Source organism: Homo sapiens, chromosome 6, assembly GCF_000001405.40.
Source record: "Homo sapiens chromosome 6, GRCh38.p14 Primary Assembly".
Classification (NCBI taxonomy): Eukaryota; Metazoa; Chordata; class Mammalia; order Primates; family Hominidae; genus Homo; species Homo sapiens.
In genome coordinates, this window is record NC_000006.12 from 126625528 (window position 1) to 126756921 (window position 131394).

The 131394-nt window shown below is 36.2% G+C and overlaps 2 long non-coding RNA genes and 3 pseudogenes across 3 annotated transcripts, besides 5 other annotated features; 3 read left to right on the forward strand and 2 right to left on the reverse strand.

Annotated features, from left to right (window-relative positions):
- On the reverse strand, positions 1950-3128 carry YAP1P3 (YAP1 pseudogene 3; annotated as a pseudogene).
- On the forward strand, positions 17933-18871 carry PRELID1P1 (PRELID1 pseudogene 1; annotated as a pseudogene).
- On the forward strand, positions 34848-96301 carry LOC105377992 (uncharacterized). 2 transcript variants are annotated; one of them, XR_001743836.2, is made up of 5 exons: positions 34848-35759; positions 67470-67506; positions 80720-80839; positions 94634-94742; positions 95056-96301. It is a non-coding gene; the product is annotated as an uncharacterized LOC105377992 (long non-coding RNA). The 2 variants fall into 2 exon arrangements; XR_007059742.1 differs by lacking the exons at positions 34848-35759; positions 67470-67506; positions 80720-80839 and having other exon boundaries at positions 91833-94742.
- Positions 48014-48650: an enhancer, noted in NCBI's record as "H3K27ac-H3K4me1 hESC enhancer chr6:126994686-126995322 (GRCh37/hg19 assembly coordinates)". NCBI's record gives its function as "activates a minimal SCP1, AML or CMV promoter by ChIP-STARR-seq in primed H9 embryonic stem cells {active_cell/tissue: H9 hESC(primed)}" and the evidence as "EXISTENCE:reporter gene assay evidence [ECO:0000049][PMID:30033119]".
- Positions 48651-49287: an enhancer, noted in NCBI's record as "H3K27ac-H3K4me1 hESC enhancer chr6:126995323-126995959 (GRCh37/hg19 assembly coordinates)". NCBI's record gives its function as "activates a minimal SCP1, AML or CMV promoter by ChIP-STARR-seq in primed H9 embryonic stem cells {active_cell/tissue: H9 hESC(primed)}" and the evidence as "EXISTENCE:reporter gene assay evidence [ECO:0000049][PMID:30033119]".
- Positions 57486-58382, forward strand: RPS4XP9 (ribosomal protein S4X pseudogene 9; annotated as a pseudogene).
- On the reverse strand, positions 67084-91883 carry LOC105377993 (uncharacterized). The gene is made up of 3 exons (XR_001743837.2): positions 91806-91883; positions 76417-76579; positions 67084-67683 (listed from the first exon to the last, which is right to left on the reverse strand). It is a non-coding gene; the product is annotated as an uncharacterized LOC105377993 (long non-coding RNA).
- Positions 93329-93408: an enhancer, noted in NCBI's record as "active region_25037". NCBI's record gives its function as "activates an Ori minimal core promoter by ATAC-STARR-seq in GM12878 lymphoblastoid cells {active_cell/tissue: GM12878}" and the evidence as "EXISTENCE:reporter gene assay evidence [ECO:0000049][PMID:35858748]".
- Positions 93419-93558: an enhancer, noted in NCBI's record as "active region_25038". NCBI's record gives its function as "activates an Ori minimal core promoter by ATAC-STARR-seq in GM12878 lymphoblastoid cells {active_cell/tissue: GM12878}" and the evidence as "EXISTENCE:reporter gene assay evidence [ECO:0000049][PMID:35858748]".
- Positions 93639-93748: a silencer, noted in NCBI's record as "silent region_17525". NCBI's record gives its function as "represses an Ori minimal core promoter by ATAC-STARR-seq in GM12878 lymphoblastoid cells {active_cell/tissue: GM12878}" and the evidence as "EXISTENCE:reporter gene assay evidence [ECO:0000049][PMID:35858748]".
- Positions 96302-131394: the final 35093 nt, after the last annotated feature.

The following is a 131394-nucleotide window of genomic DNA, read 5'->3' on the forward strand; positions in this document are numbered from 1 at the left end:
AAATGTACTCAATCTTACTTAAAATTAAACAAATGTGAACTAAAGCTACATTCATTTTTTTGTTCATCTCTTTGGGAGACATGCAGATAATACTATCTGCTAACTGGGAAGGTTTGGGGAAACAAGTCCTTATATGCAGTCAAGGTCATGAATTTCAGTTAATAAAAGATAATTTGGATATTCACATGTATAAATATAGATTGAATCAGTAATTATAGGATTCTAAATTATAGAAATGATTAGAAAATATATAAAAAGAAATATAGATATAAACATTAATTACAGGTTTTTAAATTATTTTCAAAATCTTAAATTACCCTCTAAACAGAGTATTGCTTTAAAAAATCATGGCATATTCAAAAAATATTAAATATCTAAGCATTTAGATATATAACTATAAAATAGACATAGAAAGATACTAAGGTAAAATCATTCATAATTTGTTTGAAAACATAATATTTTGTGTGAAAACTACAAAACACACACATATACCTATTGTATATATTTGTAATTAGGAAGAAGACTTAAATGATGTTCAACAAAATTGAAACAGTGCATTTTTATGGTAAGCTCTGTATGATATTTACTTTCTTTATTGAGCATATGTGCAATTTTCAAATTTTCTGCAATAATCACATATTAATTTTGAAGTAAATACTTTAGAAATGAGTATTTTATTTATATCAGCAACTTATTGTCTTCTTTAAAACATGCTGATTATCTACTGTGTTCTAGGCACTGGATTGGGAATCAGCAGCAGTGATATGGTTCTTGAAGTTATAGAATTCACCATCTAAGAGAAGGCAGCAAAGAAGAGAAAACAAAAATAGCACAATAAAATATATAACAAAAAATTATAAACTCTATTGTGGACATGTAATAAGAGCAATGACCAATGGTGTGCTGCTAGAAGTTTAATAGGCTTTCAAAAATGGATGAATAAATGAATGAATAATAAGAGCCCAGATTTGTAAAATTTTCTAACGTATGTGATTTAAATACTTTCACATTGGCCAATTTCAAGCTACCAATGTGTGGCTACGGAATATGGCATTGAAAATAAATGCCCACAGTTGGCTTTGGTAAGCCAGCATCAGCTGTCTCCAGCACACTACTAAATGAGAAGCTACAGTAGGGGAAAAGTGCTATAGAGTCAAAGGGTGGGAGGAGAGGTCAGAAAACTTTGAAAGGAAGGGACGTTTTAGTCGAACCATGAAGGATGAGCAATAGATACAGGAAAGGGAATGACAGTGGAAAGCATCTGAGAGGAGAGAGAAACTCAGTTGAGGGGTGGCAAGAGAGAACAGTCCATGTGAGCATTAATGATGACTGTACTGGAATGGTGCCAATAGGTTTTGAGAGAATTTAGAGCATTATTCCAGTTAAATTATAAGAACAAATATGTTTCAAAATATATGTGACCTCTAAGTTTCCTTCCAAATTCAAAATGGTATGGATATCAAAAGTATTAATCAAGCTCAAGCAACCTGGATGCAAACATTCAGTTTATATTCTACCTTAATTACATTTAAAATGTTACAAATCTGATCATTTAGTTAAAGTGTTATATGGACACAAATGGGCAAAGTGAATGACAGCCACTATCCAAATGTGCTCTTTTCCCAAGGAACAGTGATTATAATATCAAAATAGAAAGGTTATTTTATTTTTTACAGCAACTGTGATAGAGGTAAACAATATATTAGCAGCAGCAGCAATAATAACAATGTCAAAAAGAGAGTAAAATATTGAATAAAAGCAACTTTGCCTCCCCTAACCATCAGGCAGATGTCAACAATCAAATTTTAAAAAGAATTCAGGCCCTGATACCTTAATTCCTGAGATTCCTCACAGATTTAGAATGCAGTCCCCTTGAAGATGGTAAATAAAGCTTTCTTTACCTAGCACAGGTGGCAGAAGACACCATTTTTACAGAATCAACATCAATTTTCCCCTTCTATGTTAATATTGTCTCCTCCCACTTTTCTAATATCCATATTTGCCCCAGGATTAGATTTAGGATAGTTTAGGAAGCTGATCTTCCATGAGGTAAGATATTTTGTTTGATATTCTTACTCATATCTATTTCAGCAACACCATTCAGAAAGTTACAGAAGATTCTAGAGACATGGTAACTGTTCATTCTTGGTCCCCTAAACTCTCATCCCCAGAAGAATGATTTCCACTGTTAAGAAGGGAGTAAGAGTTTGGTAATTATTCTTCTCAGCTCCTAAGCTCCTCCGGGATAGGATATGAAATTTTAGTGCCACCATCTTGTACTATTGTTGGTGGCTTGATCCCCCAAAAATCGAATTTTTTTACATTTGGAGAATTTGCTCTGCTTAGATGAATATTACAAAATGTCTACAGAGGCAATTTTTGGTGCTTCATTTACAGCTCTCTTCCCTTTATTTTCCATGTAGGAAAATACAGCCTTCATTTATAGCCTTTATTTTCTGATTACAGACATCATCTGCTGTTTGTTGCAGCTACATCTATTTTATATGTTGGGAGCAATTGGGGATGGTTGTTCCATGAGAATACTGATTCTCTGGTTAATTGCCAAGGATAAATTCATTGTATTTTGCTGTTTGGTGGACTGACAGGGACTGTAACATTCATCTGAAAAGGCATGGCCTATCTGAAGTCCTGTGGCATTGTTTTCCAAGAGATAAGATTACAATGATATCTGGGCAACAGGGCCTCTGCAAGCTCTCCATTTGTGGAGCTTGTTCTCTGTCGAGGGGCACGAGATTGAGGATGAAAATGGAGACTGAATACAGCCAACGCTCTGAAGATGGTCTTCTGCCTGGAAGCAGGCCCTCTAAAGCCAGTGGGTGGTATTACAGATCAGAAGACCATCTTCCAGCTTGTTGGCAGAGGTACTCAATTAGGAATATCAAATAAAGATTGATGAAGATACTGAGCAGTTGAAACAGCTGCCCTGTTGGAGACCATCCCAGTAGAGAGGAGCATGAGTATCCCAGGAGAAACAACTCCAAGCTTTGGAGAAGTGGTGAGGAATGAGTTAAGACATGCTATGGAGCCTGAAACAGCTTACAAGAAATAGAGTGAGGCCTTCCTGGCTTAGACAAGGGGTCTGGCAGCTTATGCAGTTTCATATAGAACCCATTTGGAGATTCACCATTGCCTTACATTTTCCTGCCCACTGGTCTCAAAAGTTCTCCAGCTTGTACATAATGGTGTCAGAAGTGAAGTGGAGTGAGAACCTTTGGCTGTGTCAGCTGCTGCTGCTGATCCAGATACATGATAATTTCTTTTTTCTTTCTCTAGATCACATCCCTTAACTAACTGAGAGGAGCATATTGCCCAGGCTTCCTCAGGCCCACGGGAGGAGATGGATAGCACCATCCACTACTTTTTAATAATGTTGTAATGAACAACATGAATCTTAGTTATAATAGCCAAACTATACAATTGTCCAGTCTTGGGTTTGACAGAGGCCTTGGTTGATTAACCTCAACTGAAAAACAACATGATACTGATTATTTATAATATGATGATACTGATTATTTGCAATATTTCAATACATCAAAGTATTGAAAGATATTTTTTTTTCCTGTAGAGTGGTGAATTTGTGAAAATTCAGCTAAATTTTTATTTAGTTATTTTAATTCCTGTAGTATAATTCAATTACCCCTTTATTTTCTTCCACTATTCTCTGGCTATTGAGCTATGATAGCAAGAGAATATAGAATTCACATGAAACACTGAAATATAAAATGAGGGAATCATAGGAAGATCCAAAATCAGAGTACCCTGAGACACTAACTAAATTGGAATTGAAAACAGGCCTTGGTTATATCATTCATTTTGTGCCAAACTTAAACAGGGTAAACTATGTTGTAAACATAAATTATACATGAATGGTTAGTACCCAGATGGTTAAAACTAAGGTTTGTATGATTCAAAATTATACTATAAATAAGAGGAATCTTCATGTTATATGCAAGAACATTTGATTGCTGGACCTTCATTTGTTAGAGGCAATAAAATCACAAGACGTATATCTTACCCGTAGTTTTCTAGCTGTCATATGATATATTTTAGTGTTGGGGATAGGAGAGAGTGTTTTTTAAAAAGGCATGAAAAGTTCAATGTAAGTACTTTTAACTTGTGCTTTCTGAAATGTGATGAAAAAATTCAACATGAACAAAAAATGTAAACCTCTGAAATTTAAGTTTGTTGATTGTTATTGCTTGAGGGTGCCCTTATTATAGCTGGCTAAGCTTAAAATAACTATGAGAGGAAAGGAAGTAGGAGTGTACTTTTTATCTTAATATAAGAAAGGAAAAGAAAAATAAAAACCTATGTTCCTAAACTGCCCATAATAGGCAAAATATCATTAGCCTTTTCTGGAAGATAATCTTACTAAGCTTATTTATCTGAATTTTTTTTTTTTTTTTTTTTTTGCTGGTTGATTTTTAGCTATTTCTTCTTTTATCTCATATGATACCTCTGTTTCAACTATAAATTTCCTGAGAGCAGATTCCTTAGAGACGTGTGTGACCATCATCAGTGTGGCTATGTTACATAACAATAGCTTATTTAATTACACCATAATATAGCATTTCCTATCTTATCTTTTGATAAAAATATATTTTTATGGACATTCATGATATGTGGTAATCACTATCCATTATAGTATGAAAATTTATATTTTGCGATGTGTGGATTTTAAAAGGAACTTGTCAATTCTGATGTGTGGAAAATTCTCCAGCCATATGAAAGGGATGAGATTTGATGTTGATTTTAGGGATTTTTTTTCATCCAGCAGAGCACAAGTGATTTATCACCCAGGGCTTGATTAAGTAACATTTTCATTCATGAACCGTTAAGTGTGTTATGAAAGATGTAGAAATAAAAAAGATAATTTCTCCACAGTCAAGAAGTTCATAATCTCATGAAGGTGATTATGCTATAGTAAACATGATGACAATGATGATGACCATAGAGAAAGAGGAGAAGGAAAGGTAGAAAGAAGAAAAGAGGTGAAAGGGAAGTAGAGAAGGAGAGAAGGAGAAGGAAATGACATAACATGCATTAACTATATACATGCCAATTCCTGAGCTAAATATGTCACACGGATTTTTTTTTCCTTTTTTTTTTTCAGTGCCCATGGAGGGAAACGCTCTTATTATTCCCCTTTTACAGATGAAACTAGTTTCCAAAAATTAAATAAGTTACTTAGAGTTACAAAGTTGGCAGTCTGACTTCACAGCTTAGATTTAAATTTATGCTATCTCTATCTTTCTTAGTATGACATAGTGATTAAGAGAGCAGAGACCATGGGGTTAGAATTCTAGGCAATTATGCCTAATTGCCAACAGATTTGGGAGTTTAGTTTCTATTTTTAAGTTCTATCATTGTTTTACCTTATATGTGCTTGTTGATTCATTACAAAATCTTTCTTTACCCTTTAAGTAATAATGATTTTTGTATCACATTTATTGTTCATAGAGTACTGAGGAAATTAAGTTAAAACAATAAAAGAAAAAAATATGTATTTTTGGCAGTTGTACTATTCTTGCTTTGGTTAAACAAGGTAGAACTTGTTACTTGGGCATTGGCCCTTAACTGGAAGCCTTTATTCAGTCACTATGCTTCCTAAGTATTCAAAGGGCTGCAGTTTGGGGTCCCCCCCAAATGTGCTAAAATTTATTAAGCACAAAACATGACTTTTGGTGTTGAAAGTTATGTTGGGACAGCCAAACAGGTCCTTGTATGTCCTTGTCATGCCAATAAATCCAGCCAGAAAACTATTTTTAATGGTTGCATGAGTAACTGGTATTTTAAGAAGATACCCACACAGAGGGAAGAGGTATAGACAAACATCAGATTTTCAAGGACTCAACAAGGGAGTTTGCTTTTTCTGGTAAACTTCACCTGCAGTCTAAGCAACGAGGCCAGTGCCGAGTCTGCAACAGTACCACATGCTTCCTTTATGAATTGTGTGGGATCTGATAAATTTTTCAGGATTCAGTCCAGCTGTGCTCTCATCACATTGATTTAATGGCCCTTAAGAGAAACCATAAAAGTGCTTTCTGGTTAGTGAGACCCAGCTGTTTCTCATGGTATTGCATAAGACAGCAAGCTGAGTTAGCTATAGATTAATCATATTAAAAATTCAACTTTTCCCATAATGTCTTATTTTCATACCAGAAAAGACTTGGAGCAAATATGTGATTTGTTCAGTTAGGTTGTTAGGCCCAAAAGGAAAGCAACTAAAGAAATTATCTGATTTGATCCAAAAAAGCTATTAATAATTAGAGCCCCCAAATGAACACTGAGTCATATTAACATATCTGGAGGGTGTGTGTGTGTGTGTGTGTGTGTGTGTGTGTGTGTGTTGTGTGTGTGTGTTTCCAGAGGGCGATGTGAAGGCCAATGGCTGGAACGGAGGAGGGCTGTGTTTTCATTACCAGGCAACAGTGCAAGAAGCCAACAAAATTATTTGAGGATTATCAGGCTCTCTGATGAGGTTGAGAACATTGAAAGTCGGTACAAAATGAATAGCTGTGTAGATTTACAGTGTCATTCATGTCATCTGAGCCCTTTGGTTTTCTGCAAGCAGAAGGATGATTGTACTACCAGGCAATCTGTTACGTATTAAGCTGGGGGTATGAAACAGTCTGTACTGAAAATGTTTCTGCTCAAAAGCAGACATGAAGCACTTAGAACTTTTGCACTTTAGGTACTTTCAGTCAATGAAGTACTCAGAAATAAAATGTTTTTTCACCCCTGTTAAAACAATGAGGAAGATGAGAATGGGAAGGATTAGAAAGAAAAGTGTTAATTTTACAACCATTATTTTAGTATTAACCAAGTTACAGCTCCTAAATTCAAGGAGTGAAGTATGTAGTCACTGAAACTGAAGTCATCGTGGAGACAAATAGCTGGAGAATTACAATTATTATTTGCCTAATTTTTGGTGATCAAGTCTGATTGCAACAGCCCTTTATTTAAATAAGACCACATGGAAGTGATTCATTGTTTGTGAGTGTAGGGTCACAGAATGTGAAAGACCCTACACTGCAAACTATTGCAAACTTGAAAATTAGATAGAAAATAATTGTAGCTTAGATAGAAAAGAATTATTTTTACACTATCAGTGGAAAAGATGTTGCTAAGTGAAGAACTATATTTTCATAGTTTATTTTCATTTAGAAACATCCATTTTAATATAGAGCTATTTATATATTCTTATGTAGTTACTAACGTTCTCAATTAAAAACTTGATTTAAAAATATCTAAACATTGTATATTTCAAATTTAAGGATTCTTTTTTTTCTACCAGTTTCAGCATTAAACATAGTTTTGTGTTTTTTAAAGGTTGTTTATGGTTTAAGTTAATTGTTATTTTAAAATAATACCTGTTGAATATTTACGGGAAGTTCAATGATAAAGAAATTTATGGAACTATTCTCCTGATGGCAATAAAGTAACATATTTGTATAAAACTAGGTAATGATTCAAGGTCATATATATCCTTCAGCGTTTTTCCCTTGGAGAAATTGAACATAGTTGTTAGTATCCTTAACAGATACCTACAGATAGAGCTGGAGCAAGAGAGATGCTATTACTTGGGGTATTTTAAGGTCAGTATTTCAGTAGCTGCTATTTTTTATTACTTGTCATGTAGACCAGTTCTTCTCTACTGAAAAACATTAGCTTGAAAAACCAAAGGTTTGGTGGCCTGAATAGACAACAATAACCAATATCTTAACTTTGCCAGACACTTCTGTGGGAAACACGGAGCTGTGTCAGTTTTGCCATTCTTACAATTCTAGCCAATGCACTAAAGGCAAAGAGTAGTGTTGCTTGGTAATGATATGGGAGTGGTGAGAATATGACATCCCTTGGTTCTATTGATTGCCAAAAGCGCCAAGTTTTTCTTTTGCCTCCACAAGAAATGCAGCTTAGGCTTTCTGTAGTTCTCTGTGGTTTGCATTCAGTCCCAAATGCAGAGTGCAGGGTAAAAGAGTTATTGTCAACCAACAGCAGGCAAGTCAGAAAATGCCAGGCTGATGTAATGCAGGCTTCTATTTCACTTCAGAATGAAAATTTAATGTTTTTTGAGAGTCTGTTACAGAGCAATTCATTATGGTTATCTTATGAATGATGGGTTCAGAGAACTAATGTTTGTGCTACATATTTTTGTGGCTATTTCAGAAAATGCATTACAAGAGGCAAACAGCCAACAGCAAGAATCATGCTTAAGACTAAGAAGTAGAACTGGTTCAGCACAAAATGGATTTTTGTTTATTTCTTTGGGTCAAAGGTAAAAGGCTGTGTCATATAGGGCATATGCTTTTGGGAAGGGTGCCTGGTTAGGCACTGTTTTGTAAAGGTATTTTCCTTGTCTTGTTTGCCCACTCTGGGCAATCAAATAATTTTGTACTTTTTCCAGTTAGTATTTCTCTATATGCTCATTTTAAAATAAAACAATAGAAAAATAGAGAAAATTTGGAGGAAGGAAAAAATATAAATGTAAACCCACAAACACAACTATTGTTTACATATTGATGTACCTCATTCCAATAAATTCTTTTGTAGATAAAAGCTTTAAACACATGATATGATTATGATAGTAACAGATCAATGTAGAAACATATATAACCATTATTAGTACCAGATTAATACAAATTAAGCTTTGCTTAACTGTTGTCAGATTCAATAGAATCTGCTGACCCCAAAGGCCTTCATATATATATACACATACATATATATGTGTATATATGTATATATATATGCACACACACACATATTGCACACACGTGCACACATATATATACTTTTAAGTTCAGGGATATACTTACAGGCTTGTTACATATGTAAACGTTTGTCATAGGGGTTCGTTATACACATTATTTCATTACCCAGCTATTAAGCCTCGTACCAATTAGTTATTTTTCCTGATCCTCTCCCTTCTCCCACCCTCCACCCTCCAATAAGCCCCAATGTGTGTTGTTCCTCTCTATGTATTGATATATTCTAGTCATTTAGTGCTCACTTATAAGTGAGAACATCAGATATTTGGTTTTCTCCTCCTGAGTTAGTATGCTAAAGATAATGGCCTCCAGCTCCATCCATGTTCCTGCATAGGACGTGATCTTTTTCTTTTTGTGGCTGCATAGTATTCCATGGTATATATGAACCACATTTTCTTTATCCAATCCACCATTGATGGGCATTTAGTTGATTCTATGTCTTTGCTATTATGAATAGTGCTGTGGTGAACATACCCATGCATGTGTCTTTATGATAGAATGATTTATATTCCTTTGGGCACATACCCACTAATAGGATTGCTGGATCAAATGGTATTTCTGTCTTTAGGTCTTTGAGGAATCACCACATTGTCTTCTACAATGGTTGAACTAATTTATACTCCCACCAAAGTGTATAAGTATTTTTTGCCACAACCTCACCAGCATGTTATTTTTTGACTTTTTAATAGTAGCCATTCTGACTGGTATGAGATGGTATCTCATTGTGGTTTTGATTTGCATTTCTCTAATGATCAGTGATGTTGAGCTTTTTTTCATGTTTGTTGGCCGCATGTATGTCTTCTTTTGAGAAGTGTCTGTTCATGCCTTTGCCCACTTTTTAATGGGGTTGCTTATTTTTATTCTGTAAATTTGGTTAAGTTCCTTATAGATGATGTATATTAGACCTTTGTCAGATGTATACTTTGCAAAAATTTTCTCCTATTCTGTAGGTTGTCTGTTTACTCTGTTGAGAGTTTATTTTGCTGTGCAGATGCTCTTTAGTTTAGCAAACATCTTTTCATATTTAGAAGAGATGTTTCCAGGTTCTCACTAACATTAATATTCAAATAATAATGTCCCAGAATCCCACATTATTCAATTAGTAGGAAGTCTTTTAGCAGGCTGCATTCCTGAAGTATTTCTGGGGTCCTAGAAGAATGCTCATATGTTCCCATATCCATCCTTGTTTTCACTTGTCACCATAATGCTCTGTCTACTCTAAGATGTTGCTCATATGTTGCTGTCTCTTATCACCTTTAATCAGACTCCAGCCTGCATTCTGTCTGTCCTGACTGCTGCACTTCAAGAATGAACATTCTAAATTTCCCAAATAAGAGCTAATGTCAAGCATTTAACAGATAATAAAACTTTGTCAGAATTTTGGGGTTACCAGAAATTGCAAAATAAAAAGGAAAAAAGGTTAGAAATATTTAAAATGCTACTTAATATTCTATTCTGGAAAACAATCTAAAATTTCTTACGTGCTTAATTTTGAGCTTTTAGGTTGTGTCAGTTTTTCACTTTTAAAAGCGGTTTATATATATTTTTGATGTAAAATTTTTATACTTCTATTTTGTATATCATCTCTGCCAGAACATATTCTTAGCTCTTAAAATTTATCAGAACATTTTGTGGGAAAGAAATCCTATATAAAGAATTTCCAGATTCACTTATTTTATGGTTAGTGATAGTTTGTGCTGTTTCCAATTGATATAATTTGATAAATTATATTTTCCTAGGAATTTGACCCTTTTATCCAAGTTTTCAAATTTACTGCCATAATCTGTTTGTGGTATTCTATTATCTGTTTCATATCTGTGGTAATTATTTTCCATTTTTAATTTTGACAATGTGTATGTATGTGCCTGTGTGTGTGTTTGCACTTTCTTGTTGTTTTCTTTGATTGGTCTTCCCAGAGTTTTGTTAATTTTACTATGAAAAAAATTGTGTTTTTCTATATTACTAATATTTGCTCCTATATATTAATTTTTTCCTTTTACTACTTTCAATTTTTTAAAAATATTTCAAACTTCTTTATTTGAATGCTTAATTTTCAGCCCTCATCCTTTTCTAATAAAAACCAGGCTATGCATCTATCCCCAAGCACTGCTTTAGCTGTGCACAGATGTTTTTATTTATGTTCTTAATATTACTTATTAAATTTAAAATATTATTTAGCTCCAAATATTTTCTAATTTCCATGACAATTTATACTTTCTTTCCGCCCTAGTTTTTATTTAGAAATATTTGTCTCAATTAATGAATTTGAAATTTTCTAGTCATTTTTTACTATTTTTAACTTAGTCACACAATAAAATATATATTACAGTAGTATTGTATATTATATTAAATATTATGCAGCCTATATTGTCCAATTATATATTACATACATATATCAGTATTTGCAACTGGAATTTGGCGTGTGGCCTATTATGCTCAACTTAAAAAAATGATTCATATATGCTTGAAAATATATAAATTCTACGGTGGTTGGGTACAGTTTTTTAAATATATTTCTAATAGTTCAAGTTTATAATAATGTTATCCAATTCTTCTGGTTCTTTATTATTTTGTCTGTTGTTTAGTCATTTAATGAAAAAGTTATGTTGATATCTTGCAATATGATAGTGAATTTGTATATTTTCCTTATTCTGAAAAAAAAGTCTGTTCTATTTTAAGGTGATATTCAGTGCATGAAGGGTGAGATTGTTAAAAATTCTTCAATTTGTACGTTGAAAGCTTCATCATTATGCACTGACTTCATCTCTTGCAATGCTTTTTAATTTCAAGTCTTATTACAAATAATAACATAGTTTCATTAATTTTATTTTCATTAGTATTTGTCTGTTATATCTTCTTTTGTTGTTTTTCTTTCCTGTCTATATCCCTGGTTTAGAAATGTCTCCTACACACAGCATACAGATGGATTTTTTAAATTTTGAGGTTGACAATATTTGTCTTTTAATTTACCTTGTTGGGAATTCATCAGTTTTCTTAAATTTGTGGATTCGTTATAAATTCTGATTGGATGTATGTTGAATCTTCCCATCCTGATCTCATATCTTTTATCTCCCTATTATATTTTTCACCTCTGATTCTCTAAACTCCCTGTCTGATATTTCCTCCAGCTCTACTAGTTCAAGAATCCTCTCTTTGGCTATATCCATCTTCCATTTAATACATAACAGGAGTTCTTAATTTTAGTTATATAATTTGTATTTTTATTTCTAAATTTTCTACTTTTTTTCTTTAAAAGCTATGTCTAGGCATTTTGTTGTTGTTGTTGTTGACACAGAGTCTCATTCTGTCACACAGGCTGGAGTGCAGTGGTGTGATCATAGATCACTGCAGCCTAAACCTCCTGGGCCCAAGCGAGGCTGGGCCCACCTCAGCCTCGCGAGTAGCTCTGACCACAGGTATGTACCACCATGGCTGGATAATTTTTACAGAAATTTTTTGTAGAGACCACCTATGTTGCCCAGGTGGTCTCAAACTCCTCAGCTCAAGCAATCCTCCCACCTCAGCCTCCCAAAATACTAAGATTACAGGTATGAGCCACTGGGCCCAACCTGCTTAGTCATATTTAAAGTGTTTTAATTATACTTAACACATTGATTAATTATACAGCTCTGGTGGTTAGATCTCTATTTGGCTCTCCATCTAATTCATCACCTTTTCTTGTCCTTGCTGTAGCTCCAGGAAGATAGACTATATCACCTAGCTTCTTAGATGTCTGGTTTCTGGTTGGATTTGGTCATGGTTACTCACCAGTAGGAATTCAAGAGTGGGGTTAGATAGTGGAAAGATGTTTATTTACTTTCAGTTTCCTTCCAGGCTTTGAATGTATATATTTCTTTACTTATGCCACTTAATGAGACATTTATTCTATTCCAGAATACATAAATGTCTCATTAAGTGACATAAGTAAAGACTACTAAGAAAATAGCCTAACATCAGTTAAGGCCGGGTTTTGCTGCCAAATCAATTTGTGACAAGTCTAGAAAAAAATATTGGTTTCTCAAAGTGTTGAAGATTTTGGAATGACAGATAGGGGATTATGAATCTGTAGTTATTATTATAATTCTGCTCTAAAATCTTTGCAATTCTTATTCTCCTATCTGTTTTTTCTTTTGGCCCTAACTCAAAAATCCTTATTTCATTGTGATTTTATTTTTAATTGAGAAATCATCTTCCTCTCTTTTCTTTTACTTCTTATTTTTAAGTAATTTTATGCTTAGAGAAAAGTTGCACAAAATAGTATGGAGAGTTTATGTAAAATTTTCATGTATTTTCCCCTAAAGTTAACATCTTGCATATCTATAGGGCAATTACCTAACGCAGAAAATTAACACTGCACCAATACTATTAAATAATCTATAAGCCTTATTTAAATTTTGCCAATTTTCCCACTAATGTCTTTCTTTTTTCTGATCTAGAATCGAATTCAGGACCCCAAGCTGCATTCATTGTCATGTCATTTTATTCTCTCTCCATTGACAGAGGTTCCTCAGTCTTTCTCTTTCATAATTTTGATGCTTTTGAAGAGTACTGATCTTTGAAGTACTGATCTTTTTGAAGAGGACTGATTTTTTAGCATGTCCTTCAATCTGAATTTGTTGGATGCTTTGTTGTGTTTGTCTAGTGGTGATCTTCCATTTTCATCATTCCTTCTACATTTATTAATTAGAATCCCATTGAAAATAAGAGGTAGGCTTACTTTCCTATTTATTTATTTATAGCATTGTATACTCATGGATATTTATTTTATTCCATAGGTTTTAAACCATTTTCATTATTTGTTTGGATGCGCAAATTTGGCTCATTTTTTGTTACTATTCAAGTTGGCTCCTCTCTTTCAACATACTCCCGATTTCTTTCTTTTTCTCTTTTTTAGCACTTCTTTACTTTCTGGCACTACAGGGTATTCCAAGCTCATCTTTTGTATTCTCTGCCCCAGTCCCAGGAAGAAACATTTTTTCAAAGAGCCCTGGTTTCTTTTATTGGCAAACAGTATTTAGACACAAAGGTCTGGGGAGATCTTGTTTCTTGGAACTTTATCTAAGGAAATTATCTGAGGCCTGGGTGGACTGCTTTAGAAAGTTTTTGTATTTGCTCCTGTTAGATGCCATGACTCTACCAGCCTTAAGCTACTTTATTGTTGCCTTTAAGTTTTTACATCATTCAGGTAGTTCAGTTTTACTGTGCGCATCTAGGTGAGGGCTAGTTTATGGTTATTAATTCTTAGGGGCAAGAAGGTTCAATAGAGGAAATTGTCCTTACTACCTTCTAGCAGTAGGGTAGGCTGCTTTTTTCTGGTTCAGTTTGCCATCAGGATTTATTCCTTTGGTGCTCTGGTCTCCAGGTAGACTCTTCAATTTGTCCAGATCCTAAAATTTTTCTCCCATTCTCTGATCCTTATGAAACCATGAGAATTGAAGTCCAAGTTCACTAGGTTTGGCAAATTCTCTTCAGGAGACAGCCAGGTTCAATGTTCAGCTTTTCTCTGTGTTCCTGATTTCATTTCACTTTTCGGCCTCTGAATATTTCTTACATTCATTCCAGCTCGTCAAAAGTATTTGTAAAAATGTTTTGTACATTTAATTCAGCATTTTTAATTGTCAGTGGAAAGGTAGTTCATGTGACCTCATCCTCCAAGTTATAGGAATTGAATATACATTAAAATTAGTGTGGATCATGAGGTCAGGAGATCAAGACCATCCTGCCTAACACGGTGAAACCCTGTCTCTACTAAAAATACAAAAAAATAAAAAAAAAAAAATTTAGCCAGGCATGGTAGCGGGTACCTGTAGTCCCAGCTACTCGGGAGGCTGAGGCTGGAGAATGGCGTGAACCCGGGACGCGAAGCTTGCAGTGAGCCGAGATCGCACCACTGCACTCCAGCCTGGGCAACAGAGCAAGACTCCGTCTCAAAAAAATAAATAAATAAAATAAAACAAAATAAAATATTTAGATTTAATTCATTTTAATTCATTCTATAGACTTTTTCTGAGGGAGTGATCATAAGGTTCAATAACATGTTAAGGCTTTGTATAAACATTATTATAGTTCACTGATTTTTTATTTTAAACATTGCTTTAAAAGCAGTGCAATATTTTATTTCACCTTCAATGGATGAGCATAAGTATTAATGTACTTGCAAAGGGCCCTGGAATCCTCTAAGAATTCAGAGAAGGGAATAGTTTCTTAACCTCCCTGTGTGAGTCCTTCTCCATAGTTAGTATGCTTATCTGGAATGTCTGACACAGGGACAGCAAAGGGGGTGGGCTAAACTAACAACAGATATTCAACAAAGATTATTGAAATGCGAAGTAAAAAGGAGGATATGTATTTTTCAAAGATCGTCACATAAAATCTCCAGTCAAAACATACTGACAACTATGAGGCCTTCTGTGCTGTTGGGGATTGATGGAACCATGATGTATGATGCTATAAACATAGCAATCTGTTACCTGTTGACTTGCAGAGTTACATTGGCCTCATCAACATACCTGTGATGTCAGTTGTTTTGGAATTTCGTTCTCTCAATTACTTTTTATAGCCTAATCCCTCTTTCTACTTTTCCTAGCTATATTGCTTTAAATTAGCTAAAACCAATTTACCTCTCTACTGTTGTTACTAATAGCTTTGATTCTTTTCACAATTCTTACTTTCTTGTAATGCCTATAATTTTAAAACTATTTTAACTGACACATTTGCTGTTTCTTTTAATAAAGCTTAGAACAGGTTCTCAGTGAGTCAGAGTAGGAGGACAAAAAAAAAAAAAAAAAAGAATCCTGAAAGTATCCTACCACAAGATATTTTAACTAACCCCATGAGAGTCCTGCTGCTAAAATTGTACACCTACTGGTCATTGCTCATAGATAGCTCATAAAGCTTTCAGGCAAGGATATTCCTAATACACAAGCTCAAAGTAAATTGGAAAAGATGGTCCTCCCATTGCTAGATTTTCACTGCACTCATAATTCTTGAGGATCCATGTATTAAGTAGCAGAATGGCAAAATAATTTTAAATTAACTAGTATTCTCAATAGTTTTGACTTTTAATTTTTTATTAAAATGAATACAAATGTTTAAAATTCAAATAAAAGGTTAAAGCATAAGTTTGCTTAGCTATGCTGTGACTATAATCACTCCTGTACTCTTAAAGACTTGATTTGTTTCTTCTGTACTTAATGTGCTATTCAATTCACACAGAATATCTGTCACTTATTATAATAAGTAGTTTTAGCCTTTAGGACTAAGGCTGAGAATTTTGTTAACTGCCAAGAGCATACGTTAGAGAAAATAGCTCAGTATCTGCTTTCTTTAAAAGAAAAAATTACTTTGTATACTCATTTAAATTGTTACTTATAACTTGTTACTAAAAATAACAATTATAATGTACTTACCATAACATTTATAAATATCTCTAGAGTTTTGTAATGTCATAGAAGCACCAAAAAAGAATGATAAATAGGGTGGATCACCAAACAGTAAAGGAAAGCCAGAGACAATAAAACATATTGACAAAAATGCTGGCAATATTGCAAGAAGTGAAAGAAATAACAGTAGGAAAGAGTGATGGAAGTGCTCAATGATGATGAAATATTTCTTTCTTATATTTCAGGAATGGGATGTAAAAAGATGAACAAACAAAAAGAAAAGATAATATTGCAAAACACCGTATTGTGCTTATACCCAAAGAAGTTAAAATTAAATTTATAATCAATTATTTTATTGCATAAAGTTAATCACAATTTGGAAGGCCATTGTTTCTAAGTTTTCTGTAAATTTTACTTTACTCACAATATGTAGGGTCCTGGTTTAGGCCTGGTAGAAGAGCTAAATGACATTATGCATTTCTTCTAAAAGCTCATGAACCTAGACATGTCCTAAAATTATAGGGCAATATATGATTGATGCTAAATGTGAGTTAACAGTCAATAAGTAGTATATGGATGAGTAGTTCAGAATGAGGAAAAATCTTAAGGGCTAAAGTGATGAGAAATTTTTGATGAAAGATGAGGAATATTGGGAGAGAGGTACAAGATTATAAAAGAGAAAAGGTGGGTTATTATTTCTTTAGGAAGAAAGATGTGGAAAGATGCAGAGGCATGTGCAGAAGCAGCAAGATCAGTGTGTAGGTATCTGTGCAGAGGACTGGGAGAGACCAGATTAAAGTGACTTGCTCAAAGTAATAAATATTAACTCCAGAAACTGAAAACTTTCAATTCCAACTACATGAGGAACAATGATCTCTAAGTTCAAGTTACGTGTTTCTAAGTAAGTCAAGATTTGGTTTCTTCTTGGAGAAAGGGAAGAGATTTTTCAGTTTTGAGAATTGAAAGGAGAATGAATATGGAGATATATTTTGAAGGTCGAGTTAAAAAAATGAGAAAGTAAGTTCCTTAAAGTAAGTAAAATAGGGTGAGAGTGGGTGGGCGTGTGTTCATAGGTGGCTATGACAGGTGAAGAAAAACAATACTGGAATTCAAATAAGCAAGAGATTATTTTGTTAAATGAGCCTTTTATGGGAATGCTGAATTTACCAAGAATAGCAGACGGGAGAAATCACAGTAGAAAGAAAACTTGTGAATTAGGTGCTAGAGTGTTAAAGACATTAAATCAAAATGTGAAATTTCCAGAAGTTTTCAATTCATGCAAATATATTTTTCATATTTAAGGCAAAGTTAGAGAAACATAAAAATATTTATAGTGCTATATTTATGTTTTTATTCCTTTAAAGATCTGTAGCTACCATGTTAAAACTGGGAAAAGATTATTATATATAATTTTACTCATAAAATATATTTTAAAACAGGTTTGAAAGTCAAATTTTCATCTGTAAATGTACTACTGATAAGCATCCTAAGGCTTAACTGTTTAATACAAATAGAATTATAGGCTGATGAAATTTAATAATTCTACCATTTCTTAATTTTCATTTATTTTATGAGGACCTGGAAAAAATTCAAAAATAGATAGTGTCACTATCACTGCCATTACTGCAATTTCTGGTAGTTCTCCTGTTAGCGCTATTCTAAATGTGGATGCTGCTGGCTCCATCTACGGATCCTGTCCACTGTCCAAATATTGTGCTAAATGATTTATATCTCAAAAGTCTTTTAAAAGAGTTACCGGGCCGGACAACTCATGGCGGCGGCGGCGGCGGCAGCTGCTTGGGCGCGGTGCGGTGTTGACTGAGCTACGAGCCTGGCGGAGGGTGCGCGCCGAGCCCCGGTCCGGCCAGGCCCCTGCGTGCGTCCCAGGCTCCGCACCCCTGATGCTGCGCGGGTGCTGAGCCTGCTCCGGCCGGGACGATGGTGAAGTATTTCCTGGGCCAGAGCATGCTCCGGAGTTCCTGGGACCAAGTGTTCGCCGCCTTCTGGCAGCGGTACCCGAATCCCTATAGCAAACATGTCTTGACGGAAGACATAGTACACCGGGAGGTGACCCCTGACCAGAAACTGCTGTCCCGGCGACTCCTGACCAAGACCAACAGGATGCCCCGCTGAGCCGAGCGACTGTTTCCTGCCAATGTTGCTCACTCGGTGTACATCCTGGAGGACTCTGTTGTGGACCCACAGAATCAGACCATGACTACCTTCACCTGGAACATCAACCACGCCCGGCTGATGGTGGTGGAGGAACGATGTGTTTACTGTGTGAACTCTGACAAGTGGCTGGACCGAAATCCGCCGGGAAGCCTGAGTCTCCTCTAGCTTATTTGGTGTCTTCAGAGCTGTCCAGGAATTTGGACTTGCCGGTTCAAAAGCAACGTGACCAAGACTATGAAGGGTTTTGAATATATCTTGGCGAAGCTGCAAGGCGAGGCCCCTTCCAAAACACTTGTTGGGACAGCCAAGGAAGCCAAGGAGAAGGCAAAGGAGACGGCACTGGCAGCTACAGAGAAGGCCAAGGACCTCGCCAGCAAGGCGGCCACCAAGAAGCAGCAGCAGCAGCAGCAACAGTTTGTGTAGCCAGCCCACCACCACCACAGCACCCCAGACAGCTAGGCTTAGCCCCTCGGCCCTCCCTCCATTGTACTTTATCATTAAAAATCAACTTCCAGCCCTGTCAAAAAAAAAAAAAAGTTACCATTATAATATTCATTGCTCTGATAAAGAAACTGAGGCTTAGGGAACTGAAATACTTTTTCTAAACTTATTGTTTGCATATTTAAATATTCTACATATTTTTTACTAATGTTTTCTCCGATTTATGTACAACTTCCTAAGAGAAGTGTGTTAAAATTTTCCACTGTCATAGTAAATTTTTGAATTTCTTCTTCTCATGATTTTGGCAAATTAAATTTTATTTTGTGACAATTTTGAAAGTTTATGGGAACTCTATCATTAATTCTATTGTTTGCTTTCGTAAATATGCAAAAATTCTTTTTATCTCATGATTATTTTTACCTTAAAACCTTTTGTATTTGATATTAATGGAGTTATATCAGTTAGCGTTTGCCTTGTTTTGATCATTTTACTTTTAGCCTTTCTTTTACTATGTTAGTTATGTTAAAAGACATTTAGCCGGATAGTTTTAAATTTTTATATTAATCTGAGGATCTCCTTTAATTGCTGACTTTAATCCATTTATATTTATTGTGATTACTGATAAAGTTTGTTTTATTTTTATTGTCATGGTGGTAGTTCTGTTTATTAGTGATATTGCTCTAAATTTTTTTCTTCCAGTTTCTTCCATCATTGAATTTTTAAAAAATCAAACGTAAAACAAGGACAAACACTTAAAATAAGATGACTATTTTCTGGAAATATTTCTAAAGATATTTGGCCAAGAATATATAAAAGGAAGGCTGCTGTGGAAACTTTTTGCTCTTCTGGTACAATGTCATAGCTTTTCCTTTCTCTTTCTTCCTACTGGAATGCAGACGTTCTGGCTATAGCTGTAACAGCTATCTTGTAACCAAAAGAATAGCAGAGACATTGATAGCCATGGGACAGAACTTAACAGCTTTCTCTTGTCTTCCTATTATATGAGGAAAATAATCTATTTTAAGTCACTGTACTTGGGTTATAAATGGAGTCAAATACAAAATATATATATATTTTTCTCTCTTAATTTCTAGTAGATGGTTATCCCACCCACCTTTCTTCTTTTGATTTTGAAATCGTACATTCATTTTTGATCCTTCAGTTGTTATTCTTCAATTTTTAGAAAACAATTGTCTTTACAATGGGCTAAAACTACTTGATATATCTCTACCCTTCTAAATAAATAATATAAAAGAATGCTTTTGTCTCAGTCACCCTCATCATTCTTTCCTATCTCCCAAATATAAAGCCTGATATTTTAGATTCAATTTATTTATACTGTTCAAATTAGTGACTGTTACTGTTATATTTATAATCAAAACATGTTTAGATTTCCCAATATTTTTACAAGTTTATTTTTGTAATCTTCTTTCTTATTTTACTGTCTTCTTACTGAAATTTAATAAATGTTCCTTCAGTTAGGTCTGCAAAACTTGATCTATTTTGATCTTTGCTTGTTAATATATTTATTTAAGCTTCACATTTGAATAAGATTATGTAGAATTCTAACTTAAGATATATATTCCCTCAGCTCTTTGAAGATGTTACTGCATCGTCTTCTGACTTCTGTTGTAGTTCTAAGAAATCTGCTCTCATCTAATTGTTCTTTTGTGTGTCTTTTTTCTGATTGCTTTTATTATATCTTCCTTGTCTTTGATTTTCTTTCTTCTGTTTCTTATCCTGACAGTGGCAGCAGCAGCACTCCACCCACCTCAGCAGCTCAGGTTTTTTGGTTTCAATAATGGAAACTGCTGCTGCCCAGCAACCTCAGCAGTCAGTCTCTAGCAGTACCAGTAGCAGGCAACACTTGTAGCGTGGATGTGGCGGCAACAACAATGGGAATGTGGGCTCCCAGATTTTTTAGTGTCCTCAGGAGTAGGAGCTGTTGGCTTCTTACAATATGGTTGTACTAATGGTTCCAACAGCACAACAACAACAGCAACACTTAGGTAAGACCTAAGTGTTATCTTTTGCTCCTTTAGCTCTTCTAACACATTGTAAATAATTCTCTATATTATACTCTTCTAATTGAAACACCTAGGGTATTTCTGTTTCCCACCTGGATGTTGATTAATACAATATAAGTGAGAATATGGCAGATTATATTAATGTTAAATATTATACAACCTTATCCCAATGATATTAATATTGGCCATCCAATTTGTTTTAACTAGTGAAATGGGAGCAGAAGTAACATGTGTCATGTTCAAGCACAAGCTTTAAGAGATATTACATGGTTTTCACTCTATTCTCATTTACCTCTGCGACAAGACCAGCAATGTCCCAGAGAAGAGCTGCCCAATAGTTTGGATTCTGGAGTGCAGACATGAGCCTGAGGCACAGCCGAAATATAATGGGCATGTAACATGAACAAGAAATATACCTTCGTTGTTGTAAACTACTAATATTTTTGAATAATTTGCTATTGCTGTATAATTTAGGATGACATATAATTTGGGTTTACTTTTACTTATTATGTTTGAGAATAATTGGACTCAATCTGAGAAATTATTTTTCGATTCTGAAAATTCTGCCATTAGCTTTGTGAATATTGCCTCCTGCAACTCACAAGCCTCATTTTCTTGTTCTCAAATTAGAAATATATTGACTTTCTTATTATATTCTTTTTAAATTGTAACTTCTCATATTTTCACATGGATAACTCTTTGTGTTACATTCTAAATAATTTTCTCCATCTGTCTTCCAGTTTATCTGTGTCTAATATCCTAATAGACTGTCCATTATTTAATGACTATATTTTTATGCCTGAAAATTTGATTGCATTTTATAAGTGTTTTTCCCTCTTTATAACATTAATTTTTCCTTTTGATTTATATTTGTTCTTTTGTCTTTTTTCATTTAAAATGTACTTATTTCATAATCTTTAGATTGTTTCCGTTATTATAGAGTTAAATTCTTTCTGTTTGTGGGATTCACTGACTCTCCCTCATAATGGGATTATTTCCTCATATATTTTATAGTTTTTAGCAATGAAGCCATCTTCAATGGGGATTTTTTCCCTTCTAGGAATGTTGTGAACTCTAAACTAGTGTAATATTATTTATTTTTTTCACATTTCCATCTTCTAGTGCTAGAGAAATTCATAGGACTAGGACTAGGAGTAGTTTCTCACTAATATTTTTTGGCTTGAGAAGTCAAGCACTATGACATTAATGTAAATTTTAGACCCCAGACTTGTGTACAGCACAGGTTTGGGGCTTTGATTTTTCAACAGGAGGTTTTATTCATCAGTATCCTCAATCAGCAACAAATAAGTTTTGCTGGTCAAAGTTTTTTTCAGGTTCTTTTTCATTGAAAGGGTATCCCTCCAAGGACCCCACATTTTCTATAGATATGTCAATGCTACACCTACCATCTCACTTTATGTGAGATTAAAGACCCAGTACTTACATGTTAGAGCTTTTCTCCATGTTTGATAGCTCTTAGGGACCATATCTAATCTAATATCACAAAAAAGCTATTTAGCATCTGTTTGCAAAAATATCATTCTATTAATTCTAGTTTGTGTTTCTAGTATCAACTGTTCTAGCTCAATGTCTATATCAAGTTTTGTAGTATTTTGTGCACATTTCTCTGTGTTTGTAAGGAAAAGAGTTCTTAGGTTAGCTCAAAATATCTAATTGCTAGATGTAGAAATAAATATATGCATATATGTGTATAGGTTATACATATGTATGTTTCATATATCTATATATATGTTTCATACACATATAGAAATATATATGAAAGGTAGAGGTCATCTATATGTTCACTGAGTTAGCAGAAAACATAATTTAAACCTGAAAAACAAAAGCAGACAAAAATTGCATGGAGAAATGCAGAACCTTATTAAACAAAGGAATAGGCAAGGTTATGGATTTGGGGGAAGAGTGGCCCTTTGGTTAAATTCAAAAGAAGCAGTGTTTTTATTGGATCAAAGGAAACTGGGCCCATTACTGACTAGGAATGTTCTCTGGAGCTTGCTGATTGTTGAGAGATTTAGCTCAAAGTTGTGTGAGCCACGAATACATACCACCATTATAGTATTACAATTTTCTCCATTTGTCTATGTATTTACCTTTATTTGTGAGTTTTATACTTTCATATGCTTTGGTGCTGCTCTTTAGGTCCTTCCATTTCAACTTGAACAATTTCTACTAGCATCTTTTTTTTTTTTTGTAAAGCATGTTGAGCAATAAACTCATTCTGCTTTGGTTTGCCTAGGAAAGTCTGTATCTTCATTTCTGAAGCATAGTTTTTATCAGGTATGGCATTGTTGGTTGGCAACTTTTTTCTTTTGGCACTTTGAATATATCATTCCACTTTTTTTCTGCCCTGCAAGGTTTCTGCCAGAAAGTCTGCTGATAGTCTGATGGTGTTCCCTTGTATGTGGTAATTTGCTTTTCTTTTGCTACTTTCAAAATTCTCTCTTTGCCTTTGATTTGGAAAATTTTATTGTAATGTATCTTGGTGTAGATTTCTTCTCCTGTTTGGCATCCCTTTGGCTTCATGAATTTGGATGTTGATTTCTCTTCCAAGATTTGGGAAATTTCAGCCATTTGGAGAAGGTACACATCTCTGAGACTTCCTCCACCAGCAGGGAGATAGAGGAGTGGAGAGTACACAGAGGTTTCAGGGGCTCCTAAAATTTGTAGCCAGGCTAATTGCTGGAGGCTTTTAAGCCAGTCTGGAAAGACTGGGAAAGGTGGCTGTTTCTTCAATTGCTCAATACCAATGCAAATTTACAAGAAACATGAAGAATTTGGAATATATGATACAACTAAAAGAACAAAATCATTCTCTAGTAACCAATCCTAAAGAAATGGATATGTATATACTGCTTGACAATTAAAAATTATTGCCTTGGAGCTCAGTGAGCTGTAAGAGAACACAGAAATACAACTAAAAGCAATTAGATAAATGATACGTAAACAATATGAGACTATCAACAGAGCTAGAAACCATTAAAAAAGACCAAACAGAAAATCTAGGACTAAAGACTATAATAAATAAACTAAAACTTTTAATAGAGAGCTTCAACAGCAGGCCTGGACAATCAGAAGAAAGATTCAGCAAACTTGAAGTGAGGTCTTTTAAAATTATGCAGTCAGAAGAAGAAAAAGAAAAAAAGATTGAAAAAAGTGAAGAAACCTTAAGAGAGTTATGAAACATTATTAAATGAACCAATATATGCATATGCATATCTCAGAAAGAGGAGAGAGAGAGAGAGAAGGGGGAGGAAAGCTTATTTAAATATTTCTTTAAATTTTACTGTAGAGTTATTTTGTTTCCCTAGTTGTGTCATATATTCCTAATTCTTCATGAGTCTTGTGATTTTGCATGGTATATGAGCAATGGAAGAAGCAGCTACCTTTCCCAGTTTTTACACACTTGCTTTGCTGAGGAAAGACCTTCACCAATCAACCTAGCTAAAGATTCTAGGGGTCTCTGACACCTCTGTGCACTCTATTTCTCTAACCTCTCTCCTGGGGAAGAATGGGGATGTACACCTTCTCTCATTCTCATAGGGCTGAGTTTGCTGCAGTTAGTTGTCCACACCTTCTCCCTAGGGCAGTGCCTCAAAAGCCTGTGATGTTGGATGCATGCTTCATTCCTTCCCTTCCTCCAGGAGGCAAAAGTCTGGGCATTGCCCAGATTTTTCCACTCTTGCAGAGCTGTCTGGCTGCAGGAAGATTTCTTCTCCTTTTCTTGGTTCTTAATTGCCTCCAGGCTTCTGGAATGGAAGCCCCAATAATGGAACTATGCTGGTTCCGTTAGTATTTTGTGTGAGGTAAAACAGAAACCAGTCCCTATGGCAGTGCACTGAAAGGCCTGAGACATTGGATACATACTCCACTATTTTCTCTGAGGAAGAAATACAAGTTGGAGGCAGTCTTTCTTGGTCCTGAGATGGGCTGGCATGGGGGAGGAGGTAATGTGGATAAAGTGAAATTGTTCTTTTCACCTTTTTAAATGCAACTGTTCTCAGTTTGTGATGATCTGGGGGTACTGCTTCATCTGAGCTGGATTCTGAACCTCTCATAAGGATTTTCTGGTCCATACATTGTTGTGAAATCAGTGTTTCTCCCAGGAAACAAAGCCTGGGACTTTCTATTACACCATGTTGCTATCACCTCCTCTCACATTCTTCTTGGTGAAACATTTTATTTCCTTGTAAATGCAGTCTTTATCCAGTCAATTTTTGCTTGAGATCAATAATTTTTCAAGATAAAGATTAGCTCAAGCACATAGGTCTACTTAGTTGCTTCACTTTTGTACAAATCACACACGAACTAAAAGCACAGTGTTAAGCAGTGTTTCATCTCTCCCCAAATGTGAAACATGCAGTTTTATCATTTTAATTGTTTCCATTTAAATACTGTTTAAGTATGATGTTGGTGTTACTGTAGAAAATTAAATATAAATTTTCTCCAAATTAATGTAATTTTAAGCAATCTTTTGACTATAAGAAGTTTTCATTAACTGATTTAAATTAGTTGTTCTCAAATTTGAAAACTCATGGATCCTGAGAATATATTTGCATTTTCCTGAAGAATCTATACCCTCCAGTTTGAGAAACAACTGTTTTAAATATTGATTTTCATTAAAAGCTTCTTATTAAAATATTTACAAAATTTTATACAGCTGGACTTAGCTGAATTTTCTTATTTTTTGCAGTTTATGACAGCTATTGTTAGAGATAATGATTGTGGTAAACTTGTGGGAGTCGTTCTATTTCCTTTCTCTTTTCAGGAACACTGCCAGTATCAGGAATCACTGGCTGCCTCAAAATTGCAGCTGTGGTTGTCTTCTCAGATTACTAGGAAATTAAAGCAGTGTTCGTAGCAAACTTGAAAATTATTATTCAGCAAAGATTTGTACTAAGAAACACAGTTAATGAATGAAGACATTTAAAGGAAAAGATTGAGTAAAAATAAGAGAAAAATCTAGTTGTTAAATTAACCAATAGATCTTATACAAAAGGAAAGGAGGAAAAGAAAAATGCTGTATTTCAAGTTCCTCTTCCAACATTGGATTTTTTTTCCTCTCTCTCCTCTTTATTTAAATTTAATCTCTTTGTAGGTGATTATTTATTCTACTTTAAATGAAATATGCATAAGAAAATTGATACATGTTTGCAAGTTACAGTAAATTTTGTAACATTGGTTCTGACAATCTCCTTAATAATGAATGTGTATGTGTTCTGATCCAGAACTAGATTTCATTGTGTGATACCTGTTAAAAGTTTGGATGATATTTACTATCTTTATTTGTATTCTCTTTACATATGGACAATTAACCACTCTAGAAAGCTCATTTCAATTCTAATAGAGATTTTAAATGTGTTGTGATGATTCTATGATTCATGCTACGAAGTGCTCTAAAATAAATACAAAATGCAACTATCTTTAATACTCTGAAATTATTCATTATTAAATTAAAGTAGCATTCATTTTATGCTGGTTTTAATAGCTAATTTAACTATTTAAAGAAGCTACTTTAAAAAATAAGACACTTCTTTCCATATTACGTGGTGGGTATTCTCAATCTTCATCCCCAACCACATTCTCCCAGAATTTGGGTTGGTTAAAATTTAGTATTAATCTCCTTCCCGCTTTCAATACTTTCAAGGCAACAGTTTTCCCATTATGTCAAAACTGACTTATTTTTTCACAAACCAAATTTTTCTAGCTCTGTTGATCATTTAAGACTATTGAAAAATCAGGGCAGATTTTGGAAAGTACAGCAGAATACAATTTATTACTGGTAAATTGTCAGTTATGATCAGCCTTCATGTTTTTTAAGATGAAACAATTTGTTTTAGAGGTGGGCAATTCTTAAAAAGACCAGTAGTTGGAGTTGGTTACACACACACAACAGTTATGTTTCCAATGTGGAAAATGCACCCAGTTTCTAAAATTCAGCAAATGATTTTCATTTGGTAGATGTTCAAACATATTAATTATTCTGGGAGTGCCAAAATAAATTTTAAAAAAACTTTTCTGGGCAAATTTGACACCCAAAATTTGGTCGTATGCTGCTCTATTAAATAATAATTATATGGATTAATCCATTGTATTCTTATATATAAATTATTTACAATATATAGTAATTTATATTTACATATGTGTACACAATTTATATTTCCATATATGTAAAAAATTATTTTATTTTTTCTTATCTAAATATATTAGTATAATATAGAATAAGTATATAACAGAATTTGGGGAGTTTTCTAGAACTATGACCCAAACTCAAACATCCTAAATTCACTCCCTAATTTATGTAAGGCTGTTTTTAAGCTTATGATTATGTAAGGCTGTTTTTGTTTTGTTTTGTTTTTTGTTTTTTTGTATTTTTGAGATGGAGTCTGGATCTGCTACCCAGGCTGGAGTGCAGTGGCGTGATCTCGGCTTACTGCAACCTCCAGTAAGGCTGTTTTTAAGCTTATGAATTAAAACCTTAATACACAAGGGATAGTTAATCTATGAGAGTTTTAATAAATCTGTAATTACTTTGATAAAAATCTGAAAATAATAGTAGCATCATAATGATTTGAGATTTTATGATGTTATTTAATTGAAAACTCTGAGTTGAATAGAAAAGAAATGCAGACTTTAAGAAAGACTTCTTCAAATGTACTGTAAATGCAAAAAAAAAACTATAGAAAAATATTTCTCTTGGATTTAAAAGTATTAAATGTCTTGCAAAAATGCTTGTCAGCAAATGAATTTTTTTATGGATGGAGAAATGAACTGAGAGGTTATCATCTGTTTTAACATTAAATGTGTAGATAAACAATCAAATAACTTATGGTAAAGAGATTCATTGTGGGTCATACCATGATTCCTTCACTTGCCTCAGTATGTGAATCATATTAATGAACAATAATTTAGTATTAATTGTACAAAAATGGTAATATTTATGATGTTATCCTAGAGGACTGTATATCCAAATTTGATTTAGTTGAAAACAACTGTGGTGCCGTTGAAACTAAGCTAAGGGTGAGCCAGAGTGTTGAGCCAGCAGATGTCAGAGATTTGAGCTCCACCATCATAGACAGCACATTAGTATATTAGAGTGGAAAATGAAACCCCACGATTAATGCTTGCCTGATGGTTGATTGATGAAACTGAAAAATTCAAAATACTGAAGTAAAATAAAGGAGTAGAGGAGAGGGAGACAAAAAAGAAACAGTGAGAGAAATTGAGAGTGTGTGTGAGAGATTCAGAGAGATGACAAAACTGATTTTCCTATATTAAAATTTCTGTCAGACTTTAGATATTATGAAAAGTGAGAGAAAACTATTGGGTTGACCTACATAAAATTGCTGCTAATTTACAGTTTTGACCTTCAAATATAACATTTTCATGTGCTTCCACATAATATAAAATCCCTAACTCAAGGTCTAACTTTTGATGAGGATATTACATAAGGCAATTCCTAACCTTTTCTCATATAACGCAGTATACAATAAGTTTTGCCCCTCTTGTAGTAGCATTCTACAATTCTGTAGAGATTTTGTGTGATACGATTTGGCTGCATCCCCACCCAAATCTCATCTTGAGTTGTATCTCCCATAATTCCTCCATGTCGTGGGAGGGACCCAATGGGAGATAATTGAATCATGGGGGTGGTTTCTCCCATACTGTTGTTGTGGTAGTGAATAAGTCTCACTAGATCTGATGGTTTTATGAGGGAAAACCCCTTTCGCTTGGTTCTCATTCTGTCTTGCCTGCTGCCATGTAAGAAATGCCTTTCATCTTCTACCATGATTGTGAGGTCTCCCCAGCCACGTTGAACTGTGAGTCATTAAACCTCACCTTCTTTATAAATCACCCAGTCTTGGGTATGTCTTTATCAGCAGTGTAAAAACAGACTAATACAGTAAATTGGTACCAGTAGGGTAGGGTGCTGCTGAAAAGATACCCGAAAACATGGACGTGACTTTGGAACTAGGTAACAGGCAGATTTTGGAACAGCGTGGAGGGCTCAGAGGAAGACGGAAATTGTGGGAAAGTTGGGAACTCCCTAGAGACTTGTTGAATGGCTTTGACAAAAACGCTGATAATGATATGGACAATGAAATCCAGGCTGAGGTGGTCTCAGATAGAGATGAGAAACTTGTTGGAAACTGGTGTAAGACTCTTGCTGGTGGCATTTTGCCCTTGCCCTAGAGATATGTGGAACTGTGAACTTGAGGGAGATGATTTAGGGTATATGGCAGAAGAAATTTCTAAGCAGCAAAGCATTCAAGAGGTGACTTAGGTGCTATTGAAAGCATTCAGTTTTAAAAGGAAAACAGAGCTTGAAAGTTCAGAAAATTTGCAGGCTGATGATACAATAAAAAAGGAAAACCCATTTTCTGAGGAGAAATTCAAGCTGGTTGCAGAAATTTGCATAGGTAACAAGGAGCCAAATTTTAATCACCACGGCAATAAGGAAAGTGTCTCCAGGGCATGTCACAGACCTTTTCGTCAGCCCATCCCATCACAGTCCTGGAGGCCTAAGAGGAAAAAATGGTTTCATGGGCCAGGCCCAAGGGCGCCTCTGCTCTGTGCTGCCTACGGACTTGGTCCCCTGTGTCCCGGCCACTCCAGCCATGGCTAAAAAGGGCTAAGGAACAGTTTGGGCCATTGCTTCAGAGGGTGCAAGCCTCAAGCCTTGGCAGCTTCCAGATGGTGTTGAGCCTGCGGATGCATAGAAGTCAAGAACTGAGGCAGTGGAACCTCCATCTAGATTTCAGAGAATGTATGGAAATGCCTAGATGTCCAGACAGAAGTTTTCTACATAGGTGGAGCCCTCATGGAGAACCTCTGCTAGGGCAGTGCCGAAGGAAAATGTGGAATTAAAGCCCCTACACAGAGACCCAACTGAGGTACTGCCTAATGGAGCTGTGAGAAGAGTGCCACCATCCTCCAGTCCCCAGAATGGTAGATCCACTGATAGCTTGCACCATGTGCCTGGAAAAGCCGCAGACACCTAATGCCACCCTGTGAAAGCAGTTGGGAGAGAGGCTGTACCCTGCAAAGCCACAGGAGTGGAGCTGCCCAAGACCATGTGAACCCACCTCTTGCATCAGCATGACCTGTATGTGAGACATGGAGTCAGTCAAAGGAGATTATTTTGGAGCTTTAAGATTTGACTGCCCCACTGGATTTTGGACTTGCATGGGGCCTGTCGCCCCATTGTTTTGGCCCATTTCTCCCATTTGGAATGGGTGTATTTATCCAATGCCTGTATCCCATTTGAGGCCTCCCCAGCCCTGTGGAACTATGAGTCCATTAAACCTCTTTTTCTTTATAAGTCACCCAGTCTTAGGTATGTCTTTATCAGCAGCATGAAAACAGACTAATACACTGGGGCTCTAAAGTGCTATTGTAAAAGGAGTAGGAAAAGAACTTTCCACAGACAACAACAGAAAAGTGAAAGAAACTCTGCATTCAACAAATGTTTATTGAACCTTTGCAAATAGCAGAGAAAAACAGAACAGACAACCTCAGAGTTTCTCTGAAACTTTAGGTTTATTGTTAAACATTATATGACTCCTGCAGTCCAATCTACCATACGTCCCCCATTTTTTTCCGTTGTTTTTCTGCTTCAATGTCTTAGAGAAAAATGATTTACCAATACATTGTCAACTTAAGTGTCCACGAATGGATGGATAAAGAAAATGTGGTTTGTGTGTGTGTGCGTGCATGTATTCCTTTTTATGGCCATTATATATATAAAATGGAATTTTATTAGGCCATAAAAACGAATAAAATAATGTTTTTTGCATCAACATGGATGAAACTGGAGATCATTCTCTTAAGTGAAATAAACCAGGCACAAAAGACAACTATCACATGCTTTCACTTATATGTGGGAGCTAAAAATTCTGATCACATGGAAGTAGAGAGTGGAAAGATAGAGAACAGAGACTGGGAAGGGTGAATCAGGGGAGAGGAAGGACAAATAGAAGTTAATTAAAGAGTACAAATTTACAGATAAATAAAAGTAAAAATTTCAATGTTTGATAGAGTAGGGTGACTGTAGTTAAACAAAAATGTATTGTACTCAAGTGAACACCCAAAATACCCTGACTAGATCACTCTAGATTATATACATGTAACAAAATTTCATGTGTATCCCATAAATTTGTACTAATAAAAAATTAAAGATTACATACCAAGTGACAATGAAAAAAAATCCCTCTTTCTTTCAAACAGTTAAAAAATGTTTTCCATGGAAGTACATAAGTATATCCTTATGATTTCTAGCAGTTCTAGATTACCAATTGTGTATCTGCATGGCCAAATTCTCAATCAACTCCAGAAACTATGAGAGATGAAACTTAATTTGAACTTTAAAAAATGGACATATTTGAGTACAAAAGATAGAGAAGGCATTCCAAATAAGGAAGAAAATCATTCGGAACCTGTGTATCAGATAGGAGAAAGCTAATCAAAAAGATGAAGAAGAATGAATTAAGGTAATATGATGATAAAAATACCAGTTAACACATAAACATTAATAGCTGTGTCTTCTTTATAATTATCCAGGATTTCCCTTGATGCCAAGATTATACTTTTGTGCACATACCTATATTTTATATGTAAGCTTCTACTAAAATCGGTATTGAAAAGACATGTTTGTTCTTATATGGATTATACAAGAAATAGAATAGGTGCCGTCTCTACTTTGATGGGCGTAGCTCAGGTTTCAATGTTATTAAAGGTTAAATGATGATAAAAATATAAGAAATTTGAAATACAGCATTCTTCTCAAAAGCATGATTTTCAAACAAACAAGGTTTTCATGTTTGTTTATTTTGGAATATTTTCTTGATCTGTAGCATATTATTAAGTAAGACCCCTCTGATTATCAATCATTTTAGATTTGCTTAAGTAGAATGGTGATTTTAGTATATTCTTTAAAATCCTAGTGTATATTTATTTTCCCTTAATCAAATTAGAGTACCGTTTATTTTCAGCCCCTTGAATCCCCCCGACATCTTTTATTTGTATATTTTTTAGTTAGGATTTTATAAGTTTTTATATGCCATTTGCATTGTGTGGAATAGTCATAAAATTCGTTGTCAGAGCTAGCATGTAGGACATGAAGGAAACGAAAATAGGAGAGAGAAAGAAATTGCATCAAGAAAGCAGGAGAAGCTAAAGGAAAAGTAAGAACAAAAGGAGGAGTGGAAAAGAGATTTAAAAATGAGATAAGTCATGGCAGTGGGCTTCGGAATCAACTCTCTATCCCCACTGTGGTCAATGGGTCCTTCTAAGGGAGGAGTAGGATGGAATTCAGGGAATAAAATATATGTCTGACTATAATCTAATAATCTTTACCCTCTCCCTCAATCCCTGTGTGCACTTAGCTCCCTCTGTTGGACTGGTGTTGTTTACACACAAGTGATTTGTTCTTTGAAGAGGCAGCCAAACAAAATTTCCTTCTGATATTTTACATTCAAAAGACAGAGGAAAACGATCTCTTCTTGGCGTTTTTACATTAGTATAAATGTTTTTAAGTGGTGATAACAACTAAGATGAATTGTTTGCACAACTCAAGACTTTTCCTCCAGGTCTTTGTTGTAGTAGAGAAATTTAAGTATTTTGTATCTTTTACCACACTGACTTTCTCACATCAAGTATTCAAAATTGCAACCACATTAAGGGAGAAGTTTGGAAATGTTCCTATTAGAAGGCAATCACAATAGTTTCCAGTAACCACTAGACTTCTTGTGATTATGATTTTAATATAGTAACAAAGCCCTCCTTCCCAAATGGGTGAAAGATACACATTCTTCTAATAGTTTAAGTCATGTTTGGAGATAAAAGATGAAGACTAGGAACTCCAGACCTCTGGAAGATTTTAGAGTAGCCATAATTAATGATATAGAATATGTTAGTCTATGAGTGCTTCATAATATGCAATATGTGAGGCTGGAGGTTGTATGCCTTGCTTATTATTTTATGGAGTCTCAATAAATTTTTCTTTAATTTACTGATTTTAGATTAAAAAATTGACTTCTAATTTTTCCAATCATCCATTCACTCATTCAGTTAACTTCTCAACAAACACTTAAGAAGAACTAATCATGTCACAGGTTCTGTGCACAGTGCAGGGTATACAACCGTTAATTAAAGTAGACATTTTTCCATTCTTATGAGATTTACAGCTTTTACTTACTTTGCTTCTCTCACACAATACACTTAATTTTCTAGGCTGGAGCATGGGTTAGAGACATTCTGGGGATTAGAACTAACCTAGTCATAAGATTTCTAGGTTCTTCCTAAATTTTAATGCACATTGGAGTTTCATGTATTTTTTAGAATATAATAAATTGATTGATGATCCCTACAATTTCTCTCAAGATTCCAGTGTTTATCTTGTTGAGAATGACAGTGACCTAATATGTATTGACTTTTTGATGACCCTTACAACAATACTACCTTGTTTCAAATTTATATCCCTGGGAATTTCCAAGAACCATGGTGTGTGTCTATATGTATGTGTGTCTATGTGTAGGAAGAAGACAGGTGGTAAGGAGATAAGAGAGATGGGCAGAGATGATTAGGAACAATGCATATAACTTTATATAAAATTTTGATCCTACTATTCTCCTTACTTATTCTGCAACATACTATAGGATATTAAAAATGGAAGATCTGTGTGACACTCAATACCTTTATGTAACTCAGGTGTCATATGACTAAAAAAAGGACTTCTCAAACTACATTTAGTAAATGGGATTTATTGTAAAATAAAACCAGGAAACATCATGCAATTCAAATGGAAGAAAATGGAGCTAGGTCTATACAGTTTCTGTAATGAGGGATTGTTATGTTGTTCAAGAACTGAGGACACTCATATCTTGATCACTCTTCCTCTGAGGTCACATGAGTCTTGATTTTTATGGGTCTATAACCTTCTATGCCTGGCACCCACTAGTAACTTAATGTAATTTCTGTGTACTACATCCATAAAGTAGTGGAAAGAATATGGTTATGTCAGCTTATGTCATGTACACTCCACAGATTAATTCAGATAACTGGGCATTGAGATGACCAGAGGTATTTCAATAACCATTTAGTGAAGGTTTATATCAGATTCTCCAACAAAGGGTTTGTAAAGGACATCAGTGCCAAATTTAAATATTTATCTTTCAACATGCAAACAACTCTTTTAAAACAAGAGACAATACAGACTAATTCACCACTGAAAGATAAATTGAAAATCAGGACTTTCTTACAAAGATATTCATTGTAAATTCATTTGAGTCGATGCCAGAAAAGATTCTAATTTAGTGGAATTAACCTGCTTGTTTGTTTACTTTTCCACAGTGCTCTGAGGTTTCTAAAATATGGGAGTTGTTGACAATAGTGTTCTTACATGTAATATAGATGGCCCATCCAATTTCTTATTAATTAAATTCTGCTATCATTTCCATTCCTAGCTAAATGAAATTATAACAATAGAAGGTTATGTTATGACAAGGTAGCGTAAAAGTTTAGAAATATATTTTGAGTACTCTTGACACCATTTTGATGTACAAAAGGAATTGCTAAAAGATTTGGACCACTTTATAATCTATATTAGGTTTCAGAACTTGCATGCAGACAAATACTCATTCAGTTTCAGAGAGAGAATTTAGAGCCAACAATAACTTTGAAATTTATTAAAAGTAGGTCACCTTCTTAATGGTGAAATGTTTGTGCTAAAAGGAGGAATAGTTCTCTTGACTAAATTTGTTAGGACTCAAAAGAGTGCAAAAAGGGTCATTGAAAAGGATAATTTATGGCACTCAAAATATTTGTGAATCCAAATATTGTCATTTTTTTTCTAAACAAGCAAGGATACTGATCAGTTAACAGCATTCATATAAATGAACTGTTAAGGTTGAAATGAACAGGAGCTATCTTGTGTTATTTACAATCAAGTTCTGTCTTAGAGACAATGGTAAATTATTAATAATGCTCATTAATCAATGAGCATATTAAAATAATTACATTCTCTGCATTTTTATTTACTGAATATTTCTAAATTTATTTTAAATTTATTACTCAACTTAATCTCTAACATTCCTCATTGACTATTTAGTCAATTGTGCTAATGTTCCACTTTCCAAAACAACATGCAAATGGAAGAAAGAATGAACTAATAGTCATTGTGCACTTGTTAAAATAAACCAGGCAATTTGCATAAGTAAGCATATTTAATACCTACAACACTACAGTACAGATATTATATTATTTACGGAAGAAAAAAATTGAACATCAGAGGAATTCAAGAAATTGTCCAGAATCAGGTAAGATAGCCAAAAATATCAGAACTGGTTGCTGATCAGTCTGTATATCTATAAAGTACATGCTTTAAAAAAAACACACTTCCTATATGCTATGCCAATTATTTCCTATTTCTTGTAATATCAAGTTAAATCTGCTCAGCCTAGCATTATGATGATCCATTATCTGGTGTCTCTTTACTTAATCAATCTTCTTTTCACTGCTGTCCAACACAAAGCCTGTTTTTCAGTCATCAATCTACTTCCACCTCCAGACCTTATTTTATCCACTCTGGAGTCAGAAGGCCCAACCCTCTTTCATATAAATCCAAACCTAAATTCTCCATGACAACCTCTCTCTTAGTTATAAATAAAATTCCCTGCCCTTTTTGTTTTTTCCTTATTTTCTGACTGCTGTTTTCTATGCCCTCTTTTACTGTGGTCTAACAATCACTTCTTCAGGCTGATCTGCCTGCTCTCCTTTCTTCTATGACGTCTTCTATAGCATTGATAGGGTGCTTCTATCTCTCACCAACTGCTTTGAAATGAGCTCCTTCTCTTCTAGATCTCGTATATACTACATAATTAGTTACCATATGGCCACAATATACATGCAATGCAGGGTGCAGAAGAGTAAGTAGAACTGACTTAGTACCTACTCTTATGAATATTTTAATTCTTTGAGGAAATGAAATATGCAGGTTGTTTATATATATGAAATAGAGAAAACATCCCTCATGAAGGCAGACTTTTATCTAAATGTGAAAATATAAGGAGAACTTTTTTGTTTTCCTTGTTAAACAAACATACACACACACACACATTATGGTACTTTATATGATAATGGATTATAGAAAGGAAAGAGGAAGGAGATGAAAAATCTTATACCTAGCAGAGTACATATTTTTCAAAAAGTTTCTTTCTTTTCACCAGTTCTGGTGGTGTTATATATTATCTTGCTATATGTGTCTGACATTAACTTAAGGTTCTGAAAAATGAGTATTTAATTAAACTACATCTAGTTTAGGGAAAATCTTGCCTGGTAACTTGAGGAAATTAAAGATTTTTAACCCTCATGTTCATAATAGGGATCCTACAAAAAGTCAGGGCCTGGGATCTCATGATTTCAATGACAAATTTAGGAATCATCAAATACTCTGTGGTTTCAGACACCATTCTTTTTCCCCAGTGAGTTACTACTTACATGGGGCAGTGTTAACTCATGTTTTCCTATATTTAGCTGCATTCCAAAGAATTTCATAAGCATTTCCCTGAGCTCACTTTCCCATCCTCAGAGTGATGGCATGAAGCAAGAGGGGATTTTTGATGAATATACTAATATTTTGCATCTTGGAATGTAGATTGGGGTATTTTCATAGAGGGGTTAAAAAAAGGATTAAGAATGGTGGGAATGAAAGTGATTTCTTCTGGGAATCCTCACTATTGCTGATCGTGTTCTCGCAGTGAATTAGTGATCTGTGTGCTGGGAGACACAGAAGTTTCTGTACTTGCATGCTTCTCTCTGTCCACCTTTTACTTTATCTGAACCTATATGCATCGATATCATATCATATTTTACCTTCCCATTCACAAAGGGCTGCTTTTCCTATCTGCCTGCAACAATTGGACTATGAATGAGATAAAAGTCACTAAAAGAAAGAAGGGGAAAGGAGCCAATTATTATTTTTTATAATCAATATCTTTTTCCTCACAATTGGGTCCGATGATATTAATTAGCTACTTGACCCAAAGATTCTTAAACTCAGGGTTCAACAACCTTGAAAAAAGAGCTAGTTTTCCTTGCTTCTGGTCTCCAGTATTCTGAGGATGTGCATGAACATGTGTCATCTTCAGGAGCAATGTGTGGGGTAGAGTCAGTGGAGCTCACAAGCCTCAGACAAATGAAGGTGTTTACCTACTAAAAACTTAACCACAGCATCTCTGTCTTCCATGAGGAGCCATTTTCCTAGTTATACACATCTAGTCTTTCTTTTCTTAGGTTTTAACTACTGTAGATCTGGGTGTAAGTCAAAACTGACCCCTACTTCTACACATGAAATGATGTCATCTAAATCAGGCCCAAAACAGAACTAATCAACTCCAATTGGAATTTGGTTCTAAATCCAATCTTTTACATTCTGCCATTGATATGCTTTTATATTCCTATATCATCTAGATGTAGGAGATTTGTGTGTATTCTGTCATTTATCTTTTCCAGTAGAATGTTTTATAGAACCCAAGGCACTTCTTCAGGTATTTGTCTGATTTCTATTTTTCCCAAATAATCATCTTTTAACAGAATTTAAAAGTCTGTGGAGTGAGGCTGTATCTTATACTTCTTTAAACTGCACTTCCCTAAATTAATACACTTTAAATTTAGTTTTGTTTGTTTAGTTTAGTTTTTACATCAGAGGAAGTCCATGCATTTTTATTGAATGAATGGAAAATTAATTGATGAACTAATTCTGAGTTGGAATGTTCAAGTAATAAACAACATAAGATGCATTTTTTGCCTTTTTTTGCCAAAAAAAAGCTCTGGTTATAATCTGATAACAATAAATTTCCTCTTATATGACTCATATTTCATGGGTAACTAATGAACCTAGGCACATAATAAGCATTTTGGACAACACAAGATTATATTAGATTCAGTCCTTGTCTTCCATGAGCTTTCAATCTAGTTGTGAGTTCCTGGAAAATACTTAATTTTGACACTAGAGAAATCTCATGCTAGAAATTTCTGCCAGTACCAATTAAAGATATTTTCTCTCAAGTTTCCTGAAGCCAAAGTATACAAGGTTTGCAAATTACGTGACTACAGCAATGAGATTGAGAGTAAACATTGCAAAGAAATCTCAAAATTACCAACCAAAGCATTTTTAAAAATCAAACATCTCTCCCTAGTGGCCCGAGGAGATATATCAGAAGTCAAAGGATAGAAAGCAGCATTCTTTACCTGACTCCATATATTTACTTGTCAGAACTGCTTAACCTTAGCTTTCCTGACAGCAAATGTGCTTGGACTGAAAAGGGAGAAATTATGTCAAAGCACTTCCCAAAGGCCAGGAAGTATTTGCTTTCCGAATGCAGGCGTCTTTGTATATCTGTGGCTAAAAGTGATGCTGAAGATATGCAGATTTGTAATTTCTAATTTTACAAAATACGACTTTGTTTTCGGTGCTAACAAGCAAGAAATTACTGACAGCATCAGATGCCTGGAACTTACTGGATCAATGAGATGGGACTTCCGGCTTTTCTGTTAGGCAAAGACCTGCTAAAGTTGAGCCATGGAAGCCCACCAAATCCATGAAACATTAACATTGCCACTACAGCTTCATCTCTGCTATAGAAAACATGTAAAGTATTTTTCATACAGTTCCTAAACTTGTGGTAAGGAATTAAGCCCAAAATGTCTTAGGAAGTCTTGGATTTTGATTTGCTGAGCATTAGGAATACACTTTCTTGTCTTCCTTCCATAGGTTTGTATTATGATTCTATTTTAAAAATTCATAGCTTTGTCTCTACTCACGTGTTCCCAGAAATGGTTAGATGTGTATAATATGTTCACAGTTCTTTCTTTAATCTGGGGGCTGCAGCGAACTAAAGGCAGAAGAAAGTAGGGTGAACACTGAACCAAGCAATAACTGGCCATCTGAATAATCCTTGCTGCTGGGGCCTAGTAAAGATAAATACTCATCTATCCAGCGCCTTCATTTCTGTAATGTCTCCCTGTCCAATTTAATAAATGCTTTCTTGCTGGTTTCTTGGCATCTCTTTGAATAAGGAATGTAAACTGAAAAGGCCTAGGAGACTAAAACTGGCACAAAACTCTATGATGAATAGTATCAGGAGACACAGAGGCTAGCTCAGTAGTCCCATATGCAGTGCCACAGTCTTTACCAGAGGGCAAATGGATTTGCTGCCTGGGACAAGGCAGTTGCATAATTTCCAGATTCATGAAAAAATAAGGGAAAAAATAAGAATAAAACCAGGTCCAATTTTATGCAAATAGAAGTATGAAGTCAGATATTTATAGAAATTATATTAAAGACAACAATTTAAAATCTTAATAAACAGAACCATCAGTATATATTTAATCCTTAGATATTGTAAAAGGAAAACATAATGTGGGTTTCTCTAAGAACACTTTGAAATTTCGGAAGAAACTGCCAGCAAAATTAGACTGAAACTATTATTTAGTTATCTCTATATTTATACTATGTCATAAACTATTACTGTTTAAATATCTTAAAAAGCCCTGGAAAATCATGTTAATTTTTCCAAGTTGAATATTACTAAAATAAGAAAACTTTCACTTGGTGCTATGGAGTCTGACTAGACTTCAGTTCAAATTTTATTCCCCAAAGAAGCCTTAAATTATATTTTTTAAGTTTCTATTTTTCTTTTCACATGTTGAAGAATTTTCCCAGGCTATTATGTTCAAGTCTTTGATTGTAATATGGAAGCCATGCTCCCAGATAATTGAAGTAAATATTAATTCAGATCCACCCAGTAGGTGTGTAGTTTTGGTGACTCACTATCTTTTAGGCCTCTAAAAAGGCAATCATAAAGTGTGTTGTGACAGATAAAAGTGAGCAATCAGAGGCAGCACTCATATTGGAATAGTTTACCATTAAGGCTCACTGGAAAACAGTAGTGTTGAATTTTGGGGCAGTATTCATAGACTAGGGTATGTTATTTACATTTGGGGGATTAAACTAAGGACATTCACTAGTAGTTGTTCAGTTTTTCTCCTTGCAAACTTTTGGTCTGAACAGAGGCAGCTCATCACACCTAGTTGTAAGAAAGGCCCAGTAAAAAATTGTTTCCAGTGCTAACAAGCAAGAAATTACTGACAGTATCAGATGCCTGGAACTTATTGGATCAATGAGATGGGACTTCGGGCTTTTCTGTTAGGCAAAGATCTGTTAAAGTTGAGCCATGGAAGCCCACCAAATTCATGAAACATTAACATTGCCACTACAGCTTCATCTCTGCTATAGAAAACATGTGAAGTATTTTTCATACAGTTCCTAACTTGTGGTAAGGAATTAAGCCCAAAATATCTTAGGAAGTCTTGCATTTTGATTTGCTAAGCATTAGGAATGCACTTTCTTGTCTTCCTTCCATAGATTTGCATCATGATTTTATTTTAAAAATTCATAGCTTTGTCTCTACTCACACGTTCCCAGAAATAGTTAGATGTATACAATATGTTCACAGTCCTTTCTTTAATCTGGGGACTGCAGCGAACTAAAGGCAGTTAAGAAAAAATTGAGAATATAAGCTATAAAGCCAAGATGGCTGTTGCATCGGGATACAAACAACAGTATGTGCCACAATGAGAAAAGGCTAGAACTAACTACAATTTAATGGAGAACATGCTTATGTATAATGCTTATTATTATTCTTGAAAAATAAACTTCTCTAAATGTTGCTGTTATATTGAAATTATGTCAACCTTTTATTCCCTAGGAGAAAGGTATTCTCAGTTAAAATTTCCTGAGTTTTTATGCATTTTTAACAATCCTGCATAATGTATTAACATCTTATCTCAGACATTACAATGAATAGTTCTCTATGTAATAAAATTTTAGCTAGCAAACTCATTTGCCTGCTCAAAATATTTGCCCTTATAGCTAATGATAATATTTTATTAAGTTTCAATTGGACTCTAAATGTAGTCTATTGTTATTTTGCTTATTGTTTGTAAAAAGAGTTATACACACTATGTGAGGATTATGTATTAGTGCATGAACATTTAGAGGGGACTCCAACTTTGGTGGAGGCAAGAACACATGAACAATCATGAAAAGATTCTTTTGGCCAAACTGGGTGTGATAATTTCTTAAACATGTTGCTTCCTGGAGGCAAGGAAACTAAAATTGGACTGTGGCTTATATTTATTAATTTTAATCCTAAATATAATTAAGTTGCCAATAAGAAGGCATTTGATATAAATGCTCATTTATGTATACCATATGAGCTGTATCAGAAATATATTGGTGAATAAAAATTATGACTCCAGCCTTCAAAAATCTTGTAAGCTAGTTTCGTTTTTTTCTATAAAATAGACATCAAAAAATCCATAGTTATTCTGACTACATATTTACATTTTAATAGTCATTGTTGTGAACAACACCAACAAGGAAAGCTAAGAGAAGTGCACCCTTTTACAGTGTTTCAGAAAAAAGAAGTTTTGGATCCAGTACAACATAATGCATATATAGAGTGGGCATCAACTTCATTAGGGATGTGGTTGGCTGTAGAATGAGCACAAAATAGGAACAATGTCCAGAGCACACCTAGTACCTGGTAGGAGACAGGTACTGATCTGGTTGATTTCATGTAATTCTTTCCCACAGAATCGCTTTGCTTTAGTGTAATGTATTACTTGCATATTGGTGTGAAACAAATCACCCCAAAACAGTAGCTTGAAAAAACAAACATCTATTATCTCACAATTCCAGTGATTCAAGAATCAGGATATATCTAAACTGGGTATCTCTAGCTCAGGCTCTCTCACAGTGGCAATTAAAGTGTTGGCTGGGACTATAGTCATTTCGAGGCTCCTATGAGAGACAATCTGCTTTCAGGCTCACTCATATGGCTGCTGACCAGCCTCCAGTCCTTCTGGCTCTTGACTGAGACATCAGCTCCTTGCCGTGTGGGCCTTTGCGTAGTACAGCTTCCAATATGGCAAGTGGCTTTCCTCAGAGTGAGTGGGTAAAAGAGAAAGAGAGGGAGTACCACACATGGGAGACAGCTTCTCTTTGTTCCCTTATTTTGGAAGTGACATTACATCCTTTTACCATTTTCCATTCATTTGAAGGGCATTAAACCAACACACAAGGTATTACACAAGGGCCCAAAGGGACAAATACCAGTAGATAAAGAATCTTTGAGGATCACCTGAGAGACTGCCTACCATACTTTGTGGGGCAATCTGACATGGATAAATACACATGGACTCTTTAATGGTCCCTCAGACGTAAGTTGGGACCTGAGCCCTGAAACTTTCTACCTATCTGAACATGGACATGTCTCTCTATTCTCTGTTGTAAAGGTAAATAAATGAATGCTAGTACACTCTACTGTCCCTCAGTTCACATATATAGAATGGGCACAATAACTTGTAACTCTAAGGGCTGCAGTTAAGATTCAATAGTGCAATTGTGCTTAACAAGTAGGAGGCAGCAAATATTCCACTGTCCCTAATAAAAGTAACAAATTTGTTTGTAAATTTATGAAAAAGAACTGTCCATGGTGACCTGTCCTATGAACTTCCTAGGTTCAGCATTAGTGCCCTCTTGCAGAATAACCAACATATTTAACATATTTATGTCTTCACAACTCAGTAAAAGTGGTGGTTATTTTGGACTACCTTCTGTCAGAAGTAGAATATTATGACCCAACTGAAAGGAGATATTTATTCTAAGTTTTTTTTAAGTTTTTTTTTTCTCTCTCTCTTCTTGGTACTTGAGTTCAGCCAAGATACAGCAATTTCTCATTATTCCCAGTTAATAGTTAGAACTAGAAATGATCTACTTTGTACTTGGCACTGACAATTCAACTACAGTGTTTTGATAATTTCTAGGTGTTATGTTTTAGAAGGGGGCATGGACAATTGTGAACATGTTCAGAAAGAATAATCAGATTGATGAGTGGATTCTAAAACCTGCAACATGTCATCTGAAAAGATAAACTCCCAGAAAGAGAATGTTTAACTCAGAGGTAGAGTGGAGAGAGAAGGCTTCAAATCTTAGTTCTACCTCCCACTAGGTGACTGATAGGGTTTGGCTCTGTGTCCTCACCCAAATCTCACCTTGAATTGTAATAATCTCCATATGTAAAAGACAGGACCAGGTGGAGGTAATTGAATCATGGAGGTGGTTTCCTTCATGCTGTTCTTGTGATGGTGAGTGAGTTCTCACAAGATCTGCTAGTTTTATAAGTATCTGGCATTTCCCCTGCTTGCACTCATTTTCTCTCCTGCTGCCTTGTGAAGATGTGCCTTCCACTATGATTGTAAGTTTCCTGAGGCCTCCCCAGCCATGTGGAACTGTGAATTATTTATACCTCTTTCCTTTATAAATTACACAGTGTTGGGCAGTTCTTTGTAGCAGTGTGAGAATGGACTAAAAGAGTGACCTTAAAAAATGTTCATTTTATCTCTGGGATTTAGTTATGAATCTGTAAACTTACAATAATTATTGTATATTATAGATATTTGAACAAGTTACTTTGCATATGGTATCAATAATCCTAAGGATGGTTATTTTTATTTTTACACATTAGGTGGCAATAACTTTCAAACCCTGTGCTGAAGAGTTTCTCTTCAATATTTTTGTTGGCACCTAAACAAGCTGGCACAGAGTATCTTTTCTAAGTGAAGTTACTGCCTATGTTAGTGATCAAAGTTGTCAGGATCTCACTTTTATTTGGATCATAATGCATTTAAAGTTGAATTTGAAAATGAGTACCCAGAGTGGGCTTTTAAAGTCCCAAGGCAATGAAATATGATTTGTAGAATTCATCTTTTTTTTCTTCACAATCTGTGTTAGTGAACTTAAAGACCAGAGGAAAAATAAATATCACAGTAGAAATGCTGAAACAAAATCAGATATTGTTTTTTTCATAGCCAATATTAGAAAACTATGAGAAAGATTTTTTTTGGTAGAATCTTGAAAAGGCTACCTAATCTCTTTGAATAACAGAATTTTTTTCCTATGAAATAAATTGCAGTAGATAGTTCCTTTTGTGTCACATATCGAGAGCTCCATAAATAGACTCAAAATTGCTGCATGAGTTGGAAATGATAAATTTATAGGCTTCTTTAGATTTTACTTCCTGCATTCACATAATTTAGGTGAAATTAAATGTCACCTTTTTGACTTACTAAATGTAGTATTCACCTAGTATTCCTGAGGTTCTACAGGGTTTATTCCATCAGGACTTGAGTGGAAGACATTGTAAATATCAGTTTGCAAATACAGAACTTTGGCTATAAATATGATTACAAAGTCTATTATATATATTTTTAATTATACAACATTTGCTGTCTTAATGGATATTTTTAATATTCTTTACAAATAAACAGTGAGGTAGAGCTACATGAATGACAGAAAAATAAAGAGAAAAAATATTAGGGAAAATATGATAAACATAGAAGGCAGATAAGGGGATTCAGGCCCTTCATAATTGGAATCCCCCATTTAAAAAACTCTAAAATCCTAAAATTTAGAAAGAGAACCCATAATTATAATTATAATTATAATTAAAGACATACATTTTTAGAACTAAAACAATACTTGAGCTAAATATAACAAATCCACAATGAATGTAAAAAATAATCCAGAATGGTTAATATTAAGACATCATTGGACTTTAAGGGTAAAGAAAGAATGCTTCATGAAGCAGTAAAATAAATAATAACCTATAATAGGTAATGTGTCAGCCTGGCCCTGATTTCCTCTACAGCAACATTGGCTGCTATTCAATTGAATAACATTTAAGAAATTCAATACTGGAAGATGTCACTCAAGAATTTTATATCCAGCCAAACTATACTTCAACTTGTAAAAAAAACTAAACAATTTTTACATGCAAAAATTCCCTTGAGAATTTTTGAGAAAACTACCAGTGTCAAGTTTGGCTCACAAAGAGATGAAAGAAGGAACCACAAAAAATGACTGAGTACTGTATACATTTAAATGTTTAACTAAATCTAACATACGTAGCAAAAAATTTATATACTATCTATTTTGTACTAGGCACTGTTCTAAATTCTTGACATATATTAACTGTAGAGACTAGGGTTACAGATGAGAATGTAAATGAGACATGCCTTCATAATTTATACATTAGCCTCACAACTTAAAAGTAGAGCTTAGAAAAATTTCCTGTTTACTTCATGTAAACAGAAGGGACCAAATTATTTCATTTCAAACTAAAATAAATCAAGGAATAAAAGGATAAGTTCATGTAACCATAGAAAAGTAAATAATAAGAAAGAAAATATATCAACTAAATTTGAGTGACCAAAAAATCCAGGAATTATGGTAATGTTAAAGTGATTGTGATAAAGAATTATGGATAAAGTGTTTAAAATACAGGGCTGCAAATAAGATATACAATATTAAAAATAATCATTAGAATAAAAATATTAAAAAATTATCTTTTTTTTTTTTGAGACAGAGTTTCACTCTTATTGCCCAGGCTAGAGTGCAATGGCATGATTCCAGCTCACTGCAACGTCCGCCTCCTGGGTTCAAGTGATTCTCCTGACTCAGCCTCCTGAGTAGCTGGGATTACAGGCATGTGCCACCATGCCTGGCTAATTTTTGCATTTTTAGTAGAGACAGGGTTTCACCATGTTGGCCAGGCTGGTCTAGAACTCCTGATCTCAGGTGATTTGCCCACTTCAGTCTACCAAAGTGCTGGTATTACAGGTGTGAGCCACAATGCCTGGCCAAAAAGTTATCTTAATGATTACATATATAAACAGCAAACAAATGAAAAAGACTAAATACCAAAAGACTTAACAGCTTAAAAACAGAAAACACAACAAAACGTAAAATACAGTCAGAACTAAGACTGGATATACATATATATGCCATATTAATAAATAAAAATGACTTAAAAGAAAAAAGATTTATTAAAAGAAAAGTATTTTCATATTGGGTTGCAAATCAAAACCTAACTCAGTTCTGTGTATACAAGACACATCTAATACCTAAAAGAAGTATATAGAATGTATATATGTGTATATATAACATATACTAGGAAAATGAAAAACAAAAACAAAAGCAAGTATTTTATGGTATCTGAAAAGGCAACACAACTTGTTGCAGAACAACCCTTGATTTGAGAACAACTGCAAAAGTAGGAAACACACACAGATAATCTGTTTGGTCTGTTTTAAGACCCTGGAGAGCTAAGCATAGAGACCTGAGAGAGCATTGAAGATACTAGAGAGAAGGGTGACAAAGAGAGAAAAGCCAATATTCTGCACCACTTTTCTACTTGACTTTGGTCAGTTTAGAAGCAGCAGCTGAGAGGCTGAGAAACTGAACAAAGTTTCCAGCAGTCATTTCAGAATATGGAAACCAAAAGGGTCTGACATACAACTCAGGCTTTCAGATGAGACTTTTAATGGGCTGCACTCTAGGGGTAAGGGAGAACCCCAAATAGATCAGTCATCATAAAGAATGAAACTGGCCGGGTGCAGTGGCTCACACCTGTAATCCCAGCACTTTGGGAGGCCGAGCCAGGTGGATCACTTAAGGCCAAGAGTTCGAGACCAACCTGGGGAACGTGACAAAACTTTATCTCTACTAAAAATACAAAAATTAGCTGGGTGTGCTGGCACACACCTGTAATCCCTGCTACTCAGGAGGCCGAGGCATGAGAATCACTTGAACTTGGGAAGCGGGGATTGCAGTGGGCCAAAATTGTGCCACTGCACTCCAGCCTGGGCAACAGAGTGAGACTCAGTTTCAAAAAAAAAAAAAAAAAAGAAAGAAAGAAAAAAGAATGAAACCTAGTTAGAGACAGTTCAGTTCCAAGTTGGATTAAGGTGATGTTCCTTTAGCTTATCTGCCTAAAACAAAATAAATCCTCTCTTCAAGACAATAACATCTTGAGAACTTCAAATTACCTTCACAATTTTTTATTTTAAAAGTCTGTGATTCAGTCAAAAAATTACCAGGCATATACGGAGACAGAATACGTGACAAAAAAGCAAAGGGGAAAAATACCCAATAGAAACAGAATCACAGGAGATGCCAATAATATTGGAGCTATCAGATGAAAATAAGAATTTATTTTCCTTGGACTTCTGAGTAGAATTTAAAAGGTTACATAAAGCCTACACATACAAAGTTTATAGCTAAGAAAAAAAATTACAAAAATACTTTTGAAAAGGCATCATATAGGTTTAGAAGCTATGAGGACTGAATGGGCCTAAATTACAGAGAGGAGAAACATTCAGTGGTGAGTAGATAAATAGCAATTTTTTTTTACATGGAGGAATTTGCCAATTATTGATGTGAGCTGAAGTTTGTGGCTTGGCCCAGACAGAGAGCAGCAGCTGAAAGATGTAGAAACCAATGTAGACTTTAGCAGTCACTTGGGAATAGAAAGATAGATTGAGGGCTTGAGGGCCGTAGATACACAGCCATTTTCCATAAAAGACATTTGCTATATTCTATGACTGTGTAAGAAGCTGAAATCTAAACTAAAAGCTTTTGAAATTGAAAGTGAAACCTATTAAAGTCTCAGTAATTAGGAAACAAAGACCTGAAAACAGAAAAGGCAAGAAACAAAAGCCTAGAGAGTATGGTATATTGGCACAGAGGATCTATAGCCTCTTTTCACTAACCAACTCTGATTGTAGGTAAAAGTTGAGAAACCAGGGGCAGACCAACACTGCTGGGATAAAATCATTGGATAAGTTTGAGCAGTAGGGTATTTATACATTTCCAAAGTATCTCCCCACATATTGTTTAGTAGTTACAAGGGGAAAATTATTGTACAATGAAAATATCTGACAGACTCCATCTTAACAAAATGATTAAAGTTATCATCAGCAGAGCAAATAAATATTGTGTGCCTTTTGAAATAATATGCTAAGAAGGACACAGCACATATATTGTATAGTATAGTACATATATTGTATAGTATATATCTATATATATATGGGGAGAGAGATAATAGTATTCTTGCAAGAATAGTCATAAACTAAATCTTATCATGAAGAAATTAGCAGACAATCCAAATTGAGGGACTTTCTACAAAACACATCTGGCACTTACCCTTTAAAAAAAAAGTCATTTCAGGAAAGACCAAGAAAGGCTAAGAAATTTATAGCTTAGAAGAGATTAAAGACATATAACAAGGAGGAGCCAAGATGGCCGAATAGGAACAGCCCTGGTCTACAGCTCCCAGCGTGAGCGACACAGAAGATGGGTGATTTCTGCATTTCCATCTGAGGTACTGGGTTCATCTCACTAGGGAGTGCCAGACAGTGGGTGCAGGTCAGTGGGTGCATGCACCGTGTGCAAGCCAAAGCAGGGCGAGGCATTGCCTCACTCGGGAAGTGCAAGGGGTCAGGGAGTTCCCTTTCCTAGTCAAAGAAGGGGGTGACTGACAGACAGCACCTGGAAAATCGGGTCACTCCCACCCGAATACTGCGCTTTTCCGACCGGCTTAAAAAATGGCGCAACAGGAGATTATATCCCGCACCTGGCTTGGAGGGTCCTACACCCACGGACTCTCACTGATTGCTAGCACAGCAGTCTGAGATCAAACTGCAAGGCAGCAGCGAGGCTGGGGGAGGGGCGCCCGCTATTGCCCAGGCTTGCTTAGGTAAACAAAGCAGCCGGGAATCTCGAACTGGGTGCAGCCCACCACAGCTCAAGGAGGTCTGCCTGCCTCTGTAGGCTCCACCTCTGGGGGCAGGGCACAGACAAACAAAAAGACAGCAGTAACCTCTGCAGACTTAAATTTCCCTGTCTGACAGCTTTGAAGAGAGCAGTGGTTCTCCCAGCACGCAGCTGGAGATCTGAGAACGGGCAGACTGCCTCCTCAAGTGGGTCCCTGACCCCTGATCCCCGAGCAGCCTAACTGGGAGGCACCCCCCAGCAGGGGCAGACTGACACCTCACACGGCCGGGTACTCCAACAGACCTGCAGCTGAGGGTCCTGTCTGTTAGCAGGAAAACTAACAAACAGAAAGGACATCCACACCAAAAACCCATCTGTACATCACCATCATCAAAGACCAAAAGTAGATAAAGCCACAAAGATGGGGAAAAAACAGAGCAGAAAAACTGGAAACTCTAAAAAGAAGAGCGCCTCTCCTCCTCCAAAGGAACGCAGTTCCTCACCAGCAACGGAACAAAGCTGGACAGAGAATGACTTTGACGAGCTGAGAGAAGAAGGCTTCAGACGATCAAATTACTCCGAGCTAAGGGAGGACATTCAAACCAAAGGCAAAGCAGTTGAAAACTTCGAAAAAAATTTAGAAGAATGTATAACTAGAATAACCAATACAGAGAAGTGCTTAAAGGAGCTGATGGAGCTGAAAACCAAGGCTCAAGAACTACGTGAAGAATGCAGAAGCCTCAGGAGCTGATGCAATCAACTGGAAGAAAGGGTATCAGCAAAGGAAGATGAAATGAATGAAATGAAACGAGAAGGGAAGTTTAGAGAAAAAAGAATAAAAAGAAATGAGCAAAGCCTCCAAGAAATATGGGACTATGTGAAAAGACCAAATCTACGTCTGATTGGTGTACCTGAAAGTGACGGGGAGAATGGACCCAAGTTGGAAAACTATCTGCAGGATATTATCCAGGAGAACTTCCCCAATCTAGCAAGGCAGGCCAACATTCAGATTCAGGAAATACAGAGAACGCCACAAAGATACTCCTCGAGAAGAGCAACTCCAAGACACATGATTGTCAGATTCACCAAAGTTGAAATGAAGGAAAATATGTTAAGGGCAGCCAGAGAGAAAGGTCGGGTTACCCTCAAAGGGAAGCCCATCAGACTAACAGCGGATCTCTCAGCAGAAACTCTACAAGCCAGAAGAGAGTGGGGGCCAATATTCAACATGCTTAAAGAAAAGAATTTTCAACCCAGAATTTCATATCCAGCCAAATTAAGCCTCATAAGTGAAGGAGAAATAAAATACTTTACAGACAAGCAAATGCTGAGAGATTTTGTCACCACCAGGCCTGCCCTAAAAGAGCTCCTGAAGGAAGTGCTAAACATGGAAAGGAACAACCAGTACCAGCCACTGCAAAACCATGCCAAATTGTAAAGACCATCGAGACTATGAAGAAACTGCATCAACTAACGAGCAAAATAACCAGCTAACATCATAATGACAGGATCAAAGTCACACATAACAATATTAACTTTAAATGTAAATGGACTAAATGCTCCTATTAAAAGACACAGACTGGCAAATTGGATAAAGAGTCAAGATCCATCAGTGTGCTGTATTCAGGAAACCCATCTCACGTGCAGAGACACACATAGGCTCAAAATAAAAGGATGGAGGAAGATCTACCAAGCAAATGGAAAACAAAAAAAGGCAGGGGTTGCAATCCTAGTCTCTGATAAAACAGACTTTAAACCAACAAAGATCAAAAGAGACAAAGAAGGCCATTACATAATGGTAAAGGGATCAATTCAACAAGAAGAGCTAACCATCCTAAATGTATATGCACCCAATACAGGAGCACCCAGATTCATAAAGCAAGTCCTGAGTGACCTACAAAGAGACTTAGGCTCCCACACATTAATAATGGGAGACTTTAACACCCCAATGTCAAAATTAGACAGATCAACAAGACAGAAAGTCAACAAGGATACCCAGGATTTGTACTCAGCTCTGCACCAAGTGGACCTAATAGACATCTACAGAACTCTCCACCCCAAATCAACAGAATATATATTTTTTTCAGCACCACACCACACCTATTCCAAAATTGACCACATACTTGGAAGTAAAGCTCTCCTCAGCAAATGGAAAAGAACAGAAATGATAACAAACTGTCTCTCAGACCACAGTGCAATCAAACTAGAACTCAGGATTAAGAATCTCACTCAAAACCGCTCAACTACATGGAAACTGAACAACCTGCTCCTGAATGACTACTGGGTACATAATGAAATGAAGACAGAGATAAAGATGTTCCTTGAAACCAATGAGAACAAAGACACAACATACCAGAATCTGTGGGATGCATTCAAAGCAGTGTGTAGAGGGAAATTTATAGCACTAAATGCCCACAAGAGAAAGCGGGAAAGATCCAAAATTGACACCCTAACATCACAATTAAAAGAACTAGAAAAGTAAGAGCAAACACATTCAAAAGCTAGCAGAAGGCAAGAAATAACTAAAATCAGAGCAGAACTGAAGGAAATAGAGACACAAAGAAACCTTCAAAAAATTAATGAATCCAGGAGCTGGTTTTTTGAAAGGATCAACAAAATTGATAGACCACTACCAACACTAATAAAGAAGGAAAGAGAGAAGAATCAAATAGACGCAATAAAAAATGATAAAGGGGATATCACCACCGATCCCACAGAAATACAAACTACCATCAGAGAATACTATAAACACCTCTACGCAAATTAGAAAATCTAGAAGAAATGGATAAATTCCTCGACACATACACTCTCCCAAGACTAAACCAGGAAGAAGTTGAATCTCTGAATGGACCAATAACAGGATCTGAAATTGTGGCAATAATCAATAGCTTACCAATCAAAAAGAGTCCAGGACCAGAAGGATTCACAGCCGAATTCTACCAGAGGTACAAGGAGAATAATTCCTTCTGAAATTATTCCAATCAATAGAAAAAGAGGGAATCCTCCCTAACTCATTTTATGAGGCCAGCATCATCCTGATACCAAAGCCGGGCAGAGACACAACCAAAAAGAGAATTTTAGACCAATATCCTTGATGAACATTGATGCAAAAATCCTCAATAAAATACTGGCAAACCAAATCCAGCAGCACGTCAAAAAGCTTATCCACCATGATCAAGTGGGCTTCATCCCTGGGATGCAAGGCTGGTTCAATATACACAAATCAATAAATGTAATCCAGCATATAAACAGAACCAAAGACAAAAACCACATGATTATCTCAATAGATGCAGAAAAGGCCTTTGACAAAATTTATCAACTCTTCATGTTAAAAACTCTCAATAAATTAGGTATTGATGGGACGTATTTCAAAATAATAAGAGCTATCTATGACAAACCCACAGCCAATATCATACTGAATGGGCAAAAACTGGAAGCATTCCCTTTGAAAACTGGCACAAGACAGGGATGCCCTCTCTCGCCACTCCTATTCAACATAGTGTTGGAAGTTCTGGCCAGGGCAATTAGGCAGGAGAAGGAAATAAAGGGTATTCAATTAGGAAAAGAGGAAGTCAAATTGTCCCTGTTTTCAGATGACATGATTGTATATCTAGAAAACCCCATTGTCTCAGCCCAAAATCTCCTTAAGCTGATAAGCAACTTCAGCAAAGTCTCAGGATACAAAATCAATGTGCAAAAATCACACACATTCTTATACACCAACAACAGACAAACAGACAGCCAAATCATGAGTGAACTCCCATTCACAATTGCTTCAAAGAGAATAAAATACCTAGGAATCCAACTTACAAGGGATGTGAAGGACCTCTTCAAGGAGAACTACAAACCACTGCTCAATGAAATAAAAGAGTATACAAACAAACGGAAGAACATTCCATGCTCATGGGTAGGAAGAATCAATATCATGAAAATGTCCATACTGCCCAAGGTAATTTATAGATTCAATACCATCCCCATCAAGCTACCAATGACTTTCTTCACAGAATTGGAAAAAACTAATTTAAAGTTCACATGGAACCAAAAAAGAGCCCACATTGCCAAGTCAATCCTAAGCCAAAAGAACAAAGCTGGAGGCATCACACTACCTGACTTCAAACTATACTACAAGGCTACAGTAACCAAAAACAGCATGGTACTGGTACCAAAACAGAGATATAGATCAGTGGAACAGAACAGAGCCCTCAGAAATAACGCCACATATCTACAACTATCTGATCTTTGACAAACCTGAGAAAAACAAGCAATGGGGAAAGGATTCCCTATTTAATAAATGGTGCTGGGAAAGCTGGCTAGCCATACGTAGAAAGCTGAAACTGGATCCCTTCCTTACACCTTATACAAAAATCAATTCAAGATGGATTAAAGACTTAAATGTTAGACCTAAAACCATAAAAACCCTAGAAGAAAACCTAGCCATTACCATTCAGGACATAGGCATGAGTAAGAACTTCATGTCTAAAACACCAAAAGCAATGGCAACAAAAGCCAAATTGACAAATGAGATCTAATTAAACTAAAGAGCTTCTGCACAGCAAAAGAAACTACCATCAGAGTGAACAGGCAACCTACAAAATGGGAGAAAATTTTCGCAACCTACTCATCTGACAAAGGGCTAATATCCAGAATCTACAAAGAACTCAAACAAATTTACAAGAAAAAAACAAACAACCCCATCAAAAAGTGGGCGAAGGACATGAACAGACACTTCTCAAAAGAAGACATTTATGCAGCCAAAATACACATGAAAAAATGCTCACCATCACTGGCCATCAGAGAAATTCAAATCAAAACCACAATGAGATATCATCTCACACCAGTTAGAATGGCAATCATTAAAAAGTCAAGAAACAACAGGTGCTGGAGAGGATGTGAAGAAATAGGAACTTTTACACTGTTGGTGGTACTGTAAACTAGTTCAACCATTGTGGAAGTCAGTGTGGCGATTCCTCAGGGATCTAGAACTAGAAATACCATTTGACCCAGCCATCCCATTACTGGGTATATACCGAAAGGACTATAAATCATGCTGCTATAAAGACACGTGCACACATATGTTTATTGCGGCATTATTCACAATAGCAAAGACTTGGAACCAACCCAAATGTCCAACAATGATAGACTGGATTAAGAAAATGTGGCACATATACACCATGGAATACTATGCAGCCATAAAAAATGATGATTTCATGTCCTTTGTAGGGACGTGGATGAAATTGGAAATCATCATTCTCAGCAAACTATTGCAAGAACATAAAACCAAACACCACATATTCTCACTCATAGGTCGGAATTGAACAATGAGAACACATGGACACAGGAAGGGGAATATCACACTCTGGGGACTGCTTTGGGGTTTGGGGGGGGGAGGGATAGCATTGGGAGATATACCTAATGCTAGATGACGAGTTAGTGGGTGCAGTGCACCAGCATGGCACATGTATACATATGTAACTACCCTGCACATTGTGCACATGTACCCTAAAACTTAAAGTATAATAATAACAATAAAATTATTAGAGATAATAAATTAAAAAAAGACGTATAACAAGTAAATACATGCATGATTCTGCATCATCAGAAAAAAACAGAAAATCATCAATCAGAAAAAAATATGCTGCAAGGACAACACTAAAACAAAGGAAGAAATAATCTTGTGTTAATGTTTAAATTTTTGAAATTAATAGTTGTGCCATGCTTTAGGTAATCAGATGTCCTTTTTCTTAGAAAATGTACACTGAAGTATTTGAGGGTTAAAAGTCGTGATGTCAAAGACTCTAAAATGCTTTAGTTGACATGAAATGTATGTGTGTGTTTTTGTTATGTGTGTGCAGGAAAGAAAGTGTGGTCACTTTAGGTGTGTATACATGGGAGTTTATTGTATCATTGCCAGATTCTCCTGCCAGTTTAAATATTTTTCAATAAAAGTTAAAAAAAAAACTGTGAGAAAACATTGGAGAGCCATGTTATAAGAACAGAAGCAAACAAGAGGTAGCTTGAGTTTTGCCATTTAAGTGAGATTGTACTTATTTTGGTAACCAAGGTCATCACTGACAGGAAAATAGTGATTTCTCTATAAGATCTGCTTTTTTTTTTTTTCCGCGACAGAGTCTCACTCTGTTGCCCAGGCTGGAGTACAGTGGTGCGATCTTGGCTCACTGCAACCTCCACTTCCTGGGTTCAGGCATTTCTCCTGTCTCAGCCTCCCTAGTAGCTGGGATTACAGGTGCCTGTCACCACACCTGCTAATTTTTGTATTTTTGGTAGAGATGGGGTTTCACCATACTGGCCTGGCTGGTCTTAAACTCCTTACCTCAAGTGATCTACCCGCCTCATCCTCCCAAATTGCTAGGATTACAGGTGTGAGCCACCACACCTGGCCTAAGACCTGCTGTTATGTAAGAAATCTTAAAAGATATTCAGGCAGTAGAAATATGGTACTCAACAAAAACTTACAACTACACAAAGAAATAAGGAGTGCTGGAAATTAAATAAATGAAAGTAAAAATAAAACTATTTAGGTTATCTTTCTTATTTTTAATTGCTCTAAGACTTAATTGACTCTCTAAAATAGAGGTTAGCGAGCCTTTCCATAAAGGATCAGATAGCAAATACTTTGTTTTGTAAGCCAAATGAACTTTGCTGAAATTACTAAATTTCAACATTGTAGTGCTAAAGCAGCCATAGATAATGCATAACAAATAAGTGTGGCTATGTTTTAATAAAGATCATCATGGTGTGTAATTTCATCATACTGATCTCTTTTTGGCTTCACTAAGATGACATACTCTCTTACTTCTTCATGTGTTTGCTCCTGTATTTTTTTCAAGACTTAATTCAGGAATTATCTCTTTCAAGACTCTTTCCCAAACCTTTTATTCCTCACAGGCAAGATGGAATTCCATTTTTATGATCCAGTAGGAACTTATGCCTCCTGGTTTTATCTCTGACTTGATTTGTGAACTTTGGAAGTTATTTAATATCCCTAAGTTTCAGTTTTCTGACCTATAAGATAATAATAGTACCTACATTACACGGCTGTTGTGATAATGCATCTGAATTACTTAACACAGAACTTGACCCACAGAAAACATTCAAAACATGTAAATGATATCTAATAATATTGTGATGATGATTATTATTCCTCTTTCATACTACTTTCTGATGCACAATATTGGTCAACATAAAATATGCTTGGTTCTTGGTTAGATATTATGTAAAGTTATAACAATGTGATTAGGAATATTTGGATTTGTATTTTAATAGCAGTAAAATGTACTAAATCAGAAGAACATGTCTTGGTCAGTAATATATATGAATATGCAGGTAAGATAAGAGAGAATAAATATTATGATACCTGTAATTTTTTGAACACCAAAGCAAAGTAAGCCAAGAACACAGCTGTAAGGGGATCAAGTAGACCGGAGGCAAAATTAGCTGTTGAGCTATAATCCCTGACCGTGCTGGACACAGGGCTCTGTTCACACAGAGAGGGAAAGCAATTAGCAGTGGAACAGCATATGGTTTGGCTAATAGCACCTCAAGAAAAAAACTAGATTAAAATATAGAAGGGATATTGAGTAGAGGAGATGGCAGGTGGGTGGTGAATAAAAATGAACAACAAAATGCATGCTTGGGAATATCGTGGGTGTGCATGTGCCTGTTTTTCCTTTCATTGGTATGTTTAGGATTTGCATAAATAAAATGAATATGGGGGTACATGTTGCCTCATCTTTTAGTTGCTCTGCTTTGAAAGAAAAGTAAATTCCTGGATCAAAAGATGGCAGTTAGGGAAACTTAAATAAGTTGGTTTGGATAAAATTAAAGGAGGCAGCCCTCTGATCGTTTCTTTCCCCAAAGAGGATTTAAGTCTGCCCCTAGGACACAGGACACAGAGTCATTATTTTAAATATTATATTGAATTATATAATGTCTTAATTTTTAATCAAATAATTCATGCACATAATTATTAATAGTATCAGAGGATTCTTTTGAAATCAGTGTCCTCTGCATTGCTCTTCTCTAAATTGCTTAGAAGGAGTATTAATACTTTTAGTTGTATCTTCCGGCATTAGCCATAATTTCTTCACTTTTCAAAACCTAAGTAACATGGCTGTATTTCTTTCCCTTGATTTATTAATTATAAATATATAGTAAATTTATTATTTTGAAAAAGAAGGTAAACTCGTTCATGCCAACTCTTATCTTCAAATACATAGTATATCTTATATTGTATGTACTTTATCATAATTATTAGTTGATGATGTAGTTTCATTACAGTGAATATATAAATATTGTTTGCTAAATAAGAAAGCAGTGTAATATGTTGCATTTCCTGTTTTTTGAAACCTCATTGTTTTCTCTAGAGTTAATTATTGTCTTAGTTTTTTCACTTATATAATTTCTTCTATTTACAAATGTTAACAAATATTCTATCAGATCTTTCATTATCTTGTAGTACCAAATGTTGCTGTGGAAAAATATGATGTTATTCTGATTGCTCCTTCCTATGAAGTGTTTTTCTCTCTAGAAGTTAGTGAATCCTCTCTCTATCACTGGTATTATGATATTGCATAATAATGTGCATTGGTGTGGTAACTTTCGGTATTTCCTGTGCCAGTAGAAACTAGAAATTATTTGCTGATTTGTTTAAGTTACCTATAGATTCTGGTTATTAAGCCTTTGTTGGATGCATAGTTTGCAAATGTCTTCTCTTGTTCTGCAGGTTGTCTGTTTACTCTGTCGATAGTGTCTTTTTTTTCTGTGCAGAAGCTTCTTAGTTTAGTTAGGTCCCACATGTCTATTTGTGTTTTTGTTACAACTGCTTTTGGGGACTTAGCCAAAAATTCTTTGCCAAGGCCAATATCAAGAAGGGTATTTCCTAATTTGTCTTCTAGAATTTTACAGTTTGAGGTGTTACATTTAAATCTTTTATCCATTTTGAGTTAATGTTTGGCTGTTTCCGTGCCGAGCGCAGCCATGGCTCCTGGTCCCAAGAAGCATCTGAAATGGGTGGCAGCTCCAAAGTACTAGATGCTGGATACATTGACCAGTGTGTTTGCTCTTCATCAATCCACCAGTCCTCACAAGCTTAGAGAGTGTCTCCCCCTCATCATTTTCCTAAGGAACAGACTTAAGTATGCCCTGAGAAGAAATGAAAAAGATTTGCATGCAGCAGTTCATTAAGATAGATGGCAAGGTCCAAACTGATATAACCTACCCTGCTAGATTTATGGATGTCATCAGCATTGACAAGGGACACAATTTCTGTCTGATCTATGACACCAAGGGTTGCTTTGGTGTACATTGTATTACACCTGAGGAGGTCAAGTACAAGTTATGCAAAGTGAGAAAAATCTTAGTGGGCACAAAAGGAATCCCTCATCTGGTGACTCATGATGCTTGTACCATCTGCTACCCTGATCCCCTCATCAAGGTTAATGAAACCGTTCAGATTGACTCGGAGACTGGCAAGATACTGATTTCATCAAGCTTGATGCTGGTAACCAGCATATGGTGACTGGAGGTGCTAACTTGGGAATAATTTGTGTGATCACCAACAGAGAGAGGCACCCTGGATATTTTGCCATGGTTCACGTGAAAGACGCCAACGGCAACAGCATTGCCACCTGGCTTTCCAACATTTTTTGTTATTGGCAAGGGCAACAAACCATGGCACAAACCATGGCAACAAGCCAAGGGCAACAAACCTTCCCCGAGGAAAGGGTGTCCACCTCACCTTTGCTAAAGACGGAGACAAGAGACTGGTGGCTAAACAGAACAGTGTGTAAAATGGTCTCTGGGTGACATGTTACATCTTTGTACATAATTTAAAATAATTCAGCATGATTAAAAAAATACTTGTGTACGGTGAAAAGTAGGGGTCCAGCTTCAGTCTTCAGCATATGACTAGCCAGTTATCCCAGCACCATTTATTGGATAGGGCATACTTTCCCCATTGCTCGTTTTTGTCAGCCTTGTTGAAGATCAGATGGTTGTAAAATAACCCCATTTAAAAATGAGAGAAAGGGACAAACAGCTATTCTCAAAAAAAGACATATAAGCAGCCAACAAATATGAAAAAATGCTCATCACCACCAATCATTAGAGAAATGCAAATCAAAACTACAATGAGATATCATCTCACATCAGTCAGAATGGCTATTACTAAAAAGTCAAAAAACAACAGATGCTGGTGAGCTGTGGAAGAAAGAGAATGCTTATACACTATTGGCGGGAATGTGAATTGGTCCAGCCACCATAGAAAGCAGTCTGGAGATTACTCAAAGACCTTAACACAGAACTACCATTAGACCCAGAAATCCCATTACTGGGTATATACCCAAGGGAAAATAAATCATTCTGCCCCAAAGACACAAGCATTTGTATGTTCATTGCCAGGCTATTCACAATAGCAAAGACATGGAATCAACACAGGTGCCCATCAATGGTAGATTAATTTAAAAAAAAAATGTGGTACGTATACACCATGGAATACTACGCAGCCATTAAAAGAATAAAGTCATGTCCTTTGCAGCAACATAGATGCGGTTGCAAGACATAATCCTAAGTGAATTAATGCAGGAACAGAAATATCACATGTTCTCACTTGTATTTAGGAGCTAAACATTAAGCACACATTGACATAAATATGGGATCAATAGACACTGTGGACTACTAGAAGGGGGAGGGAGGGAAGAGGGCGTGGGATGAAAAACTACCTATTGGGTACTATGCTTACTACCTGGGTGATGGGATCTTTACGCCAAACCTCAGCATTATGCAATATCCCCATGTAACAAACCTGCATATATACCCCCTGTATCTAAAATAAAAGCTGAAATTTAAAATAAAATATTAAAAAATGAAACTAGAAATCAGGCATTTGAAATTAAATTATGACTCTCTTCACAAATTGGATCTTCATCCTATATATTTAATGATTTTTTTACTTATATTTTCTCTTTTTTTCTTTCTAGAGTAACTAATAATCTGATGGTTGACATCTGAATTGATTTTTCTGAATATTTTATCATTTTTATTCTATTCCAATTACATTGTTTTGTTTCCTGAAATATTTACTTGGTTTTATTTTTTAACATTTCTGCTAAAATTTCAAATTATAATTGTCTATCATATTTGCAATTTCATCATTTTCCTCTTTCTTAGATGTTTATAGATGTATTATATTACCTTGTTACTCCCTAAGGCTGATTTATATACTTTTTTGTTTGTTAAAGTTCTTTTTTCTGCATTAGTTCTGGTTCTACTAGGTTTTAATTTTCAGTTTGTCTCTCTCTTTCACGTTATAGATCTTTTTTCTTTCTTTGTTTTTCTTTCATTCTTTCTCTCTCTCTCTCCCTTCCTTTCCCTTCCCTTCCCCTCCCTTCCCCTCCCTTCCCCTCTTCTACTACTCCCCTCCCCTCCCCTCCCCTCCCTTCCCCTCCCTTCCCCTCCCTTCCCCTCCCTTCCCCTCCCTTTCTACTACTGCAACTGGTGCTTTCTTGAAAGTGCCACATCCTGGCTAGAGGCTGACCAACTCAGACCATTAGAGCAACTCAAGACAGAATAACACTGCTCCCAGGAAGAAGAAAACAATAGCTAATTCCACTGCCTGCAACATCCTGGCTAACTGAAGGTCCTGAGTCTATCCATGTGATAACTTCACTGCTAGCATAACCAGCATTCAAGAAAGACAGCACACTAAACATATCTACAACCAAGGACTCTCAAAGAGTCTACTTCACTCCCCTGCCACCTCCACCAGAGTAGGTGCTGGTATCCATGGCTGGAAGACCTGAAGACGAATCACATCACAGGACTCTTTGCAGATACTCCTCAGCACCAGAGCCTGGTAGCCCCACTGGGTGGCTAGGCCCAGAAGAGCAATAGCAATCACTGCAGTCTCTCTCTCAGCCTCTTCCCTAGGGGAAGGTGAAGAGCACCACATCAAGGGATCAACCCATGGGACAAAAGAATCTGGACAGCAGGCCTTGAGTTCCAGATCTTTCCAATGAAATAGCCTACCCAAATGAGAAGAAACTAGAAAAGTAATTCTGTTAACATGACAACATGGGGTTCTATAACACACCAAAAAAAAAAAAAATCATAGTAGCTTTCCAGCAATGGAGCCAAACCAAGAAGAAATATCTGAATTGCCAGAAAAAGAATTTAGAAACTTGACTATTAAGCTACTCAAGGAGATACCAGAGAAATGTGAAAAACAACTTAAAGAAATTAAAACAATACAGTATTTGGATGAAAAATTCTCCAGAGAAATAGATATCATAAAGAAAAAACAGTCACAACTTCTGGAAATGAAAGACACACTTAGAGAAATACAAAATGCAGTGGAAAGTTTCAACAATAGACTAGAACAAGTAGAAGAAAGAACTTCAGAGCTCAAAGACACGGCTTTGGAATTAATCTAGTCAGACAAAGACAATGAAAAAAGAATTTTTTAAAAATGAGCAAAACCTCTAAGAAATTTGGGATTGTGTTAAATGGCCAAACATAAGAATGATTGGTGTTCCTGAGAAAGAAGAGAAATCTAAAAGTTTTGAAAACTTATTTGAGGAAATAATTGAGGAAAACTTCCCTGGCCTTGCCAGAGATCTAGACATCCAAATATAAGAAGCTTTTAGAACATCTGGGAAATTCATCACAAAAAGATCATCACCTAGGCACATAGTCATCAGGTTATCTAAAGTCAAGACGAATGAAAGAATCTTAAAAGCTATGAGACAAAAGCATCAGGTAACCTATATAGTTATCTAAAGTCAAGACCAAAGAAAGAATCTTAAGAACTATGAGACAAAAGTGTCAGGTAACCCATATGTTAATCTAACTTATTAGATTAAAGGACATTTTTCAGCAGAAATCTCACAGATCAGAAGGGATTAGGGTCCTATCTTTAGCTGCCTTAAACAAAATAATTGTCAGGCAAGAAATTTGAATCCAGCAATCCTAAGGTTCATAAATGAAGGAGAGATAAATTATTTTTCAGACAAATGCTGACAGAATTTACCACTTCCAAGCCAGCACTACAAGAAATGCTATAGGAGTTCTAAATCTTGAAACAAAACCTCGAAGTACACCAAAATAAAACCTTCTTAAAGCATAAATCTCACAGGGAAAGCAATAACTGACAATGGGGGGAAAAAACAAGGTATTCAAGCAACAACTAGCATGATGCATATAACAGTGCTTCACATCTTAATACTAATGAACGTAAATGGCCTAAATGTTCCACTTAAAAGATACAGAATGGCAGGATCGATAAAAATCCACCAACCAAGTATCTGCTGTATTCAAGAGACTCACCTAATACATAAGGACTCACATCAACTTAAGGTAAAGGAGTGGGAAAAGATATTCCATGCAAATGGAAACCAAAAGTGAGCAGGAGTAGCTCTTCTTATATCAGACAAAACAGACTTTAAAGAAACAACAGAAAAAAAAAGACAAAGAGCGATTTTATATAATGATAAAAGGATTGGTCCAACAGGAAAATATCACAATCCTAAATATATATATGCATCTGACACTGGAGCTCCCAAATTTATAAAAAACTATTACTACATGCTGATGAGATAGCAACAAAATAATAGTAGGGAACTTCAATATACCCTGGAACAGATGGACTTAACAGATATTTACAGAACATTCTACCCAACAACTGCAGAATATATATTCTTCTCATCAGCACATGGAACATTCTCCAAGATAGACCATATAATAGGCCACAAAACAAGTCTCAATAAATTTCAAAAAAATTGAAATTGTATCCTGTATCCTCTCAGACCACAGTGGAATAAAACTGAAAATCAACTCCAAAAGGAACCCTCAAAACTATAAAAATACACAAAATTAAATAATATTTTCTTGAATGATCTTTGAGTCAATGATGAAATCCAGATTGAAATTAAAAAATTATTTGAACTGAATGATAATAGTGACACAACCTAACAAAACCTCTGGGATACAGTGAAAGCAGTGCTAAGAGGAAAGTTCACAATATTAAATGCCTACATCAAAAAATATGAAAGAGCACAAATAGACAATCTAAGGTCACACCTCAAGGAACTAGAGAAACAAGACCAAACCTAAACCCAGCAGAAGAAAAGAAATTACAAAGATCAGAGCAGAACTAAATGAAAGTAAAACAACAACAACAAAAAATACAAAGGGTAAATGAAACAAAAGCTGGGTCTTTGAAAATATAAACAAAATTGATAGACCATTAGTAAGATTAATTTAAAAAAGAAGAGGAACAATCCAAATAAGCTCAATTAGAAATGAAATGGGAGATATTGCAACCAATACCACAGAAATACAAAAGATAATTCAAGGCTACTATGAACATCTTTATATGCACAAAAGAAAATCTAGAGGTGATAGATAAATTCCTGGAAATATACAACCCTCATAGATTAAATTAGGAAGAAATAGAAACTGTGAACATACCTATTACAAGTAGCCAGGTTAAAACAGTAACTAAAAAATTGCCGGCTGGGCGTGGTGGCTCATGCCCGTAATTCTAGCACTTTGGGAGGCCAAGGTGGGTGGATCATGAGGTCAAGAGTTTGAGACCAGCCTGGCCAACATGGTGTAACCTGTCTCTACTAAAAATACAAAAATTAGCTGGGCATGGTGGTGGGCACCCATAGTCCCAGGTACTAGGGAGGCTGAAGCAAGAGAATCACTTGAACCCAGGAGGCAGAGGTTGCAGTGAGCCGAGATCACACTATTGCACTCCAGCCTGGGTGACAAGAGCAAAACTCTGTCTCAAAAAAAAAAAAAAAAATGCCAATAACAAAAAAAGTCCAGGACCTGATGGATTCACAGCTGAATTCTATTAGATATTCAAAGAATAATTGATACCAATCAATTATTACTGAAATTATTCCAAAAGATAGAGAAAAAGAAAATCCTCCCTAAATCATTCTATGAAGCTAATATCACTGCAATACCAAAACCAAGAAAGGACCTAACAAAATAAGAAAACTGCAATTCAATATCCCTGATGAACATAGATGTAAAAATCCTCAACAAAATACTAGCTAGCCAAATCCAACAGCATATTGAAAAAATTATGCACCATGATTAAGTGGGTTTCATACTAGGGATACAGGGGTTGTTTAACATACACAAGTCAATAAATGTGATACATCACATACTCAGAATTAAAAACAAAAATCATAAAATCATCTCAACAGACACACAAAAAAAGCATTTGACAAAATCCAGCATCCCATTATGATTAAAACCCTCAGCAAAGTTGACATAGAAGGGACATATCTCAAAGTAATAAGAGCCATCTATGACAAACCCACAGCCAACGTTATACTGAACATGGAAAAGTTGAAAACATTCCCCCTTAGAACTGGAAAAAGACAAGGATGTCCACTTTCACGACTGCTATTCAACATACTACTGGAAGTCCTAGCCAGAGCAATCAGACAAAGGAAAACAATAAAGGGCATCCAAATTGGTAAAGAGGAAGTCGAACTGTTGCTATTCATTGATTATATGATTGTATGCCTAGAAAACCCTAAAGAATCATTGAAAAAGCTCCTAGATCTGATGAATGAGTTCAGTAAAGTTTCAGGATACAAAATCAATGTACACAAATTAGCAGCACTGTTATACACCAACAATGACGAAGCTGAGAATCAAATCAAGAACTCAATCTCTTTTACAACAGTACAAAAAATAAAATACTTAGGAACATACCTAACCAAGAAGTTGAAAGAGCTGGATAAGGAAAACTACAAAACACTGCTGAAAGAAATCATGGATGATATGCTAAGTAACCAAAAAAATGTGGTGCACAAAAAGAAAACCTAAATGGTCAATAAACACTAAAAAAAATCTGCCTTGCTAGAAATCAAGCAAATGAACATTAAAACCATAATGAATGATTAGTTTACTCACATGAGACTGCAGTTCTGAAAATGCCAAGTGATGGTGAAAATGTGGAGAAAATAAGAACTCGTATCCTTACTGGTGGAAGGTCAAAGTGATGTAACATCTTTGAAAAGCAATTTGGTGATACTTGCATATGTATTCTCTAAAACTCAGACATTCTAATCTTAGATATACACCTTGAGAGACTTTAACATAGATTACAAACAGATATGTTCAAGAATGTTAATTGCAGCATAGTTTGTAATAATGAAAATAAAAATAACCTAAAACCATCAAAAAGAAAATAATTATGTTGCAATCATTGAACAGAATCTTATAATAACGAAAATGAATTAACATAGTGACTGAATTTATCATCAAAGTATTAAGATAAAAACCTAGCTATTGAAGAATTCAGATGGTGTAATACCATTTATAATAAAGGTTATGAATAGAAGAAGTGGCATGCCTGATAGCCTGAGGAGCTCAGCAGTGCATTCCCCAGAGAATCTGGTGAAAATTATGAAAAAGTAAAATCAACACTTTATAACTTCTTAAAATGGTCCTACAAATGAAGAAACATCTATGCAAGAAATCTCAAAAGTGATGTAAGAAAAGTAGAAATCTGTTGTACTTGAAGATTGTTCCTTCCCTTCCGTACCCACGCTCAGAGAAATAGAAACTGCACTGTAGACAGGTGGAGACAAGAATACAGGTCTCTCTCCTTCCAGTTCCCAATTAGAGGACTTTCCTTCTTGGAGGGAAAGACATCGGTATATTTCATCTTGCCCGCAACTATCTGCTATTGAGGCTAAATTTCAGGTCAGTGAAGCCAAGATGTGCAGTGTAGTGCAGTAGAGTACATAATACTTGATAATGATACTAAATGACTATGTCATTTGTTTATATATTTCCTATAATATACTTCTTATCATTATCTTAGAGTGCACCCTTTCTACTTAACATACATCAAAGGCAAAGAGAAAACCTTGAAAGCAGCAAGCAAAAATGGCTTACTACTTATTAATAAAAGCAAATTCTAATAAGATTAACAGTTTGACTTTTCATCACAAAAAAATGGAGGATAGAGGACAATGGGATAATATATTGAAAATGTACAAAGAAGAAACTATCAATCAAGAATTCTATACTCAGCAAAGCTATCTTTCAAAAATTAAACTAAATCAAGACATTTCCAGATAAAGAAAAACTGAGACAATTTGTTCCTAGCCAACTTGTCTTACAAGACATACTAAAGAAAGTTCTTCAGGCTGAAAGTAAGTGACCCTACAGGATAATTGCAATCCACACAAAAAGAAAGAACACCAGTAAAAGTAATTATGTAATTATAGAAGACAGGATAAAGGCAAATGCACAATATCTTAACTGATTTAAAAGTGATTGTGTAAAATAATATGTATATAACGTATTGCTAGTCCTATAGAACATAGAAATGCAGTATGTTTCTGCACAGAGGAGGTGGGTAGGATTAAATCTGTATTAGAATTAACAATGTATTATTGAATTTGTAACATGAATCAATATACAATATTAATAGATGTAATAATAATACCACAAAAGAAGGGGAGAAAATAGTGTTGTATGGGAGTAATATATTTCTATGTCTCTCTGGGATCAAGCTGAGATCAATATGTACTGGGATCAAGTACATATTGGAAGCTGATTCTGTAAATTAAGATATACATGGTAAGCCCTAGAGTAACCCCTAAAAACAACAACAACAACAACAACAAACCTCAAAAAACATAGTGAGATAAATAATTTAAATTCTTCATTAGGAAATATTTACTTAATGCAGAAGAAAGCAGTAAGGGAGGAATAGAAGAACAGAAAAATACATGAGACACAGTAAACCAAAAGTAAAAATGACAGCTATAAATCCAACTATATCAAACATAACATTAAATGTGAATGGATTAAGAAATCTGATCAAAATGCAGAGATTGTCAGATGGATTAAAATAAAACAATAAGATCCAACTATACACTGTCTATAGGACACACATGTTAGACGTGAATGTTTATAGAAGAATTATTCACAACAGCCAAGTTGTAGAAACAACCCGAACACTCATTGACTGACTAAATGGGTAGGCAAAATGTGCTATGCAGATGTAATGTTCAGCATAAGATGGAATAAAGTACTGATCTGTGCTGCAACATGGATAAGACTTAAAGACATTGTGCTAAGTGAAAGAAGCCAGTCACAAAACACTACATACTCTATGTTCATTTACATGAAATATCCAGAATAACAAAATCTATAAAAATGGAAAGTAAATTGGTGGTTGCTTAGGAAAGAGGGTTGGATGGAGAGATAAAGGGAAGGTAATGTAGACAGCAGATTTTCCTTAGGATGTGATGGACACATTCTAAAATTGACCATGCTGATGGCTGTGCATATCTGTGAATATAGTAAAAAAAAAAAAAAGAAACATTGAATTGTACACTTTAGTGAATTGTATATAAATCATATCTTAATTAAGCTATTAAAATTTTTTTAAAGGAATAGAGGGCCATATAGAGAAGTGAATGAGCTAAAATTGGGAAATTCAAAAAGAGCACACCACTCAGCCACAATTCACAATACTATTTTAGCCAAAACTAAGAAATCTTTAGTACTTGTTTTGTGAGAAGTAACAATAATTAATATCAGAACTCCATTGTATAAAATAACAATCCATTTTGTGCCTTTCTATTTAAGTTTAAAGTTACAGATTTTTTAAAGAAATGCACTTAAAGGCACAAAGACAATACATAATACCTCACAGGCATATTTACATATGGAATATAAATAGAAAAACATTACTGGTCCAAGTTAATGCTGGGGAGGAATTTTCTTCCTTGGGCTTTATGTTTTTAAGTCTAAGGACCTCCAGAGGTCAACTGCTTGCTTTTCTCTCCCCACCCACTCATTTCTCCTAAAGGGAACAGGAGTTCATTATCTGATTGATTTGAGAAGAAAGAGTTTTCCTTTGTCTGCTTAGCCTCTCCCTTTGTTTTCTTTGCAGGTCTCAGAAAGAATGCCCATGTGCTGTCCTTCACATGGTAAGTTTGGTGGAGCATGTTCTGTTGTCAGAAGTTCAAATCAGGGGAGAGCTAGCAAGCCAACTGGCAAGGTGCAAGGCAGGTCACTTTTTCATCTGCTGTCTAACTTCTTTGTCTTCCACTTGGTTCTCAACTCAGCTGGGGAAGAGGAGGTTTCTTCCTGGGCCCCTTCAGAACCTGGTAGTTAAAAAAAAAGTTACCTGCTATTCAGCAACATGAGCCTGATAGTTTAGTATCTGCAGAGGGTTAGAATTTTTTCCACATTCCATCACATTAACACCAGAAGGACATGAGATCACCTTCTTTATTAAAACTAACAAAGAAATGGACAAAACCAGCATTCACCTCTACGTAAAGGAAATAAGAGATAACATGATCAGGGCAAAGTCTTCAATTCTGTTTGTAATGTTTACTTGATTAAGCTCAATGTTGCATAAGTTAATGTTGATTATGTTATTCCTAATATATTTTCACTTGTCTGACATATGGTTTAACAGGTTTTTTAAAAAGATGAGGTGTAACTGAACTTTTAATATGGAATGCTGTTACAGAAGGGGAAAATTGGAGAAGGACTTTAAATTTTTTAAAGCTCAACATTTCTGCTCCCAAGATTTTCTGAAAGGAAGATTTCTGAATCTATATTATAGCAAACCGCCATTTGCAAATGCTTGAAAAGTGGTCTACGTCTATGTAAACATTTACAGAAACAATCGAGCAGAAAAGAGCTTTGAACCCACGTGGTGACAGTGCTCTAGCTTTATGCATTGAAACCAAACCAAAAACCTCTGTATTTATTCTACTTGAGGTTTCATATATTGTCACACATCACAAATTAGAAAACTCTTTAAAATAATTCCCAGTTGGTATGTTTAAGATTATTTTTCCATTGTGCAAAAGCTTGCAGGGGGTATTTGTGTGTATTTGCTTTAAAACAAGTAGAATTATCCAACCACAAGAGATGGGGAGAAGCCATGAAACCATGCACTGCTGCCAATACATTGTCTAAGGCAGTACTTCTCAGACTGCCTTTGTTGAATGCAGTTATTAAACCTTTAAACCTTTTTACATTTTTCATTTTATTTTTTATCTTTTTAATTAATAATTTTACTTTATAAAAATATAACTTAGTTACCAAATAATCAAATTAAACTGTACAGGCACAAGCCCAAATCTATCTTCATTATTTTCAATGGACACAAAATTATTTTATCAAATTTTATAAACATTTCTCACTGCTTACTCTCAAGTTCTGTGCTTATCTTATTATGAACAGGTAAAAACTGTTTTTGGGCCAGCACTGGTCTACTGACCACACCTAAAGAATGATTGATCTAAGGAATTCTTTAGTTTACTATTTTTCTACATTCAGCTTTATCTTTATGGTAATACACAAATATGCCTTGTATTATCAGTGTAATTTTGTTGTTGCATTGCTATAACAAAATGACTGAGACTGGGTAATTTACAGAAAAAAGAGGTTTAATTGGCTCACAGTTCTGCAGACAGTACAAGAAGTGTGATGCCAGCATTTGCTTCCAGTGAGGACCTCAAGGAGCTTATAATCATGGCTAAAGACGAAGGGGGAGCAGGCATCTCACATGGCGGGAACAGGAGCAAGAGAGAGAGTGGAGGGGAGAGGGGCCACAGATTTTTTAACGACCAGATTTCATGAGAATTCACTCTCATGCTCACTCACTATCCAATAGAATAGCACCAAGCCAAAAGAAACCTGTCCCCATGACCTAAGCACCTCCAACCAGGCCCCACCTCCAACGCTGGGGATTACAATTCAACATGAGATTTTTGGGGACATATATCCAAACTATTAATATATCATGCCTACCCTTGTGTTTAACCTGCTTTGAGCTTCATTTTTTTTCCTTTAAAACATTTCAGCATGGGTTTCTTTTTCCCAGTTTTATGTTATGCCCTGAATCTTTTTTTCCTCTCTTGTCTTAATACATAGCCTTCCACATCAGATTTTATGAGAAAATGGCATTTCTTTCCTTTCCTTCTCTTGATGGATGATTGAGCATCCCTGAGATCAGACTGATTTAATAGCAATATTCAAAGGTGATATCATGGTCACTCTATTCTTCTCTCTCTTCTTTGTCTTTCCTCCATCCTTTCCTTTCTCCCGTCCTTTCTCTTCCTCATCAAATTGTAGCTGAGTGTCTACTTTATACCAGGAAGTAGGGATCCTCTGAAAAGTAAAGCCACTGTCCTTATAGGACTCAATGTCTACTAGGAAAGTACTCATCAAACACATAATTACCAAGAAGAGGGATACATTTTACAAAGGAGAAATAGTAGCTACTTCGACAGGGTTAACATGCATGGTGAGACCTGCTAACCTACCTAATTCTAGAGGACAAGGTTACAGCATTTTTTTAAAGAAACAAATTATATTTGGTATGTACTGTCTTTAAAATGAAAATGTATCTTTTCAAAATGGTATTGTTAATTTTTAAAGTCTGAAATAAATGATTTATTAAAAGTAATTTCATTTGGTTGAATTTAAGGAGCTGAAAACAGTAATCTAATTATCAAAAAAGATCTCTTGGCCCAAATGATTTTAAAAACCAGATTATAGACTGGATTTAAATTAAAAGTACCCCTACCCTTCTTGATCATTTCAATGATTATACTGTCAACATTTACTATTTTTTGGCTTCATTCATCAATTTAGCTTTCTAGTCTGAAATTTTTGGCAGTTCTTTCTTTAAAATCATTCTCTAATTGACAAATATATAAGCTCTAAACTTTTACTCATATATGATGATAGGAAAAACAAGGGTGACTGTATCCATATATAAAGAAAGTATCTTGTATTATTAGCTAATTATTCTTACATGAACTATTTCATAAATGTGGCCCATTTTCAATTTCTATAAAATTATTCCTGTGCTTTCTTTCTGAATAAGTAGTAAAATGTCAAAAAAAAAAAAGGTTATTATTATAGACTAAATGTTTGTGTTTCCCACAAATTCATATGTTGAAGCCCTAACCCCAAGTGTGGTAGTGTTAGGAGGTATGGCCTTGGGGGAAGTAATCAGGCTTAGATGATGTTGTGAGCGTAAAGTCCCCATGATGAGATTAGTGCCTTTATAGGAAGAGGAAGAAACCCACCAGAACTTCCTGTTTCCACAATGTGTGGACACAGCAAGAAGACAGCCTTCTGCAAGCCAGGAAGAGAGCTCTCACCAGGAACTAAAGTGGCCAGCACCTTGATTTTGGAATTCCCAGCCTCTAGAACTATGAAAAATAAAATTTTGTCATTTAAGTCACCTAGTCCATGATATTTTGTTACAGTACCCCAAGTTGACTGAGACAGTGATTGATAGGAAGAGAAGAATATTATCTGTATCTACTGTAATATTACTTATTACATAGGAAGAGTCCTCAGATGAAATACCAAAAAGAGCTTATTTCTTCTGTATTATAAGATCAGCTTGTATTTATTTTAAGATATTGTATCATTAGCTCTTATACAAACAAGATGTGTTAAAAATGGCAGAAATATATGAAACACTCATATTGGCAATAAGGATCTAGATTTTAGAGTTAAATGGTTTAAATCAATTTATATACTACAATACAGATGTGTTATATTATTTAATAGTTCTATTCTCACTATATCCACTTTTCTTATCCTTGAGATTTCACATCTTACTCTCACCTCTCCCTCATGTGTCTCATATGGTTTCCTTTTTCAATTTTTTCATCCATCTCTCTTGTCTCTTTTTTCTCAAGTGTATAACCTGTGACAAATACAGATATATTTTTTAATTTTTTGAGCTACATCACCTTAAGCCTATCTGCAGAGCTAGTGAGATCCCTATGCTCACAACTTTGGTTGACATAGTCAGCTGGGTCTACAAATACTAAAAAGCACCACTCCAGGCCTTGCTCCACATTTCTACAGCAGAACAAAAGGCCACACAGCTATGTATTCCACAGAGGAGTGGGGTTGGCTCTACTAGGAACAGTACATCAGAGTCTATACAAATCATAGCTTAAAGGAGATGCAATTATACAGAGCCCCCAAAGAATCGAGACCAGAGCAATCATGATGCCATGGTTACGCAACTCCATAGGCACATCTGGCAAGCAATTGCAGTCCATGAACCCTGTAAAATTGTAAATGTGGCCTGTTGAGCATAAGGGCTCTTTATATCTGACATTATATTGACCAGGCTATTGCTATCCCTTCTAGAGAGGCCCTTCACCCTCCTCTGTAAACAGAGAAGGAAGTCAGAGACTTGCTCTTGCATGCAGGCAGTTGGCAGCTCACCCTGAACTTGCTTTAGCCAGAGCACGCTCAGGCGTCATGGTCAGTGGATATCTTGAAGCTTCAAAGGTGAGTCCACTGCTCAAAGGGAGACATTTCAATGACCCAGGATTCCTGGCAGATTTTATTTCAGTTGCTGGATGGTTGTCAGAAAAACTAAAAAGCCCTCCAGCTGCCTGGAGTGTCTGTGAAATGCATGCAGTGGGTCTCCCAGACAAAGCTTTAGAAAGCTGCTAGCACCACAGATCCAACCCAGACTCTGCATCTTGATTTCACTAGAACAGATGTTATCTGCAAGCAATTAACATACTTGTCATCGCCAGTGAAACAGATACAGAATTCTTCAGGTTGATTTTTTTAAATGTACCCTAAAGAAAAGTGTTTGTGCACAAAGAAAATTTTCTCATTAGTATTAAAATAATATTCAGTAAAGAAGTTGCATGTGTCAATTTTTTAGTTTTTTTTCAATTTTGGGGAAAAGATACTATAAAAACTTTTAGAGTAAATGTCACCAGCAACATAAATATTAGTGTTAGCTCCCTTTCAGTTAAAGCAGTATCTATTTGTGATTATTGTGTATTTTCATATAATGACTGACAGAATTTGCTATTTGATATATTTTAAATGTTACAAATGACTTGATTGTACAGGTTTTTATATAAAATAATGATATCTTATTTATAGTAGTTATACAAATATCAAGTAATAGCATATTGATTAAATATGTCCCTTAAGATTAGTACAAGTGAAAAGTTTGGTAAAATTCAATATGTAAATATCGTAGATTATAATAACTAAACAGCGAAGTTTTAAGCTCTTAAGCTGTTCAAACAAAAGTATCCAACTAACATAATACCTTTATATTATATCGCTATACTTGTGACATAAAATTATTTTCTTATAAGCTAACTCTTATAACATGAATGTTCTGAATTATTTGTCCTCATTACATTCATGGTTTTTACTTAACATTCATACCTTCACACTTATTTTAATTAGTGAAAACTGAAAGTTCTGGTTTCTACCATTTCAACTTCGATACAAACATTTCTACAGAGGTTAAATAAGTTTTTTTAAATTCTTCTTTTAAATTACGACAATTGGTATAATTTTAAGGCAATATTTTTGCTACAATGGCAGCTTTAACTGGTTTGAAAATACATACTTAAATCATGTGATACTATGACTAATAGATTCATTCTAAAGAGTGGTACTTGTATTTGAAGTGACATAAATATTTGTGGCTACTGGGAGGCAGAGATGGGACAATAAAAAAAGCGCTGTACAAGAGTCTAATATTCAATAACACTCTCATACATCTATAATTTACTAACTGTTGACCTTGAAAAATGACAAGTTTTTTTACCTACAAAATGACGACCTTCTTAAATGATTTATTATGAGAGTTAGTTAAGATAACTTATTTGAAAACTCTTCATAAATTATGGCACATTATACAAATGAAATAACTTTAATCATAGAATATTGCACATGGCATATACTCAGTAAAATACCCGATGTGGGGCACTGTCAACTCTACTATGTGATCCTAGCTAATGTGTCCTATTGGTTTTTGATGCTTCCTCTCTAACAGGAAGTGCTTTATCAGTGTAGCTTAAGTGCTAGATAGATTGGTGGTTAATTTCTTTACTAGCACACAGGTGCCCCAGTGTGCTCACACTCTTCTCCCAACCTTTTCTCTACGTCCTTGTATGAAGTCTTATATCATATCTTGTATCTTATCTTTTCTATGTCCTTGTATGAAGTCCTGCTCAAGTCTGTCATCAACTCAGTGTTGGTGCAAAAGCCAAATCCTTTACTTTGTAAGCTCCTTAACACTCCTTAGGTACTTTACTGCCTAAGAGAAGATTATAGTTTAACACCTTTTAACGATTTTTTAAATAAGTAATTTTCTTTTCATTTATATCAGAGTCCTCTGTGGTTTCTCACTCATCTTCATAGTCTCAGCAACTACTATACTACCCTATAATAGATAATTCTAAGTGTTTGATTATATTAATGATTTGACCTCCAAAATCAGAACCTTCATGTTGTGGGTGAGTTTTTGTCCAAGTGAGGGCAGAAGTACCAATACCCTTGTTTAATCCACTTGATTACTTCTTGACCAATTCTTTAGCAAGAAAATCAGTACTTTGAGATTGTTCTACCTATTTGTGTACTTTTTTTTTTGAATTCTATTCTTTTAAAAATATTTTCCTAACCTTTATTCTAATTGCAATGTCTGATTTCTTTGTGCATTTTTGGGTCATTTGGTAAATTTTTTTTAAAGCACTTCTACCTTCAAGGCATTGCTCTAATAAGACTGGATATTAGATACAGCAATGGACAAACCAGGGCGGATACTCTCTGCCCCTTGGAGTCTAATTCTACTGGGCCAGCCATGCAATAAGTTAAGCAAACCCACATATTAACAAAATAATTTCAGATAGTTAAACATTCAATGAAAGGAACAAAAAGGGTACTATGAGAGAGACAAGCAGCTGTAAGAGGGACTTTTAAAACAAGTCTGAAAATGACAATTTAAGGCTGAGATGTGACAGATGAGAAGCCTGTCAGGCCAAGGGAGAATTAGAAAAAAAGGTTCAAAATCCATAAGCAGACAAGAACTTGATGTATTCTAAGAGTTTTCAGGGGCCAATGTGGGTGAAGGAAAATGAGAGAAAATGAAAAAAGCATGAGATAATGCAGAAGAGATAACAACAGCAATATTATTGACTAGTGTTTATTGTGGACTTTCTATTGCCAGATACAGTGCAAATTAAGTGCTTTGCAAACTATCTCACTTAATTCCCACAACAATTATATGAAGTAAATGTTATTATAAGCACTTTACAGACAAAGAAACTGATGATTAGAGGTTAAATAGGTAGGATCCCAATCACAAAGTGACTTATAGGACATGATAAGGTAATTCAACTTTTCTTTTAGTATAATAAGAAGCCATCAAAAGATTTTAGACAGCAGAGTGATAAGATTTGTTTCTATTAATATAAAAATGTACCCTGAATGACAGATGAACATCATGTTGCTTAATTTCCTACTCTTCTCTTTATATCTGGTTCGTTTTGTGCCCACTAGGTTATGAACCCATCTGGGACAGCAGACCATATTGATATTGTTTATCACTCTACATCCAGTGCTTAGTATAGTGTTTAACATATTGTGGCTGCCCAATTAATACATATTGAATGGCTGTACTTGATACTTGCTAATTTCCACTTACTTGTATTCTGATTTGAGTTACTAACCTTAAACATGACATTGGTCTCTGTTTTTTGAGTACCATAACACTATTCCAGATTCCTTTTATCTTTCCAGAGATTTTTATAGGAAGGAAATTGTATACAGTAACAGGTGTGCATTGTTCTTTTTGGGCTTTATTACAATGATTGTGGCAAAATCCATAGTAGCCGGGTATCTTAGTCTGTTTGGGCTGCTATAACAAAATACTGTAGGCTGGTGGCTTATAAATAACAGAAATATATTTCTCTGAGTCTGGAGGCTGGAAAAGTCCAAGATCAAGGTGCTGGCAGATTTGGTGTCTGGTGAGGGCTGGTTTCCTTGTTCATAGATGGTACCTTTAAACTGAATCCTTACATCTAGAGAGGGTAAGGCAGCTCTCTAGAGACTCCATTATAAGGGCAGTAATTCCATTCATGAGGGCAGAGCCATGATAATCACCACCCAAATACTCTACCTCCTGATACCATCACACTGGTGATTAGGTTTTAGCAAATGAATTTTGGGAGGACACAAGTAGTCAGACCTGGGGAAGAAGTGGAGATGAAGGCTGCAGACAGAGGTGTCAGGTTGGAGGCCACAGAGGTTAAAAGGATAGGAACCATCAGGGCAGAATCCAGGGTAGCTAGCAAAGAAAAATAATGTCTCGCAGTTTCTCTGAGCACTGCAAGGGCTCATTCCACCCAAGGACCCCTATTCTGTCTTGACTTGATCATCAGGCTATGTAGCTGAGTCTTTTGCGCCCCACTGAGTTAATAATACTTAAATAATAATTGTATCTATTTTGCTGAATATAACAAACTGAGTAAGTGCTGGTTGAAGTAAAGCTCATAAATTAGAATTCAGTCCCTTTATTTATTGTAGAATTACATCCACCTTGAAAAAAAAGAATTAAAGGCAAAAAATTCAAGTATTTTTCTCATTATGGGCTACATCACAAATTTTGAAAAAAATAATTTATTAAATATAATAACATTGCATCCAGCAGTTGCTCAGTGTTAATCAGAATGCTAGATTTTGCTATTATAACAAATTAATCTTAAACTTCATTTCCTTATCATATGCTCACACAGACTGAACTCTAGTCTGCATAGTTTCAGTCCATATTCCTGGATGATAGCATCTCCACCATTTTAGCGCAGCACCCTCTGAAACATGCAGCATCTTTGATAGTTGGGAAAGAGATATAAGAGAATCGTGGGTGTAATTTCTACCTCCTCAATCTGGAAATGATCTTATTTTACCAGCCAAAACTAGTAACATGCTAGTGTTGAACTGCAAGGAGGCTAACAAATATGGGCAAGCAGATGGAATTCAGTTGAGCATCACACATATTCTACAGTGCTCTCCAAACATACCATTTTCAGAAGGGTAGCAAGTCTAAGACTTTTAGTTGATAGTAGAGGGATCATATTCCACCTTGTAGTCTGTACTTTCAGTTTCACTTCTGCTTTTCTTTAGAGTCAGGATACATTGATTATTATACAGTCACTGGAAGCACCAGATGTATTTCCAAAATTCCTGTTCATGCAGAATATTAAATAAACAGATGCCATTCCTCATTAGGAATTTATATGCCTTCTTGACTAATATAAAATGTATCAACTCATTTCCAAATTAAGGATTATTAAAATCGATATTTCTCATGGTCTTATTGTAGTGTTCTCTAAGAAGGGTTAAGCCTAAAGCTTTTTTGGTCCCAAGTGTATTGTTCATATGCTGATTGATTTGGAACATAACTTTAAGAATTGTGAAACATCTTCCAATTTTTTAATGAGAATCAGTTGTGCTGTTTCTTAAATGATATACTGTGTTGGCACAATATCTATATGGTGTCATCATTATTGTAATATCGAAGATTCAGGCAAATGTTCAGTTGTGTTTTCACTTATTTTGGAAAATTGGATTACATCAATAAATTTACCAGGAAAAATAACATGACTTAAATATTTTCTAAAAGTATCTTTCAAATACGGTTCTAGGGTTCAAATTGAACATCATTATAGAGTGTTTTTGAAGATGTTGGAAAGCCATCTGTAGCAAGCTGTCAAAGGAATTTTTGTATCAATTGGGAGGTCAAACTGGAGGACTTCTGGATTTTCTTAGAAAGTTCCATTCATCTCCACAGTTCTTTTGTTTATATGAAAAAAAAGATATTAACCCAATGTTCATCATAAAAAAATAGAGAAATAAATTGTGAACGATTCACACTTAGTATATTACACAATAGTAAAAGTAGAGTACAGCTACTCGCAATAATATGGATAAACTTTTACATATAATGTGAATGAAAATCAACTTCTAGAACACTACATAGAATGTATAATTTTTATGAAGTTCAAAACAAGGGCTTCATTAGTCTATACACGTGACAAAACAATAAAATACAAAAATAGAGAAATATATTCAGAATCTTGGTTAGTTATGCTAGTTTGGGGAAAGTCAGGAGATTCAATAGTGAAGGTGCATATTAGTATGCTTAATGGTATTGGAATTTTCTATGTCTTACGTGGAGTATGTTCACAAGTGATTATTTTATAATATACTTTATAACTCTTACATTCCCTACATTCTTTCGTATCTAATTGTACATAATAAAAATGTAAAATTAAGGAAAAATTATTTCCTTTTTTTTTTTGAGATAGAGAGATTTGCCGTATTGTCCAGGCTGGAATGCAGTGGCACCGTCATGGCTAACTGCAGCCTCCTCCTCCTGGTTTCAAGCGATTCTAGTGCCTCAGCCACCTGAGTAGCTGAGATTACAGGCATGTGCCACCACACTGGGCTAATTTTTTGTATTTGTAGTATAGATGGGGTTTCACTATGTTGGCCAGGCTGGTCTCGAACTCCTGGCCTCAAGTGATCTGCCTGCCTCTGCCTCCCAAAGTGCTGTGATTACTGGCTTGAGCCACCATGCCTGGCCATTTTCTATTTTTGAATAATAATGTCAATCAACAGTCTGGTTTGTTAATTGACATTATACCTTTTTGGATATTGTAGTGACAGATGATGGTTCAAGCCTACTAAGCAGAATTTATTGGGCCATAGGTCTTTAATAAATATCCTGACATAATTGATTTTGTATTTGCAAATACTTTCATAACTCCTACATATTTTCCCTATTTCCATTAGCTTCTCTATTTTTTTCCCGTTAGTTCTAATCTCCAATTTCCAACTAAGCTCTGACTCCTAGGATGGGCTTTACCTAGATTTAGTGTCAGAAATTGCTTGACTCTAACATAGTTAGGATAAAACCTCAGGTTATTCCAAAATGTTTTGGTTGGGAAGCAAGCAACAAAACAACCACTTCTCTTTGTCTACCAGCTATGTGTTCTTTGGTTTTCCATCAATTGTTGAACGTGTTGATCCTGCTTTCCTTACTGCTTCTTCTAATATCTTTCAATCCTTATCCTAACAACCATTGTGTCAATTAAAAAAAAATGATAAAAATGCCACTTTAAAGATTTGAAGGGGGAAGTAGATGCTCCCACCTCTTTCTCCATGGCTACTTAGGGTCTGAAGTTATTGATGAGTATTGTATTTTGGCCTTAGTTATTGATGAATGTTGTATTTTGGCCTTTCTGGGACTCCAGTATTAACCCATGTGCTGGGAACTTATGCTGCCAGTGCTCTCAGCTGGCTTCATTTTTGCTCTTTTTATTTCTATCTTGGTACTGAGAATACAAAGGGGCATAACTTGTAGTTCTCAAGATAGGAAATGACAAATATGCAGAAAGGATTAGAAATTTGGAATCTATGTGATTACTTTTATACTTTCTTAGTTTTGCAATTTGTGGTACAAATTATTTACTATTATAAACATCAATTGAAATTGTTCTAATTAATGTAGATAGAAAAGAGAAATAAATAAAAGGTAGACTCATATAACTAAATTTCAAAAATCTGTTTCTATTATCTATCCTCTTTCTGGTGATTTATATTTTGTTTTAATTCAAAATATAAAATGCAGGTTTTTTTGTGTTTTTTTTTTTGAGATAGAGTTTTGCTTTTGTCACCCAGGCTGGAGTGCAATGGCACGATCTCAACTCACTACAACCTCTGCCTCCCAGGTTCAAGCGATTCTCTTGCCTCAACCTCCTGAGTAGCTGGGATTACAGGCGCCCGCCACCTCGCCTGGCTAATTTTTTTTTTCTTTTTTTTTAATTTTTAGTAGAGACGGGGTTTTACCACATTGGCCAGGCTGGTCTCGAACTCCTGACCTCAGGTGATCCGCCCACCTCGGCCTCCCAAAGTGCTGGGATTACAGGCGTGAGCCACTGCACCTGGCAAAATGCAGTTTTTTTAATACTCTTTTTTTCTGACCCAGGCACTTCTCTTCCTATAGAGGGCAATTGTAGAATTGACAGGACAACAGGTTGTGAGCTCTTCTAACTGAACCTGCTGGAGTTGGGGGAGTGTGTATTTCCAGCTATTGCCCAGAATCCTGAATTCTGAGCTGGTTCTGAATTCTAATGTGACCATTACAGACAGAACATGGCGGCTAGAAGAGATTAAGAGCTCATGAGAACAGACCCAGTAAAAAAGACGATGGGAAGAGAGTGTTGTTGTTTTGTATGGTCTTTATTTCTTTGGCATATGTGGTAAATAAAAATAAGAACTAAGCAGTATATATTGGAGAAAATGAGTATTTTTTGTCACTGAAAACATTTAATAGACAACTAACAGAGATGAGCAGAGATGAGTTAAATTATAAAATTAAGAGAGTAAAAAATGATTACGTATATTTCAAAGTTTTAATCCTTTTGTATATTTATTGTTTCCCACGTTGAAAACTATATATAGCAAGTTATGGCCCTTCTAAATTTTTCCACCACGAAGAAGTATAATGAGCAGAAATGAAGAAGACTGAGGAGATAACCTATTTTTTAGTCTAATTCACTAGTTACTGTTTTTCAATTTACCCTATTTTTCTCCTTCAACCTTTTTAAGGCTACAGTTTCTGTTACTTTTCTGTTTTATTTCACTAATTTTTTTAAATTTTTTTCTTATTTAAGAAAGCACTTAACCACTTTTTCTATCTCAGATATTCTAAAATGTAATTTCATTAATTTTATTAATCATAGAATTTCTGTAACTAATATTTAATATTGTGTTTGACAAGAGGTTATAGGGTATTTTTATTTTTGTAGCTATTAATTTATTGACATTTTGCCTTGTGGGCCATATATTTTGTTTGCTTTCTTCAGATAATTGGCAGCCTGAAAGGTATAATATAATCCAATACAAACCTAACTAGCTAATAGAATTTGATAATTCAAAGAATAAAGACGATGAATAATTTAGAAATTAGAGGTGAGGAAAAATGAGAAAAAATTGGAGATGACATAATGTTTCCAAAATTTGGTCAAAATTATGGCAAGAGAAGAAAAATGAGTCCAAATGGGAGAAGAGGTACTTGAAAGAAGAAAGAAGAAAAAGTAGGAACTTGATGTTCTAGTGGTCAAAATGCTTTCTTGGGTAATTCCTAGAAAATATGCCTAGGAGCAAAATGGACACTAATTACCTACTTACTGGTTCTATACCAGTGCAAAACATTCATTCCTCACCAAACCCAAAAGACCAATAATCAAAACTACCATAATGGTCCTAGTCCTGTCTACATCTGAAGGTGAAAAGAAGTGTATTCTCCTCATTTTTCAGATGAGTCAACCATAACCTTTGAAGAGTGCCTGGGACATAATGATTGCTTCAGAATAGATTTATAAATGAATGAGTAGTTAAACCAAGGTCAAACAGCTGGTATCAGGAGAAGAATTAGGGGTAAGTGATCCTTGTCTCCTGCCTCTTTATGCCTTAGTCTTTTCAATACACCATATTCACCTATGATTTTCATTATTTCAGGAAATATGACAGACTTAAACTTTCACTTTATTGAGTAGGTTATTGTTTTGTTTTTGCGTCTCCTAGTTTAAGAAAGAGAAATAGAAACAGCCAAACAAAACACTGGTAGGCATTGACAACAACAACCTTAAGGAAACATGCACTAAGAAGGATTGCAGAGGCATGAGGTGGTGAAGTCCAGGGAGTACAAATAATCTCATATGCATCTGACTACTGCACTCCAACAATACACACAAGAGTTGAATATCACTCAGGTAGAATAATTTCATATGGTACAAAGATATAATATAGGTTATATATACAATACCATCTCTAGTGGTTTGATGGAAACTTTATGGAACACTCAGTTGAAAAAAAATTCAATAGTCATGCATGAGGTCCACAGGAAATGTATCAGATTGATTAAGAATGTCTGTTGTGGTTATGGATAGTGATACAGCATTATGAATATCATAAATATTCAACTCTTTCTTATTATATTTTTTATTATCACTTTTACATTATTCAGTGAATTAACTTGCCTGACAGAAGACTAGGGCATAGTTAACTCTCTCTCTCTCTCTCTCTCTCTCTCTATATATATATATATTCAACATATATATATATATGCAACATATATATTCAACAAATATATGGATATTCAACAAATATATGGATATATTTTTGTTAAAATAAGCACTTCACTAATAGAAAGGGCTATATAGATATTTGATGAATTATATATAATGATTAAAGATTCTTGATGTATACTGACAGGAAGATATATTAGAAAAAATAAGAGAATGTCATTCCATGGCATCACTCACTGCATAGTCTATCACCTGGAAGTGAAAAGGAAGAAAGAGAGATTTCTTTACCAAGGGAAAGATGATTGACATTGTCTTCCATACCAATAGTCAGGTGAAAAATGCCTTTTAATTGCAATATTTTAGAAAAGTTCAATTCAGTCTACATTTTGAAAATTTGGGGGATGAAGTCAATTAAAAAGTACAAGAGAACTAGCTTAAACTTGTGGTTGATGCGGTTGCACCACTCAGTGACATGTGGGACAGATTCCTGGATGAAAGAAACCATCACCCAAGTTTAGAATTCACTGGATCCTGTGGCTTTTGAGATTTGAACCTAACCTGAACTTTTTGGTGTGTTGTATTTTCCTTTTGTTTCCTGGCAAGAGAACGTGTGTGTGTGTGTGTGTGTGTGTTTGTGTATTTGTACTCATTCTACAGTTGGTAAAAATTATTGTAAAGCCAACTGGGAAATAGGTTTTTGAATACACTTTGATGAGTTAACCATAAATAAATTAATATCAAGAGGATTAAATTTCCATTAAAATATATAAATATTTAAAAATTGAAGGGAAAGATACCTAGAAAAACATAATTTAGGTTTTACCCAAACCAGAACATTTGTAAAAATAGCTAAAAATACTAGATGATCTCAAATTGTGGTCTAGCTCAAAACCTTAAGTTACATTGTTTTCCAATATTCAGATTCCCTATGATCCCCAAGCAATATTAGGTAAAACTATTGCTCCTCAGGGAAGAGAATTTCAAATCTCTGATTTTGGTCTCCCACTCATTCATCAGGCCTCATTGGGACCTGTCCTTGGTTGGATAACATATAGGGCCACCATGCAAGTTCTAAGAGCCACCTGGGAGAAATAATTAAAATCATGTGGCTAAGCTCTTCAAAACATATAGAAAAATTGATATGCCTGTCCCTGTGGGAGGAAAAGAAATCCACAAGAATAATGATCTTAATGGTGCCTTGGTGTTGCTTGACTTTCAGTGTATACTCTGTAGTGCAGCCAAATCTCCTGATCCGAAGGATTGTAGTGTTGGCTAGCAGAAAAGTAAAATAAATGTATGAGATATGAGACATTGTTTGCATGTGATTTTGTGAGAATATCATCTTTTTAAGTAGTATGTCTTTTGTTAATCTACTCAGTCTATTGTGTCACTTTATATTTTTTAAAAGATAGCATTTTAGTTTAACATGCTAGAGTAGAAAGGACATGGGATTTGGAATTAGACAGATCTGACTCTGTCCTTGAATAGCTGAGTGAATTGGGGCAAGCATCGTACCTGGCACACTGTAAGGGGATGTTAATTCTACCTCGTAATGTTACAGTTGTGAGAGTTTGAGATTTTATATAATCTGGTATAATGTAGGTGGTCAATAAATGCTAGTTATTACTTTTTATTTTTTTATCTTATAGCTTCAGAACTTTTATGTGAGAGAAAAATATATTTTAAAAGAAATAAAATTTCCTCATGACTGTCAGCATTTCTTTAATTTTCATACAGTGGGCCAGATCACTAGGCATTTGATACAAAGGACATCAGAATAGAACCTCTCCTCCCTACTGAAGGATCTTAAAAAACTGTGACAAATTAGAAAGCAAATTAAGCTTCATCGTAAAAGAAATAGAAACTAGGATCTCATATTTAGAATGATTCCTTGCCAGTGTTTGGGTTATGCCAGCATTCAACACTGTTCTTTGGTTCTGTTGTAACATCCAGCTGTTATGATAACTCTGAAATAAGTAGTGAATTTCCATTTTTGCAGTTTAACTTTTGAACTTTATAACCATTAAATGGGAAGCAATATTCTGGAATCTATAGTTTGGTTTAGCAAAGAAGAAATGTTTTCTGTTCTCTGCAGGCCTCACTTAGACCTGGATATTGCTGATTGTCCTGAAATATGTATATTCATTCAAGAAGCCTAGGGTAATACTCCTACAGGCTTAGAGGATGCCTGATATTACAGAGCTTTCAGGAAGTCATCATATCTATATATATTATTAGTCAGTTTTATACTAACTTGGGCACTTGGAAGGTACATATTTGCTTGCCTATTTTCTTTTCTGGTATTTCGGGTCCTAACAAAAGAGCACCAGTGACTACTTATCTTTACTGTAAATTTATCTTTTACACCATATTGTGTGTACATCCTTACTGTGAAGCCATTAAACAATAGATTTGTCTAATTCTGCTTGCTCATATCCATGCTCACCAAGCAAGTGTGTCTAATAAAGGTGTGCAAAATGTTATACTGCCATTAAAGGAGCATTGATTCACATGACCACAAGGTGAGGTCCCAAAATAGGCCATCTGCAAGCTGAGGAGCAAGGAAGGCAGTCCGAGTGCCAAAGCTAAAGAACTTGGAGTTCGATGTTTGAGGGCAGGAAGCACCCAGCACAGAACAAAGATGTAGGCCAGAAGACTAAACCAGTCTAGTCTTTCCATGTTCTTCTGCTGGCTTTTATTCTAGCCATGCTGGCAGCCGATTAGATTGTGCCTATCCTGATTGAGAGTGGGTCTGCCTTCCCCAGTCCACTGACTAAAATGTTAATCTCCTTTGGCAACACCCTCACAGACACACCCAGGAACAATACTTGGCATCCTTCAATCCAATCAAGTTGACACTCAATACTAACCATGACACCTCTCATCAGATTATAGCCTGATTTATACGAGACTTCTACCTGACTTTTCTCTTTTCTCACTCATCTTATCAATTTGTGTCTGCCATAATCATAACTATAATAATTCCTGTAAGTGCCTACAATAGTTCCTTATTGTCTACTACTATAAAACTTTGGGATTTAATTAAAAGATCTCCAAGAGTTTGGAATTAAATTTTTAGAAATGCATCTGAGTTAAACTATAAAATCAGGTGAATATAGGTGAGGTGTGTCAGCTGAAATGAGTTCCTGGTAACCCATTTGAAAATGCTCATGTATCTTGTCAAAGACTGAGACTCTCAGAAAGAGGAATTTGTCACTCCTAGACACACAGAGAAGAGATGAGTATCAAATGTATCTGTTGGCAACATCTATCCAAAGATAATCCAAGGAAAGGGAAATTGTTCGTCCAACCTGGAATATTTCAATTTCTAATGACAGAGATATTGCTAGAGTGCAAATAAATATGGGAAGTTGTAATCAGTGGGTTTCAGATCACACTGCCAATACCATCCTTATTGTGAAGCCATTAAACAATAGATTTGTCTAATTCTGCTTGCTTATGTCCATGCTCACCAAGCAAGTGTGTCTAATAAAGGTGTGCAAGAATGTTATACTGCCATTAAACCTTTCTTGTCCCTGTAACAAAAGTTGCTTCTGGAAATTCAGTAAAACTGTGTCTGATTACTATTTAGCTTCCTGGTTTAGTTATTTTTGTTTGATTACATTCCTAAGAGTACCCCAGATTTACTCAGGCATCTATTCTCTTTCTTGTGATCATAGGCTTCTTAGAGGCTGGAAGCAGCCTCCAAGCAGGGGTGAATCCTTATTTGTCTACACTGATCAATGATTCCCATTTTCTGTGCCAGCAACTTGTCTAGGCCAGAAACAGTTCTAACCTGTGAGATATAAAGGCAGTTAACTGGTGGATCGCAGGAAAGATTCCTCATCCCTTCATTTGGTGCAAATGAAAGCATGCCTTCTACTTCTTAAAGGCTTTGTCTTCTGTATGATACTTCAGAGTTCTGCAATGACCCCACAAGGGGAGCTAGCTGAGTATCAGGCAGAGAGAGACAGAGAGAGAGAGAGAGAGAGAGAGAAGAGAGAGAAAGAAACTGTGGCCTTGATGACACTATCATCCCCTGAATTAATTAGCTCTGGACTTGCTCTACCTCTATGCTAAAGCATAAAACATGAATTAAGACTTAGGTTTGAACTATCTCAGTTTAAGGCAGTATAGTATTGAGTTAAGAGCATGGGCTCAAGAACCAACTGTCTTATTGTGAATCCTGGCTTTGCCAAATCCTCAATGCATGAATGTGGGGGAATTTAATATTGTTGTGCCTCATTTTCCTTATGTTTGTCATATAAACTAAAAGTGTTAATACAAAGTAAAGAACTAAGAATTTTTATAAATTGTAAGCTTTTCATAAATATTAGGGAAAAAATCTTATGGCGGAAAGCAATGTGATTGATACACTTCCAAGTAGTTGAACCACAGGGAGAAAATATAAGATTCCTGCCAACATGGATATTCCAATTCTTCTATGTATTTCTTATTTTAAAAGAATAAGTTGGCATTTTGATATCAGCCACAGTTTTATGTGTATTAAAGCTAACATGGGTCATTCTCTCAAGGTCTGTTAACCCCTTGGCATTGGAAATAATGAGTTTTGAACCTTAGAAGTAGTGGACCAGATGATCCAACAGAGCTGCCATCATATTGTTGTTTCCAAATACCTCTCTGCAGACCTGTGCAGCCTGTGATGAGATGTTCTCCAGCCTCCAGTAAAATGAAAATGTAAGGAGTGAGTTTTTCACAAGCCAAATTTCTACTTTAAAGGAACATCCTTTATTTTGAGATCATTTGCATACTCCATTTTTTGTTCCAGATTTTCTTAAATTTGCTTTAATTTATTAAAAGTTAAACTCCAAAGTCTTTCCATGGTCATTCCTGAACAATTACTATCCAGTGTGTTTCCTGAACTCCTTTTAGACAGGATTCCCAACTTTCCCCTGACCTAATTGAGCAGAACCTTCACATCCTATCAAAGTCCCACCCCTCAAGTATTTCTTGGAGGCCCTGGGATGTATTTAACGATGCCATCCCCATTGAATCTTTGGTGCTGCACACCAAGCCTGAGAATTATTGTCCAGGTTCCACTCCCACTACCATGAGAGGGCTGCTCCTGTCTGTTCTCACAGATGCTGCAGTTTCCTGCTGGCCCCTCATTGGCATCCACCAATGTCAAGTTGGGAAAACTGCCCTCTCTTCTTCTTGTTTCTTTCCAAGATGGCCCAAAGCAGCCTTATTTCAGGCTCATGTCTTTCATTTGGGTTCAAATACAGCCTCTGTGGTAGACTCACATGTTTACTCTCCTACTGTGGTTGAAATGAGTAACTGTGTCAAGTTCACCAGGCTTAGCCTGCTCTCCCCAAGGGGAAATCCTTTCCAGGGAACTTATTCAGTACCTCGTGTTTAAAGACTTTGGTAAAACCACTCACCAGTACTACCTGCCAGTGTGTCTGAACTAGAGCAATAGATGGAATATGAATTTTTTCCCAGAGGGTACAAATATATTTCCATCAGGCCTGTATCATCAGCTTGACAAATATACCTTAAGCCCAGCCATTGGTAGAAGTCCATGCACAGCTCAAGCAGAATCATGGCTCTCATCATTTAGGAAGTTTTGGAAATGGAAATAGTACCTAAAGAGCTAGCCTCCGGTTCTTGTCAATTATCCTTAGGCAAATTACTTAATTTATCGAGACCTTAGTGACTTTATGTGTAAAATGGGGATAAAAATAGTACTTACCTCCCATGTAAAGTAGATAGGTTAGTATCTTATAAGGGTACATAATAGAGCATATACAATAAATCTTTACATATATGTCAGATATTATTATTATGAGTATTAACTCTGTAACACTGCCTCCTAAGGTGGAAGCATATGAATATTCTTAATTGACTTGGGCTAGTGCATTCTGACAACACTTCTTTTAAAGACATACATAATGCCTTGGAAAAGAAAATTAATTAATGATGTTATATTACTATATTTACTTTAAACCTTATTCTGAAAGGTTTTTAAATACTCACAGAAGATATCTTGGAATATAATATACACATATATATCAATTAACTACTATAATGTCTTATTACTAGATGCATAAAATTGATAATAGCATTACATCAGACTGTGGAATATATAAGCTAATAGAAAGGAAAATTTTCTTAATACTACAGATTATCCTTACCCTTCTTGCTTATTTCCCTAGCAAGTGGCAGGGAAGTTCAAATGACTGCTCACATTGTATCTTTAGTTCAAGTCACGGCTCAACCTCACAGAGGTACAGCTGACAATTGCAGATGTTCATTAGTCATGGAACCATGGAGACAGACCCCACTGATCAGTTTGTAAGCTGTGGGCAGATCATGAAATTGTCTTGCCGCCATACAGATAAACAAAACATATGTGCTATTAGTTTAGAGCTGAAGATAGAATTTGCATGTGAACTTAAAAATCAAATGAGAAGCTACATAAACTGTAAAATTTTAGAGAGAGAGAAAAATATAATACAAACTTTGAGGACATAAATAAAGGTAAGTCGTAATGTAGAAGAGAGCCTCATGCTGGCTGAAATTATGTCTAGCATTTTACACTAGTGGATTGGACTGGCCAAAGGCTTGAAACCTTGTGGATTTGTGGCTCTTCAGATATGCTTCTGTATTGGAATGTGTTTGTGTTTGCCTTTATTTGTTTTTAATTAAAAAAAAAATCTTGAAGAAAGAGTTTCTGCCTTGGTAGATTTTCTTTGGAAACTCAGAAAGGGCTCTTGAGGGCTCTGTGGCTCTTTTGTGATGATAAACCAAAGCTTTGAGCTTGTCCCAGTTGGAATTCCAGACACTAAAGAAGCAAACTTTAATTATTATTATTGTTTTCTACAGAGCTGAGCCCCTTTCTGATTATTCAGGTTGATACTAATAGTCTTCTAAACATATTGCTTTTTTTTTTTCCAGCTAAACTAGGACTACAAAGCAAAGCAGGAGAAACTTCACAATAAGGTTTCAGAGGTGCCAACTTTTTGAGTCTCCATGGAATATACCTGTGGTGTGGGAAATGTTATTGGGAGGGAAATATTAATAAAAGCAGGGCCTGCAGTGAAAAACAAATTTCTCAAACTTGTAGAAGAGATTGTTACCTGGGAAAGATGGTAGCTGAGATAAACTTGGATTCTGTGAATGAATAAGTTTACCGCAATATCTGAATCTCTAAACCAATACATTAATTGATAATCATAGAATCTTAGAGTTTTAAGGAAACTTACAGATTTTCAAATCGAATCTTAATCTTCTGCAAGAACTAGCTGCACTATGTCTCCAATAGATTACTCAGTTTCTACTTAATCATACAATCTAGCAGAAATGTCACTATCATACAAGACAGCCCTTTCCAATTTTGAGCAACTCTGAAAGGAAGTCTAGCCTCACACTGGGCCAAAAGCTATTTCCTTTTTAACTTTGATCCACTATTCATAGTTCTATCCTCTGAAGTTACTTTTTCTTTCATGTAATACCTGTCAATTATTGAATGTAGTTATTATTTCGCTTATTCCCTAAATTCTTCCCATGTCAAGACTTCTAACCTCCTGCAACCATTTCTCTCCTTTAAATTAAATTCAGTCAAATTAACATTAATTGAATGTAACCATGGGCCACACTCTGTGGAAGAATCTCAGAATACAAAAATGATCTACAGTCTGTAGTCTTGAGAAGTCACAACTGGGACAGGGAGACTGAGAGACATACAATCTTATCACTGCAATACATTCTAACAAATGTGAAAAAGAGGCTTGCATAAGCTGGAGGTGGCCTGGAGTGATTAGATCTGCCGAGGGAAGCTGGGAAATCCATGTCTAAACAATAGCATTTTCTCACATGAAAAATTAAGGAAAGGCATTTCAGGTAAATCAAAGTATGTGTGTAAGACATTGCTGTGTGTAAAGCAAGTTGTGTTAGGAGAATGGGGCACACATACAGTATTTTAAAATTTTCAATATGAAGCTTCACTGGACCCAGACATTTTATTTACATAATCAACTAGGGGCTTTTTTCCCAATCTTCTAACCTGTCTTGAATTTCTATTTCCTTTTTAAAATGCTTATTTTTCCTTTTCTAGTGTAAGAATAACCTTATTTTACAGGGGAGAGAGAGTGACATAAAAATTAAGGATTTGGGTGATCTCACAATATTCTTGAACACCAGACCCTCCTATGCAAATCAACTGGTCTGTTTCTCTCTTGTCTTGATTCTTGCACCCCAAATAACTTTAAAGTACTTTCATTCTTCAGATTCTTAGCTCATCACAGGCTTTATCCTTACCAACACGATTCCAGTCCCACTCTTCCATTTGTCAGTGACCGTTTACCCTCCCTGTGTTTCTTATTTTTATTAATTTAAAATATTCCCTGAGAGAGTTATCAGTGCTTTTTAAGTGCATTACAATAGTTAATTATTTAACAATTATTAATCGTTGTTTCAAGAGCTTTAGATACATTATTTCGTTCAATCTTTACAATAGGCTTATAAAATGATTATTACTATTTTTCACAATTTACAGATGAAGAAATAAATTCTGAGAAGATACACAATTTAGCTACAAAACTTCATTTTAGTACTGGCTTTTTAAAATCTACATTGTACCTGCAAAACTGTGACTTTTAAATCCTTCCCATTTTTTACATCTTGGCCTTATTCATAATTGAAAGTGAGAAAATGTCATTTTTATTTCCTGCTAATGTTTTTTTCTATCCTAGAGTATATAACCATATGAGCAATCTTCTTTTTGAACATTTTGAAATCCCATTTTTGTTTTAGCCAAGCACTCATTGAACACCCCCAGAATGACCTCATGTGCAGATGCTCTACTGAGGTTCATAGCTGAGCCCAATAATTAAGAAATTAAACTGGGGCTCCTTTGGACGATTACTGCAATTCAAATGACTTATTTCTTGGAATTCATGGTTCTCATTTATACATAATTGCTTATTTTAAGTCATATGGCCAAATCAAGAATGATAGAGTAAGTACCAGAATTTAAACTTAAAATTACAAAATTAGAAAATTACAGGAATAAACATGAAGCACCTTCATTAATTCCTGAAATCTGGTATTTTTTGTACCTTTTGCTGATCTCCCAACTTTCCAGACTCCCAGGCCCTCATCCAACCCAGGGATGCCCATTGGGTAGCCACAGATATTACCATCTGTTAAGCTTTTAAATACCTCTGCCATTACTTTAGACCTAAAAATAACTCGGGCTTGGGATCATCGCAAACATTTGTTGGCAGATGCTAAAAATACAAATGGGAAATTCTGCTATATTAGCTTTTATAAGATGTAAAAAATGTGTTTTGTCAAACCAAAAGACATACTTAGGAGACTTGTGGGTAAGAAGGATGGCAACTTATTGGAAGACAACAAGGGGAAATTGAGCTGGAAGAGGAACAAACAGAAGTGAAGTTGGGGACTTTGTTAAAGGAAAGTACACTTGTTATTAGTCTGCACGATATAATTCTTTTTGAAGGAAAGTAAGCTTACAAAAGCAGGGCAGTGTCTGTCCTGCTTTTGTTCCTGAGAACATGAGAAAAAAAATGAGAACATACACATTCTATCAAATGATCAGTATATGAAGCAAATTATATCCTGTTAACAGGCAAAACTGGTACCATAGAGATGGTGATGGGTCTGAAAGAACACACAAGATGTATTAGAACAGATATGTACTTTTAAAATGATCTCCTATATAACTGATTTCCTTTTATAAAAGGAATCACTGAGAACTGTTTCTGATCTTGTTCCTAATTTTATTTCTTCTAATGTGAAAATGCCTATCAGGCATTTCTTATTGAAAACTAAAATAATGTCCTTGCCAATCCCAGAAGAGGAGAAAGGAATAACTCCTGGGGAGAAAGAAGGGGGAAGAAGAAGGTGTGAAGAGTGTTGAAGTAAAGGAATGCTGTTTTGGCATCTCATCCATGTCGGTGACAGCAGGTGCCACAGAGGAAAAGACAACCAAATAAAGGGCAAGGAAACCAGGAGAGCAGACACAAAGGGGGAAACAGATCCCTCTGCCCTGTGCCTCATTAATCTTGTCAAAAATACTTGCTGCTGAGAAATGCTAATCTTCTCACTCCCCAGAGTAGCCTCCCTCACAAGAATGTTTTAAAGGCCTGGTATATCTAATGACTGAGCCATTTAATAAATTACTTACTTACGTTACTATAAAAGCTAGTCCAGCAGCTGTAACCTACATGTAAAGCACTAAATCCTTTTACCTGATTTCTAAAGGTTTCTCTAAATCATATTTAGTGACAGGGTGAGGTACACAGGAATCAGGATTTAGTGGCAGGGCATACCTCATGCTGTTTCGAGTAGGTCAGGAGGTCTGACTTGGATTTCTTCCCAGTAACCTGATCTAGGTGAATCAGCAGGTTATAAATGAAAGTCAGTTTCTAAGATCTCCTGACTTTCTTCAACTATCAGGAACTTTATAGGAACCTGGTGAGAAACAGGAAAAGACCAAGAGATAATAAATAACATTGACCAATATTATGGTATTGCAATTTCTCTTTCCTAATACAATGTAAAATGTAGTGCCATTTTTGGACAAGCTAATTATTTGTATAGATTCCTGAGTTTGTTATTTTTGTTAGCCTGAATAAATATCTAAATGATTGGAAAATGTTTAAGAGCTGAAAGCCTTTTCTAGGTCACAAAGTATAACATTAGATAGTGGTTCTTCCAAGGGCAGGTTCTAATACTTTCATATGTTTCTATCACTCATTATATGAAAATTCCTCATTTTAAACCCTCACTTTAAATCACAGGAAGGAAGACAAGTTAGAAAAGGAGAACAAAGGAAACAAAATGTATTGGAAGACTTGTCACATTCAAAGTATTGACATTCATTGCCTAGCTTCATTCTCACGGCAACTTTTGGACGAATTAAACTTCTGCTCAAAGACAGTCACAATAGCTATAATAAAATTAGTGTTTGATTCTAGCTTTGTCTAATTGCAAAGCCTGAACTGGAGGTAAATGTCTGGTGTAAGCAAACTTCCACTGCCCCTTAAACCATACCTCACTGATAATTGTCTCTTGTCCTACCCATAGCCTGGTTCTGCACCACTTTCTGCACCAATTTATGTCGTATTTCTAAAGGTTATTTTTCCCTTCTTTATTACTATTTTCAGTTAAAAGATTTCTCAGTTAGCATGGCTTAGTAAATCAAGAACTTACATCTGTACAATCTCAGAGAAACCCAAGGGCATCACAAGCACCACTAGTGACATGTTTCCTTCATTGTAAATGGGCAATAGCACTTGCTGTTTTTGAATGCCATGAACACATTGGGAATATTCAGCTACTTTGTGGGTCAATATAGAAAAATTATATTAAATATGAAGAAACGGTCCCAATTTTCTCATCATATTGAAATGCCAATAATTATAATAGCTCACAGATATGTTATGAGGATTGACAAAGTACCACATGGAAAGCGCAAAAGGCAGCTCACAGCTTAGGAAAAGTGTTAAGTCAATACTAGCTTTTATTAATGATGTTTTTATACTTATGAGTAAGATTATTGGGTTCCTATTCTCTAAGAGTTCACTAGCTCCAGAACCACACAGTAAAATGCTTCCTCTCTTTATGTCCCTTCCAATGTCAATTTCACTGCTTCTGTTCTATATTCCAGAAGTGTGATTGGTGATTAATGAAGTAAATATAAGAATAAGCTCTAGATGATAAGAAACTGGTTATATTTGCAAATACAGCCCTCAGTAACCTGTATACTTATAAATAACCTGAGATTTCTGCCCCCATATGTACCAAAACAGTAACTGAAATATAGTTTCTACACACTCACCTCCCAACCCTTTCTTATCCTGTAAAATAACTAAACAGGAGACTGTATGATCATAGCTGAATAATAAGGCTCTGCCTGTATCGGTTACCTTTTTCTGAAGGTCCTAAGGTCCTAATGTGTTTCAGGAATGTCTACCTTTGACCTTGCTAGTCCATACTCTGAAACGTCTAATTTTATTTTTATGCTTTTTGTGTACTAGGGTGAGGGCAGGCAGGTAAAGGTTAGGTTGTGTGATATTCAGAGGCTGGAAACTGAAACCCCCTGTTTCTCACAGCACAGATGTGGTGCAGACAGCCCGGGCCTCTACATTTCCTCGCTGTGCCCTAAAAATGACCTTAACCCTGACATAGAAAGAGAAGCAACATCACTGTGAAAGGCTGTTGCTGGCTGGCTGTGTGAGAGGGAGCAGTTTTCTGAGTGTGGGGCTGTGTCCCATTGGCCTCTCCTGTGTCATAACACTTCCAGTCTCTCCAAGTTGACCTGGATCCTCTGAAGCCAAAGAAAGGTCAAAGTTAATTCTTTGTGCCCATCAAACTCATTTTATGAGTTGTTTTTTTCCATGAACCAGTGGGAAAATGATTCAAATCAATACTTTCTCTTCAATCTTAAAATATATTGGAAATAATTGTTTTCTTTTGGGGTACTTTTCCCAAACAACCTCTGCCTTTCTACCTTTTGCTTTATTCTAATAAATAAATAAAAATATATGCATATATATGTATACATGTTCATATATACAAAATAATCAAACCAAAACAACAATCACCTCGACAAACTGTGTTTCCTTTGAATTGCTTATTTTTATATATTTCATATCTTAACAATTGTAAATCTAAATGATAATAAAAAATATATTTTTAGCTTCTTTAAAGATTTCAAATTCTTGTTTTTCTTCTCCATTTAAGACAGATGTTTATTTTTATATGATGTCTAGGTTTTATAAAGTCCAGGTAAGAGGATGCTTTCATTTTTTCTTTCTATATTTCTCATGATAGAATAATGGAAAGTGATCAAACCGGGAAATGGAAGAGTTTAAGCAAACGGAATTTTTTTACCAAATTATTAAAACAACATGGACAGGTTTTCTTTTTTAAAAAAAAATGACTGACAAAGTTAGTTTTGTAAAGTATTTCTTGCAACTATTTAATTAAACTCAAGTCTCATGTAGTATAATTCAATTCTTATGTAGTGTAGCCTCTTCTTTGCAAGAAAGCATCATTTTAGGGTAAGAGCCATTTCTCAGATGTTCACCTTACTTTCTGTAGTAAGGCTTCAACATGCTTGTGACTGCCTATAACCCTATCTTCATCTTTCAAGGCCTGTGGATACTGAAAACAAAACAATGAAAGAACAAGACCTCTGATAGATTTCATGGGCTTCTTGGAGGACCAACGTCAGTCAATGGAAGTGTGATGACTTATCAGAGGTAAAGTGGTCCTCTATTGTTCTTTGCTCAGAAAGATATTTAAGAAGAAAATCCATTTCTATTGCAAATTTATTCCTAAGCCATTGCTCTGTTAAGCATTTGTATATGGAAAGGGATACTGATGAATTGTTTTTGAATATTCTAAATAATAAGAACTTATGTAAGCTGATGACTAATCACAGATTTTAGGGCAGTATGAGTTACATTCAAGTATACTTAAAAGGTGACCTTTCAGTTCATTCTCAAAATCTTGGCCTGTGCTCTATGAATGGCAGGCCACTAACTTTAGACATGCTGTTGTGGTTCATTTTAGGCTTCCTTGGTTGCAGTACAGAAGATGCAATGCCAGCAGTGCTTTTTCAGGAGCTCCCTCTGAAGAAGATCATGGCTCAGTTACCATGGACACCAAGAAGCTATGCAGCTTTTTATTCTTTTTACTTCCTTCATTATGTGCCCTCCCAGGAAATATATTTTCATTAGTAACTAGGTTTTGAAACTTTTGCCAAGACACCAGCCTAACCTATTGCTCTCTAAACAAATACCTTCAGTATCTAATACATAGGTATATGCCAGTCTGAGCCAACTGTGCTATTAGGAAACTAATAAATACTCCTTTGCTTCCTATTTAATGAGAAAAAGCACGACAATATTGCTCATGCCAGATCAGGTTTTGATTGGTATGTGCTTATCCTTCATAAACAAATGTATTTTATATGAAAAACCACAGGGGAAATATTTTTATTTATTTTATTAGTTGTACAAAAGCCATGTTGGCAACTGAAGAACCAATAAAATAAAATTGTCTCATGTGGTTCTTATTATGGAATCAAATAGTAATGTAAAAGGCAAGCACACACCAATCATAATTCCATCTGGCTGAAAGAACAGGAAAATGTGGCTCCATTTTCATTAGGAAAAGGAGGCATATATTTCATAATGTGTTCAAATGTGGCTCTAAAGGTACTCCCAGTACACTACTGCATTTTGTACCACTCATGGGGTGCCATATCTACTGATGCAGGTTAATGTAATCAAAGTGACTTGAAAGGAGAGGACTGCTGTTAGCCTTGCATCTGCATTAATAGAGCACCAACAGAAGCTAGAGCAACATTTCTTGGCATTCTGGAAAGAAATGCATGTTGAACCAGTAAGCAATATGTATAGCCCTTGCAATATACACTTGGCATATTTGCAGCAAGTAAGTTGCCATTCATGTAACCACCAAAAATACATTCCAGAATGTTTACTCTTTTCAGTAAGCAGATAATACCATTCAAGCTCTGGACTTAAAAGATTGCATGCATAAATATTTTCTAAATTCCTTTAGTGCTGTTTTTGGTTTATCTTCAAGGAAATATAAGGGTAGCTATTATCAATAGAAGGTAGGTATTCATTTGTAAGAGGTTGGGTCAGCAAGACACTGCTCTATTGAATCATATCTGGGACAACATGGAGTGGTCATTTGGGCCTCTGGGAAGTGTGGCATGGAAGAGTAGTTCTTTATTAAGAACAAGAAAGTAGCTAGCCCTGAGAATAAAGGTTGATTTGCTTTGCTGAAACTGGTTTTCCAGCCTCTGTTGGTGATTTGTTTTTGAAGTCTTGCTTTTTTTTCTTTCTCTTAATCTGCTTGTGAGTAGATGACTAAGTGATCACGTCACCTAGAAATATGTGTGAGTCTCCTGATTTTTGACTCATGTGTGCCACAACTAGGATGGAATGATTTCCCTATCCTGAACTTGTTTGGGAGTGCAGAAAAAATGATGTAAGTTTTTGACATATTTTGTTAAATAGGTATGAGACTTATGTATGACACATTTACTTGGCAGAAAAGTAAGTGCAGGAGGGGATTCAAGTCACACAAAAGCTCTGGATTTATAATCCTACTTAAACATCTATACATTTTGTAAATTCACTTAAAATATAGAGTCAGCAGACAAAAATTGAAACTTATGACTAAAGTAAATGTTTTTGAAAAGTTAATATGGTGTTTTCATTAACAGCATCCATAATTACTAAATGTATCCAGAATCTATACTACTGGATGTGTTTATTTGGTAACCAAATGTCTGATCAAATATATTATTGGACCTGAAATAGCCTCTCCACTGGACACTAGTCAACCATAGAATATGACGTTTGGCTAGTATTCCTAAGAATCTAACAGTAGATGCTAAGTGGGAGGAAAATTTGTTTGCCTTCTTAGGGTTTAATTATACCTGGAACAATTGGAGGCCGTATATAAAAGGGACTGACCAGCTTCTGACACTATTTTTCTTCTTCTTTACTGAGAAAGGCTGACAAAGAAACACTAGTGAGGTCCTGGCTTTGGCATCAGGAAGTCCTGAATTTGAATACTTGATCTGCCACCTAATAACTGATTTATTAACCAGATGCTTTTCCTTTGGAAATCCAATGAAAGGATAGATCTTGAATATTTTTGCTTACCATTTTATCTCCAAACGATCATCCTGTGTAAGGCACAAATTAGATGTTCAATATATAGTATTAGGGAAAAAAAGTGAAGGTAAAAATATCTCTAAACTTAATTTTTCTTATTTTCCTAATTTATAAAATACTAACAGTTTTTTTTGACACAGGGTTTTTCTGTGTTGCCCAGGCTAGAGTGCAGTGGCACAATCACGGCTCTGTAGCCTTGACCTCCCAGGCTCCGACTATCCTCCCACCTCAGCCTCCCAAGTAGCTGGGACTATAGATGCATGCCACCACACCCAGCTAATTTTTGTATTTTTTTCTAAAGACAGGGTCTCGCCTTGTTGTCCAGGCTGGTCTCAAACTCCTGGGCTCAAGCGAGCCACCTGCCTAGGCCTCCCAAAGTGCCAGGATAATAGGAGTGAGCCACCATGTCTGGCCACTAATACTTATTTTACAGGGTTATTTTAAGGATTAAATGTGATATTTTATGTATAAAACCTAGAATATTTCTTAACATAACACAGGTGAATGCTTAAAAGGTGTGATGGTAATTATTTATTTGATAGGCTATACACCTATATATGAAATACTTTAATTTTTTCTCTATCTGATGCCTTCCTTGACTGTACTTAACAATTAATTTGCCCCTTGAAGGTGAAGACGAGGTACATTTTGAAGAAAGAAGAAAAAGGATGGGGACTTAGAAATAATATCATATACATTTGAAAGACACACACAAACCAAAATATTTTTCTTTTACAAAATGCCCAAACCCTAACCAATGTTAATATATCTCCATCAAATGCCTAGAAGGCTTTTTTATATACAATTCAAATATGTGTAGATTATATTGTAAAAAAAAATTTTCAATTCTATTGATTTGAATTCAATAGGAATGAAGAGAGGGATAAACAATGGCAATTTTTTTTTTTTTCATGAAGACAACCTTTTTGTCTTGAGCCCTTTTAGCCATGTAATGTAGATCAGCATGAGTAAGAAAACAGACCAGGATGGAAAAGGAAGTATTGGTCATTTTAATGTTGTATTACAGGGTGACTAGCAACAGAGTGAGGAAGGGAACAGAGAAGTAGTTTGGTGAGGTCAATAGCACTGCAGATATGGGAGGTAAAAACGAAGCAAACTTAACCCTACAGGGTATGCCTGCCAAGAACCGCCGCCTTCACGGAATTGCAAGACAGCAAGGATGGAAGGCACAGGTTTTCTGTACCAACTTTTAGGGCTTTGTACATGAGTGGCCCCAGGCCTCCTGTGTATGGGCCACTGATTAATCCTTTGAACAGCATTGCTTCTGTTTTCCGAAAGCTGGGCTGGAGCTCAGCGCAGCCGCCGTGCCAAGCCACTAGAAAGGAAAACCAGAACCGGCGCTGATCTTTCAGCACTGTGTTCCCATCTACAATGTTTATTTCTCTAAATCTTTTAACAATTAAAATACTCTCAATTAGTATACAACCATCTTTATGATTTGCTATATTCTTTCAACTTTCAGTGTAACATTATTTATTTTAACTTCAATTTACTTTTGATGTGGTGCATGTATACAATTTACCACAGAACCCGTTTTAACATTTAACAGCACGCTTCCTTTTTCCTTCCTCAAACTATTTTAAATCACATGTTTTAAATTTTCATTGGATTCAGATATGTTTTCAGCAGATAGACAGTAAAACAAACAGAAACAAATTGATTTTGGTAAACAGCAGAGATGTAACACGAAGCAAAAGTTCAATTTATACTTTTCATGTTTTGCTTACCCATTTTTTTTTGACAAAGGGTACAATTTTTTATTTTAACAGATAAGATCATCTCAACTAGAGGCAATAACCATACTATTACAGTCTTGTTTTTCCTTCGTTTGAGCCGATGGTCTTATCTTTGAATTATCACACCATGTTAAGATTTCTTTAACAGTTAGTACATGGTTGGGTGGGTAATGGTTGTACTACAAAATCTCGTGTTTATTTAAAATACAAAGAGCATAACTACCACCATCAGCATCAACACCAAAAAATTCCTTGTTAAAACAAGTGAACTAAAAAACAAAATAAAACAAACAAAAAAAAGAATGTCTGCAATTGCATTTCTTTTTCAAAAAAAACCTTTTATTTACTTTTTAATGAATACATCTAGTTAGTGAATACTATCATGACATTCCCTTCAGGTCAAATCAAAATCAGATAACATTTCTAACTGCCTACCAAACATGGAGCCCTTCCCCCAGGAGCTCAGTCTTATCACTAGATATTTCAAAGAGCCCATTGGGAAACTTCCTTCCTGTCATTCCAAGGTATTTTAAGCAAGTAGACTCTTGGAGAATATCAATAGAGGACGATGCCATGGCAATGATGATGCTTCCTGCGTGGATTGAGAATCTTAGTCTTCCCATGAGTCTCTGCTGTGTTAAATGATGTACAGTTAAAACTTCTACAGAATGACTCTTAGTAGATTAATTTGAATGCTTATTATACATTACCTCATTCATTTTCTCTGGACACACATTGAAAGAGAGGCTTTCTCCATTACACTGGGAGCTCAGAGATTAAGTAACTCGATTGCAATCTCGTGGGAGAGCAATCATTTGAGTCCAGGCCTGAATGAACCAACCCCATGGATATCCTGCTCAGTATAGCCCACCTGTGCACAGAGACCACATCCTGAAGAAATTTACCTGTACGCAGAATAAAGGAGGAGAAAGGGGCAGGGAAGGAGAGTCAGTAGTTCAGTGTGAGTTCTGCTTTGTCCTATATCACCTCCTTGACTAATCCTGATTTCCTTGCTCACTTAAAACTCTCCTTCCCTGACTGAGTATATTAGCTTCTATTGCTTCATAACAACCACAAACTTAACTCAAAAGAGCATCATCTATTTGCTCTCAGTTGTGTAGGTTCTACCTCTATTCAGGGTATAACAAGTTAGAAATCAAGGTGTTTCCAAGGTGTTTTCACCTGGAGGCAGTGGAGGAAGTTCCTCTTCTATATTCTTCTTGTTGGAAGAATTCAGTTCCTTTCAGTGGTGGGACTGATGGCTTCATTTCCTTGCTGGCTGTCAGCTGCTCCTGGGTCCTAGAGTTTCTTCTCCAATCCTTGCCATGTGGCTTCCATAGACAGTTCACCACAAGGGTATTTGCTTTCTTCCAGGCCAGCCAGAGCTTATCTCTTTCCTCTTCTTCCAGCAGATGGAGAAAATCCTGTTTTTAAAGGCTCACGTGATCCAATAAGGCTTACCTGGATAATCGCCCTTTCTTACATTTAGCTGTACCATGTAACATAACCTAATGACAGGCCCAGAAATTAGAGCAGAAATCTTGGGGAACATCACACACTTTAGCCTGCCATAGTGAGATGTCATCTATAGTTATTCAAATATTTAATATGTCAAATGACATTAGAGTAGGAAATAATTTATCCAGAGGGGATATATTCAACTTTTTAGGTGTATTGTTAAGCACATAATTATATAATTAATAGAATCTATAAGAAAGACATTTTAGGGGTAGCACAACAAGACATTTTTGGCTGACAGTGAATATGTGAAGTTATAATTAAAGAATACACAGTCAGCGGTTCCAAGATGGCCGAATAGGAACAGCTGTAGTCTATAGCTCCCAGCGTGAGTGACACAGAAGACGGGTGATTTCTGCATTTCCAACTGAGGTACCAGGTTCATCTCACTGGGGCTTGTCGGACAGTGGGTGCAGTGCACCAAGCATGAGCCGAAGCAGGGTGAGGCATCACCTCACCCGGGAAGTGCAAGGGGTCAGAGAATTCCCTTTCCTAGCCAAGCAAAGCTATAACAGACTGCACCTGGAAAATTGGGTCACTCCCACTCTAATACTGCCCTTTTCCAATGGTCTTAGCAAGCAGCACACCAGGAGATTATATCCCATGCCTGGCTCGGAGGGTGCCACGCCCATGGACCCTCGCTCATTGCTAGCACAGCAGTCTGAGATGGAACTGCAAGGCAGCAGCGAGGTTGGGGGATAGGCACCCGCCATTGCTGAGGTTTGAGTAGGTAAACAAAGCAGCCAGGAAGCTCAAACTGGGTGGAGCCCACCGCAGCTCAAGGAGGCCTGCCTGTCTCTGTAGACTCCACTTCTGGGGGCAGGGCATAGCCAAACAAAAGGCAGCAGAAACCTCTGCAGACTTAAATGTCCCTATCTGACAGCTTTGAAGAGAGTAGTGGTTCTCCCAGCACAGAGTTTGAGATCTGAGAACGGACAGACTGCCTCCTCAAGTGGGTCCCTGACCCTGAGTAGCCTATCTGGGAGGCACCCCCCAGTAGGGGCAGACTGACACTTCACACGGCCATGTACCCCTCCGAGACGAAACCTCCTGAGGAATGATCAGACAACAAAATTTGCTGTTCAGCAATATTCACTGTTCTGCAGCCTCTACTGCTGATACCCAGGCAAACAGGGTCTGGAGTGGACATCCAGCAAACTCCAACAGACCTGCAGCTGAGGGTCCTGACTGTTAAAAGGAAAACTAACAAACAGAAAGGACATCCGCACCAAAACCCCATCTGTATATCACCATCATCAAAGACCAAAGGTAAATAAAACCACAAAGATGGGGAAAAAACAGAACAGAAAAATTGAAAATTCTAAAAATCAGAGCACCTCTCCTCCTCCAAAGGAACACAGCCCCTCGCCAGCAACGGAACAAAGCTGGATGGAGAATGACTTTGATGAGTTCAGAGAAGAAAGCTTCAGATGATCAAACTTCTCCGAGCTAAAGGAGGAAGTTCGAACCCATCGCAAAGAAGTTAAAAACCTTGAAAAAAGATTAGATGAATGGCTAACCAGAATAACCAGTGCAGAGAAGTCCTTAAAGGACCTGATGGAGCTGAAAACCATGGCATGAGAACGTGATGAATGCACAAGCTTCAGTAGCTGATTCAATCAACTGGAAGAAAGGGAATCAGTGACTGAAGATCAAATGAATGAAATGAAGTGAGAAGAGAAGTTTAGAGAAAAAAGAATAAAAAGAAATGAACAAAGCCTCTGAGAAATATGGGACTATGTGAAAAGACCAAATCTACATCTGACTGGTGTATCTGAAAGTGATGGGGAGAATGGAACCAAGTTGGAAAACACTCTGCAGGATATTATCAAGGAGAACTGCCCCAACCTAGCAAGGCAGGCCAACATTCAAATTCAGGAAATAGAGAGAACACCACAAAGATACTCCTCGAGAAGAACAACTCCAAGACACATAATTGTCAGATTCACCAAAGTTGAAATGAAGGAAAAAATGTTAAGGGCAGCCAGAGAGAAAGGTCAGGTTACCCACAAAGGGAAGCCCATCAGACTAATAGCTGATCTCTCGGCAGATGCTCTACAAGCCAGAAAATAGTGGGGGCCAATATTCAACATTCTTAAATGAAAGAATTTTCAACCCAGAATTTCATATCCAGCCAAACTAAGCTTCATAAGTGAAGGAGAAATAAAATCCTTATAGACAAGCAAATGCTGAGAGATTTTGTCACCACCAGGCCTGCCCTAAAAGAGCTCCTGAAGGAAGCACTAAACATGGAAAGGAACAACTGGTACCAGACACTGCAAAAACATGCCAAATTGTAAAGACCATCCATGCTAGGAAGAAACTGCATCAACTAATGAGCAAAATAACCAGCTAACATCATAATGACAGGATCAAATTCACACATAACAATATTAACCTTAAATGTAAATGGGCTAAATGCTCCAATTAAAAGACACAGACTCCAAATTGGATAAAGAGTCAAGACCCATCAGTGTGCTGTATTCAGGAAACCCATCTGACCTGCAGAGACCCATATAGGCCCAAAATAAAGGGATGGAGGAAGATCTACCAAGCAAATGGAAAACAAAAAAAGCCAGGGGTTGCAATCCTAGTCTCTGATAAAATAGACTTTAAACCAACAAAGATCAAAAGAGACAAAGAAGGCCATTACATAATGGTAAAGGAATCAATTCAACAAGAAAAGCTAACTATCCTAAATTTATATGCACCCAATACAGGAGTACTCAGATTCATAAAGCAAGTCCTTAGAGACCTACAAGGAGACTTAGACTCCCACACAATAATAGTGGGAGACTTTAACACCCAACTGTCAACATTAGACAGATCAACAAGACAGAAAGTTAACAAGGATACCCAGGAACTGAACTCAGCTCTGCACCAAGTGGACCTAATAGACATCTACAGAACTCTCCACCCCAAATCAATAGAATATACATTCTTCTCAGCACCACACTGCACCTATTCCAAAATTGACCACATAGTTGGAAGTAAAGCACTCCTCAGCAAATGTAAAAAACAGAAATTATAACAAACTGTCTCTCAGACCACAGTGCAATCAAACTAGAACTCAGGATTAAGAAACTCACTCAAAACCACTCAACTACATGGAAACTGAACAACCTGCTCCTGAGTGACTACTGGGTACATAACAAAATGAAGGCAGAAATAAAGATGTTCTTTGAAACCAACGAGAACAAAGACACAACATACCAGAATCTCTGGAACACATTCAAAGCAGTGTGTAGAGGGAAATTTATAGCACTAAATGCCCACAAGAGAAAGCAGGAAAGATCTAAAATTGACACCCTAACATCACAATTAAAAGAACTAGAGACACAAGAGGAAACACATTCAAAATCTAGCAGAAGGCAATAAATAACTAAGATCAGAGCAGAACTGAAGGAAATAGAGACACAAAAAACCCTTCCAAAAATTAATGAATCCAGGAGCTGGTTTTTTGAAAAGATCAACAAAATTGATGGACTACTAGCAAGACTAATAAAGAAGAAAAGAGAGAAGAATCAAATAGACGCAATAAAAAATGATAAACGGGATATCACCACAGGTCCCACAGAAATACAAACTACCATCAGAGAATACTATAAACACCTCTATGCAAATAAACTAGAAAATCTAGAAGAAATGGATAAGTTCCTCGACACATACACCCTCCCAAGGCTAAACCAGGAAGAAGTTGAATCTCTGAATAGACCAATAACAGGCTTTGAAATTGAGGCAATAATAGCTTACCAACCAAAAAAGGTCCAGAACCAGATGGATTCACAGCCGAATTCTACCAGAGGTACAAGGAGGAGCTGGTACCATTCCTTCTGAAACTATTCCAATCAATAGAAAAAAAGAGAATCCTCCCTAACTCATTTTATGAGGCCAGCATCATCCTGATACCAAAGTCTGGCAGAGACACAACAAAAAAAAAGAATTTTAGACCAATATCCCTGATGAACATCGATGCAAAAATCCTCAAAAAAAAATACTGGCAGACTGAATCCAGCAGCAAATCAAAAAGCTTATCCACCACGATTAAGTGGGCTTCATCCCTGGCATGCAAGGCTGGTTCAACATACACAAATCAATAAACGTTATCCAGCATATAAACAGAACCAAAGACAAAAACCACATGATTATCTCAATAGGTGCAGAAAAGGCCTTCGACAAAATTCAACAGCCCTTCATGCTAAAAACTCTCAATAAATTAGTTATTGATGGGATGTATCTAAAAATAATAACAGCTATTTATGACAAACCCACAGCCAATATCATACTGAATGGGCAAAAACTGGAAGCATTCCCTTTGAAAACTGGCACAAGACAGGGATGCCCTCTCTCACCACTCCTATTCAACATAGTGTTGGAATTTCTGGCCAGGGCAATCAGGCAGGAGAAAGAAATAAAGGGTATTCAGTTAGGAAAAGAGGAAGTCATATTGTCCCTGTTTGCAGATGACATGATTGTATATCTAGAAAACCCCATCGTCTCAGCCCAAAATCTCCTTCAGCTGATAAGCAACTTCAGCAAAGTCTCAGGATACAAAATCAATGTGCAAAAATCACAAGCATTCTTATACACCAATAACAGACAAACAGACAGCCAAATCATGAGTGAACTCCCATTCACAATTGCTTTAAAGATAATAAAATACCTAGGAATCCAACTTACAAGGGATATGAAGGACCTCTTCAAGGAGAACTACAAACCACTGCTCAACGAAATAAAAGAGGACACAAACAAATGGAAGAACATTCCATGATCATGGATAGGGAGAATCAATATCGTGAAAATGGCCATATTGCCCAAGGTAATTTATAGATTCAACGCCATCCTCATCAAGGTACCAGTGATTTTCTTCACAGAATTGGAAAAAACTACTTTAAAGTTCGTATGGAACCAAAAAAGAGACTGCATTGCCAAGTCAATCCTAAGCCAAAAGAACAAAGCTGGAGGCATCACGCTACCTGACTTCAAACTATATTACAAGGCTACAGTAACCAAAACAGCATAGTACTAGTACCAAAACAGAAATACAGACCCATGGAACAGAACAGAGCCCTCAGAAATAATACCACACATCTACAACTATCTGATCTTTGACAAACCTGACAGAAACAAGAAATGGGGAAAGGATTCCCTATTTAATAAATGGTGCTGGGAAAACTGGCTAGCCATATGTAGAAAGTTGAAACTGGATCCCTTCCTTACACCTTATACAAAAATTAATTCAAGATGGATTAAAGACTTAAATGTTAGACCTAAAACCATAAAAACCCTAGAAGAAAACCTAGGCATTACCATTCAGGACATAGGCATGGGCGAGCACTTCATGTCTGAAACACCAAAGCACTGGCAACAAAAGCCAAAATTGACAAATGGGATCTAATTAAACTAAAGAGCTTCTGCACAGCAAAAGAAACTACCATCAGAGTGAACAGACAACCTACAGAATGGGAGAAAATTTTTGCAATCTACTCATCTGACAAAGGGCTAATATCCAGAATCTACAAAGAACTCAAACAAATTTACAAGAAAAAAACAAACAACCCCATCAAAAGGTGGGCAAAGGATATGAACAGACACTTCTCAAAAGAAGACATTTATGGAGCCAACAGACACATGAAAAAATGCTCATCATCACTGGCAATCAGAGAAATGCAAATCAAAACCACTATGAGATATCATCTCACACCAGTTAGAATGATGATCATTAAAAAGTCAGGAAACAACAGGTGCTGGAGAGGATGTGGAGAAATAGGAACACTTTTACACTGTTGGTGGGACTGTAAACTAGTTCAACCATTGTGGATGACAGTGTGGTGATTCCTCAGGGATCTAGAACTAGAAATACCATTTGACCCAGCCATCCCATTACTGGGTATATACCCAAAGGAATATAAATCATGGTGCTATAAAGATACATGCACACATATGTTTATTGCGGCACTACTCACAATAGCAAAGACTTGGAACCAACCCAAATGTTCAACAATGGTAGACTGGATTAAGAAAATGTGGCACATATACATCAAGGAATACTACGCAGCCATAAAAAAGGATGAGTTCATGTCCTTTGTAGGGACATGGATGAAGTTGGAAACCATCATTCTCAGCAAACTATCGCAAGGACAAAAAACCAAACACTGCGTGTTCTCACTCATAGGTGGGAATTGGACAATGAGAACACTTGGACACAGGAAGGGGAACATCACACACTGGGGCCTGTTGTGGGGTGGGGGGAGGGGGGAGGGATATCATTAGGAGATATAGCTAATGTAAATGATGAGTTAGTGGGTGCAGCACACCAACATGGCACATGTACACATATGTAACAAACCTGCATGTTGTGCACATGTACCCTGGAACTTAAAGTATAATAAAATATATATATATGTATAAATAAAAAAATACAAATCATTGACTGTATTTAATTTCTGGTTTATGTGATAAATATGCCAGTTTTTAAGTTAAAATGTTTATATAATGCTGGTCTATTATCAAAATTGGCAATATAGTATTTATACAGATGAAATTGTTGGAAAGAGGTTAAATAAATGCAATTTATATAGACCTGTGACTGCTGTGTGCCTCCTGGCTTCCCCCTTTTTAAATGGAAGTGTGTAAAAAACTTATCCTATTCTTGTTCAATCATTGAATATAGAATATTTGGGGAGCAAGTAGCTCATCTCTTTAGATATTATGTCTTTAGATCAAAATGAATGTTTCTGAAGAAGTTGTACTTGAGGAACTACAATTCATCTGAATCTTGACTGATTTAGATGAGGAAACCGTAGAGTACATGCAACAGTGTGAGAAGACTTGAAAGTCTTAGGGAAGAGAATGAGTACATCTTGCATGTGGAAGGGTAGAAAGGATGTGAATTTTTGTAGCCAGAGAGTAGACCGTGACACATTGTATTTTCCAAAGATGGCCTGCATTCTTTCTTCACAATGCATTTTTTTTTTTTTTTTGCTGTCAAATAAAAGTCAGATCACATTTTTAACTGCCCTCAAAACCTTGATACTCCTCCCACTGAGTGGCAAAGTCCATGTCCCCTCTCCCTGCAGTGGGCCGACTTTAGCGACTGCCTCAATTAATACAGTATGAGAAAAGTGACACTACTTGAGTTTGAGACGAAATCATAAAAATGTCATGTACCTCTCCCTTGCTCTCTTGGGACACTTGCTTTTGGAACACAGAGCCATGTTGTGAGGAAGCTCACACTAGCCCATAGGAAAGACTATATGAGGAGGCTACAGGCAAGTGTTCTGATTGAGAGCCAAGCTGAGGTTCCAACCGATAGCCAGCAACAATCACCAGACATGTGAGTGAAGACAGCATGTTAATGAAACTGCAGCAAGGTGATTTTAGCCCCAACCATTGAATGACCCTCATCCTGAAAGTCTTCCCAGCTGAGACCTCACAACTGCGGAGCAAAGAACAGCCATTCCTGCTTTTCCCAGTCTGAATTCCTAACCCAAAAGATTCATGAGCATAATATAATAAATTTTCACCAAGTTTTGGGGGTAGTTTTCACCAAGTTTTTGGGTCATTGGGGGTAGCTGTATAGCAACTGAGCACTGGAAAATTAGAATAAATTACATAGTCAACTGTATTTCAGTCCTTGACTTTATTTAGATAATACTAGGATAGTATCCTCTCAGCTAAAGCTATGAATCATGAATGTTATAAATATTATGAAAACTATCATTGACATCAACAAAAGTTATCACAGGGTTAAACTGACACACGTTTCATGATATGCGTAGTCATTGCTAAGTAAGTAGGCATAAGAACAAGGTAATTTAAATAAGTGATTATAATTGGTACAATATTTTGAAGTTTTTAATCTTACTGGTTAGTTTTTGGTTTTTTTGTGTGTGTTGCTTATAATTTATGGTAGATTTCTATGATACACTGATGTAAATATAATCTGGACTCTGTGAACACTGCTAAGTTTCTTTGCACTATAGAATCAGGTGAAATAGCCCATCCCATCAAAAAAAGAGCATATGTGCCTCTATAACTACTTTAAGTTTTGTCATAGCTAAGTGCAGGAAACAAGAAGCTGGAGGCTCTGTATGAGGCAAGTGTATGCAAGTCTCCAGGGGAAGCTGTTAAAAAGCCTATGTTACATTGGTGGCTGGAGTGGCTAGAAAAAGAGGTGACACTCAGGTGTCTTTAAAGTAATCAGATGGGCACAAAAGGAACTGAGACTGTACTTAGAATCCTCATGTTAGGAAGCTTCGTTGGATAGGAATTAGCTAAGAACAGAGTTATTTGTTGGGTAAACTCACAGGCATGGGTGGGAAGTTTATTTAGTGAAAGTGAGTGAATTAACACAAGAGCCTCAGATGTATAATTTTCAATCTACCTTAATGGTATTTTGTTTTTCTTAAAGCAGAAATTTAAAGATATTTACAAAATCCCCAGCATTGTGGTGCAATAGAAAAAGTATTGGTAGCCAGGCGTGGTGGCTCACGCCTATAATCCCAGCCCTTTGGGAGGCTGAGGTGGGCGGATCACGAGGTCAGGAGTTCGAGACCAACCTGGCCAATATGGTGAAACCCTGTCTCTACTATAAATACAAAAATTAGCCGGGCGTGGTGGTGCGTGCCTGTGGTCCTAGCTACTGAGGAGGCTGAGGCAGGAGAATCGCTTGAACCCAGGAGGCGGAGGTTGCAGTGAGCCGAGATCGTGCCACTGTACTCTAGCCGGGGCAACAGAGTGAGATGCTGTCTCAAAAAAAAAAAAAAAGAAAAGAAAAAGAAAAAAGAAAAAGTATTGGTAGAAAAGAGGTTGGTATATATTCTCTGACCAATTTTTCCCTTTTCAAGTTAATCTGTTTTTTCTTGAACATTAAACGTTTAAGAAAATGTTTATTACACTAAAACACCTTGGTTAAACTGCCTAAATTGTGAGCTCTTAGAAAGATTATCAGAAAAGCTGTATTTATTGGTGACCATGTAGTTTTATTCTTAAATTATCTCACAGAGCCCTTAGATACCTTGGAAGATAATCTCTTAAATTTACTTTTGGGGATAATTTACTGCTTTCTCCATTGGTAGTTTGGCCTGAGTTTGTTTTGAGCTATAAAATGAATGATCTTTAGCAAGCACTCTTCATTTTTTTTCCTTGTCTACTGATGTAGAGATTAAAAGCTTCTTTTTTAGGGCTAGCATTAGAGATCTGCAAGGTGACTTAGCAAAGGCTTCTACCAAACAAGAGGAAAGACAAGTATCTTTTCTCTGACCCTTGGAGAAAGGGTGGTCTCCTCCTGACTACTTTCTCTTTCCATCTTAAGGTGGAAGAGAAAGGTGGGATGCAATCCAATAAAGTAAGCGTGCAGAAAACTCGAAATAAACAACAAAACTGGAAACAACAAGCCATGAAGCAACAACACAGAAATCTTAACTAGGAAAATCTTTCAAAATATCAATGGGTTTTGAAAAATTTAGAAAAATAAAGAGATAAAAGTCCACCAAAATCAACTACCCAACAAGAAACAAATAAGCAACACAGAATTCCTGCCTGCCAGGTTTTGCATCCTGTATGAGGAGTAGACTATCAGGAAGGTCCAAATAACTCTTCTTCAGAGATGCTGCTCTCATGCCTCTGTTATGTAAGGGGTAGAGCTGGACAATCAGCTTTTGTACCATACAAGGAATTATTTTCACTGTAGTGAAACTGCCTTTGCAAAAATATGACAGTAAGAGAAACCTGACATGGCTGACTCCATCTTGGCTCTAGCCTTGTGTCTATTAAACTCTTTCTTTACTGCAAGGCCATAGTCTCTGTGAGCTGATTTTGTTTATTCAGTGGGGAGGAAGACCCTTCTGGGCAGTTACAGTAGGTCATAATGAATTAACTTTCCTTATCTCATCAGCACCTTATCAGCCCCTAAACACTGCATTCCCAACATTTTGATGTTTCCCTTTCAGAAACAAGTAATTCAAAGTAGACATTTCTCCTGAGGTTATGTACTTGGTGAGAACAAACCTCCAGGTATAGAACACACACTCTCATACTCCCACACCACTGTGGGGCGTAGTCTTGGAGGCAATAGGTACTTTTTCTTATTACAATATAATATAAAATTAGGCCATCAAAATTCATTGCCTGCTCTCTGCTCCTACCCTGATATATAAAATTAGGCCATCAAAATTCATTGCCTGCTCTCTGCTCCTACCCTGAGACCCCCATCAACTCTTCTGTCATCTCCTATGCGTCTTCTATTCTTAAACTCCAATATAACCTCCAATATAAGAGAACTACTGCATCCATAGCCTCATTTTAGGCTGGTGCCTTAAGTTCCAGAGATTTTTAGCAGCAGGAATTTGGGGTGAGAAGTGAAAGCCAACACCCTACAGGGAGGAGTACCTGAAGCCCAAAAGTGAGCTCAGAGAGGGGATAGAGCATCAGGAGAGAGGATTTGACTGTGTACAGAGAGGAAGTGTTTGGCTAGAAGATTAAAAGACTTCAAAACTAAAGGACAGAGATGTGAAGAGGAAGGAAGGAATTAACACCTCCCATCTATGTCTGAAGTCCCTTTTAAATTCAGCCTTCACACCATCCAAAAGGCTGAAGCAGAACTATCTGTAATTTAACTTTAAAGTAACTGATGCTTTCAAATGGAGATTAAACGCCAAATAAGTAAGGGAGGTAACACATTAGAGTTATACCACCAACTCCTGAGAGGTAACACATCAGTGTGAATCAACCCCAATCAAAATGCAAATTATATCTGATCATTTCCTGCTTTTTTATAGGAAAGGAGTGGGGATGTAACTAGGAACAAATAGAGATGGAAAAGGAAAGACTGGTGCCATATATATGTAAATTTTACATATTATATATAATTTTTAGGTTAATAAAGGGAATTTGTATATGGCATACATATATAAATAAATTAATATAATATATATATATACAAATGCCCTTTCTTAACCTAAATGTTTTGCCTTATCCAAAGACCAGAAAATGAGTAAACAAATTAAATTGAATATACTAAGTAATTATAGTGCCTTATTTTTTTGTTACAAACTTATGGCTTCAAACACCTTTTCTCATATAACCTTCCCAATAAACTTATGCTCTCATATTATCATTCCCAATTTCAGGATGATGAAACTAGGGTACAAACAGTTTAAGCAACTTGCCTGTAATAAAGCAACCAAGGAACTAATAGAGCCTGTATTGAGACTCAAGCATTTTATTTTAGTTCCCCTGTTCTCTCCATTCCACAAGAGCTCCTTACCATTTGTGGTGCCTGGCTTCAGAGGATCAGTGCACAGTGGCTTTGATATCCTTCACCTTCTGAGTATTATACCATCAAGTAAACTCTGTGCCCCATCTTCCATATTATAAAAATAGTTGCCTGGACAACTGAGGAAGCATTCTGATGTATGTTGCCTTTTGTTTGTTTTTGTTTTTGAGAAAATAATACTATATGGAGTACTTATGATCTAGGGCTGATAACTATACCAAAGGGAATCATAAAGAAAAGCCAGCATTTCGATACTTTTAAACTTTTGCTATTTATCCCTTAGATTAGGACAGTATGATTGAAAAACTATTATTCACATATTTTGAAGCTAGAAAAATATGATGCAACCAATTATAAAGTAAGTATAATAATTTCAGTGGATAAATTACAGCTCTGTAACTTCATAATAATGGCAAACTTTTATCCAGTGCTGATTATGTTCCAGCCACTGCCATGTGAGCTAGGTACTACTATTAATCAGCATTTTGCCAAGGAGGAAACTGAGGTTAGAATTGTTAAGTAAGTTGCATAAGAGTTCATAGTTAGTGAGCAGTAGAGCTAAAATTGGGAACCAGGTGGTCTGGTTCCAGAATTCGCACTCTGAACCATGATGCCAAACACATACCGCATCCCTACTTTGAAAAGTGGGAATCCTAACTGTACCTCATTTTAGGATAAGTCAACTCTGCCATTACCTAACTGTGTAGTTACTGTGCATTGTCCATATACGCTGCATTCTTCCTGAATTCATGGGCCTCCTTAGTGACTAATTGTTTATTTCATTTTGATAGCTCTATTTTTTCCATTGTTTTGCATCTTTTGCAGTCAGGAACTGGGTCTGTGTTTCAGTCCAAAATATAACATGGGCTTGGGATACACTCTTTGAAAGACCTATCCAATTTATTTAATGAATAGATGAATAAATGAATGGGTGAATTAGAGTGAATTATCACATGAGATAGCAAAATGTTTATAAACCTGCCTGGACATAATTTTCTGGGAAAGGAGTTTCTGTTCAAAGCTTCCCCTGAAATGAACTCCATAGAGAGGTCATGTAGGAAAAGTACAGGAATGTAGCCAGAAACCTGGAGTGAGCATATAAACTAGCAAATGTAGTAAGTTAATTTTCCTAAGCTTTATTTCCTTACATATGAAACTAAAGGTTTGGCTTATGATTTCTTTAATCCTTCTCAGTTAAAAATTATATGATGTTATGATTCTGTAAATTATAGCAAGGTTTCGGTGACCAATTTTTTAAAGGCTTAAGCATTTTGTTTTTGTCAGTTGACTTTTGCTGAGCTCATGAATACCAAATAATTCTTCTCTCTCTCTCTCTTTTTCCCTCTCTCTCCTGCTCCCTCCCTTCTTCTCTCTCTTTCTTTCAAAGAAAAAAAAATATTCCCCAAGTGGTGCAGTTATTTTTCAGACTCTCTTATAGCTGAAATTATTTACCACATAAAAACCTCAAACCAAGCAGTGACATATCCCTTGTAAAGTATTCACAAGCTATTCAACCAACATTAAAAGTGGAAAATAAGTCTTTGCTCATAAGGGGACATTGACAAAGATTAAATAGACTTCTATGAAGTTCAGAGGGTGAAGGCCAGATTACATCATTATCAAAGCTAGATAGTTTCTCCCAAATAATTGGTAACAAGAGAGCCAACTTTGTTTCTTGCTGTGCATGTGGAAATCTCTTGGACAATGATGGAAACTGCGTGAAGAACTGAGCATAGAATTCTTTTACTTATTTATTTATTTGATTTATTAAATCTTCCTGAGCCTCTGGAGACATGAACATAGCTGTAAAAAATACTGATACACATTTATCTAGTCCCTTTCCCAACCTCATAGTTGGAATTCTCCATATCAATCAGACAAAAGCCTGGATTCAGCCCAGGATATTAATGAAAGTTGCATTCTCATTTTGCAGTCCTAAACAGAATTATATTCATTAACACATTTTCCTCTCTGATCACTGTCCAGAATGCTTCAGGTTTTTAAATGTTTATTTTGTTTTTCTAATTCCTTTTCTGCTTGCAAGGGTCAATTGCATTGAAAAACAAAGAAGGATTGATGGAGGCTTTTTTCATCAGACCTCAAGTCTTAAATGTATTTTCCTTGGGGAGTATGACCCCAGGCAATAAACAGAACTAGGGGAGAGAAACTGGCTGGCATTTTTTTTGGTAATATATATCCTGATACTTAATATTGATAATGATATTATCACTAAATCTACTAAAGCAGGAGATATTGGTTACCAACAGGAATTGGTGACCTACCTATTCCTGTTCTTGAAGCAAGGTCATTTTCAAAGGTTGTGTAAGAGAAGGACACGTGACCCATAAAGTCATGTAAAGCCTCGTGCTTAGAAGGGCTCCATGCTTGGTTTAATGCTTTGCTACTGCAGTCTTGAAAGTCTTCATAATTTTTGAATAGGAGGCCCTGCATTTTTATTTTGAACTAGACCTTATCAGTTATATAGCACATCCTTCTTAGGCATATAATCTAATTAAGTAATTCGGTATTTTATTTTTGCACCAGGGCTAATTAAATTAGGAAAGCAGTAGCAGCTGCCATTCAACAATTTGTATGTACCCAAAACTGTATAATGGACAAAGTTCTCAATATAGAGTATCACCTTGAAACCTGAAGACATCATTTTTTTCTCATTTTTTAAAAATAAGAAATCTGAGCTTCAGAGACTTTAAATAGCTTGCCTAAATGTAAACAAGTGGTAAATATGGGAGACAGAACTTAGAGCTATGCCTTCAGCTTCTAAGGCATGCCACTTTCTGTGAGTGTTTGCTTTAAAGTCCTATTGGAGTATGGATTCATGGAAGATATCATGCTGCAGGTGTAATCTATAGGAGTTTGAGAAAGACTTAGATGAATTTTTCAACCAAAATCTAAAATATCATAGGGGAATTTATTTGACCTATGTATGGCTTCCTAAATATGAGAGGATTTCTTAAACCATGGTAAGACAAAATAACTCAGAATTGATTTACTTTTCTTATAAATAAAGATACCACTTTATTAATCATCTCTTTGACAATACTATGCCTTGAATCTTCAGAGCGCATGACATCTTCAGGGTCTCATGAATACATAGTGAGTCATTAGAAAAACTGATTAAAATGGAACTTTCTATCTCTTCTCTATTGTGAATTAAGGATTAATACCATTTTATATTTTTCATACCATTTTTAAGATAGATAAAGGTTTCCTCTCCTGGTTACTACTCTTCACAAATGTTCTCTTTTAACCTCTCCAGTAGCTCCAATGTCATTGATCCTTTCAGTGGTCACTGTAGGACATTATGGACATCCAAGCATCTGACCAGAAGGAAACCCCTTTGTCAAATCTTCTGTTTCTTTTGTCTTTTTCCTTACCCTTCATGATAATATTTGTAACTGTTGCCAGCGCTTACCACATTTGAACTTTCCTTGACATTCTTGGATTTCTCTTTCTTCTAAAACTTAATTTAAATGAATTTGCAGACTAAATATTTGCTGTAGGTCATTTACCTTTTTCCTAATGCTGATTCTGCCTCCAGCCAAAATTGAACTGCTTTAAGTTCTTGTTTTTAATGAATGATAAAAAAAAATTTTAACCAATTATATTCTGCCTTCTTTACTAATGAGGAACATAGCATGTTCATTTAATAAATAAGAGCTTATATGCGAAGACAAGTAGCTGCAAAATCTCTCCTACAACGGGCAGTGGTGAAAATAAAGGTCAATTTAAGAGGGGTTTCTAACCGGCTGATAAGGTTTATGTTCCCTTTGGAAAGATTACATGTTATAGTGAATGAAGAAATAATTATATAGTCACCAATTTTAAAAATAATGAGAAACATATTTTTACATATGATCTTATTAAAAATCTCTTATTAACAAATAATTGTTGGGAAAACAAATAAGCTTTCACATTTTTTATATTGCTTATCTTCAGCTAATATATTTTAGGTATTCAACAAATAGTTTTTGGACTAACAGATGTATTTTGAAGTATCTTCTCTCGTTGTCTTCAGAATATGATTTAGGAATTCATCTGCTCCCCCTGCCTTCAATGCACAGGTACGTACACCCATCAGAAACAAAACACCAACAAACAGAGAAAAAGGTTTTCAGTTAAATTATACAGAATTTCTATTGAACAGCAGCCTCATTTTTTTTAGATTTTGAATATGACCAAAGTTATTTTCCCACAGAGGGAATGGTATAATAATTTTTAATTATATAATTTGAGCCCCTTTCCAAGGAGAATACAAGTTACACCCCTGCCCTTTAAAAACAAAAACAAAAACAAAAACAAAAAAACCCAGCAGAGAATAGGGAGCAGTGTGATGGTGCTGCAGGCTGGCAACGCTTTCCTGGGAGTCTTCCCACCTCTTTCATTATGTCACACCCTCCTGGTTCATCCCTGTCTTTTATTCCTTAGACTCTGAGATCTAAAACTGCCAAAGAGGTTTATCTTCTGAATTATTAACAAATTAGAAAGTCCTAACAAAATTCTGGAAATGAAGAAAACATTACTTGTGTGCTTCAAAAAGCATAAAATATTAGAACATGTAAGAGGGAAAGGCTCCTGGGTATTATGAGAGGCCCAAATCTAGAACGGAGTTTTATGTTCATCCTCTGAACACAGGGCTGGGGACTGGAGAAGCCTTGGTTCATCCAAGTGTTCTAGAAAACCATATGCTTCTTATGCAATGTAGATTGAAGTGGGGTTTTCAAACGTATATCAGTAACACAATACAACCTTATTTAATTAAATTATTGTTTAATTAAAGAAACTGCTTATAATTGTAAACTTTGTCATACAACAAATGAATTATATAATAATGTAGAAGTCTATTTGTTTTTCACTTAAGAATGGATTCTTTTTAAGTCATGGGATATGAGGTAGATGTGAGCAGAGGCAATGGTAAAGTGTGTGGCACTGGTATCAGTCTGCCAGGGAATAAATACTATATCCATTTATTCCTAGCTGTATGAACTTGGACAAATTCCTTCTCTTATCTCCATTTCTCACCTGTTGAATGATGATAATGATGTCTACCCAGTAAGACCATTGTAAAAATTATATGTGTAATTTTAATTATTTGGATGCATTTTTTTAACGTGACATAAACTTGAAAAATGTTAATGTAAGCTCTGTTCTACAACTGAAAGTAGTTCTGATACTTACCTGTTAGCTGAATGAATTTGAGAGACTCATTGTTTAGGATATCTAACCTAACAAAGCTTGAGAAGGAGCCCTTTCTCTTGGCTATAATTAACAGCACATTTTATATGTATTTAAGTATGAATCCATGGTAAGATTCTGGCTATAATTTGAGATTCAAGTGGCAATTTCATCACAAGAATATCAGCAGTCACTTTGTTGCTTTTAGCTGTCATTTGGTAATTCTGTTCTGGACTCATCCTTTCCTCAACTTCACAGCCAGATTTCCAAATAGGCCTTTCTTCTTTCCTTCAACTCCCCAAATGCACACTGTTTGAGTATACCTCATGATAAATTTCGGACTATGCCCTCTAAGAGCTGGAAAAATGGGCACACAGAGTCTGACAGTCACAGTCATCAAGAGAATTCTGATTTGCTCATGGAACCCATTCAAAGGGTTCCAGAGACCATCCACAAAGGCTGTCACATTGTTATACCACATTAAACACATGCCTGTGCAATACTGGCATGTTTCATAACTTCAGAAATAACAAAAACCTCAACTACTTCCAGCCTTTTAATTTCCTTTTGTAACCATTGTTAACTGACTCTTCAATGCAAAATGAAAAGCTAACCCTCAAACCCATTAACCCTCCCCCAATTCCTCCCCCTCCCTTTAATTTCCCCTTCAACCACTTAAAAAATAGTCCTATCTCCTCTTAGCTTAATTTCTTAGTGGAGAACTCATTCTTCTCCCAGGCAGATTCTCCCAGTGTGGTATGGTCTGTTGCTGTGGTCAGCCTGCATGTTCAGCCTGCCAGCAGGCTCAGCCATTTCTGGAGCTGCTGGGGATCCTCTAGCTGGAGAATGCTTTGAATTCCCTGAGTTATCCAATGCATCAGTCTCTCTACATGCACCTTGGGATAACCAGCGGCCTCCTGTCACGGGGAACCTAGCCATGCCCTCCCCGAAAGAGTCTACACTCCTTATCCCAGGAGGGAAATAAAAAGAAAAGTAATATACAAAAATAGCACTAAATTATGTTTTTAAAGAACTTTCTTGCCTGTAACTAACTTTTCTATAAATGCAACATATATTCTATAAATCAAAGATAAGAGGATAACATTTGTTATGGTTTGGCTGTGACCCCACCCAAACTCATCTTGAATTGTAGTTCCCATAATTCCCATGTGTCATGGGAGGGAACCAGTGGGATATAATTGAATCATGAGGGTGGGTCTTTCCTGTGCTGTTCTCATGATAGTGAATAAGTCTCACAGGATCTAATAGTTTTATAAAGAGGAATTCCCTTGTACCAGTTCTCTCTTCCCTGCCGCCATGTAAGATGTGACTTGCTCCTTCTTACCTTCTGCCATGATTGTAAGGTCTCTCCATCCATGTGGAACTGTGAGTCAATTAAACCCCTTTCCTTTATAATTACCCAGTTTCAGGTATGTCTTTATTAGCAGTATGAGAATGGACTAATACATCATTATCTATAAGCCAAAACACAATTTCTTAAAATTTGCCTTATTTCTCTCTTCCTTCTGCTTTCTTTTTCCCTTTTAACCATATGTTCCCCATTTCTCCTACTGTTCTTACAGTATCCCATTTGTATCCAGAACTCTCTTCAATAGAGCTGCTCAATGGGCCTTTTCTATCCAAGTGGCCTTCACTCTCTCTGACCTAGAGTTTTCTGAACTTGTTTTATATTAAAGTTTGCTTAGCCCAGATCTCTCAAGTCCTTATTGAAGTGACTGGCCATTCAGAAAATTTAAACGTATGAATGTATTAAGAACTATTGACTTAATAAGTCCACTCTTTGAAGAGCATTTGCATCATGGAGATAAAATATTATATTCTAAGTTACAGAAAAATTCAAGGAAACTGAAGAAAAGAGATTTTTGGGTAAAAGAATAAATACATCACAAACACACACACACACACACACACACACACACACAACTGGGCTATTGAGAGACAGTGTGGCATGTATAATGACTCCATATAAAAGATTAATGCTGGGAATCTGGGGATGGTAGGGGGTGTGATGGGTAAAGACTATGGTTATGAGTTAAATTGTACAGTAAATTGTATATTTTGAAAGTGGAAGTATTACTTTTTATAATATCACAGAAAATAAAGTTCTATAACATTTCCTAGGAGATCTGGCAATTCTCAAGCTTGAGAAATTCCATGTTCCTATCTACATGAGGCAGGGGGTTGAATAAATCAGAATCTTGAAGAAACAGGTGTTAACCACTTACATTGCTTCATTGAAAATTGTGATGAAGCACAGAATAGAGGAAAATGCATGGGTTTTGAAGGGAGATAGACTTAAAATAGAAGTCTTATTCAGTTCTTACTGAGCTATAGGATCTTTTACATGCACTTAGTTTCTTTGGGTCTGTTCTCTTATCTGTAAAACAGGGATTTTTTCATACCTATCTTTTACAACTGTTGAGATATTGTATGTGACATATCTAGCACAATATTTTACCTGTAGTAGATGGTCAATAAACAGCAGCTCTTATTATCATTTATATTTCTAACAATAAACCCTGCATTACTGTTTAATGGCAATTGGAGGTTGTCAGGAAGGCCAGGAGCTACAGGCCATGGCTGACACCAGTAATCCCAGCACTTTGGGAGGCCAAGGTGGGTGAATCACCTGAGGTCAGTAGTTTGAGACCAGCCTGGCCAACATGGTGAAACCCTGTCTCTACTAAAAATACAAAAACCAGCTGGGTGTGATGGCACACACCTGTAATCCCAGCTACTTGGGAGGCTGAGGCAGGAGAATCGGCTTGAACCCAGGAGGTGGAGGTTGCAGTGAGCCGAGATTGTGCCACTGCACTCCAGCCTGGGCAACAGAGCAAGACTCTGTCTCGAAAAAAAAAAAATTATGATTTGTCTTTCAAATCTTAAAGCATGTTTTAATGACATTGTATGCAGTTATTTTTTTCTGTTTAAAAATTCATTTTTCTAGTTGCCCCTGAATTTAGCACAGTATGTATTCAGCAAATATTTCCTAGACTAATATGTCAGTCCATTCTCATGCTGCTATAAAGAACTGCCTGAGACTGAGTAATTTATAAAAGAAAAAGTTTTAATTGACTCACAGTTCTGCATGGCTGGGGATGCCTCAGGAAACTTATAATTATGGTAGAAGGGGAAGAAAACAGGCCCTTCTTCACAGGAGATACAAGTGCTGAGTGAAGGGAGAAAAACCCCTTATAAAATCATCAGATCTCATGATAAGTCACTCACTATCACTCACAAACACAAGAATAGCATGAGGGTAACTACCCCCAAGATTCAATTACCTTCCACTGGGTCCCTCGCATGACCATGGGAATATGGGAACTACAATTCAAGATGAGATTTGGGTGGGGACACAAAGTCAAACCATATCATTCTGCCTCTGGTCCTCCCAAATCTCATGTCCTCACATTTCAAAACATAATCATGACCTTCCAACAGTTCCCCAAAGTCTTAACTTATTCCAGCATTAACTGAAAAGTTGAAGTCCGAAGTCTCATCTGAGACATGGCAAGACCCTTCTGCCTATGGGCCTGTAAAATCAAAATCAAGTTAGGTACTTCCTAGATACAATGCGGGTACAGGCATTGGGTAAATATACCCATTCCAAATTGAAGATATTGGCCAAAACAAAGGGGCTACAGGCCCAATGCAAGTCTGGAATGCAATAGGGCAGTCATTAAACCTTAAACTTTTAAAATGATCTCCATTGACTTCATGTCTCACATGCAGGACATGCTGATGTAAGAGGTGGGCTCCCACAGCCTTGGGCAGCTCTGCCCCTGTGGCTTTGCAGGGTACACCTCCCCTCCTGGCTGCTTTCATGGCCGGTGTTGAGTGTCTGCAGCTTTTCCAGATGCACAGTGCATCTGTTGGTGGATCTACCATTCTGAGGTCTGGAGGAGAGTGGCCCTCTTCTCACAGCTCCAACAGGCAGTGCCCCAGTGGGGACTCTGTGTGGGGACTTCAACCCTGCATTTCCTTTCTGCAGTACCCTAGCAGAGGTTCTCCATGAAGGCTCCACCCCTCCAGCAAACTTCTGCCTAGACATCCAGGCATTTCCATACATCCTCTGAAATCTAGGCACAGGATCCCAAGCCTCAATTCTTGACTTCTGTGCACCCACAGGCCAAACACCATGTGTAAGCCACCAAGGCTTGGGGCTCGCACCCTCTGAAGCAATGGCTCAAGCTGTACCTTGGCCCCTTTTAGCCATAGCTGGAGCCAAAGCAGCTGTGACACAGGGTACCATGTCCTGACGCTGCACAGAGCAGGGGGGCCCTGGGCCCAACCCACAAAACCATTTTTTCCTCCTATGCCTCTGGGGGCCTGTGATGGGAGAGGCTGCTTTGAAGGTTTCTGACATGCTCTGGAGACATTTTTCCCATTGTCTTGGTGATTAACATTCAGCTCCTTGTTACTTGTGCAAATTTCTGCAATAGGCTTGACTTTTCCCCCAGAAAACTGGTTTTTCTTTTTTATTGCATTGTCAGGCTGCAAATTTTCCAAACTTTTCTGCTCTGCTTCTTCTTGAATGCTTTGCCACTTAGAAATTTCTTCTGTCAGATGCCCCAAATCATCTCTCTCAAGTTCAAATTTCCACAGATATCTAGGGCAAGGGCAAAAAGATGCCAGACTCTTTGCTGAATAACAACAAGGGACACCTTTGCTTTAGTTCCCAACAAGTTCCTCATCTCCATCTGAGACTACCTTAGCTTGGGATTTTTTGTCCTTATCACTATTGGCATTTTGGTCATAGCTATTCAACAAGTCTCTATGAAGTTCCAAACTTTCCCATGTCTTCCTGTCTTCTGAGCCCTGCAAATCTTTAGGAAGTTCCAAGCTTTCCCACATTTTCCTGTCTTCTTGTGAGCCCTCCAAACTGTTGCAACCTCTTCCTATTACCCAGTTCCAAAGTTGCTTCCATATTTTCGGGTATCTTTATAGCAACACCCCACTACCTGGTACCAATTTATTGTACTAGTTCATCCTCACACTGCTATAAAGAACTGCCCAAGAATGGGTAATTCATAAAGGAAAGAGATTTAATTGTCTCACAGTTCTGCATGGCTGGGGAAGTCTCAGGAAACTTACAATCATGGCGGCAGAAGGAGAAGCAAACATGTCCTTCAGGAGGCACAAGTGCTGAATGAAGTGGAGGTGGGGAAAGCCACTTATAAAACCATCAGATCTCATGAGAACTTACTGACTATCACAAGAACAGCATGAGGGTAACCTCCACCATGATTCAATTACCTCCCACTGGATCCTTCCCATGACATGTGGGGATTATGGGAACTAAAATTCAAGATGAGATTCGGGTGTGGACACAGCCAAACCATATTAGCTAATAAATATGACAATTGGAAATATCCATATGGGTTACAGGATAACTCTGTTGATTTAGTCAGAACACCCTCAAGCCTCAAGCGAATGTGGTATTCTTGAATGACAGCAGTAAAAGTTATGAGGGATATCAGGTTTTTATTTTCAGTGAAGAAATACATTTGCATGCAAGTGTATGTGTAAAACTAAAATGTTCTGGCGTAAAGCAAATATCCAAGGGGCAAACTATGGGGAGGTTAATTTATTAAAAGTTATGGATGAGTTCTCAGGGCTCTCTTATAGCTCAACCATGTGTGAGAGCCATGAAACAAAAAGGTCTTAACAAATGTGGAAATTACAGAGTTTGTTCTGCTCAGCCCACAAGATAGACATCCAGCACCCTTAAATAACCCTGAGACAAGAAGGTGGTTTCTGGGAAGCCTATGTCTTCTGGTACTGCAGAGCACTGTGGGGCTGACCTTCATGTTTGAATATTAAATTAATAAAGGCAGAATCTACACAATACCAATGGTATTAGTCATGTCTGCTGGGGCATCCAATACCAGATGTCACTTTTCTGATCTTTTAGGATCAGCCTTCACTGTTTTTGGCACATCAGAGTTCACATCTGAGTACAATTTAAGTTGTAACAATGCAATCATCAGCATGCCTAACTATTTTTTTGCCTTCCTCTCCCGCTATTTTTGGGAGCTGAAGCTATGAAGTTCCTCTGCCTATTCATCTGGGAAGTTAGAGATGATTTTTCTAGGTTCCCTTCCCCCATTTCTTTTAAGGGAATCAGAGAACCTGTTCTCTGCTGCCTTACAAACATTCATTTTAAGATTTACAGCAACCTTGCAATTAATCATTCTCCAGTGGAATATAATAATTTATGCTGGGTGAATAGAAGAGTTCTGACCCCACTCATTTTCCCACCTGTGCACCTCTTGGGAGAGAGGCACTAGTCAAAAACATGAATGTGTGTGCTGATGAACTGTTTATTCTTACTTTCAAGGTTGACTTAAAGTATGATAGTTGGGAATTCACCCATCTGCTTTACCTCTTAAATTGAGCCTAATTTGCAAGTAGAAAAGGAGGATAAATGCAGCTCTACCTCATAGTTTCTAATTATTAAACAATAACACTGAAAACTGTTATCAAGACCAGGAGTCATCAAAGTTTGTTCTGTGGACTGTGCTCTAAAAGACTTTTAGGTAATTCTCATATTTAATCAGTTCTAACGTGCTTTTTTTTTTTCCTTTTCTTGGTACAGTATGGTGTATGTAACAGTTGTTTGAACTGTGTCTTTTATTTTGGATTTTGAGCTTTTTCAGAATGGGCATGTTTTTGGATCAACATTTAGTACTGTGCTGGGCACCCATGATGACCAAAATGATACCTTTGTTGCATTACAATGACGTGATTTTTATGTGCTTTTGTCACTCCTAAAACCTTGGTTCAAAAGTCATTTATTGCCAAGCTCCAGATCCAACTCAGAAGTTCCTGTTTTCTCCATAAGTGTGCATCTTAGAAGTTCCAGCTCTAAGATACAAGGTTCACTCTTTCTGTCTCCAGGTGATACTGGACAAAGATTCTGAGACGCTCCCTAAGAAACTATCAAAGAGGAGTATGAGCAAGGGTCCATCAGGCAGCACTCTTTCCCTTTAGCTCCTTTTCAATCTGGTGAGCTTTGCTTTTTTATATGCTTTACACATTGGCTTTCTTTTCAGATTTTAGCTAAAGAAAATGGGCTCTTCTACTAATATAAACAATATACATTTTTTATTAGCCAAAAGGAAAAGAAAATAGGCTTACATGATTTTCAGCCTCCACAGAAATGTCATAGATGGATCTTTCTAAGCAATTCGTGGTAAGAGATGTAACTATGAAAATGTTAAGATGTTTGCCTTCCCTTTGTTACCTAATTGTCCTTTTGAGCTCCCTGACACCCTCAATTTTTTCCACACTATCACTGGCAAAGTTCCTCAGTACCACTGTTCCTCTCTGGGTTTTTCATCATTCTTCTCTTGGAAATCATGCCAACCTATAGTTATTATACACTAGAGCTTCCTTTTCATCTGTAGGGGTCTGTATACACAGTTCTGTTCCAGTTGCTCTTCTCATCTGACCTACCTTTCAACTCAAGCCAACTTTTCCTCATTGACTGAATCCAATAGAAGCCAATGGACAGGGAAACATAGCAGGATAGAAAAAGTGGATAATGCAAGACCTGAACTTAGCTCTGGATCAAGTGGACCTGATTGTTATCTACAGAACTGTCCACCCCAAATCAACAAAATACACATTCTCCTCATCACCATATGACATTTACTCTAAAACTGATCACATAATTGAAAGTAAAACACTCCTCCATAAATGCAAAGGTACTGAAATTATAACAGTCTCTCAGACCACAGCACAATCAAATTTTAACTCAAGATTAAGAAACTCACTCAAAACCACACAACTACATGGAAATTGAACAACCTGTTCCTGAAAGACTCCTGGTTAAATTATGAAATTAAGGCAGAAATCAAAAAGTTCTTTGAAACTAATAAGAACAAAGAGAAAACATACCAGAATCTCTGGGACACAGCTAAAGCAGTGTTAAGAGGAAAATTTATAGCACTAAATGCCCATATCACAAAGCTAGAAAGATCTCAAATTGACAACCTAAAATCACAACTAAAAGAACTAGAGAACCAAGAGTAAATAAACCCCAAAGTTAGCAGAAGACAAGAAATAACCAAGATCAGAGCAGAAGTGAAGGAGATAGACACAAAAATACCCTCAAAAATCAACTAATCCAGGAGTTTGTTTTTTGAAAAAATTAATAAAATAGACAGACTACTAGCTAGACTAATAAAGAATAAAAAATAGAAGAATCAAATAGACACAATCAGAAATGATAAGGGGGATAATACCGCTGATCCAATAGAAATACAAAAATCCATAAAAGAATACTATAAACACCTCTATGCATATAAACTAGAAAATCTAGAAGAAATGGATAAATTCCTGGACATATCCACCCTCCCAAGACTGAACCAGGAAGAAATTGAATCCCTGAATAAACCAAAAATGAGTTCTAAAACTGAGGCAGTAATGAATAGCCTACCAACCAAAAAAAGTCCAACCAGATTGAATTATAGCTTATTTCTACCAGAGGTACAAAGAGAAACTGGTGCCTTTTCTACTGAACCTTTTCCAAGCAACTGGAAAGGAGAGACTCCTCCCTAACTTATTTTATGAGGCCAGCATCATCCTGATACAAAAACCTTGCAGAGATACAACAACAAAAAAGAAAACTTCAGGCCAGTATCCCTGATGAACATCGACACAAAAATCCTCTATAAAATACTGGCAAATCAAATCCAGCACCACATCAAAAAGCTTCCTCCACAATCGAGTTGGCTTTATCCTCAGGATGCAAGGTTGGTTGAACATACACAAATCAATAAATGTAATTCATTACATAAATAGAACTAAAGACAGAAACCGCATGATTATTCAATAGACACAGAAAAGGCCTTCAATAAAATTCAACATCCTTTCATGTTAAAACTTCTCAATAAACTAGGTATTGAAGAAACATACCTCAAAATAATTAGAGGTGTATATGACAAACCCAGAGCCAATATCATACTGAATGGGCAAAAGATGGAAGCACTTTCCTTGAAAACCAGCACAAGACAAGAATGCCCTCTCTCACCACTCATATTCAACATAGTATTAAAAGTCTGGCCAGGGCGATCGGGCAAGAAAAAGAAATAAAGGATATTCAAATGGAAAGAGAGGAAGTCAACTAATCTTTGTTTGTGGATGACATGATCTTATATCTAGAAAACCCCATTGTCTCAGCCCAAAAGCTTCTTAAGCTGATAAGCAACTTCAGCAGCCTCAGGATACAAAATCAATGTGCAAAAATCACTAGGGTTTCTGTATACTGACAACAGGCAAGCAGAGAGCCAAATCATGAATTAACTCTGATTCACAATTGCTACAAACACAATAAAATACCTAGGAATACAGCTAACAAGAGAAATGAAGAACCTCTTCAAGGAGAACTACAAATCACTGATTAAAGATATCAGAGAGTACACAAACAAATGGAAAAACATTCCATGTTCACGGATAGGAAGAATCAACATCATGAAAATGACTATACTGCCCAAATTAATTTATAGATCAATGCTATTCCCATTAGACTATCATTAACATTCTTTACAGAATTTACAAAGAAAACTATTTTAAATTTCACATAGAACCCAAAAAGAGCCCACATAGCCAAGACAATCCTAAGCAAAAAGAACAAAGCTGGAACCATCATGCTCCCTGACTTCAAACTATACTACAAGGCTAATGTAACCAAAACAGCATGGTCCTGGTACAAAAACAGACACAGAGACCAATGGAACAGAATAGAGAACTCAAAAATAAGATTACACATCTATAGCCATCTGATCTTCAACAAACCTGACAAAAACAAACAATGGGGAAAGGATTCCCTATTTAATAAATGGTGTTGCAAGAAAAAATTGCAGAAAAATTGTAACTGAACCCATCCTTACACCTTATACAAAAATTAACTCAAGATGGATTACAGACTTAAATGTAAAACCCAAAACTATAAAAATTTTAGAAGAAAATCTAGGCAATACCATTCAGGACATAGACACAAAGATTTCATGACTAAAACGTGGGCAAAAGACATGAACAGACACTTCTCAAAAGAAGATATTCATGCAGCCAACATACACGAAAAAAACACAACATCACTGATCATTGGAGAAATGCAAATCAAAACCACAGTGAGATACCATCTTATGCCAGTCGGAATGGCAATTATTAAAAAGTCAAGAAACAACAGATACTGGCAAGGTTACAGAGAAAAAAGAACACTTTACACTTTTGGTGGGAATGTAAATTAGTTCAACCATTGTGGAAGACAGCATAGTGATTTCTCAAAGATCTGGAAGCAGAAATATGTTGACCCAGCAATCCCATTACTGGGTATATACCCAAAGGAATATAAATTATTCTATTATAAAGATATATTCACATATATGTTTACTGCAGCATTATTTACAATAGCAAAGATATGGAATCAACCCAAATGCCCATCAATGATAGATTGGTTAAAGAAAATGTGGTACATATATACCATGCAATACTATGCAGCCATAAAAAGGAAAGAGATCATGTTCTTTGCAGGGACATGGATGGAGTGTGAAGCTGTTATCCTCAGCAAAGTAATGCAAGAACATAAAACCAAACACCGCATGTTCTCACTTAGAAGTGGGAGCTGAATAATGAGAGCACATAGACACATGATGGGGAACAACACACACTGAGGCCTGTTGGGGGTGGAGAGAACATCAGGAAGAATAGCTAATGGATGCTGAACTTGTCACCTAGGTGTTGGATTCATCTGTGCAGCAAACCACCACGACATATATTTACCTATGTAACAAACCTGCACATCCAGCACATGTACCCCAGAACTTAAAATAAAGGTTGAAGAAAAAAAATCATAAAATTCAAATAAAGAAAAGCAAACTGGAACAAAAGTGAAGAATGAATCCGTAGGCACAGATGGAAGCTATTTGAAACACTTCTTTAACATTTCAGCTCTTCAAATAGCTCCAATGGAATTCTTTTCAGTTAGGATACAGAAGTATATAAAATAGCTTTGCTGACACCAAAACAATAAGTAATCAATAGATTAGCCCAAAACTATAACTAATGAGGAACTCTGGCTACAAGGAAATCTAAAACTACCAAAGTTTAGTAGAAGCTTTAGAAAGATGGGTGAACAAAGATCAGAGGATAGCTGAGTCTGAAAGCAGTTAGAGAAGCAAGATGATCTTTGTTCAAATGAGAAATCAAATCAGCATTTATGACCTATGGGCTGCATACTAAATTTAAATCTGGAGAAGCCCCAAATCCAGAAATTACTCTGCCAAGTAACAATCTCTCATATTTGCAGTCTTGCAGACCTAAAGTTGCAAAGTCTTGTGATCTGGCCAGCTGTAGTCTCATTGTTTCACAGCCCAACAATTTCATACTCTGGAGACTCATTGTTTCATAGTCTTGCATTCTTATGACATGTCATATTTAACATCCAGTCATCTTTTATCTGTCTACAGGTCTAATAGTCTAGCGGTCTTGCAGTTTTGGGGTCAAGCAGACTCAAGGTCTTACAGATATGAGGTCTGACAGCATTTGGTCCCAGTGCAGTCCTGGAGGGAAAGACATGAAATCACTTTTAAAGTAGCTAATCCTAGAGAAAAATGGAGTATAACCAAATCTCCAACCAAAATTCTATCTGATTCAATGTCTGGTAACATCAATAACATTTCACCTAGTGGTGGCACCGGAAGCTAGAGATAGAATGAAAAACAGAAAGATAGCACAATAGACTTGTGGTACTTGAATTCCAAGGCCTTTTTGGAGGAGTTAAAGCCAAACAAACTTGCCCCAAAATAGCTTAATTTATGACTAGATAAAACTGATCAGCCTCTCAATCTATCTTTCTAATAAAGAATAAGGCATTCCTTATTGAGAGAGTATAATATGATGTGTTAAAAATAACAATATGTGTATATAGTTGCATAATATCTTTTTAAAAATCTATTATTTTGAATAGATCTATTGTTTTAAATAGTTTTATAATATCTATTGTCCTTTAAGACGTAATATACAACGTTCAATAAAGTATTACAGGACATGCAAAGGAGTTTGAAAATATGACTTGTAGTCAAGAGAAAAATGAATCAATAGAGAGATACACTAAATATTACAGTAATGATAAAGGAATTTAAGATGACAATGACAAAGATAATAAAAGATCTACAGAAAAAGATGCATGTAATGATAAAAGAATGGGTAATTAGGGGATGTTAGGGAGCTTTTAGAGAAACAAATAACCAACTGGAAAAGCTAGAATAAGAAATATCATAGCCAAAATATAAAACTTACTGGATGGTATTAATAGCAGATTGAATACAACAACAAAAAAAGGATGACTTTATTGAAGTAGGTCAATACAAATCATCCAAGCTGAAGTAAAGAGATTACAATAAGAAAAAGAGCATTCAATGACACATTAGACAGTATTCAGGAGAAGTTCCTGAACAAGAGGAAAGAGAATGGGCCAGAAAAACTGAAGAAGTATTGGCTAAAAATCCTCTACTTTGATAAAAAACACAAACAGATCTAAGATGTTCAATGAACCAGAAGCAGAATAATTACCAAAGAAAGAACATCTAAGAACAAAATTGTCAGTTTGCTGTAAACTTGATAGAATCCCAAAAACAGTCCGAAAGTCGTATTACATAAAAGAGAACAATGATAAGAATAACAACAGCCCTTTCATCAGATACAATAGGAGCCAGACAATAGTGAAACACTGTGTTTAAAGAGACAAAAGGAAAAAATTGTTGATTATATATTCAGTGAAAATATTTTTCAGAAATGAAAGTAAATTAAAGCAATTTCTGAACAATAAATGTTGACAGACTTTGTTGCCAGCAGACCTAACTATAATATATGCTAGGGAGAGTTCTCAGGTGAAAGGAAATGATACAGAGGAAAATAAGGATCTATGGGAAGCAATAAAACCCACTTAAAATAATAATATAAGAGTAAATATGAAATTCTTATTTTCTTATTTTTTTAAAGTCAACTAGGTATTTAAGTAAAATAATAATATATTTTGGAGTTCATAATACGTGTAGAGATAAATATATGATAAACATATAACAAAGGGAAGGAAAGCACATCAACAAAGTAATAAAGTACTTACATTTAAAAATTGATTTAATTGAGAATAAGCTGTGATAAAGTAGAAACACATACTGCATGTATTAGTCTGTTCTCACACTGCTCTAAAGAACTACTTAAGACTGAGTAATTTATAAGAAAAGAAGTTAATTGTCTCCCAGTTCCACATGACTGGGGAGGCCTCTGGAAACTTACAGTCATGGTGGATGGCAAAGGCAAAGCAAGACACATCTTACATGGTGGCAGAAGTGAGAGCATGAAGGGGAAGTGCCACACTTTTATACCATCAGAACTTGTGAGAACTTACTCACTATCATGAAAACAGCATGAGGGCAAATGCCCCCATGATCCAATCACCTTCCACTAGGTCCCACTCTCAACATATGGGAATTACAATTTGAGATGAGATTTGGGTAAGGACACAGAGCCAAACCATATCATTTCACCCCTGGCCCCTCCCAAATCTCATTTCCTTTTCACATTTCAAAACACAATTATGCCTTCCCAACGGTCCCTCAAATTCTTAACTCATTCTAGTATTAACCCAAAAGTCCAAGTCCATAGTCTCATCTGAGACAATGGGAGTCCCTTCTGCCTATGAGCCTGTAAAATCAAAAGCAAGTTAGTTACTTCCAACATACAATGGGGGTACAGGTGTTTTGTAAATGACCCCATTTCAATTGGGATAAATTGGCCAAAACAAATGACCACAGGTCCCATGAAAGCCTGACATGCAGCAGGGTACTCACTAAATCTTAAAGTTCCAAAATTATTTCCTTTGACTCCATATCTCACATTCAGGGCACGTTGATTCAATAGGTGGGCTCCTACAGCCTTGGGCACTTCTGCCCCTGTGGCTCTGCAGGGTACATCCTTCTCGGTTGCCTTCACAAGCTTTTGTTGAGTGCCTGTTCCTTTTCCAGGTACGTGGTGCAAGCTGTCAGTGGATCTATCATTCTGGGGTATGGAAAAAGGTGACCATCTTCTCATAGCTCCACTAGGCAGTGCCCCAGTGGGGACTGTGTAGGGGCTTCAACCCCACATTGTCCCTCTGCATCCCAGCCACTCAAGCTTCAGCCATGTCTAAAAAATATGCCACGTAGACCATTGCTTCAGAGTGTGCAAGCCCTAAACAATGGTGGTTTCCACCTAGTGTTGGGCCTTTGGGTGTGGTGTGCAGAAGACAAGAGTTGGGCTTTAGGAGCCTCCACCTAGATTTCAGAGGATATATGGAAATGCCTGGATGTACAGGCAGAAGTTTGCTGCAGGGGCAGAGCCCTCATGGAGAACCTCTCCTAGGGCATGCAGAGGTACATTT